At 45.5% G+C, this 144179-nt stretch overlaps 1 protein-coding gene across 1 annotated transcript; it reads right to left on the minus strand.

Moving 5' to 3' along the window:
- Positions 1-11051: 11051 nt before the first annotated feature.
- Positions 11052-55678, minus strand: ticrr (TopBP1-interacting, checkpoint, and replication regulator). The gene is made up of 22 exons (XM_085968552.1): positions 54944-55678; positions 48334-48661; positions 47120-47355; positions 46611-46851; positions 41760-41892; positions 41524-41660; positions 40885-41088; positions 39940-40091; positions 38824-38924; positions 35167-35260; positions 33142-33224; positions 31278-31505; positions 29352-29439; positions 27027-27105; positions 23837-23974; positions 23023-23113; positions 22786-22850; positions 21766-21918; positions 20441-20565; positions 16818-19815; positions 14286-14408; positions 11052-12633 (listed from the first exon to the last, which is right to left on the minus strand). Exons 1-22 carry the CDS (start codon positions 55544-55546, stop codon positions 12482-12484), a joined length of 6552 nt encoding a protein of 2183 aa, XP_085824678.1. The 5' UTR covers positions 55547-55678; the 3' UTR covers positions 11052-12481.
- Positions 55679-144179: the final 88501 nt, after the last annotated feature.

The raw sequence follows: 144179 nt of genomic DNA on the forward strand, positions 1-144179 counted from the left end.
TCAAGTATAGATGAGATTAATCAGGAACCCCTCTCAACCTCAGGAGAAAGCAATGAAATGGGGATTCCGTTCTCCTCACCCACCCCATGTCCATGACACTGGTACAAGAAGATGCTTGTTATCTGATTGACAATCACCTGCCTCCAATATCTCTTGGTCTCTCTTTCTATTCTTCTTGTCTTTCACTTTTTGACTGATACTACATTGGTGATGGCCTCTCTGAACTCGTCTCTCTGGCTCCTCTCAAGCTCCAGCCATAATGACAGATACATTCTTCCTCCTCCTTGATTCCTCCTCCTCCTTGCTTCCGTCACCATGTTGAAGTCGCAGCTTGGTGCGCTGTCCACCCAAGGACCTCAAAACCGTGGAACTCCTCACCTCCTTTAGTCTTCCCTTCCTCCTAGAAGTTACAGGCTTAGGAAACCCAAGCTTGGTGCCACCTAATCACCACTTCCTTGGCCGTTCTCGGTAACAATAAAAATGAATAAATACAAACTAGACAGGATGAAAATTCCACAGCAATAAGTTTAGAATTAGTTTGTAAATCTCCCTGACAGGATGGTTCAACAACTTCAGGAAAAGAGGGGAGGGAAGGGAAGAAAATCGTCCGAATAAATAAATTGACTAAAAAAGTGCCTACAGCTGAGAGATAATTGTTCCAACAGCCTCCAGTATTTACCGTCCCCTTGCAGGAAAACACTGAAACTTATTTGTGAAGCTTCAATATCATCCAGGAAATGGACGGGCACATCCCTTTTGCTGATCCTCAGATCTCGGCCTGTTGTGTGTTTGTTTCCTCTGGCTGGGTTTATTTTGCTGCCGCTCCGATTTCCCTTCGCCCTCGGGTCCAACGGCAGCTGTTTCCAGCCATTCTTCCCAAACGGAGGCCAGAGGCAGGGAGAAGGGAAACCTGCTGCTCCCAGTGATGCTACGAGGAAGCACGAGTTTGATTGGGGTCAGCCCAAAGTTGGTAGCCAGCGTGCAAACTTGTAGTCGCTCCCCTCCCTCCCTCGTGTCATCCTGTCTCCCGGCTTCTTGCCTAACAAAAGAAGACCCAACAGTTGTTTGTATTCCACGTGCTGCATTTTGAACAAGAGTTTAGCTAACTAAGCACCAACTAACACAATGGACATTTTAAAATTCTCTTTGGTCATAGCTTTTCATTCATCCATTCCCTCTCTCCCCAGTGTGACCAATTCATGCACAGCCGGATGGATCTATTGGCCTTGGAGGGGGTGCAGTGCAGATTCAACAGAAGCTTAAATTATGAGGACAGGTTGCATAAACTTGGCTTGTATCCCCCCTGAGTATAGAAGATTGAAGGATGATCTGATCGAGGTGTTTAAATTGTTAAAAAGATTTGATAGGGTAGTTACAGAGAAATTATTTCCTCCGATGGTTGAATCAAGAATGAGGGGACACAATCTTAAAATGAGAGCTAGGCCATTTAAGAGGGAAATCAGGAAGCACTTTTTCACACAAAGAGTGGTTGTAATCTGGAATTCTCTCCCCCAAATGGCTGTGGATGCTGGGGGCCAATTGGAGTTTAAGACCAATAGATTTCTCTTAGGTGAAGGTATCAAGGGATACGGAGCCAAGGTGGGTAACTGGATTTGAGGTACAGATCAGCCTGATCTAATTGAATGGCGGAGCAGACTCGAGGGGCTGAAGGGCCTACTCCTGTTCCTAATGATTTTTCACTAACTCATTGTCCCACGGGGTGACTCCTTGCTGGGGTTATGGTTCCAGAGCTAACTGGACGGGCTCCGTTCCCTTGGCCAGGTGGCCATTCTTTGTGTGAATTTACAGTGGGAGTCGGCAGCTTATCCACCCACAAGGAGAGGGCATCAAAGCCGAGCCCAATCTGTCCTCATCTGGTCTGCACACGTAGCCTTCCAGCAGGACGAACTGAATAAGGATCACTCACAGGAACCTTGGCCAATTTTCCAATTCTTAATTGTGGGTTTACGCTCCACACAGGAATTGAGTTTATAATCTGGGTTGGCATTCCAGTGCAGTACTAATGTAGTTCTGCATTGTTGGAGGTGAAACAGAAAACCAAGGCCTCATCTCCCTGTACTGATGGTTTGGGTGGAAGTTAAAGATCCCATGGCACTAATCGAAGAAGAGAAGGGATCTTACCTGGTGTCCTGTCCAACATTCCTCAACCAACAAACTGGACATCCTTCTCATTGCTATTTGTACAATCTTGTGTAAAATGGCTACATGATAGTCATTCCAGTTCAAAAATAATTGACTGTATGGGAAAAGTTTTAAAGATGGTTCTGACAAATATAAGACGCTGAAAAGTACATACTTTTTCACCTCCAGACACCCCTCACTCCCAGCCTCGACCCAAAAGCTCCAATTCTCAATCGCTTCCCAAATTTCATGGTATTGTAGTAGTGGAATTCTACCAAAAGTCCGCCAGGAAAATAACCAGAATGATAGTCTAACCAGCCGCGGCCTCTGTGTGATCCCAGTTTCTTTCTGCTCTCTACAGCACAGAGAGGTATTGAGTCTTCATCGCTGCCCGTTTGCATTACTCACTACCGGAGTGTTACAGCCATCCGAGACAATCAAGGCTTTGACTACAGCAGAAGGAAATGGCTGGCGTTGGAAATTCAGACTGAACGTTACCATTCCTGAAAGTTTATCATAGCAGGCAGTCACTAAAGCACAGAGGTAGGTTATTTTGAGCAGGAAACTTGGGTGGAAACTGAAAGAAAACAGAGCAGCTAGAAGGGATCAACTCATTTTAACTCCCAACCCAGTACTTCTAATGTTCTGATTTATATATTTATTTTTTAAAAAAAGCAGCTTTAGGCTAGGGAACAGAGTTCCAATTGCTACACATAATCCAGGCATTCTGATAGAATTTCACCCAAAGCCTACCAATTACTGTCTTTACTTAACGTAGACAAGTTATTATATTAACTGACAAAATGTTAATTCTGTTTCTCTCTCCACAGATGCTGTCTGACCTGCTGAGTATTTCTAGCATTTTCTGGTTTTAAGTTCTATTAGCTCAGAATTGAAGGTGGTACTAGGAGTGAGCATGTTGTCACGTGTGATGGCAGTTTGTGTAACCACCCTCCCCCACCCCAACACAGTTCAATGCTGCTATTTTTTTTTTGAAGATGTTTAAAACAGTTTCAGTTACATAACAGAAGCTTCTGATCGGAGCTCTCCCAAAATAACATTGAAAAGAGCATAGGGAACACACAGTGCCCTGGCTGGAGTGGATACTGGCAAGTGGGCAGTTGGCAGAACTCAGGAATTTCTCTCGTCGGCCAAGTTTTCTGGTGTTTGTACCTCTTTAACCGAGCAGAGACTCAGTGTTCCACTGCCTCAAGATGTTGACATAAACATTAGACCGTTGTTCAAAGGTCACACATAGTTGCAAAGAGCAGAAGCATGCTTTAATCTGTATCCGACACCGTGCTCGGGACCGTGTAGAGGGTGCCCCATTCTGTATCTAACCCATGCTTTACCTGCGCCGTGAGTGCTTGATGGGAAAGCGTAGAAGGACCTTTATTCTGCCTCTAACATCGCACTGTAGTTTGAGTTGGGAATGCTTAATGTAAAATGAGGGGGTGAAGTTTCACTTACTTCCGGGTGTAAAACAAGTGCAAGCGGATTGACTGCTTTTTTTTTTTTTTTTTAACGCCCCGTCCAATTTTCATGTCAGCTGAAGTCATTGTAAATCGGGCGGGTTATAAAACAAGATGCTGATCCACTACCGAGTTTCTGCCTGGTGGTATGAATGATAATTCACCACTGGGTGTCTAAACTGGGCAGTGTTCCATTACCCAATGCTGGAATTCTTGGCCTTGATAAGCAGAACATGTCAAACATACAAAAGCAATACACAAACATTAAAAGATTCCTTGAAACTTAAGATAAAAATAAATCCATGATGCATCAAAAACTGAATTTCCTCAGTCTTAAAAAAAAGTTCTCAAGCTGTTTTTGGTTTCCAGGTTTTATTGAACCGCCCCTCAGACCTGAAGTAGAAAGTAAGGTGTCACCAGCAGCCCCACGCTGGAAATATTTTCATAACAGGCCTCCAAAAACTGGAGAACAGGGCAGGCTATCCCACTGGAAGGTGGTTGGGAGTTATTGGAGCCTTTGGAGGACTGTGGGGTTTCTGTGATTCTGTGAATAGGAGTTGGGGGAGGGGTACACAGATACATTATTGAGCTGTGAGAAGTCACACAACACCAGGTTATAGTCAAACAGCTTTATTTGAAATCACAAGCTTTCGAACGCTGCTCCTTCATCAGACTTCACCTGACGAAGGAGCAGTGCTCCGAAAGCTTGTGATTTCAAATAAAGCTGTTGGACTATAACCTGGTGTTGTGTGACTTCTCAAATTTGTCCACCCCAGTCCAACACCAGCATCTCCACATCATTATTGAGCTGATGCTGGTGATATGCAGCGTTAACCACCTCTTCCGCTAAGTTTGTTAATGGTACTCAGTCAGACAGAACAGGAAGGCCCCAGGCTCGATTCCCAGTCTGTGGCGAGTTAGCCAATCTCAGCCGGATTAGCAGAAAAGAAATAAAACAATTGGTCTCAGACAGTGCCCCCGGGCTGGGAGGGAATCGTCAGACAATTTTCCTGTTCCCAATTACGATCCAGTGAATGCTGCTGGGAGAAAAGGGGGGAGGGGGAGGATGGGACTCGGCCGTAATTCCTCCTGGTCACAAAAGAAAGACAACTTTGAACAAACTCAATCCACAGTATCATTGAATGACTGCTTGTGTCAGGAATAATTTTCATTTCCCCCCCACCCCAGTTTCCCCCCCTCTGTTCCTGAAATCATTGACTCCAACTTGCTCGGGCACCAGCTGGCCCCCAGTAATTCCATCCTTTGCATGAGCCTAGACGGAGTGTCGATTGGATAAGCAATGTAGAGGGGGGATTAACGACAAACCCAACCCTGACCTCACCCGAGGGGGTTATTAGAAAGTGATCAGGTGCAGAAACTCTGACCAATGTTTCTACTCCCTATCCTGAGGTACAATTATAATTACTGCTCAGCTGTCTCAACAGGAGTAGCGTTCAGCATTAGGACCTTGTCGTATGTCTCAGCACCACTTGGTTGGCACTTCTCCACGGAGCTATCAAATCATTGAATGTTTCTATTTGAATTCGGTTATTGGGGACGGGCTTCCAATATAAATGTCGACTTGCATGTAGCATGGTCATCGCTGGTTAGACGTATTCCGGGAGTTTATCACCACAGGACCTCCCTCCTCCAACCACCCTGCCCCACACTCCCAACGTCACCCGACACATCCATCCTCACACCGCCCCACCTTCCCACGACCAATTGGAAAGCAAACAGATTCTTCATTAGCCGGTTGGATGATTCTTAACTGTCCAAGAACATAAGAAATAGGAGCAGGAATAGGCCACTTGGCCCCTTGAGCCTGCTCCGCCATTCAATAAGATCATGGCTGATCTTGGGCTCAAAGCCAATTCCCTGCCTGCTCCCCATAACCCATCACTCCCTTATCTTGCAAAAATCTGTATCGCCACCTTAAGCTAACAGCCTTTTTATTCCATCTCCAATATTTTTCTCCCAGGCTGCTCAAAGCAGTGTTCAGGAGACTTACCTTTAATTCCTAGAGACTCCAGGCCAATCCAGAGAGGGTTGGCTACCCTAACTGGCTGAGGTGCACCAGAGGTAGCTGCAATTTTGCATGATGACTCATTGAAACGAGCGTGCTATGAAGAACCCCTCTGCTATAATGGCACATATGGTTAAAGGGAGAGTTCGTTCAAGCAGCCGATACATTCCCTTCGTTCATTCCAACAAAGGACCATGGGTTTCAGGAACTCAATGAGCACGGTCTTGGTCAGGGGTGAGGGAGAACAGCTGGAATACCAGCACAATCTTCACTACAACAATATCACATGATGCACTGCATTTTATGCCCAGTATTTTGTAAATTAAAAAAAAGTTTTCTAAATAAATATACAGTACCCCTTTAAACTGACTGCTGATGTGCAGCTCTGACCCACAGCCCAGAGGTACAACTACATTTATTTCCACGCAGTTAGCCAAATGCTTTTTGCGATGAGCACTGAGCAGCTTTTCCATAAAGAAACAAATCAGCACAATTGTTTGTTCAGATTTCGGAGTAAGCTGCTCCCGGCTGTACCAGGTCTGCTGATGGGGTAGTTTCATGGGCATCGGCTGCCCTCTTGTACCTCACCCAAGCGGCCACTCATTGTGTCAATGATTCTTTATAATCATAGGGCCGTCACAGCCAAACCCTCGCCTGTTCTCACCCAGCACTACCACACTTAGATATGCACCTGAAGTGCCGTGACTTACACTGCTATGGACCAAGAGCTGGAAAGTGCAATTACGCTGGATTTTTCAGCCGGCACAGACACGATGAGCTGAATGGCCTCCTTCTGTGCTGTAAACTTCTATGATTCTACGAACCTACGAACCACATGCACGGGGCAGTAGGAGTCACTGAATGACAATTAGGAGTAGGATTCTTAGCTGATTTGTGCCTTAGGTCCAAGACCCACATATGAATTGTTACAGCCGCACCGGTGTCTTGGTGAGATCAGCTATCACTTGGACCAAGGATGACACCTGGGAGCTTTCTGGTCTGTATTGCTTAGCGGCATATACACAGCCTGTACTCCTAAAATATAACCAATCACATCCCTCCCCGTCAGAAACCAAAGAGATTAGAGTTGCTACTTCGAAATAAATTCCTGGTGAAAGGTATTTCTCTGGCACACTCCTATCCAACATGTTGTGTGACGACAATATGCAGACAAAATTAAACTCTTATCTTATTCTTGCATGCTAGCATTACAGTAACTGTCCATTAAAACAGCGCAAGGAAACTGTTGAATGACAGGGTGTCTGGTTGGGGAGGAGGAAACAATGGATTGGTGTCATCCCCAGTGTTCAAATCTCTGCCATTAACTATCTAATCCCACCAGAAAAACATTTTAAAAGGCGAGTCGTCTTACCAGTTCTAACTTCTTCCCTAAAAATGCAGAATCTGTCTATTGCCTAAATTTCTCCGCTCCTCTCCAGACGCAGTAGTTACAGCACCAACACAAGCCATTCGGCCCAACATGTCTATGCCAGTGTTAAGCCTCCCAACCCCTTCTTCATCTCACCCTATCAGCATATCATATTTCTTTCTCCCTCGTATACTTATTTAGCTTCCCCTTAAATACATTGATGCTATTTGGCTCAACTACTCCATGTGGTAGCAAGTTCCACATTCTAACCCCTCTCTGCGTAAAGAAGTTTTTCACGAATTTCCCTATTGAATTTATTAGTGACTATCTTATTTATGGCCCCTAGTACTGGTCTCCCCTGCAAGTGGAAGCATCTTCTCTACATCTACCTTTCAAACCCTTTCAATCTTAAAAGCGTACAACTCCACACTGGTAGCAACCACCCATGAGCATTCTTCATGCAGTGCCTAGACAGTGAGTGTTAAGCAGCAGGAGTTACTGGATAATAATCAGAAGCTGGAACCCCCAGCTGAAACTTTCCCTCTCTGGAATACTGAAACCAATTGAGGGCAGCAAGATATGTTAACTCTGGCCAAATCAGGAAGTGAACCGCCAGGACCTTAAATATTATTCTTTTAAAAAACATTTAGAGATAAAAATGTTTTTTTTTTAAATGTTCAAGTTGGAGGCATAACCACTAAGCATATGCTGTATGAAGTACACGATCCAGTTTTTCCCTGCGGTCCAATTGCCATTAAAACTGAACAAAGTGTGCCCCCTAGAGGACAGAGGGGAATAACCCAATTAAGGCAAAATGCTTTCTTTGTACATTTTACCGTGGCCGTTTGACAGTTTACCCACTAGCTCCCTATTCCTGTAGATCTGCCGATAATCAGATGGACAATTTATTTGTTTTCCTTCCAGCTCGGGGCCCACTCGCTGCTGTCTGGCATCTGAACTCCTGAAAACGTTGCCACTATGATAAACCAACAGGACCAGTGACCGATATATCCCCCAACCGCACCTCACCACAATAATCAAATACCTACCGACACTATATAGGGTCACGTGAAGAATAGCTTCTTGGGTGAGGTTTTGGCAAGCCACTAACAATTGTGGAACAGTAACCTGGATGAATCAGACCCTTCAGGGGAGGCATGAAGAAAATCAGAAAAAATAATCTAAAACATTGACTGAGTTAACTATTTCAATCTGTTCTATATAGCTGAAATCAGTGAAACCAAACTAAATTCTTATGATTGTCAGAATAAAATGATTAGGAGAGTTATATATATGAGCTTCAGAGTGTACATAAGAAATAGGAGCAGGCCAATCGGCCCCTCGAGCCTGCTCCACCACCCAACAAGACCATGGCCGACCTGATCCTAACCTCAAATCTTCTATCACTCTCCATCCCACCCGAACCCATGTGATCTCCCGGGAGAGGCGAAAAACCAGATAAAAAACCCAATGGCCAATTTGGGAGAAAAAAATCTGGGAAATTCCTCTCCGACCCATCTAGACGATCGAAACTCTTCCAGGAGATCACTCTGTCCCTATATTTTCTACAGTACTTACCTTCTGTAAAGGCGATCTCCACCCCAGCCAGGAACAGGAATAAAACCATCTCCTGAAATCGAACACAGAATTAGAACACAAGTAGGAGGAGCAGAACCAGGCTACACGGCCCCTGGGCCCGCTCCACTAACCACAGGGCTATGACCATGCCGAACCTAGACTCATGTCCAATTTCCTGCCCGCTCCCCGTAACCCTTAATTCCCTTTACTTCTAGGAAACTATCTATTTCTGTTTTAAATTTATTTAATGATGTAGCTTCCACAGCTTTCTGGGGCAGCAAATTCCACAAACCTACCACCCTCTGAGTGAAGAAGTTTCTCCTCATCTCAGTTTTGAAAGAGCAGCCCCTTATTTTAAGATTATGCCCCCTAGTTCTAGTTTCACCCATCATTGGGAACATCCTCACCGCATCCACCCGATCAAGCCCCTTCACAATCTTATATGTTTCAATAAGATCGCCTCTCATTCTTCTGAACTCCAATGAGTAGAGTCCCAATCTACTCAACCTCTCCTCATATGACCACCCCCTCATCCCCGGGATTAACCGAGTGAACCTTCTTTGTACTGACTCGAGAGCAAGTATGTCTTTTCTTCTGATGTATGAAGGAAAGCTTAAAATAGTTTTGATTAGGTATGGGGGACATCTGCTGGTATAATCAAGAACTACATGCAGAGCTGCACCACGCTGCTGATCTCATGATACAGCAATCCTTGGTATGAACTCCACAGAAGGCATATACACCCACCTGCTCAGACATGGCTGATCAGTAATGAGTAATAGAGACAGAAAATAGTGCAAATACACAAAAGGGCCCGGGGGTGGGGGGAGACCAGCTTATTTCTCTCTTTAGATGCCAATGGATAGCAGGCTAATATTTCAGGCAGAGACTTAATTTGATGAAAAGACTCAGCTTAGTAGAGCTAGTCTTTCCCATCTGTTGCAGATTTTCAGCACTTAAGTGTTGGCAGTATGTTTTGCCCTCTTGTAATGAGTACAGCATAGATTTAAGTAGCCGAACTACATGCATCCATCTTGTAGGGTATACAAAGCCATATTTGGAATAGCTCATAATCTAGGGCACATATCTTCAAAAGGACATGGGACACCACAGGATTCAGCAAACCAACAATAATTTCGGTGCTTGAACATTTGCAGGAATCTGGGAGCCAGAGGGCTGAGATATGCAGCTCGTCAATGCATTCTACCACCCTGAGCAGTGGGGCCCACCGCAAATCAGTTTTTTCATTCTTTAAAAGGAGTTATTCTCAGGTCTGTGCTTTGGCAATAGTTACTGCAATCTCAAGTCCCGAGAGAATGTTCCCTAAGGTTAGGAAAACAAAGATCTCCTGAGGTTGTAACAAAATGCTCTTTTGGTGCATTGGCCCATCCTAGACTTCAGGCTTGAGCAAGTTTCATGTAAAAGAGGTTTGAGTAACAGAGTAATGCAAAGACTAGGTGACTAAAACTGTACACAAGTCATAGAAATTACAGTATAGAAGGGGGTCATTTGGTCCATTGTGCCTGTGCCAACTGTTCAACTAGAGCCATCTACTCTAACCCCCCCCCCCCCCATGCATTAGTATTGCAAATGTTTTTGTACACGGACAGTACAGAACACCCTTTCCTTCTAAACTTCCTCTTCCGAGAATGCATCATCATTAGGTATCAGAATGACATGATTTGAAAGCAAGAATACTAATGGTGTTGCTTCACGTGACCACCAAAAAAAAGATTAACTGTTCATTTGTCTCATGATTTATTTTTGCACGATTGTGTCGAGTGCAGAATAGCTGCCATATTTGCCTTCATATGTCACTGTACTTCAAAGTAATTCGTTCTATGACCTTTTATGAGATTTGAGAGACGATTCACTAAAACAGAGAAGGTTAACAAATCTGACAGAAGTGTTCTAAATTGATGAGGGACTTTGAGGAGGTAAATCAGGGAAAACTATTTCCAGTGGTCAGCAAGTTGGTAACCGGAGGGCGTAAATTGATGATAATCACCAAAAGAACAAAAAGGGAGAAGGTATGGAGATTTCTTTTAATAGACAAGAGACTGTTGTAACTGTGGTAGATACAGAATCTATAATAACTTAAAAAGGGAAGTGAATAAGTCTGGAAAAAAGTTAAAGGGCGGGGGAAAGACACTAAGTGCATAGCTTTTTCCAAGAGAGTTGGTGCAAGCACAATGGGCCAGAGAGCCCCCTTCGATGCCATAGTTCTGTGATTCTATTAAGGAACTATACAAATGGAAGTCTTTTTCTAATCTTTCATGGAGGAAAAGAAAAAACTCAGTGCTGCAAATCTGAACTGAAAACAGAAAATTCTGAACACAGCAGGTGGGTCACCATCTGAAAAGTCAGGTTCATTTACCTTTAATGTACCTTCAGTGAGATGGCATCTATGCTGTTTTTATAGGGTATGACGTAATAGTACAAACTGCATGCTTTTGTAATGCACTTTCTGCACAGTGATAAATTCATTGTTTATTTTACTAAATAACTGTACAAAATCTTTATAATGGCTTTCATTTAAGATCACTTTACACAATATTTACATCCCCACCCCCAAATTTATAAAACTTTATATATAATTTGCTATGTAATAGAAATCTGACCCACTGTATCTGTATTCAACATGCATCTAGTCCACATTCCCTCCCACATAGATTTAAGTTATCTTTTCAGGCAGTCTAAAGCAAATTTAAAAGCCAGCAAAAATGTCTGTAGCTCACTTCTGTAAAATGCATTTAAAATTTAAAAAATGACAATTGTCAAGAAGAGCAATGCTTGAAAAGATCAAATCATGCAGAGTTGTAATAGCACAAAATATAACTCTGGCATTCCCCAAGCAACATTAGCTTTTAGAAGCACACTAGGAATTTAAAATCAAGAAGCAATTAAACTTTTCAGACAGATAATCTAGAACTGAGCCATACTGCGGGAATTTGACACTTGAAAGTTTCCAAAATTGCAGCAGTCGCATTGTGCTGTGTGAGGGACAGAAGCAAGTAGATTAAGAGCAAGAACCCACTCTCTCCTTAAAAGAGGCCCACGGGACTGACTCAATAGCCCTAAAAGTCACAGCAATTGGAAAGTCAAGGCAGCAGCTTTGAAATCTTTCATGTAGGTTTTCAAATTGGAGTTCTGAAATAAGCTTTAGCAGTTTAAGCACGGGGCAAGACAAACTTGGAGTAAGTGTTAAAATGGCATCACTGCTAAACCATCGCAAATGCTTTCAACTTTTATATTTTAAAATACTGTAACTCTCAATGATTTTGGCCCTTCAGTTGATTTCATCCTTCCAGAATACCAACCCTCCTGTCAGCAATTGTACTGTTCCCCTCAACCCAAACCTTTAAGAGAACTTGAACCGTCAAATTCCAATGTGTCCAATCAACTCTCCGGCAAGAATTAATCCCCCTCTCACTCTTGTGAAAGAGATCTCCTAATTGGCCCAGATTTAAGCATGGGGATTCAATCTTGCCTTCAATTAATCCAGGTGGTCTCAGCCAAAGTTTGCACAAACACTTTGGGGGGGGGGGGGGGGGGCACGCGGGGGGAAGACAGGTTTCAACCAGAACGCGCATCCATAACATATACAAAAAGGAACAAAAAAAGTCAACAGAATTTGTCCCTGTAAAGGCAATGCGAAATTTGAATGGTTCAGCTAGCCTTAAGGTGTGAACACAGGTTTACACAGCCCAGCGTTAATGTAGTGTTGCACACTCTCGGTGTTCATTCCATTTGAAGTGCCATTTCACATCCACGGTAACCACCACAAAGCAGTTCCATTATTCAATATATGTGCAGCCCTTCACCCTGCATACCAAGAGAAAAGGAACTGAAACAAAGCCAGCAGAGGATGAAGCCAAGATTGAGGTGTTCTTGTTAACCGACTAGTTTTTTTCTGGAGTAGGTCCTTGTGATGCAGCGGCGAACGGGCACTTTGGTGAAAGAAGAGTAATCCTGGTCAATGTCACCAGCGATTGCCAATCTCTTGCTAGTGGAGCCGTCTGTCTGCGAATCCTCATGCACAGTATCTGTAAAAGAGTCAGCACAATCAAGAATGTAGTTTCTTGCTCTCAAAGCACTTGAGAAGCTCCACCTTTGGCTTAGTGGCTAAATATGTTGCGTGGCGTGGAACAGACCCATTCCAAAATCCCAGGTTCAATTCCTGGCCTATGCTGGGTTATCTAATTTCAGTCTCGAAATTACAACTGGTCTCAACCCTGGGTTAAGGACAGCAAAGACAGACATGCAGACGGGGGTTGCTCCTAATCACCAATGACTTCTACTCAAAAGCACACATGTGGATATCAGATGAGGGCAGGAGCAGTCTGGTCGGTGATGCCCTTCGTGTCAAATACCCTGCCAACATCAAAATTATCTAGGCTCACACAAAGAATTGCCACTTGGGCATGGTACCAGAAGTCTGATAGAACTGGTGGAATTGTACGCCAGCAATTAAACATTTTTGAGAGAGGGAGAAATTTGGGGCAGGGTTGGAAAAGAGGGGAAAAAAAGTGCCCAGTAAGCTGAAGGCAGCTTATAATGATTAGGAATGTAGTTGCTGCAGATTCCCATACCTATGGTAATGGCAGGGAGGCAGAGGCATAGGAACCGTACACAACAGCAACGTGCCAATTTTTCTGAAATTTATCTCTCAGCTGATCCCAGAACTAACTTAATGCAGATCAACACTAAATTTTGTTACTGCAGTGGTACAATTCAAAATACTATTGACAAGTTTTGAATTAGGAAGAGGGCATGCTCCACATTTCCCCACTGCTATTAACCAATTGCCATCTCTTCTAACCAAACTTATGCCATTAAAAATCAGGCCCAAAAAAAAGGCTACTACTGAATACGACACTAACTACTGCGATGTGGAAATTGTTCCATCGATAGCCGACTGCTTTATACAATGTGCACCAGTGGAGTGCTTATGGCAAAGGGCACCCTCCAACCTAGTCCTGGTGGGGATGAGATCTCTGGTGAAAAAGCAAATTCACATATACTTCCCCATTTTTGATCGACCTCTTCATCTAGATAAGAGGGAGCACTGCTGGAGAACAGGAGAGATAACTTGTTTCATTCCAATAAAATCCCATTCCAAAGATTCATCTCTTTACAAACTACAGAGATAAAAATTGTGTTAAATATCAAGATAATCTTTTGTAAGCTTCTTCCTCGGAACGTGATCACCTGATGCTTTAAGAGATCCGGCTGCGATAAAAGAACAAGGTAGCAGCTAGGTTGGTCTGCCAGCACAAGTTCAGCTGTTAGAATGCAGCTTACATCAAGAGGAACCCAGAACAAGAAAATGGGTTTCATTTATTCCAATTTAGTTTAGATTTGCCATGTTTACAGTGGTAAGTGGGAACTGAATCACCCAAATTTCCATACTCTGATTTGACACCCATTTGATGTGTTTGGCATTTGTGCACACTCATTCAGATCCAAAAAGCACTACCCACCTCAGCCAACTAATGAAAGCTCGACACATAGTTAAATAAATGGTGTACAACTTTGAGGGCAGGGAAGAAGGGAGGAAGAAAATAAGAGACTTCCCCCTCCCCTAGTGAATCTCTCTCCCTCTTTCCTTTAGTGTTGTCTAACTTAGATCCATGAAACTATTATGGAAGTAGTAATCAGGCATAATACTTAGATATGAAGGAAGTTTGGACTTTACCTCTGGTACCAGGTCTTCTCTTGGCAGGTGTTCTCCCAGAATACAACAATGGTGACTGAGTGAGTGCCAGCAGGCCACTAGCAGACAGGGTTGATTTAACATTACAGCTAGGTGATGTTACAGCTACAGAACACAAATAAAAAGCCATTACAATCACAAGTAGAAAGCAGCAGCTGTACCCAGTCTCTCCTATATTTGTCAAAAGTTTCTCCGGTACACCTCTATGCAAACTGTTCCCACCTCAAACCCCCAAACAGCAAAAAGTACAGAAGCAGCAAGTCTATTGTGCTGGTCACTCCACTATAGCTGCATGTTTCTGCCTATTGTTCATGGGACACATCACCCCATGCACATGCTTTGACATAGTAATAGGACATGTGCCCTGCTGGAAATGATACGGCTCCCTATTTAATCGATTTCGGGAATTGTAGCCCCTTCAGCTGCGATTACTGCCAACATCCCCCGGTTTGGTGGTGGTGGGAAACTGGCTGAGCAGTTACTGAGACAGCTGAATTATAAACAGCACCCTTGCTTCCACACTGCACACACTTCCTGTACTTTTCTTTGGAGCTTTGTTCCTTTTTTCTGTGCACACACCAATGTTAAGTGAAGAAAGTAAAGCGTGGAAACAATGAAACAACTTTCAGTTACTTGCTTACAAGAATTTGGTTTCAAATCTAAACATTGGTTGTAATTTTCTGTTCATTACAACATTGCTTCTAATTTTATCAGCTCAGTTTTATTTCCTCTTATTGCTAATCAGGCTTTCTCCTGCCATTTTTTGTTTCTCTCTGCCCTCTATTTTTTAAACTTCTATTTGCTCACTTCCCGCCGCTTAGGATTTGAGGGCGACTACATTTGGTGGAATCTTTTCCACATATGTACCTGCAATTCTATCTTTTCCTCATCCCATCCAACCTCTAACGACCTAATTCCTCAGAATCCCTCTCCCACCCAGTTTGCCTCTGTAAACATGTTTGCTCACAAGGACATCAGAATGCTCAAGGCCATTGGAAAGCAGCAACTGGCTGCCGCCCTGTAGTGCTTGTTGACCGAGATTCAATGCAAAAGCAGGAACAAGACGACATACATATGGAGGCACAGTTCAGCATCTCTCAAATGGTTTTAGTAGTTTATAAAATTGGTGCTCATTTCCAGCCACATCCAACCTCCAAACCTTGCAACAAACTGCAAAAACTTAACATGTGTCTTTTAAAAGGTCAAGATTAACTAGCACCCAAAATCAGCAATTTGGACTGCTAGTCGTCTGCAGATTGGACTCCAATTTAAATGGATTCAGTTTTAGCAATGCTTCAACTGCAAAATTAGTATCATGCAACTTCATTATAACCAACTAAGTGTGATCATACCCATCTTTTAAGAAGGGACTAGCTATACTGTGTCATTATACGGTGACACTCTCACTTGATTTTCAGTTGAAGGAAGCTGCATTTAACATAGAAGATTGGAGCAGGAGTAGGACATTTCTCTCCGAGCCTGCTCCGCCATTCAATGCGATCATGGCCGATCATCCAAATTCAGTACCCGGTCCCGGCTTTCTCCCCATACCCCTTGATCCCTTTAGCCTTAAGAAATATACCCAACTCCTTCTTGAATATATTTAATGTATTGGCCTCTACTGCTTTCTGTGGTAGAGAATTCCACAGGTTCACCACTCTCTGGGTGAAGAAATTCCTCATTTCCTAAATGGCCTACCCCTTATCCTTAGACTGTGACCCCTGGTTTTGGACTCCCCGACCATCGGGAACATCCTTCCTGCATCTAGTCTGTCTAGTCCTGTCAGAATTTTATAAGTTTCAATGAGATCCCCTCTCATTCTTCTAAACTCCAGCGAGTACAAGCCCAATCAACCCGATCTCTCCTCATACGTCATTCCTGCCATCCCAGTTATCAGCCTGGTGAATCTTCGCTGCACTCCTTCCATGGCAAGAACATCCTTCCTCAGATAAGGCGACCAAAACTGCACACAATACTCAAGGTGTGGTCTCACCAAGGCCCTGTACAACTGCAGCAAGACATCCTTGTTCCTGTACTCAAACCCTCTCGCTACGAAGGCCAACATGCCATTTGCCTTCTTAACCGCCTGCTGCACCTGCATGCTTACCTTCAGCGACTGGTGCACAAGGACACCCAGGTCTCGTTGCACTTCCCCTTCTCCCAATCTATTGCCATTCAGATAATAATCTGCCTTCCTGTTTTTGCCACCAAAGTGGATAACCTCACATTTATCCACGTTATATTGCATCTGCCATTTAAGGTTGCAACCCCTCCCCCTCAACAAAGCAGACAAATCCACAGCTAAACTTAATAATCCAGTCATCACCTCCAACAGGCAAATTCACACCATTGTAATGACAATTATGGATTTGCTTGTTTCAAGGTCAAAGTATCTTGAGCTGCAGTTCCATTAACCCTCCCTCCCAAAAGAAGCGGATACTGCAACAGCTAAGCTACGGTGCAATATTTACTGAATTAGAATTTTGGGAAAGGCAAGGGAAGTAGGAAAATCACCTGGACTATTGAAGACGACCTCATCTTCAATTGAAGGCTGCCACGTAAAGGTTGTGTGAAAAGGAGTGAAAGGGCTGGGTGGAGACTGCTCCTTTTGTTTCTCTTCCAATGAAAATCCCATATCTGAAGAGGCTGCCATCAAATTTGCTTCCTTGCGCTTTTTAGCTTCTCTTTCCTCTTCCGGCACGGGAGAAATAAAACTACTCCCACGTTTTCTGGACCGAAGGCCAAACTTTTCCACTGGACTATCTGGAAATCTCTGGTCCCATTCGACACTAGGGGATTGATCTTGTAACCTGCTCACTCCTTCCATTTCAACCTCTTCCAAAGGCACAGCTTTGTTGCTGTAGTGCTCTGTATAAAAGTTATCTTCCTTTTGCATAGCAGTCGCCTCTCCAGTCTTCTGCCTCTTCCCACTAAGTGGAGTTGTGGCTGCTTTCTTCTTTCGCGGCCAGTTTTTGATGGCATCTGGTGTTTGGGAAGGCCTGATCTTGTGTGTGGGCGAAGGTGTCCAGGGGACAGCTCCCAAATCTGCTTGTGACGGAGAAGAAGTGTTAGAGGAGCACTGGGTTGGAGTATATGACTGGCAGATGTAAGTCTGTACCCCACCTTTCCTGGGCGTAGCCTTTGCTGGAGTGCTGTGGGAAGTATGGAAACAAAATGATGGGGATATATGGCCTCCTTCTATTTTGCCTGAATGCTTAACACACCACGGTGCACTTCTCTCACCTAATGGGCTTTCACACCCACTCCTTTTTACACAGACCGAGGGAGGACTACCATTGCTTTTGGTGACAGAACGCTGCAGCTGTGGGCTAATCACCGTACTGGAACTGGTCCGTTTGAATCGGAGTTTGGGAAGCCCAGAGTCTTGCATTTCCAGCTCAACCTCATAGGTTGGCATCGGCGGCCAATTCTGATCCTTTGGAGTTGAGATTTTCCTGGGAACTTCCGGCATCTGTTGCTGTGCAGCTGCGAGTCTCTGCCTCCTGTCTGGAGTCCAGCGGAATTCATAAGACGTGGATTCCCTTTGAAGCACGGGGGATTTAGTAGCAAGTACAGAGTTCGAAACAATGGAACTGGACGCTTTTCTCAGCACGGCAAACTTCATTTTCAAGCCAGAGCTTTCACTTTGTACAAGTCTCACCTGAGAGATGTCACTACTGTCTTCTGTTTGAGAGCTAGCTGCACCAGAATCTGTTGTACTAGCCAAAGAAGATGAATCCAGTCTCTCCGATATCAAACTGACATTGGAAAGAAGTTCGGAAACAGTGTGCTGAGAAGAGCGAGAGAGAGAACGTGAAGCATCTAATGCTACAACAGCATTAAAACAGTCCTGTCCAAGATTCCGTAAGTTATCGTTAGTTGCTGGCCAACTATCAGAAATGGTTTCGTTGGGGTCACAGCTTTCATTAGTGTTAGGGATCCCAAAGTTTCCTCGAGGTACACTCACCCACAAACTGGATTCTTGCGAGACATGTTCCCTCTCGAGCTTGGATTTGCCAAATGCCTTGCGGTTCTTTGGAGACTTACTCTGTACATTGTAAATTGTGCTTCTGGTTTTTTCTGGGGATACTAGAACTGCTTCACTCCTAGAAGTTGGTCTGAGTGGTGTACGCAGTATTGGCCTAGATTTAGACAACGTACTCATGTCATTTTTAGATGGTGTAATGTTAAACCCAGACCTTGTTCGTATTGGGGTTTTGAGATGTGGCAGTGTTGAACGAGATATGGATGGCGACCGAGTCTTTATTGGACTTTTGGGTGGTGTGGAGTTATATTTGGACAGTGTCTTTTGATCAACTTTTGAGAGTGCAACATTAAGCCCAATCCTTGTTCTTGGGGATTTGAGGTGTGGAGATGTTGCAGTATATTTAGATAGCTCTGTCACCTCAGATTTTGATCGTGTTACATTAAACATTGATCGTGTCTTTACCGGGCTTGTAGGTGATGTTGCAGTATATTTTGATGGTATTGTCATCTCAGATTTTGACGGTGTTACATTAAACATTGACCGTGTTCTTACCAGGCTTTTGGGTGATGTTACATTATATTTTGGTGTCTTCATCTCAGATTTTGACAGTGTACCATGAAACCCAACTCTCGTTCTTGCTGGGCTTTTAAACTGCATTGCACCAAGTCTAGCTGGCGTATGCACATTATACATCGATCTCGTCATCACTGGAGTTTTCAAGGGCGTTCGAGGACTGGTTTTCCAGATACTCCTTGGTGTAGAAGGGGTGCTTCCATTTGCTTTCTGAGATATGCTCTCATTTGGTGAGCATGAATCGAGTTCTTTATTAGGAGTCCTCTTCAAAGGTTTTGGTGTCCTCGTTCGGGGAGAAACTGCAAAACATTTCATTGCAGTGCGAGAGAAGAACGACTCATCCGATTTTGATTTCCTTAACTTTACTTTTCCTGGTGTACAAGGGGTTGATGATTTATCTTTTGACAAAGTAGTGATCAAATGAGTTGGAGATTGCTTTTTGGACACCCTTACTGGATTATTCAACACAGATACACTTTTCCCCAGTGTTTTCACTTGGGAAGCAAATTCTACAGCCTTTGAAGACACAGCAAGAACATTTACTGTTGAGCTGTTTCTGCAAGGAGATGCCAAGCGCTCACTCCGTCTGAAAGATGGTTTGTCTGGCGAATGGTCCTTGTAAGGAGATGCCAGCATTAGATGCCCACTGGCTGTGGAAGGGGATTTAAACGGGGATTGGACTTCCATTTTCCAGAGTGAAGGACCTTTGTTAGGCATTGTTTTAATCAGACGTTCACTTCGCCTAGGTGACTGAAATTGTGAATCTGTTGCCATTTTCATTGGCGAAGACCCTTTACTTAAGTAACCGTTGGTGTGATTTCTTGTTGTTGGGCTCTTGGAGCTCTTTACTTTCTTCCTTGATGTCAGACAGTGGGGTGTTTGTGGGGAATTTTGGGTGGCTCTGCTCTTGTCTGGGGAGCTCAGCAGTTGCTCAGGAGTTGGCTTTGGACCCTGAGGGCATTAAAGAGACAAAATGATTAAAATGGAATTTCCAACAGTTCATTAGCCCTAAGCTTTCACAAAAAGTTGACGGGACTAAAAATACAATGTCAGCTGACTAGCAAAATGCTGACTAAAAAATTGTCAATTGCTAATATTGTGCGAACTAAACTAGCAACCCAAAAGCTTATTCTCCAGATATTCAGTCTTTTCCCTTTAAGTAGAGTTCGTTCTACTAGTGGAATGTAACATTTACTACAATTTGCAAAAGTTAATTTCGAAAATGACACCGTGGTAAATGTGTGCGTTCAGGTTAAAAGGATGTTAATACGAAGGAATGGGGCACCTTTCATTCCAAGCACCCAGTTATCAGCATTTGCACCATCTTTACATTAAAGGTATTAAGTTTCAAAACTTTACTGTTCAGAAAGGAGCTATGATCTTCTGAATCAAATATTTAGCACTGCTTTCAGAGTAAATAATCCATCTGTACTGCAAGAAGGAAGTACACAAGTGGGAAGGCGGCAGGAGAGGAAAAGCCCACTTCATTCATCCAATCAATTTTTTTTTCCCCCCAATAGCACATCTGATTTTATTTTATCCCCCTCTTGAATAAGATTTGTAAGTTCCATCATACCTGAACTACCGATAAAATCTCAGAGCCTGAACAGTAGCTTTTTGATGAACCCTTCTCTTTAGGACTGATGAGCCCACGTACAGCACCAAAGAAAAGCCGATTTGGAGACTGGCTGCTTCGGTTGTCTAAAGAGAAGAGACCAAGTTAATTAAGTGCATTAGAAACATTTGCTTTTAGTGAGTGCAAAGTTTGAACACCAATTCTACAATACTAAAGACTTGCATTAATGCAGTGCCTTGTCTCAAACTCTCTAAGTGTTTTACATACAATGATCTACTTTGAAGCACAAGTAACTTTGTGTTTTCGGGGCAAAAGCTGTGCCATTTTCATGCAGCACAATCCCACAAACAAGAGATGAATGGCCAGTTGTCAGTTTTTATTTTGGTAGTCCTGGTTCAGAGGCCAATTCTGGCCAACACACTGGAAATTCCCTGTTCTTTCAATAATTGCATGGTACTGTTGTCATCCACTGAACAGGCCTCCCTTTTACAGATCATTCCATCAGTACTGCATTAGTGTGTCAGTCTAGATTGGGCCTCAAACCCCCAGCCTTCTGACTCAGAAAAGAACATTATCAACTGAACGAAGCCAATACTTGCATACCCAGCTTCTTTTCCACATTGTGTTTAAAAAAAGCAGATGACTGTACACCCAATCACACAATGATTTTCTTTAATGTTCCATTAGAAAGGTATTCAAAAACAATTTAAAAAAGATTGTTAAACATAATGCTTGCTCTCTAGTGGCTTGGTGGTTAACAACATTGCCAGAGATCAGAAATTCTTGGATTCGATTCCTGGTGTGCGCTGAGTTAACTGACCTCAGCTGGACAGGAATTTTAGTTGGTGGGATAAAGTTACCCGTAGGACCCCTGAACTATGCAGCAAAACAATCTGCCTGGGTCCCCACTTGATTCAGTGACCCTTTCTTGTGAAGTTCACATCGATGTCAGGTAAGAATAGAAACAGGCTCAACTGTGATGCCCCCAATTATGAAATAGCCCACCAACATGCAGAGTCTAGGTTGAAAGATGAAGAATGGCTGGCGCCCATGGAACAGTATCAAAGGGGGGAGATGGAAATTGGAAAATACACAATCAACCGTTTGATAATTTTTTTTTTTTTTTAATGTTTATAAAATCGAAACTTGAGGAAGTCTTCCCATCATGTCCACTTAAAAAAATCAACTTCAGCAAACCAATGATTTGCTGAGGTTGTGACCTAGGGATGAACAAAAACAACTCACCCATTTTTCAAAAGCAACATGGATAGATGTAGATCATGATAAACTGTTTATTACTTGGAAGTAATTTAAACTTTGATTACCTGCTCTTTGTGCTTTCCTTGCCTGTATTTGTGACAATGAATGGACTCGCTCCAGACTCCGAGACATTGGGCATGATCCAGAGTAGAAGGAACTCGAATGACTTCTGGCAAGAGATGCCTTCCTGATGCGTGGGCTCCTCCTTAGATTTGGGTCTACACACAAGGAATAACTATATAAGGAAGGGAAAACTCTTTTTCAAGGTTGAAATGAGTATTGAATAATTTCAGGAAATGGGATAAAAATTGGCATTTAATTACGATCACTTAGATGACATTTAAAATATGTGATCAGATACTTCAATCATGCGAGATTGCTGCTGCGCAACATAAGAAATAAAAGCTGCATTGTGAACTCTCCTAATGTCTAGAGTAATCTAGCAGGCACAGTGGTGAATTCAGATATTTATCACCCTATTTTTATATTTCTTTGTCACTAATTTCAATTTATCCCCTCTTGTTCCAATCATCTGATTGACCTTGAAGTAATATTCTGGGTTCATATGGCTAGCAATATGTTTTCTCTGAACTGGTTCACCCACTTGAGAAACTTTTCTAATCTAAATATACATCACAACTCATTTGATAGCCTAAGATAACTAGCTTTCTAACTCCGAGGCAAATCATCTGTCCATGGCTATATTTCATACAATCTTAGATACAGCACAAGAGATGGTCATTGGGCCCATCGTGCCTGTACCGGCTCTTTGAAAGAGCTATCCAATTAATCCCAGTCCCCTGCCCTTTCCCCATAGCCGTGCAAATCTTTTCCCTTCAATTATTTATCCAATTCCCCATTGAAAGTTATTATTGAAGCTGCTTCCACTGCCCTTTCAGGCAGTGCATTCCAGATCATAACTCGCCGTGTTAAAAAAAATTCTCATCTCGCCCCGGTTCTTTATTTTGTACCATTCTTTAATTCAGTGAAAGGACTTAACATTGGCAGTTTGTGAAATTTAACTTAGTGAATCTAAAGTGCACGAACAGTAAATGAAATACTCGATCCATCGCCCAAAGACTTACCAGCAGACAGTGCTTTCTCTGGAGATTCTTCCACAATGCCAACATCAGAACCAGACTCTGAGCACCTGCAGAAAGACAGATATGAAACATTATTTTCAAACAAGATTGCTGACATATCTAAAAAGAGAACCTTTCCCTCATTATAGATTGTAATTACTGGCGTATGAAGATTCCAGTGATGTATTCTGACAGGTAATAGAAAGGTAATTGCATTTCATTCTGTATATGGTCACATACCTCCCTCTAATCTGCTTGTGCAGGAGTCGGCGTGACACCTGTTTGTGAAGCGGCGTCTCAGTCACCTTCTTGGTCAGTAATTTCCGATGACCTAAAAAGGCAAAATATATTCAACTTATTCCCTTCCCTTGTTAAGTAGATTTGAGATCCATTGTACAACTAACAAAAATGACTCGACAAGCTTAAATAAAATAAATCGCAATGTGTCATCATATTTCTGTTGTAGGAACATAGGAACAGGAGGAGGCCATTTAGCCCCTCGAGCCTATTCCCCCATTCAATGAGATCATGGCTGATCTGCGACCTAACTCCATATACCCGTCTTTGCCACATATCCCTCAATACCTTTGGTTAACAAAAATCTATCAATATCAGATTTAAAATTAACAATTGACACAGCATCAATTGCCGTTTGCGGAAGAGAGTTCCAAACTTCTACTACCCTTTATGTATAGAAGTGTTTCCCAACTTCACTCCTGAAAGGCCTGGATGCAATTTTTAGACTATGCCCCCCCAGAGTCCTAGACTCCCCAACCAGCAGAAATAGTTTCTCTCTATCTACCCCATCAGTTCCCCTTAATATCTTGAAAACTTTGATCAAATCCTCCCCATAACTTCTAAATTCCAGGGAATACAACCCCATTTTGTGTAATCTGGAGGAAGCTTATAAAGTAAAATTTCTGTTTAAAGCACCTCTGGCTGGAGTAGTCAGTAGCAATCATAGCAGCAGACACAACCCCAAAAGGAGTACATAAAGAGTAGACGATATATTTAAATATAGTCAGTTCAACAACATAACTTCATGTATCTTTACCGTTATCAGTTTTTCCTTCACTGTGTTGGTGCCTCACTCCCTCAACAACCGACACAGACTGGCTCTTCGGCATCTTCGATTTCTTCCTCGGAGACAAGTTTTCCCGATTAAACAGGTTCCTTCTCACTTTTGTAACCTCTATTTGGGGGGGGGGGGGGGAAGGGAAGGGAGGGTTGTCAGAAAACAGAGGAGCAAGATCATTTGAGTGGTAGCCAGCCATTAAATTAAATTAAACATGAAAGCTTCACAGATTAATTAGTGCAATTTATTTTAGGAGTTAAGTTAGGAAACACTTCTACATGCAAAGGGTGGTAGAAGTTTTGAACTCTCTTTCCTCCTTTAAGATGGTCCTTAAAAGCTACGTCTTTGACCAAGCTTTTGGTCATCTTCCCTAATTTCTCCTTGTGGCTCGGTGTCAAATTTTATTCTCTAACACTCCTGTGAAGAGCCTTGGAATGTTTTACGACGTTAAAGATGCTATATAAATACAAGCTGTTGTTGTACACACCAGGCAGTGTATGGACAGGCACGACAGGATTCATTGTTGCCAGTTTTCTTCCCTCCCTAAAAGCATAAATTCCATTTGGGAAACATTTCCATTAGCATAGACGCCGCTCGAATACCTGACTACGTAAAGTGTAGAGATCAGCAGACTATTCCACTATAGAGGCATCATAGACTAGCCCAATCCTGGTCGCACTCGACATTAACATGCAGGTACTTTCCAGCAAGGGTTACTGGATAGTAACCAGAAGCACAAACCATAGCTGATTTTTTTTTTTTTTTTTTTTTTTTTAAACCCGCCTAGCCCAGGGGCCGAGATCAGCCAACTCAGCACAGAGCAGGAATTGAACCCAGGACCCTCCTCTGTGTTGGGTCAGACGAATCTCCAAGCAAGCTTTCAACATTCTTTAATGTTACCGCATTCCTCCCAGCCACAGTAATTGCTAAACTAGACTATTAATTACTACCAACAGCTAACCCCACAGCACAACAGCCCTGCAATTAGGTGGAACTTTACAATCTTAAAAGCCAGCTATACTAAACGTTTGGTCCCTTAGCCACCATTTTCCTGTGAAGTCTACAGGATGTTGTTGCTTTACTGTCAATCCAAACCCAACTGATACTGAAGCAATTTTCGAAGTCTAAAGCATCTACCCAAACTAATGCCAACGGTTACCAATAGAAAGTTCAAAGCCTGAACAAGATAGTCTCTGAATCACTTCTCTCATTAATGGTTTCAAAGGATGAACCAAATATCATTGTTGGTGGCAATTAATGGCCTTCCTCGGTGGGCAGTCGGCTATGCTCAGGAGCATTGGTTTATGGTAACTGAATGCATCAAAATTAGTTGAATTACAATGGATTCCAGAATTTTTACTTGATGTTTTGGAGACGCCTACATCCAATGAATGAATGAAAACAAAAATCACCTAACAATGCATCAATACTCCACACATATTAAGCTTACAGCATCAGGGACTGGCTAGTTTTATAAATAGAAAGTAACATCTTTCACAAAATTCCATTTGCTCTGTCCACATCCTCTGTAGAAACTATTCTTCAAGATGTATTTCTACACCATGCCAAACAACAAAGTTCATTTTTTTCATTTCTCACTACCTCAAAAAATGCCAACTATGAAAAATGCAAATTGTAATATATTCTATACTGAATTGTCATTCTAGCAGGAAAAACAATGAATAATGCACCAGTTTACAGCCAACCTAAATTCTCTTGGGAAGTAAAGAAAAATTCACTAAGTGCAGTTACTTGCAGCTCTTACCGATAGCTACCTTATTTAAAAAAACAAAAAAAATTGTGCCTTTTAGTACAAATATATTTTGCCCCTCTATTTAGGCACCCACAGTATTCTTCCTCTGTAAAAGGTGGAGGATGTTAGGTCTTGCTCTCAACAGCATCTTGCATTTATATAGCACCTGTAGCATAGAAAAATGTCCCAAAGTACTTCACGTAGGCATAATTTAAATTTTTTTTTTTTTTTTTTTTTAAAAAGGGCATTGAACAAAAGATAATATTAGGAAGGACTGAGCAAAAGCTTGTCCAAAGGCATAGGTTTTAAGGAGGATCTTAGGAGGCAACGGAGTTGTAAATGTTGAATAGGATATTGGGAGAGCTCCCTTGCTCTTCTGTAAATAATACAGTTGGATCTTGTGTGTCCACCCGAGCAGGCAGATGAGGCCTCAATTTAACATCTCAACTGAAAGAAGGCACTTCTAATAGCGCAGTACGCCATCAGTACTGCACTGAAGAGATTGCTAGGTGCCCCTGCCATGGGACTCCATATCCACCCCCCTGCACACTGTATGATCTACAGGATGCACTGCAGCAACTCACCTAGGTTACTTAAGACAGTTCCTCCTTCCTCTAAACTCTACTACCACAAACAAGAACAGCAATGTTGTTGGAACAAGGGCAATCTTGTACCCCTCCAAGGCACACAGCACCCTGATTTGGGCATAAATCGCCATTCCTTCATCACCACTGGATCAGAATCCTGAAATTCCCTATCGAGCACTATTGTGGGAGCATCACCACCAGAATGCAGCTGTGATGGAGTGAGGGGCAGATGCAAAAAAGCTAGAATCAGAACCAATGTTCCCACTAATTTTTTTTTTTGGGGGGGGGGGGGGGGGGGGGGCATGCGGCCCTTTTAAATTTCCGTGCATACGCGGTTTTTCCATTTAACAGTTGCCTGTGCGGGACCTCCAGACCGCTGCGTGGCCACGCGGCTCAATGGGAACATTGGTCAGAAGTATAGAGGTATGGTGGAGAGGGGCTGTGACAGATTCGTAAAATGAGGATTTTGAATATGTTGAACCATGGGATCAGCTTGCTAGTTAGCTGGCAGAATGCTAACATTACGAACAGATGCCAATTTTAGAGTACTGAAGCTGCACAACAAAAAAAGGAAATCAAACTGCAACAAATTTTTGAATTCACCAGCAATAAATGCTGTCGTATTTGCCTCGCACATATCGGATTAGTGAGCCATACAACAACACACAAGAGGGGGTTATCACCCAAATGTCCAGACTATGACGTAATCAAGACGTTAGTTATTCCGTAACCAATCACACAGGTCTTACCACTCAGTGGCACAATACTAAATCTATATTTAACAGAATCGTAGATGTTAGTGCACAATGTAAATATGGCCAAATCATACCTTGCACTTCCTTTTGTGATGAAGGTGGTGGTAGCACTGGCTGCTCAATGGCAAAGGACTGACAAGGCTGCAATTTTCCCTGTTACAATAAACACTTTTGATTAATACAATTTCCAGCTACACTCAGATTTTCATGCTGTAATCTTCTACACAAGTTACAAGATGTTCATATATTTTACATTTGTAGAGTTATTTCGACAGGTTCTTCAATCAATCATTCCTTTTAAGGCAAAATAGATGATGTAAATAAAGCAAGATTGAAAATAGTACAGGTACGCTATCCCTTATCCGAAAGCCTTGGAACCAGCTGAGTTTCGGTTTTCAGATTTCAGACGGTATTATTATAAGACTGGGAAATTTGTATTTAATATAAATTTTAAAAGTTCAAGCTACCTCTTGCGACTGTTCCGTGTCTCATTCCCCTTCCTGCTTCTCTGGAAAGCCGGATATCGGCTGACTCCTACTAAGCTGGCCCGCAAATCAGGTCGGGTTGGGGGGGGGGGGGGGGGGAGAAAAGAATATCGGACGGGCCGCTGCAGCTATCGGACCGGCCGCTGTATTGTTGGGTTCACTCTCCCGGTGCCTCCTTCACACTGCCCTGCTCGGCCTGCAATCTCCTACCCACGAGGGAACTCTGTGACCCTCTGCCCTGCTCAGCGTAAGTCGTGCGCCACTCTGGTCATGTCGTGCGCACGACTTACGCTGAACGAAAAAACTTTCGGTTTTTAGAGGTTTTCGGAAGTTCGGATAAAGGATAGTCTACCTGTATTGACAGAATAATCTTACACAAGTGAAGAATGGACCATATGAAATACTTCTCCCAGACAGATGCAGCACAGGACAAGTACAATGCATAGCCATTGCAATACTGCCCTACAATGTGCCTAAACAATGAGGAGGATAGTAACAGACTTCAGGAGGACATGCACAGACTGGTGAAATGGGCAGACATATGGCAGATTAAAGTTAACGCAGAGAAGTGTTAAGTGATGCGTTTTGGTAGCAAGAATGAAGAGAGGCAATATAAACGAAATGATACAAATTTAAAAGGAAGAGAGACACCTGGGGGTATATGTACACACATCTTTGAAGGTGGCATGACAAGTTTAGAATGGGATCCTTGGCTTTATTAACAGAGGCATAGAGTACAAAAGCAAGGATGTTATGCTAAACCTTTATTAAAAAAAAAAAACTGGTTAGGCCTCAACTGGGGTATTATGTTCAATTCTGGGCACCACACTTTAGGAAGGATGTCAAGGCCTTGGAGAGGGTGCAGAAGAGATTTACTAGAATGGTACCAGGGATGAGGGACTTCAGTTATGTAGAAAGACTGGAGAATCTGGGGTTGTTCTCCTTAGAGCAGAGAAGGTTAAGAGGAGATTTGCTAGAAGTGTTAAAATCATGAACGGTTTTGATAGTGAGCAACTGTTTCCAGTGGCAGAAGCGTCAGGTACCAAAGGACACAGATTTAAGGTGATTGGCAAAAGAACCAGAGGCGACAGGAGGAAACAATTTTTTAAAAATCCTACTGAACTCCACAAATAAACTCTAAAGCCTGCACATCTGCCAATGCACTTTATTATGTTTATGTTAATGTATTACAAGCCAAATGAATGTTGAATGTTTAAATGTCTTAATCTAAATGTACACTCTTGGGAGCCGCAAGCCTACATTTCGTTGTACTGCACTTGTGCACTAACAATGACAATAAAGTTGATTATTATTATTATTGTTGTGATCTGGAATGCACTGCCTGAAAGGGCGGTGGAAGCAGATTCAATCACAGCTTTCAAAAGGGAATTAGATAAATACTTGGAAAAAAGATTTGCAAGGCTATGAGGAAAACAGCAGGGGAGTGCAACTAGTTGGATAGCTCAAGAGCCAGCACAGGCACGATGGGCTAAATAGCCTCCTTCTGTGCTGTCTCGTTCTATGATAAACCTCAACCTATCATATGAAAACTGACTTCTGTACAGTTTCAGGCAGATGTTTTGAAATGGCAACTTTGCATTAAAATACAAAACACTACTTCCTTTCCAGTGTGTCGAGGTTTGTATCAGTTAACTACAGGAAAGAGGGGAATATTTTGAAATTAGCTTAGTTCTGGCAGTCAAGGTTGTTTGAAAAACAAGCCTGCTCTTAAAGAGTATTTCTTGTAATTTTCATGCACCAAGGTCTACAATTTCAGCTGCACCTATTCTTCCCTGCACTTCGCCTGCCATCACCCCCACCCCACCTCCAGGGTCCTGATCAGAAATTCCAGCAGGCTTTAGCAGAAGTACAATTTCAGATTTATAAATAGTTACTTCCACCCAAGCAACTTACCCGTTTCACAGATTTTTTGGGCATTTGAATTTGTCGCAAATTATGGGACATCTCAGACATGCTCCGATGCCTCGTCAGTGGAAGGCTCCTAAAAGAAAGTATTTGAACAGTGCTGGGTTTTGAATGCTCACATTTAGAATCGATAGCTAGATTTACTGCACAGAACACAAATTTTACACCTTTAACCCATGTATCTCAAACTTTAGTGCGCATTGGCAATTTAACTTTGTAATACAGGAAACTTTCGTTTAACCGGAGGTTAAAAGTCCGGAAAGCTCTATCTACCGGCAAAATTCAGGAGCCATTTTCTATAAGTTTTTTTTACTTCTCGTTGCTTTTTTTTCCCCGTCAGGCTCTGCAAGGTCTGTAGCTAAGCAACGGGGTTTGTTGATTCACACGGAGCTGAAAAGCTCTATGTTTTAACATTGCCGCTGGTTTATACGGCAGTTTTGATCTAACGGCACCAGCTCAGCCCTGTCAGTGCCGGATAGCAGAAAGTTTCCTGTAAGTAGATCTGGTTTCCTCCAGAGAGCTACATTGTTAACCTGCAAACTTTCATGTCTTACTCAAGACATCCCAGCTGACAGCAGCGCTGTTCAGGCAAAGAAAACATGCATGCAAGACTTCCAACTCTGGACTAAACAGCTGATTTGGCAGTTGTACAGAAAACAGAGCTCTTGCCCTCAGTATCAAACAAAATGTCACCCTTTCAACACCCTACGAGGTGTGGCTGGGAGGTAAGGGACTTTTAAATTCTAGATGGAACAAAGTAGCTGTGTTCCCCTTGCTGTCAAATACTTTAACAATTGCTTTTCTGATCTGCAAAGCACAATTTTTATTAAAAAATCAGGACATCCCAAAAAACACTTCACAGCCAATTCATTACTTTAGAAATGTGGTCACTGTTAGTACTGCATTGAAGAACATAAGGACGTAAGAATTAAGAGCAGGAGTTGGCCATATGGCCCCTCGAGCCTGCACTGCCATTCAATAAAATCATGGCTGATCTTCGACCTCAACTCCACTTTCCTGCCCGATCTCCGTATCCCTCGATTCCCTTAGAGTCCAAAAATCTATATCTCAGCCTTGATAGACAGATTTTTGAAAGGTAAGGGAATCAAGGGTTATGGGGAGCGGGCAGGGAAGTGGAGTTGAGGCCAAGATCAGATCAGCCATGATCTTATTGAATGGCGGAGCAGGCTCGAGGGGTCAAATTACCTACTCCTGCTCCTACATCTTATGAATATGCTCAATGATCCAGCATCCACAGCCCTTTGGGATAGAGAATCCCAAAGATTCACAACCCTTTCAGTGAAGAAATTCCTCCTCATCTCAGTGTTAAATGACCAACCCTTTATCCTGAGACTATGCCCTCTAGTTCTGGACTCTCCAGCCAAAGGAAGTATGAGCCTATATTATATGTTCAAATCTATTGTGTTATGGCACGCATGCATCATTCACACTGTGGACCTATTGGTTCTTACATTTATCCGATACCATACTGGAATAAATACAGCTTTAGGCCTATACATATCTCACCTCACTGCTGTCACTAGGATTTTAGTAGTGTAAAGTGGGTTTGGAAGGTTTTTATACTATCTATACTTAAACTATGGATGGGAAAAAAGACACGCAGATGTACAATTATAGATTCTGCCCTTCCAAACTTGGATTGTATATGGAGTAGGCTGTACAACACTAGAGCAAAGTAGTTGTTACAGGTCTGTAATTGGTGATAATCATGGTTGAAGCAATTTGAGATCACAAATTAAGAGCATCACACAAAGGCAAAGCGTATTGGCTCAAGTGTGCCCTCCCTCGCCAAGAGTACTGGATTCAATGTGCTACCTTAGCCAAATGACAGCAGTGCACCCAATTGTGCAGCGAGATAAAATGCATATTAAGAAAGAGAGAGGGCACCAGTACCTTTTTTTCCGGGATGATCTGGTGCGTAGCTCTTCCAGCTGTTCTCCTTCACAGCCTGCACAGGCAGCCAGTGAGGCCGGTTGGGAATAGTCAGGTGACTCGGTGTCCTGGCTCATGGATTCATCGCTGAAGAAGTCAGTGGGGAGCACAGAGGCCAGACGCGCTGGGACGTTCTGTCCTAATCCGAAGTATAACTCGCCCAATATCTTTGGTACTGTGAACAAATACCTGAAATGCAATATGGTGAAAACCACCTGAATCAATTTCAGATCATATTTGAAAAGAGTAACTGGAGTGAAAGGGAGGAAAGAGAGACGAGACCTGATGCTACTAACCTCACACCATCCAGATTAATTTTATGCAATTTTCTTAGAAGTAAAAACCCAAGTACAAGAGATATGCCAGGATAAAATTAAATATCCAACAATATGCAAAGTGACTCCCCTATTAGCTTCTCCACTAAATCGCAAATGTATACTCAATGTCTGCTCAGCATCATGCCTAGCATTCTTCAGGGCAGATGATGTTTGATAGAGTGGACTAAAGTACTTTGTGAAAACAGTGGCCCCAGGATTTGAAACCCAGCAGTGCCCCTTTCAGACCCAGAAAGTTATGTCCACTTAGAGTAGAAAAGTTAACATTTTTTAGTTTATTTAATATTAAACGTGTACGGTGAGCAAGCAGTAAAGTGCAAATAGCCTAGGTGCTGAACAGGCTGTGATCATTTATGATAATAAAACCACCATCAACCCAATGGAGGAGATTACAAATAAACTCAATGTTACACAAAATTACAGGAAACTTTGGTTTATCCGGAGATTAAAAGTCCGGAAAGCTCTATCTACCGGCAAAATTCAGGAGCCGTTTCCTATAAGTATTTTTACTTCTCCTTGCTTTCCCCCCCCCCCCCCGAGTCAGGCTCTGCAAGGTCTGTAGCTAAGCAACAGCTTCAGCTAGAGACGCTTTTAAGCTGCAGCCGACTGTTTTGAAGCTGTTGCTAAGCAACAGGGTTTGTTGATTCACACGGAGCTGAAAATCTCCGTATGTTTCAACATGTCCGGCAGTTTTGATCTAACGGCAACAGCTCGGTCCCGTCGGTGCCGGATATCACAAAGTTTCCTGTAGTAAGTTTAGAAATTATAGTACACAATATAAAAGTTTTCCTTCAAGTTGCAATACCACAACATTGGGGACGTCACAAGGCATTTGCCTTTTAATGCTATACTCTTTCCCAAAATAGGAAGAGAAAAGGAGAAGCATTTAGTGCATCGAATGAAGCAGCAGTTTGTAATTTGCCTCAGACATCCTTTCCCAATCCCATTGTACAATATATGGGTCAAGATTTTCCTTTTGATTTAACAATTCATAATTGCAGCTAAAGTAGCTTCCTTGCCTCCATCGGCCCACTGGGTAACGGCACAATATGGCAAAGTACTGAGCCATAGGGATCGCAAAATCTCAGGTGAGTTTTTCCAACCAGTGGCAAGTTAATTGCACTTAGCTGCGGGAGTGAGTGGCATCCAGCATCCCACGGCTAAGGGTGAGGGGAAAAAGTCAGTGCTCCCACACCTGGCCAGTGACCGCAACTGGAAAGTGCAGGTGCACTGATGTCAGGAGAGAATAGGATCAGGCTCCAGTATGATACCATCCATGAACGAATAGTTTGCTTAAACTCACTGAAGAATGGGCAAGGTACCAGAGGAATGTTGATACCCATGGAAGCATATCGCAGCATAAATTGTTTCTCCAGAAATGGACGAGAGGGGGAAGATCCCTGTCAACTGGAGTTGTGTGCAGGACAATCATAGCACACTATGCAGACTTGAAGTGACAGGTTCATGCTTGAAGATTGTTTTGAACTTACACATTTAAAATCTCTTCCTCCAGAAACTTTGCAAGAAATGTGGTGTCTTTTGTTAGAGATATGATGCGCAGTAGATTTGTCATCTGCAGTCAAAAACAAAGTTTAGGAAAATATTAGACATTCCTAATGTAGGTATCAAAATACATTTAAAACCCTATTACAAACCACTCATACATCACTGCCTAACAAATGGTCCAATTCCAGACTGTTCCTACAATGCATTTATACTGTAATCCAAGACCAATAGCTGCAGTATCCATTCCAGGGAGGCAGTGCATCAATAATAGACGATTGCCCATACGCACACAAACATTCCAGGAGACAACTGTGCATGCATTCCCAATATTTAAAACTCGGGGGAAAGTTTAGAAAGTGCTCAGGATGTCTAATGTATCTCTGAAAGCTCTTCTCAAACTATCTTGGACTCTACAGTTGAGTTACACGTCACATGGCATCAAACCTAAGCAGTATGAGACTGCCTCCTCCGAGGGTACTCTCACTGCTACTGTCCGGAATTAGAGTGCAAGTACAGCTTTACCGTTGCTGTGAAGTGGACCCTTGTGCTCCTTAAGAAAGCATCCTACACTCGGTCTAGAGACGTTAAACCGAGGCCCCGTCTGCTCTCTCAGATGGACATAAAAGATCCCATGCCACTATTTCAAAGAAGAGCAGGGGAGTTATTCCCGGTGTCCTGGCCCTCGATCAACATCACAAACACAGATTATCTGGTCATTATCGCATTCCTGTTTGTGGGAGCTTGCTGTACACAAATTGGCTGCCATGTTTCCTACATTACAACAGTGACTACACTTCAAAAAAAAAAGTACTTAATTGGCTGTGGGACATCCAGTGGTCCGAAAGGTGCTATATAAATGCAAGTCTTTCTTTTTAGTTGCATTTTTATTAAGGTTTAAAAACCATATGCTGCTAGAACAAAGTCACTTTTGAAGACATTATTTTGTTAATTGAAAAAATGAACTTACATTTATATAGCGCCTTTCACGACCCCAGGACATCCCAAAATGCTTCAAAGCCAATGAAGCGTAGTCACTGTTGTACCGTAGGGCAACACAATTTGTGCACAGCAAAGTCCAATGAGATAAATGACCAGATAATCTGTTTGTGATGTTAATTGAGGTCTAAATATGGGAGAATTCCCCATCTCCTCCTAAAATAGTGCCATGGGAATAGCAATTGCATAACCATTCAAATCAAAAAGGACAATACATCCATGGCACAAACTGATTCGCTACACTCAGTGATGGGATAAATCAGATACAGTGCAGGGAGGCAAAAGCAAAATACTGCAGATGCTGGAAATCTGAAATAAAAACAGAAAATGCTGGAAATACTCAGCAGGTCAGGCAGCATCTGCGGAGAGAGAAACAGAGTTAACGTTTCAGGTCGCTGACCCTTCATCAGTGCAGGAAGGGTCCACCACGCAGCCACTTCCTCCAGTGCAACTTAGCCCTGGCATCAGAATCTAAATCAGGGGTTTTGCCCAGCAAGTTGAAAGAATGCAATTTTCTTTCAGATAGCCTAGACATTCTATTTGTAAAAGAGGAATTATTTTATAGTACTGTACTTGGATTCTGTGCTTCAAATATTTGTCCATTAATTGAATATATGTACTTTTATTTAAAATGACACTTGTGAATTCTGCATTGAAGATGAATGCAGTTAGTGCTGGGGAATAGAACACTGTCTAGGGAAGGCATAGTAGTTAGTGCAGAATGAAGTGTCTCCTATTTTGTTCCAAATTTCTTCAGAGATCACACCTTGCTGCAGGAAAGGGACATTTTTCCATTACCCACCGCAGCAACCCTGTAGCCTTTAAGCGGGATTACCAATTTGGTTTAGTAGGAGCAGCTGCGCAACGCAGACTCGAGCCAACAAGGAATTGGATTGAAACTACTAAACTCATGTCACATTACAACTAGACTTCCATCCCATCATTCTGTGCCAGGTTTCAACCTCGGTCCCAGGGGTGAAACAATTGTACACTTGGTGTAACACTGTACTCACTTCTTCCACAAGCTGTTCCAACTGTTCATGGTCACTCTGCAATGATGGAAACTGCTGACACATCTCCAAACGTAGCAAGACCTGAAGCTGGCAGCTGCAACAAGAGCCATCATTAAAATCAACACAAGGATGATCCTCCAATAACGCACAAATGCAGAAAGAACATTGATCTTCTTTCCTTTCTTACCCGCTTCCCCCACCCCCCCCACATCTTCTCACAGAAGTAATTTTGTTTAGTGTTCAAAGAACAAATATTTTCCACTTTGGTTATCTGGTGTTAGCATATAACATTCCTAGGTCAGATACACAAAGTCAAGACAGAAGTAGGTTAAAATTTCCTCTACTCTTCAAGTAGTATACTTAAGCTACAGGGGTACAGTAGCATAGTGGTTGCTACATAATTAGTAATCCAGAGGCCTGGGCTAATGATCGGTTCAAATCCGACCATGGCAGCTGGGGAATTTAAATTCAGTTCATTAAATAAATCTGGAATAAAAGGATAGTATCAGTAATGGGGACGATGAAACTACTGGATTGTTGTAAAAACACATTCAGGTTCACTAATGTCATAGTCAGAGTCATAACGGCACAGGAGGCGGCCGTTCGGCTAATCGAGTCCATGCTGGCCCTCTGTGGAGCGATCCAGTCAGTTCCATTCCCCCGCTCTATCCCCGTAGCCCTGCAAGTTTATTTCCCTCAAGTGTCTATCCAGTCTCCCCTTGAAAACATTGAGTGTCTCCGCTTCCACCACTTCCGCCGGCAGCGAGTTCCAGGTCCTCACCACTCGCTGCGTAAAAGAGTTTTTCCTCACATCCCCCCTGTATCTCTTGCCCAAAACCTTAAATCTGTGTCCCGTAGTCCTTGTACCATCAACTAGTGGGAATAGCCTTTCACCGTCTAGCCTATCCAAACCCATCATAATCTTGTATAGAAACATAGAAGATAGGAGCAGGAGTAGGCCATTCGGCCCCTCAAGCCTGCTCTGCCGCTCAATGAGATCATGGCTGATCATCCAAATTCAGTACCCTGTCCCTGCCTTCTCCCCATATCCCTTGATCCCTTTAGCCTTAAGAAATATATCCAACTCCTTCTTGAATATATTTAATGAACTGGCCTCTACTGCCTTTTTTGGCAGAGAATTCCACAGGTTCACCACTCTCTGGGTGAAGAAATTCCTCCTCATTTCTGTCCTAAATGGCATACCCCTTATCCTTAGACTGTGACCCCTGGTTCTGGACTCCCCGAACATCGGGAACATCCTTCCAGCATCTAGTCCTGTTAGAATTTTATAAGTTTCGATGAGATCCCCTCATTCTTCTAAACTCCAGCGAGTACAAGCCCAATCGACCCAATCTCTCCTCATACGTCATTCCTGCCATCCCAGGTATCAGCCTGGTGAATCTTCGCTGAACTCCTTCCATGGCAAGAACATCCTTCCTCAGATAAGGCGACCAAAACTGCACACAATACTCAAGGTGTGGTCTCACCAAGGCCCTGTACAACTGCAGCAAGGCATCCTTGTTCCTGTACTCAAACCCTCTTGCTACAAAGGCCTCTATCAAATCACCCCTCAACCTCCTTTGCTCTAATGAAAACAAATCCAGCTTCTCCAACCTGTCCTTGTAGCGAAGATCCCCCATCCCCAGAACCGTTCTGGTAAATCTCCTCTGCACCCTCTCAAGTGCTATCACATCCTTCCTAAAGTGTGGTGACCAGAACTGGACGCAATACTCCAGTTGTGGCCTAACCAGCGCTTTATAAAGGTTCAGCATAACTTCTCTACTTTTGTACTCAATACCTCTATTTATGAAGCCCAAGATCACATATGCTTTGCTAACCACTCTCTCAATGTCCTGCCACCTTCAGGGATCTATGCACATTAACTCCGCGGTCCCTCTGTCCCTGCACACTCTTTAAAACTGTGCCATTAAGTGTATATTGCCTCTCCCTGTTCCTTTTGCCAAAATGCATCACCTCACACTCTTCTGTATTAAATTCCATCTGCCACTTGTCTGCCCATTCTGCTAGCCTTTCTATGTCCTGCTGCAGTCAATTGGTATCATCCTCACTGTTTGCCACACCCCCAAGTTTGGTGTCATTGGCAAATTTAGAAATTCTACTGTATTCCAATATCCAGGTCATTTATATATATCACAAAAAGCAGTGGCCTCAGCACTAACCCTTGGGGAACACCACTGTCTACCATCCTGCAGTCTGAAAAACAGCCAAAACAACCACAACTCGCTGTTTTCTATCCTTAAGCCAATTCCTTATTCAAGCTGCCACTGACCCACCTATTCCATGAGCCTCAATTTTATTTCCTAAAATCCATGTAGACAACATCCATTGCATTCCCTTCATCAATCCCCAGTTACTTCATCAAAAAATTCAATTAGATTAGTCAAACACAATCTGCCTTTTACAAATCCGTGTTGGCTCTCCTTAATTAGCTTAAACCTCTCCAAGTGCCCGTTAATTTTTTCCTTGATTATTGTTTCTAAAACTTTACCCACCACTGATGTTAAACTGTAGTTACTAGGATTGTCCTTACACCCTTGAACAATGGCGTCACATTTGCCACTTTCCAATCCTCAGGCACCCCCCCCCCCCCCCCCCAATCTAAGATTGGAAAATGATGGCACGTGCTTCCGCTATCTCCTCCCCCAATTCCCTTAGCAACCTGGGATGCAAGCCATCTGGACCAGGCAACTTATCAACTCTAAGCATACCCAGCCTTTCCAGTACATCCGGTCTATCAATTTTCACCAATTCCATTGCTTCTACCTTTTCCACTTCTACCGATATTTTGTCAGCATCCACCTCCCTAGTAAACACCGATACAAAGTGCTCTGGAGTACTCTAGCCTTGCCCTGCGCCTCTAAGCAAATATCACCTCCTTTGTCCCCAATAGGCCCCACCCCGCCTCTTACTACCCACTTATTGTTTACATGCCGGTAGAAGATTTTTGGGTTCCCTTATGTTAACCGCCATTCTACTCTCATTCTCTCTTTGCCAATCTTATTTTCATCTTCACTTCCCCTCTCAACTTATTGTATTTGGTCTGGTTCTCCCTTGAAGAATTCACCTGACATGCATCATACACCCTCTCTTTTGTTTCCTCATCTTCTCTATCTCCCTCGTCATCCAAGGAGCCCATGCTTTGGTTCCCTTACCCTTCCCTCTTGTTCCTTTAGGGAAGGAAATCTGCTGTCCTTATCCTTATGCGAATCCAGAACCACAGCAAGTGGTTGACTCTTAACTGCCTTCTGTGGTTGAAGGCGGCAGCTCACCGCCATTTCCTCAAGGGCAATTAGGGATAGGCAATAAATGCTGGCCTTCCCAGCAACACCCACATCCCATGAACGAATTAAAAATAAGCTCAAACAGCTTATTTTAATACAGCAGTGACATTTTTATTTCCCACACTAAACACTGAAGGGGCAGCTTGAATGAAGTAGACAATTTATCAATGTGTTGAATTGTGGATAGTTTTACAGTTCTGTGCAATTCCATTAGTACCTTTACACTTGACAAAAGTATTTAAATAAATTCCTTGCATTTTTCTTGCTTTAGAAATTATAGGCACAAAATTCTGAGTGTCAAAAAGATGGTGGATACAGCCTGGAGTCTCCAATATATAAATATCATCTTACTCACTCTCTGACTTTGAGTTCCTTATTCTCCTGGTTTCCGTACTGCTGCCGAATGGATTTACTGCTCTTCAGTAACTGCATCTGAATCAGATTTATACACGTGGCCTTTAAATAGAGGAGGTAAAATTGTTACATTCAAAAGGTTTACAGAATAATCAGCATTAAATTTGTACTACATTCACAACTGTGAAAGGCAACCAGCAATATGACTAGACATTTGTCCTTCCAAACTTGGGATATGCCTCAAGCTCAAGATTAGGGGATGAACTCTGGCGGAGGTATTAGTGGAAGCAGTTTGAAGTGGGAAGCTTATCACATACATAGTTATATATAGTATTATACATAGTATTTACAGCACAGAAACTGGCTGTTTGGCCCAACAGGTTCATGCTCCACACAAGCCTCCTCCCACCCTTCTTTATCTAACCCCCATCAACATATCCCTCTGTAACTTCTGCTTTTCAATTCTATTCATCTAGAAATGAACCCCAGTGATTTGTTCACTTTTTAAAAAATGGCCGTACAAATCTGCGTTGCTACTTTTAGTGATGTGTATCTGTACCCCCAGATCACTCTGCTCCTCTACCTCATTTAGTTATTTTCCAAGGAGTACGTGGCCTCCTCACTCTTCCTACCAAATGTACCGCCTCACACTTGTCTACACTGAAGTTCATTTCCCAATTACACAACTTGCCTATTCTGCAAGTTTATTAATGTCTTCCAGTATTTGTTGCAGTCCTCAGTATTAACTACACTCCCCAATTTGGCATCCTCCACACATTTTAAAATTGTACTTCTGATGTCAGAGTCCAAATTGTTTATGTAAATAATGAACAACAGTGGTCTCAGCATCAATCTTTGTGGAACACCACTTCCCACCTTTTGCCAGTCTGATAAAATATTGAAGCATATATTGGTTTAAGCATGATAATTCCTATAACAGTACCAATAGACTAAACAACCCAAGGTAGCAACACTACAACATTGTGCTGCATTAAAACAGTGATATACAAAAACAATGCAGTTACTTTTCTCCCTCTTCGTAATAACTCATGAAGGGTCATAATAAGATCATTAAATTACTTCAGAATTATCAGATCAAATTAAAAACTGATAATACCTCAAAATCTTCAGTGTTGCCAGATTTTAGGTACATTTTAATGACTGTTACTGCATTCTGTATGAAACTGAACTGGGACAATTCATCTTCTGCTACATGTTTCTGGTAATTCTCTTTCAAACTAGACACCATCTCCTCGTCACTCTTAAAATCTGTAATAGAGACAGAATTAGAAGCCGAATTTAAAAGTTGCAAATGGGCAATGTGTGAATCATGGTGGATAGTGAAAGATAAAACGCCCTCATTTAACTGGTTCTTGTATTCGGACCATTAATACACCCATTACAAAAATGTGCATAAAATAATGTAGCATAGTACTGTACAACACATTTTAATTTTTAGATACTAAATTTTAAAACTGCAAAACTAAACTAATCCTCCTGAAGGCATCCACAGGTACCACACCTAACTGTCCATTATTCAGCAAATGTTAGTCCCAACCAATGTTTACTGTAAGCTGTGCTTTATTCTGCACGGCCTGTTTCTTTTAATGCGCAGCCCCATTAAATTTCTGCGCATGCGCTGTATTTACAATGTAAAAAACGGTGAGCGACCTGCGCAGCCGCACGCACGCCTTAGCAGGAACATTGGTCTCAACCCAGTCCCCAGTGAACACGAGGCCATAGCACAAAATTGTTCCTCATCCCTTTAATCTAATATTGATCAGCAAACAACTGTATTGTTTTAGCACAGACCTCAAAACCTCTTTTTTTCTTGTATTGGTTTTCATCGTCAAATGCTCAATAATGAACAGCAAGTGACTGACCAACCAGGGTTTTAGCACCCCACCTTGTCAACTAAGACTTAAACTAAGCACATGATGACCATCATATTTGCTATTTGAGGGATCCAAACATCTGAAGGGAAGCTTCCTCTAAAATAATCGAGACAGAATCACACAAATCTCATCTGTAAATTGGATGAAAGGGAGCTAACAACACATACCTACAGTACTCTTTCTCACTCTTTTACTTTTCTGTTTGTCCCCCAAATGTTTCTTGGACTGCTGGGTGGACTCATCTCCGGTGGGAAGCTGCATTCCATCTGGCTGACTTTTTTGGGCTTTCACGTTTAGTCTAGCAACATTCAACATCTGAAGAGAGCGACTCATGGACCTCATCTTCTGCCGGATGGGGGTCCGAGGACCACCTGAAATTAATTGATAAAGCAACAACAGAAACGTTAAGGACAGGCAACAAGATAGAACATAGCACAATAAATAAGCAAGCTACATCCAGTGACTCAGTTGCTAAAGGTAGCACCTAGCCAGGCCACAAGGTTCGAGCAAAATGATCTCAGCCAAATTAGCACTTAGAGGGTGCTACAATTTCATCTCGGGCAGAATCTATCTTTACATGCCGAGTTGGACAGCTTGCTGACACTCACTGTCTAAGCTCACAAGAAAATTGTTCAATTAGAGTATCCATATCCATGGAACCGTGCCACGATTAAGGGTCATCGCATTCAGAACAGGAGGGGAAACAATTGTATAGGAGGGTGGGGAGGGGGAAGAAGCAACACTACTTGAAGTAAATCCCCGACAGCACCATGCTTTAAATTCCAAAAAAGTTATACTACACATACATTGTCTCCTTTTTTCTCCGTGCTCTACAGCTGCTCCAGCTTCGTCTGCAGATTTCCTCTGGTAGAACTCCGCTAAGTGACCAGTTAGGGCAAGTTCAGAATCTATGTTTGCTTTCTCATCCGCTGCCTGCATTGACCTAATAGACAAAGAGCAACTCTGAAGTTTTTTAGGATCTTGTTACTTTATTTCAGAGAAAAGAAATAGCTTTTAATAAGCCACAATTTTAATAATTTACCTGAATGACTCCATCAGAGTAGAGCTAGCTCCTGACAATTCAGATAATGGAAACCACCCTTCAACAAAGGAAATGCTTTGCTGGGAGGTCTCAGCCAATTCTAGTTGTACCCAATCTGGAACAGTAACAGTTTCTAGAAGACAGACAAAATTCAAGTTAATCTTTTACTCTACACCATTAGACAAGGTTTGAGAGCCTGAAATTGATCACACTGGAAAAGAGAAGGTTCATGTTATTTAAGTATTCAAGATTAAAAAAAAAACAACCTCAGTAACATTGAGATTGCTAGAAATTCTAGAGGCAGAGGACATGGACTCACGTGGGGGGTGAATACATGGAACGGATTACTCGGGAGATGGGCAGATAGTGTGGAAAAATTCAAGGGAGAGTTGCAGATATTTGAGGAACTCTGATTGAATTTTTTTGGACCAGCCAAATGGACTGCAACCCTGTTCTTTCCTACATTCCCAGCCCGGAAAGCACGTTATGGATGTTATAAAAGAAAAAAAGTTTAATCAATTGATTGGTCTTGTGTATGTGTATATTGCAACATCATACTGCAATCTCCTGGTTATTTGGTTGATATGTTAGCAGATGGGTCAGCTTTTCATGGTGTGTTAATATTTCATAGGCTGTAATCATTTGTTCAACTTCATTTAAAAACATTTTTGTTGGGATACTGTGGATTTTCTTCTTCCTCTATTGGCATTTGATTCCAAAGAGCAATAGTGTAAAACCTTGTCAAATGGTATTGCTTTAAATAGTCAAAAACGGTCTCAGACAAAAGACTGGCTGCATTCCATTGCTACAGAAATCACAGCTATTCTATAAGTAGTTTTTAGGCTGTTTAAATAGCAATTGGCATTCATACAGCAGGGTAAAACTCACTGTTATTGGAAACTTCAATGCAATGGGATTTGTTAATCCATTAGCTGTCATCACTGCCAACAACTGACTGTCAACTCTCGATAATTCAGAGTTGCTTTTTTCTTTTACACTGAAATTTTAATTACGCAATAAATTTGAAGGTAGCAATGTAAATAACAGAAAAATGGGAATTTAATCAAAAATGTGTGTTTCTAATTCTCTATGACTTTAAAAAGTTCAAGTTAGTTGGATTCCAGTCTGGGCCTCGAAAGGAAAGAACTAACTGCATTTATCCAAATGTAATTTGCTTTATTGCAATGCTGTCCATTTATATACATCTTTAATTTAGAGAATAAATTACCTGGAACGAGTAATCATCATTTTGTCTCGACTAGAGGGGAAATCAAAGATTGAGGCAGATTTCAGAAATTATGCTGCTTAACACAAGGTGCAGAGGTATGATTACAAATTTCAGAAAGATTCATATAAACTGTCCCAACGTGTATAGTGGACGAATCGTGTTAGCATCAACCACACCCGCCATATGCAGTGGGGAACTAGTAAAAATCAGAATTTTAATTTAGTTGCTTAAATGAGACAAGACTGGATTTTGTGAGGATTGCCAACAACCCATGGAACAGTAACTCAACATGAGGCCGCTCGAGGAGAAAAGCGGACAATATTTTTTTACAAATTAAACTAACTACAACAATTAACTTTACTACATTCAGTATCTACAGATACTGTGCTGCAAATGTGAAGATGAAGCACATCAGGAAACTCAATTCTTAAATGTTAATAGAACACTATAGTATATAAGCCATTCAGCCATCAAGTGATTCTGATCATTAAAATATTTTACTTTACAGTACACAGCGCATTTACATTTTACTTACCCAGTTGGTCAGTCATGTAACAATTAAATATTGCCACAGGCAAGCATGAAATTTATAAAGAACAATGAATATACACAGCCATAAAACAGAAATGCACAGCAGGTCAGTGTCTTCTCTCAGATGGTGTGGATTTCCAACAATTTTGTGTGTTGTAATTCCTTTTTACTTCTCCTTAATATATAGCATCACAAGGTGAGAGGTCCTTCAAGACCTTGTGGTTGCTCCAGCCAAATATGCTGCCTTAGATTTCCCACCAGATGATCAAACACTACATGTTCCAATGAGTAAGTTGCACCTCCACACTTACCCAACATAACCAGGTTTGGCAGGGACGTAATAAAGCTCACTACGCACTTGGTTTGAGTATAAAGCAAGGCTTTAATCAACTTGTTTCAGAACATGGAGGTCTAGTTGTACTTCACTAGTTCCTGTCTTACAAAGTGTCCCTGAGCAAGCTGGGCTCACGCCCGAGTATTTATACTCCTTGGACGGCGCCACCAGCTGGCCGTCCAGCGTTATTTCATGAGTAGTTTCTTTACGATGATGAGATTTAGAACAGGCAGTAAGGCTTATTCTTCCAGAAAAAAGTGTGCATAAATAAACCAATCACTTCTAAATCTATTAAATGTAGGCACAAAGCGTTAACAAGTTACATGTTTTGTAACAGTTTGCTTAGAAAGGAAAAGGAGTCTACTTAATATCTTCAGAAAGGATTACATTCTTTTGAATACTGGCGTGGTGTTCTTCTTTAGAGCTACATTTCCATAGGTAGAAAGAGGGATGAGGTCCTGCAGGCAGATTTCAGGGAGCTAGGAAAGAGATTAAAAAGCAGGACCTAAGGTAGTAATCTCTGGATTACTCCCAGTGCCACACGCAAGTGAGTATAGAAATAGGATGATAGAGCAAATGAATGCGTGGCCAGAGAGATGGTGTAGGAGGGAGGGCTTCAGGTTCCTGGGGCATTGGGCTGGTTCTGGGGGAGGTGGGACCTGTACAGGCCGGAAGGGTTGCACTGCAACAGAGCCAGTACCAATATTCTCGTGGGGAGGTTTGCTGGTGCTGTTGGGGAGGGTTTAAACTTAGTTGGCAGGGGGATGGGCACCAGGATGTAGCATGAGAAAGGAGAAACAAAGGGCACAAAGGATTGGGAGAGACAGTTAGCACTAAAGTAAGAAATAGTAAGGTGTTAGGTGGGGTCAGACCAAGAGCACAGGATGGTCTAAGATAGGTTTACAGTGTATACACACGAAGCACAGTAAACAAGGCTGGTGAGCTGCAGGCGCAAATAGCCACATGGGAATATGACGTTGTGGCAATAACAGAGACCTGGCTCAAAAAAGGGCAGGATTGGGTAGTAAATATTCCTGGATATAAGGTTTCAGGAAATATAGGGAAGGAAAGATAGGAGATGGTGTGGCAGTATTGGTTAAGAAGAATGTTACAGTGCTGGAGAGAGAGGGTGTCCTGGAGGGGTCAAGGACAGAATCTATATGGCTAGAGTTAAGAAATAATAGAGGCGCCATTACACTACTAGTTGTATTCTATAGGCCACCCACTAGTAGGAAAAATATGGAGGTGCAAATTTGTAGAGAAATTACAGAGAGGTGCAAGAACTATAGTGATAATGGGGGACTTCAACTATCCTTATATAGACTGGGATAGTGATAGCGTAAAGGGCAGAGGGAGGGAAGAATTTCTGAAATGTGTTCAGGAGAACTTTCTTGATCAGTAGGTTTCCAGCCCAACGAAGGAGGCATTACTGGATCTGGTTCTGGGGAATGAGGTCAGTCAAGTGGAGCAAGTGGCAGTAGGTGATCATTTAGGGAACAGTGATCATAGTATAAGGTTTAGATTAGCTATGAAAAAGGACAGGGAGCAATCTAGAGTAAAAATACTTAATTGTAGGAAGGCCTATTTCAGTGGGATGAGAACGTATCTGGCCCAGGTAAATTCGAATCAAAGATTGGCAGGCAAAACTGTAATGGAACAATGGCCTCAACTGGAGTAGTGTGTCGAATTCTGGGCACCGCACTTTAGGAAGGATGTGAAGGCCTGAGAGAGGGTGCAGAAATGATTTACAAGAATGATTCCAGGGATGAGGGATTTCAGTTACGTGGCTAGACTGGAGAAGTTGGGGTGGTTCTCTTTAGAGCAGAGAAGATTGAGGAGATTTGATAGAGGTGTTCAAAATCATGAGGTCTCGACAGAGTAGATAGCGAGAAACTGTTTCCATTGGCAGACGGGTCGAGAACCAGGGGACACAGATTTAAGGTGATTGGCAGAAGAACCTAAGGCGACATAAGGAAAAACTTTTTTACTCAGTGGTTAGGATCTGGAATGCAATGCCTGAAAGGGTGGTGGAGGCAGACTCAATCACGGCTTTCAAAAGGGAGTTTGCCAAGTACCTGAAGGAATTTTTTTTTCAGGGCTACAGGGAAAGGGCGGGGGAGTGGGACTAGCTGAAGTGCCCTTGCAGAGAGCCGGCACGGGCTCGACAGGCCGAATGGCCTTCTTCCGTGCTGTAACCATGCTATGATTCCTGAAGTGTAAACATTATATAATTACACTGCCAAATGGAGGACTTTGCCTAGAGTTCCTGCTAGCCACAGAACCAGAGACAAGAAATGGAAGTCAACAGCATGACTGCAGTGTGCTCAATTTTGAAAAAAAGTGAGCACTTCTCCAAGACCTAGATAACAAGCAACTTAATGACACGAGTTCCCAAATTTGCAACTGTGAAATGGGCTTCCATTCTGAAGACTTCCAATATCTTGCTGGTGGCCAGAGCATTCTTCAGTTAATCTGAGCCACCCAGTTACTTTGTGTTTTTCCTGTTAATTGTCTATTCAACTGTTCCTATACACCAGCTCACACCCGAGTTCTCATTCAAGGAAACCAATTGTCACAGATAAGCTTTATCCATAAATAAAATTGCACATCTCACTGAAGCTGAAGAAGCCCTATCCTTTACCTAAAAAAATAACAATGCTCAGACCAAAGGAATAAGAAATAGCTGAAAAACATTCCTGATACACAGACCAAGAAAAGGAATAAACTTAATGCTATTACTGCTGCTTCTTTTTCTCACCTGAACAGGTTAGACATTCATCAGTGATATCAGAGAAAAGGTTCAATGCGCTGCCTACAGCATCTGAGAGCTCAGAGGACATCTCGTGGCTACTCTCAGTTATCTCCATCTGCAAGAGAAGCTCCTCAAACTCTGGTACTTGTTCCCAGGAGATCAGTGTGAGCACTGCTGTGCCGCTAAACAAGGGAGACAGGATTCCTGTACTTGGGGGCAGGTAATCATTTGTCTCCACATCAGCAACCTGGAAAAATATGGGGAAAAAAAGTAAATACTGTACTGATTTCTTCTGAGGTTCCTAAATATTTCTTCCCATCAATTTTCCCAACAAGCAGACTCCAATATGACTAATTGCTAACCAGAGCAATGTTACGTTGGAAGAGATATTGCAAGTACCATAAATCTTTTGTTCAACAAGTAACAATTAAACTTCCTGGGGGAAAAGTTGCGACTGCAACATTCAATTAATACACATCTTTCAAACTATTAGTTTATATGAAAAAAATACCCACCACATATATTTCATTGCAAGCCATTTCCTGCAGAAGTCGTTGGAGGAAGCAGTTCTCTTTAGTTTCCTTCTGTTCAGTTCGTTGCAAGACCCAGGAATGTGTTGACAACCGGTCAGTCCTTTGTGGATCCCAATTTTTCACAGCTCCTTTCACTATAATGTTCACCGGCCCAGTCAGGTATTTCTGACTACAGGAAACTGGCTCCAAAGTGACAGGGCAGCACACCTCCTGCTCTCCTGTCCACAAGCAGAAACCACAAAATAATTTTAGAATTTTCCAACATTCACTCATTGGGAAGAACTTGCATTTAAATAGCACCTAATTGCAATGCCCCAAAGCTCTTCAGTCAGTGAATTATTCTGAAGTACAGTCACTTACGTAGATGAGTTCAGCAACCATTTTGCACACAGCAAGGTCTCACAAACAGCAATGAGAGGAATGGTCAGTTGACCTGCTTTGGTGGTGTTGGTTGAGGGAGAAATGTTGCCCAGGACAGTGGGAGAACTGCCTACGCTTCTTCAAATAGTTAAACAGGATCTTTAAACTCCCGCTAACAGGCAGATGGGATCTCAGCTCAAGAATGGCTGACATGAATAACAGTGCTGTGTAACGCTGGAGACAGAGTGATCATAGTAGTTTTGCAACACTCAGTTCACCAATTTCTATTATATTTGGGTAGGAACCAAGGAAGGCAAAGGAAACATCTCTTCCATTATAGCAGATATAAAATCAAATGCTAACAGACAAAACATACATAATCCTTCACTTTTTCATACTTTAGGCTGCATGTATGAAAACTTACTTTTTCCAAAAGATAACCCCTTGAACAATTTGAAAACCAGATTTGACACTACAATTTACATCCCAAGGGGTGTCCAACAGAAATGTTCTGAGATTGTCTTCTGTAGGGAGTTTGACTCTGGAGTCAGGTTGATCCCCCAACTCTGGATTTACACTGCAAGTCAGCTTTGGTGAAAGTGGAAATTGCTTTGCATCAATACTAGACTTTTATCGTAACTGCACCCCAACTAGAGTTAAAAAGTCTCAACTACAGATTGTGTGTCAGGTTAACATAATATAAGCAGAATGCAAGATAGGAAATGCAAAACTGGAACCAAAAAAGCATATTACTCTGAAGGTCCAAAAGCCAACCTTTAACGTACAGAGTGCACACTTTCAAATCTGCTGACTGTAGGCAAAGGGGTCATAATTACCTTGTGTAATCGTCAGTAATCCTTGTTGAAGAGGAAATGTCTTTCGATAGAAACTTTCAACACTCACAAAGTAATTCAGGTTGCAATCAAATGGAAATGTAGCAGCCACTGTTTTCCTCCGTTTCACATACTCCTTTGCATCTGTTCCATTCTCAAAATCAATCTTCTTCAGGCCAACTTGGGAGCCCAGTGAAGTTTTATCCAATAGCAAACCAGAGTCATTAAGTGAAAGTTGCATTAAAGCAGCAAATGGAATTAAACTTCCACCAACTGATCGCATCACCTCCGAGACTATCTTATAGCCAATGTGATCAGAAGCTCCAATGAACTAGAGAGGGAAAAAAATCAAAACCCAGTAATTATTTTGTAAAACCAGGCATACATACTATAAACACGCTGTCAACTTGCAAGGTCCCACAAACAGCAATGAGGTAATGACCAGATAATCTGTTTTAGTGGTGTTGGTAGAGGGATATTGACCTCTGCGCTAGTCTTTGAAATTATGCTGTGGGATCTTTTACGTCCACCCGAGGGGGACAGACGGGGCCTCAGTTGAATGTTTTCCAAACCATCAAATTTAAATGAAACAAACGAGCAAGTAAAAGATAGAATTGCAAATAGGACAGAGTTGCCTTGGCTTTGAGGGCTAGATGGCTGGGCTTGGGTGCCCAATGGATCCACAGCTTGGACATCTCCTTTAAGGCTACAATGCTGTGCATTCCAGAGGTGAAGTAGAGGCCAATTCCTCTTAGGCAGCACCTGCAGTCAATGAGAAGTCAAGGAAATCAACAGGAAATAATTGGCTATGTGACAGCAATTTGCATGCATGACAAAATGATACCCAGTGTAACAGAAATATTAGCAGATTATGGTGCTCTCATGGTGAGAATATACCATTTTATAACAATGCGTATCAAAGTGTGATGGGAAATACAAATAGGAAATGCACTATATGCAAGACTTATTATAAACAGCAAGTGCTTTATTACATTCTCAGCACATCCTAAAGCACTTCACATCCAATGAATTACTTTTTGAAATGCAGTGACTGTTATTTAGGCAAATGCAGCAGCCTATTCGCACATCTCAAATAGCAACGATGACCAATCGGTCTTTGGATTTGTTGCTCGAGGAAAAATGTTGGCAAGGAAACGGCTCTTTTTTGAAGTGTCATGAACTCTTCGATGTCCACCTGAACAGGCAGTAGGGACCCTCAGTTTAACGTTTCGCGTGGAAAGATACAACTCATACAATGACATGTGTAATTGCATACAGCAGCTGTAAATGTTACACTTTGATTTGATACAACAGAATTTGACCAATTCAGTTACATAGGAGTAGGCCATTCAGCCCCTCAAGCCTGTTCTGCCATTCAATGAGATCATGGCAGATCTGTATCTTAACTCCATTTACCCACCTTGGTTCCATATCCCTTACTTGAAAAAAACCCAGCAACTCAGTTTTGAAATTTTCAGTTCACCCCTCAGCCTCAAGCTTTTTGGGGGCAGTAGTTCCAGATTTCCACTACCCTTTGTGTACATAGGAACAGGAGTTGGCCATTCAACCCCTCGAGCCTGCTCCGCCATTCAATGAGATCATGGCTGATTTGCAACCTAACTCCATATACCCGCCTTTGGCCCATATCCCTTAATATCTTTGGTTAACAGAAAGCCATCAATCTCCAATTTAAAATTAATTGATTTAGCTTCAATTGCCGTTGGCAGAAGAGTTCCAAACTTCTATCACCCTCTGTGTGTAGAGGTGTTTCCTGACGTCACCACAGAATGGCCTAGATCTAATTTTAAGGTTGTACCCCCCTTCTTCTAGACTCCCCCACCAGAGGAAATAGTTACTCTCTCTCTACCCTATCAGCACCTTTAATCATCTTAAACTCCTCAATTAGGTTGCCACCACCTTAATCTTCTTTACTCAAGGGGATAAAAGCCTATTCTATGAAAATATATTGTAGTAAACAAAAGTTGTGTTTGGGAACTGCTGCACTTTGAACTTTTTAAAAAACTGCATTTGTCCCTGTTTGGGTGGGAAAGAGTTCATTACTACATGCACTAGTCCTGACCATAAATAAATAACCCTATAGTGTGTATTAAAGAACAGTTTACTTATTGTGTAGTCATTTGTTGTGTAGTTTGCACACAGCAAGGTCCCAAAAACAGCCACTAAATAAATGAGCAGATAATAATATTTTGCTGGTACAGGAGTATTGGTCGAGATTAACTTTGGCCAGGAGAACTTGGTACTCTTCTGCGAATAGTGCCACAGGATATTTTTTAACCTGAATTGGCAGACAGGGCTGTGGTTTAACCTCTCATCTGAAAGGGGGCACCTCCAACAAAATTAATTTTTTGATGAAGTAACAGAGGATTGATGAAGGGATGTTGTCTACATGGATTTTTGGAAGGCGTTTGACAAAGTACCACATAGTAGGCTGGTTAACAAAATTGAGGCTCATGGAATAGGTGGGTCAGTGGCACCCTGATAAGGAATTGGCTTAAGGACAGATAACAGTGAGTTGTGGTAAATGGCTGTTTTTCAGACTGGAGGATGGTGGACAGTGGTATACCCTGTAGTGTATGTACCTTTAAGAGAGAACTACTTTTACAGCTCCTGTATACTGTAGTACCGGCAGTGACCACACCTGTATATAAGCCTTGAGCATGCCTCTGTACTGCCAGTCTTGAGACTACCCTACTCCAGTAAATACCTGTTGATTGTTAAGTTAAAGCCTCCGTGTAGTTATTGGAAAATATCCTACTTTAAGAATCACGAATCTAACATACCCCATGATAGATATAGATATATATATGACAAAACTTGGGGTGTGGCAAACAGTGAGGATGATATCAATCAACTGCAACAGGACAGAAAGGCTAGCAGAATGGGCAGACAAGTGGCAGATGGAATTTAATAGAGAAGTGTGAGGTGATGCATTTTGGCAGAAGGAACAGGGAGAGGCAATATACACTTAATGGCACAGTTTTAAAGAGTGTGTAGGGACAGAGGTACTTGGGAGTTAATGTGCATAGGTCTCTGAAGATGGCAGGACATATTGAAAGTGGTTAGCAAAGCATTTGGGATCTTGGGCTTCATAAATAGAGGTATGGAGTACAAAAGTAGAGAAGTTACGCTGAACCTTTATAAAGCGCTGGTTAGGCCACAACTGGAGTATTGCGTTCAGTTCTGGTCACCACACTTTATGAAGGATGTGAAGGCCCTGGAGAGGGTGCAGAGGAGATTTACCAGAATGGTTCCGGGGATGGGGGATCTTAGCTACAAGGACAGGTTGGAGAAGCTGGATTTGTTTTCATTAGAGCAAAGGAGGTTGAGGGGCGATTTGATAGGTGTACAAGATTATGACGGGTTTGGATAGGCTAGACAGGGAAAGGCTGTTCCCACTAGTTGATGGTACAAGGACTAGGGGACACAGATTTAAGGTTTTGGGCAAGAGATACGGGGGGGGTGATGTGAGGTAAAACTTTTTTTTTTTTTTTTTTTTTAAACACACCAAGCGGCGATGACCTGGAATTCGCTGCCGACGGAAGTGGTGGAAGCGGAGACACTCAATGTTTTCAAGGGGAGACTGGATAGGCACTTGAGGGAAATAAACTTGCAGGGCTACGGGGATAGAGTGGGGGAATGGGACTGACTGGATTGGTCTACAGAGAGCCGGCATGGACTCGATGGGCCAAATGGCCTCCTTCGGTGTCGTTATGACTATGAATACAACATTCCCTCAGTACAGCACTGAGATGTTAGACTAGATTATGTCAAGTCCTGGAGTAGGACTTGGACCAGGCCCGGGGTGGCTTTGGAAAGGGAGCATGCGGTGTCCGCCTGTATGCTTGAGGCCTTCCACGGCCACTGGGAACCGCAGGGAATAGTGTCTTATAGACACTGAAAATATAATTCAGTTGGGTTAGGAACCTTTTGATGGGACTTTGTTGCTTATTTTGGCATCTTTTAGTTTGATTGGACCAGAGTCACAACGGCACAGAAGGAGGCCATTCAGCCCATCGAGTCCATGCCTGTTCTCTGTAGAGCAATCCAGTCAATCCCATTCCCCCGCTCTATCCCCATAGCCCTGCAAGTTTATTTCCTAAAATCCATGTAGACAACATCCATTGCATTCCCTTCATCAATCCTCCCTGTTACTTCATCAAAAAATTCAATTAGATTAGTCAAACACGATCTGCATTTTACAAATCCGTGTTGGCTCTCCTTAAACCTCGCCAAGTGCCTGTTAATTTTTTCCTTTAATTGTTTCTAAAACTTTACCCAGCACTGCTGTTAAACTGACCGGCCTGTAGTTACTAGGATTGTCCGTACACCCTTTCTTGAACAATGGTGTCACATTTGCCACTTTCCAATCCTCGGGCACCTCCCCCGCATCTAGGGAAGCCCTTCCGCCATCTCCTCCCCCAATTCCCTTAGCAACCTGGAATGCAAGCCATCTGGACCAGGTGACTTATCCACTCTAAGCATACCCAGCCTTTCTAGTACATCCTGTCTATCAATTTTCACCTCTTCCATTGCTTCTACCAATATTTTGTCAGCATCTACCTCCTTAGTAACCACCGATACAAAGTACTCAGAGTATTCTAGCCTTGCCCTGCGCCTAAGCATATATCACCACCTTTGTCCCCAATAGGCCCCACCCGCCTCTTACTACCCGCTTACTATTTATATGCCGGTAGAGATTTTTGGGTTCCCTTTTCTGTTAACCGCCATTCTACTCTCATATTCTCTCTTTACCAATCTTATTTTCATCTTCGCTTCCCCTCTCAACTTATTGTATTTGGTCTGGTTCTCCCTTGAAGAATTTACCTGACATTCATCATACACCCTCTTTTTTTGTTTCATCATCTTCTCTATCTCCCTCGTCAGTCAAGAAGCCCTTGCTCTGGTTCCCTTCCCCATCCCTCGTTTGGCTGTTTCTTATATTAGTGGTGTCCTTAAAAGGGGCACACTTGTGCCGATTCTTGTTTGGTGACACGGGGGCAACTAGTGCAGTGTCACCCTTATTAACCCATCAAAATCAGCCCACAGCTTTGACTTCGACAAAGGGTGCTACCAACTGAGACAAACTGACACTCAAGTTATTGCTGCTCTAAAGTCAGTCCACCCTGCAGCTCAGGTCAGGCCACAAAAGGATTAATAACTTGCATTTATATAACGCCTTTAACATAGTGAAACGTCCTACGGCACTGCACAGGAACCACATAAGGAAATATTAGGGCAGGTGACCAATAGCTTGGCCAAAGAGCTAGGTTGGGAGCAATCTCCCCACTGGCTGCGTAACTGTCTGGAGGTCCCGCGCACGATGTGCAAAATTTTGAACAGGCCGTGCAGCCTGATAAAGGGACCGCACACCCAAAAAAAATTATTAGGGGGAACATTGGTAGCAAGGCAGAGAGGTTTGGGGAGGGAATTGCAGAGTTTAAAGTTTTGGCTGAGGAGTAAAGACTTGCTTTTATATAGTGCCTTTCACAACCACCAGACGTCACAAAGCACGTTACAGGCAATGAAGTACTTATGAAGTGTAGTCACTGTTGTAGGAAACGGGGCAACCAGTTTGCACACAGCAAGTTCCCACAAACATCAATGTGATAATGACCAGATAATCTGTTTCAGTGATGTTGATTGAGGGATAAATATTGACCAGAACACTGGGGATAACTCCAATACAATAGCAAAAAATGGTGGAAATCTCAAACAACAGAAAATGTTGGAAATACTCAGCAGGTCACGCAGCAGAATGGAGGAAGAAACAGTTAACGTTTCAGGTCGATGTCCCTTTGTTGAATTCTGACGAAGAGTTATCAACCTGAAAAGGTTAACCGTTTCCTACATTACAAGTTAGTACACGTCAAAAAAAAAGTACTTCATTGGCTGTAAAGCACTTTGGCAGGTCCGGACGTCGGGAAAGGCACTGTAAAAGAAAATAGACTTGCATTTATATAGCGCATTTCACAACCAGCAGACGTCTCAAAGCGTTTTACAGCCAAGGAATTATTTTGGTATGTAAACATAGAAGATAGGAGCAGTAGGCCATTTGGCCCCTCGAGCCTGCTCCGCCATTCAATGAGATCATGGCTGATCATCCAAATTCAGTACCCTGTCCCTGCCTGCTCCCCATATCCCTTAATCCCTTTAGCCTTAAGAAATATATCCAACTCCTTCTTGAATATATTTAGTGAATTGGCCTCTACTGCCTTCTGTGGTAGAGAATTCCACAGGTTCACCACTCGCTGGGTGAAGAAATTCCTCCTCATCTCTGTCCTAAATGGCTTACCCCTTATCCTTAGACTGTGACCCCTGGCTCTGGACTCCCCCGCCATCGGGAACATCCTTCCTGCATCTAGTCTGTCTAGTCTTGTTAGAATTTTATAAGTTTCAATGAGATCCCCTCTCATTCTTCTAAACTCCAGCGAGTATAAGCCCAATCGACCCAATCTCTCCTCATACGTCATTCCTGCCATCCTAGGTATCAGTCACTGTTGTAATGTAGAAATACAAGTCTTTCTCTTTCAAATCATCAGCAATATTTTGATTTTGTAAGGGTTTAAAATCCTGCGCCACGCACGCCCCTTACCTGCCGGTGTTGCTCGGTGTCCACCCAGTGCAGTGCAACGTTGTGGCTGGCGAGCAAGGCGCGGACCGGCGCCGGGATGATTCGCTCCGCCAAGTGCTGCGAGCTGTCGGGCTCGGAGAGCTGCAGGAAGCCGAGCAACTCAGCCCGGGAGTGCGGGCAGGGGGCGAAGAGAAAGAGGGACCGGTGAGGCCGGGACTGCGGGGCCTCGGCCGTCGAGCCGCGGCGGGATTTGGCCGGGGACGTGATGTCCGGCCGGTCCCACGGGTAGTCCGACAAGGCCTCGATCAGCGCGGTCTGAGTGGCCGCCGCTGCCGCCGTCGTCGTTCCTCCCCGCTCCCGGCTTCGCTCCGCCTCCCGGCTCAGGGCCTCTTCCAGCTCCTCCAGCTGCCGCAGCCGCGGCTCCCTGAAGCCCTGGCCCCGCCACACGCGGCCCCGCGGCGCCGCCGAGTCGAAGAGTTTAAAGGCCCAGCGGACGTTGGCGAAGCCGGAACGACAGACCGAGTGCAGCAACACCCGCAGCGCGGCCTGCCGGGCCAGGCCGAAGCCGAGCCGGCGCTCCGGGGCCGCGGTGTCCACCAAGAAGGCCATGTTGTGAGAGACCATCGCCGCCGATCGAGCAGGAGGCTCGGAGCCTCGGGCTGCTTGCTGGGGCCAGGGCCGCTCTCAATCTCTCTCCGTCAGCCGCCGGCTCCGAGCCGCCGCCATTTCCCCCCTTGAACTTCAACGGACAACTCTTGGCGCTCTTTTTCCTCCCCAACGCTCATTGGTCCCAGTGGCTTCGCACCGTGCGCTCATTGGGTACTCCCCGGACGTTCCGCTCTTCTGATAGGTCCAAACTCTGCTCTTTCAGATTGATTCGTCTGATTCGCTGAAAGGCGTCCATGCTCAATCGTTGATTGGTCACTTTGCAGCTTAGCTGATTGGATAATATTATTCGACAGTCAGCCAGTAGTATTCGAAGGAGCCGGGCTTCATTTCTGATTGGAGAACCTGAAAGTAAACAATAAGGCGCAGCCAATCGGATAGCCACGTTTAAACTGTAGTTTGTCCTTTTAAAAAGTCTCCACAACATTTAAAGGGGGGGTAAAACTTTGTAAGAAATACCACTCTTTAGAACGGATGTCAAAGTTTTGGAGAAGGCGCAGAGGAGATTCACTAGAATAATACAGACACTAGAGAAGCTGGGTTGTTCTCCTTAGAGCAGATAAAATTAAGGGGAAATTTAATGAGTTCAAAATTATGAGGTCTTTTGATAGTGTAGAGCTGGAAACGGACAGAGCCGGAAAGGACACAGACCTCTGGGGAGGTGTGATCGGCAGAGATGGGGAAGGGAAAGCCAACTCCAACGGCACCCTCCTCCTGACGAAATGCTTAGAACATAGCCTTGTCAAAACCAACGCCTTGTTCCGTCAGAGAGACAAGTACAAGGCTTCATGGCAACACCCTCGTTCCAAGCACTGGCATCTGCTGGACTAGGTCATCGTCCGAGCGAGGGACCACAAGGACGTCCGCATCACCCGCGCCATGACAGGAGCTGACGACTGCTGGACAGACCACTGCCTAATCCGCTCTGTCATCTCCATCAACGTAACCCCAAAACAGTGGTGGCAACGGAAGCAATGCCGCAGGAAAATCAACGCCGGAGCACTCAAAGACCCTACTAAGAAAGCCCTATTCAGCCTGCGACTCACAACCAACCTGACGACTCCCAGTGATTCAGAGACACAGAGTGTCCACAGCGCCTGGTCTGCACTCAAGGCCTCCATAATCAGCATCTTTGAAGAGACGCTCGGTCACTCGACAAGGAAACACCAAGACTGGTTCGACAAGAAGAACCACGAGATCCAGGAGCTAATAAGCCACAAGCGTAAGGCATTCCTGATCTGGAAACAGCAACAGAACTCGAGAGCAAGAAAGCAGCTCTACAGACACCTGAAGGCCGCGGTCCAACAAAAAACTCGCGACATAAAGAACAGATGGTGGCTGGAGAAAGCGCAGGAGATCCAGCAGCTAGCCGACAACCACGATGTGCGTGGACTCTTTAGCGCAGTCAAGACCACCTACGGCCCAAGCACCCAAATTCCTACCCCACTGCGGGCCAAGAACGGAGAGGTACTCATCACGGGAAATTAGAGATGCATGCAATAAGGGCACAGCAGTTATCATGGGTGACTTTAATCTAAATATAGATTGGGCTAACCAAATTAGTAACAATACTGTGGAGGAGGAATTCCTAGAGTGTATATGGGATGGTTTCCTGGACCAATATGCCGAGGAACCAACTAGAGATCAGGCCATCTTAGACTGGGTATTGTGTAATGAGAAAGGATTAATTAGCAATCTTGTTGTGCGAGGCCCCTTGGGGAGGAGTGATCATAAGATGATAGAATTATTAATTAAGATGGAGAGTGAAGTAGTTGACTCAGAGACTAGGGTCCTGAATTTAAATAAAGGAAACTACAATGGTATGAGGCGCGAGTTGGCTAGGTTGGATTGGGGAACATTACTTAAAGGGTTGACGGTGGATAGGCAATGGCAAACATTTAAAGATCGTATGGATGAACTACAGAATTTGTTCATCCCTGTTTGGCATAAAAATAAAACAAAAAAGGTGACTCAACCGTGGCTAACAAGGGAAATTAGGGATAGCATAAGATCCAAGGCGAGGACATATAAATTGGCCAGAAAAAGCAGCAAACCTGAGGATTGGAAGCAGTTTAGGATTCAGCAAAGGAGGACAAAGGGATTAATTAAGAGGGGGAAAATAGAGTATGAGAGTAAGCTTGCAGGAAACATAAAACTGACTGTAAAAGCTTCTATAGATATGTGAAGAGAAAAGGATTGGTGAAGTCAAGCATAGGTCCCTTGCAGTCAGAATCAGGGGAATTTTTAACGGGGAACAAAGAAATGGCCGACCAATTAAATACATACTTTGGTTCTGTCTTCACAAAGGAGGACACAAATAACTTCCCAGAGATGTCGGGGAACATAGGATCTAATGAGAGGGAGGAACTGAATGAAATCAGTATTTGTAGGTGTTATGTATTATGTGTTCTCCTCCCACCTGCGGTGGCGCTGTCACAGCAGACAACTGGTTGGGTTTGTTCTCTTAGTTGGGTTTTTGCTCTCTTTGTTCTATACTCTCCAGAACCTTCTTTTTGAATAAAGTAACCTCATGTTTGAATCTCTGGGTATTGAGTCCTAATTATGTCTAGGTAGAAAGGTACAGACACAACAGTAGGGAAATGGTGTTAGGGAAATTGACGGGATTGAAGGCCGATAAATCCCCAGGGCCTGATAATCTACATCCTAGGGTACTTAAGGAAGTGGCCCTAGAAATAGTAGATGCAATGCTGGTCATTTTCCAAAATTCTGGGACAGTTCCCATGGATTGGAGGGTAGCTAATGTAACGCCACTATTTAAAAAAGGTGGTAGAGAGAAAACGGGGAATTATAGACCGGTAAGCCTGACATCGGTAGTGGGGAAAATGCTAGAGTCCATTATAAAAGATGTAATAGCAGAGCACTTGGAAAACAGTGACAGGATCAGACAAAGTCAACATGGATTTACAAAAGGTAAATCATGCTTGACTAATCTACTGGAATTTTTTGAGGATGTAACTGGTAGAATAGATAAGGGAGAATCAGTGGATGTGGTGTATTTGGACTTTCAGAAGGCTTTCGATAAGGTCCCGTATAAGAGATTAGCGTGCAAAGTTAAAGCACATGGGATTGGGGGTAAGGTACTGACTTGGATAGAGAACTGGTTGGCAGAAAGGAAGCTGAACACCTTGGGTCTCTTCGCCGGGAGCAAGCGGAAGCCAAGCGCAGGCAGCGGAAGGAGCACACGTCAACCCAAGCACCTCACCCACCCGCGCCTTCAACCACCATCAGCCCCACCTGTGACAGAGACTGTAGGTCCCGCATTGGACTCATCAGTCACCTGAGAACTCTTTTTTTTAGTGTGGAAGCAAGTCATCCTCGGTTCCGAGGGACTGCCTAAGAAGAAGAAGATAGGGAGACACTATTCAGCCGGCAGGAGGGTGGGTAACCAGAGGACACAGATTTAGGATAAATTATCCGTGCCTTTGTTACCTCTAGACTTGGCTATTCCAATGCACTCCTGGCTGGCCTCCCACATTCCACCCTACGTAAACTTGAGGTCATCCAAAACTTGGCTGCCCATGTCCTAACTCGCACCAAGTCCCATTCACCCATAATAATAATAATAATAATCAACTTTATTGTCATTGTTAGTGCACAAGTGCAGTAGAACGAAATGTAGGCTTGCGGCTCCCGAGAGTGTACATTTAGATTAAGACATTTAAACATTCAACATTCATTTGGCGTGTAATACATTAACATAAACATAGCCATAATAAAGTGCATTGGCAGATGTGCAGTCTTTAGAGTTTATTTGTGGAGTTCAGTAGGATGACAGCCCTGGGAAAGAAGCTGTTCCTGAATCTGGTCGTTCGGGTGCGATTGCATCTGTAGCGTCTCCCAGATGGCAGGAGGGCAAACAGACTGTGGCTCACTGACCTACATTGGCTCCCAGTTAAGCAACGCCTCAATTTCAAAATTCTCATCCCTGTTTTCAAATCCCTCCATGGCCTCGCCCCTCCCTATCTCTGTAATCTCCTTCAGCTCCACAACCCCTGAGATATCTGTACTCCTCTAATTCTGGCCTCTTGAGCATCCCTGATTATAATCACTCAACCATTGGTGGCCGTGCCTTCTGTTGCCTCGGCCCTCAGCTCTGGAATTCCCTCCCTAAACCTCTCCGTCTCGCTACCTCTCTCTCCTCCTTTAAGACGCTCCTGAAAACCTACCCATTTGACCAAGCTTTTGGTCCTCTGCCCTAGTTTCTCCTTATGTGGCTCGGTGTAAAAATTTTTGTCTTATAATACTCCTGTGAAGTGCCTTGGGACGTTTTACTACATTAAAGGCGCTATATAAATACAAGTTGTTGTTGTTGTTGATGATTGGCAAGAAAAGCCAAGGTGGAGATGTGGAGATTTTTTTTTTTACCCAGCAAGTTGTTAAAATCTGGAATGCATTGCCTGAAAGAGTGGTGGAAGCAGATTCAATAATAACTTTCAATGGGGAATTGGATAAACACTTAAAAAGGTAAGATTTACAGGGCTATCGGGAAAGAACAGGGGAGTGGGACTAATCGGATCGCTCATTCAGAGAGCCGGCACGGGCAAAATGGGCTGAATGGCCTCCTTCTGTGCTGTATGATTCTATAAGAGGGAAGAAACTGTCATTCCAGGAAATATCGTGGAGGCAAATCCTGGAATTTTTTAAGTAACAATTGGATGTTGAAATTGGGGTTGGGGGGGATTTCGGATCATTCTAAGATGGGCTCAGTGGCCTTCCGCATCGCAACTATCCCCTGGTTGTGTGGTTTTTATTTTGATGGCATCAGGTGGAAGCTATTCCCTGATTTTGCAAAATACATTATTGGGTGACAATGCTGGACAAACACAAAAAAGTGATTTGGAAAACCCATTTCGCTTCAAAGCACAATGTTCACAACAGGATCTCTTAATCCAGAGCAACGAGAGGATGTCCACCAATCTGGGGAGAAGAGAAAACTTTGACAACAACTGAAAACTCTAAAATGATGAAAAACACTCTGTAAGCTTCCCTGATGTCCCAGTGGTTAAATGCCTCACCTTAGTGTGGTATGAACCTTACAGGGCCGGAGGGTCCAATGTTTCAACCTGGCCTGTGCTGAGGTAATTGATCACCGAAGGTGGGGGGTGGGGAGGGGGCATTGGTAGTACAACTGGCTTCTGAGCCCCGGGTTAGGAAGGGAAACAGAGGAACATGAGTAGACCATTTGACCCATTGATCTTACACCACCATTTTGATAGCCATGGCAGCTCGTCATCTTTTTAATCACAATTTCTTGCCCTTTCGCCATATACCTTGATACCCTTGCCTCCCACATAAGAATCCATCTCCATTTCATACTTGTCAATTGATTCTGCAGTTATGGTGATCTGGAACAGTGTATTCTTCATTCTTGCTACTCTTTCTAGGAAGATATTTTCCCTGGATTCACTTTGAACAGGCTTAGTTCAAATTCTAAGATGATGTCTCCTCATTCTAGCTTCCCTTATAGAGGGAAGAGTCATTCCCTATCGACCCTTTCAATTCCTTTCGTTATATTACGTATCTCGATCATATCACCTGTTTGATTTTGAGGCAGAAAACTCTCAAGTGGCACATAGAAAGATGGTCGTGGTCATTGGAGGCCAATCATCTCAGCTCCAGGACACCACTGCGGAAATTCCTGAGGGTAGCATCCTAGGACCAACTATCTTCAGCTGCTTCATCAATGACTTTCCTTCCATCATAAGGTCAGAAGTGGGGCTGTTCGCTGATGATTGCACAGTGTTGAGCTCCATTCACAATTCCTCAGTTAATGAAGCTGTCCGTGCCCACATGCAGCAAGACCTGGACAACATCCAGGCTTGGGCTGATAAGTGGCAAGTAACATTCACGCCACACAAGTGTCAGGCAATAACCATCTCCAACCAGAGAGGGCATAACCATCTCCCCATGACATTCAATAGCATTACCATTGCTGTGTCTCCTACCATCAACAACCTAGGGGTCACCATTGACCAGAAATTGAACTGGACCAGCCACATAAATGCCATGACGACTAGAGCAGATCACAGGCTCGGTATTCTGCAGTGAGTGTCTCACCTCCTGACTCCCCAAAGCCTCTCTACCACCTACAAGGCACAAGTCAGGAGTGTGATGGAATACTCTCCACTGGCCTGGATGGATGCAGCTCCAACAACACTCAAGAAGATCAGCACCATCCAGGACGAGGCAGTCCACTTGATTGACACCCCATCCATTGGCTTAAACACCCACTGCCTCCACCATCAGCGCACCGTGGCTGCAGTGTGTACTTTCTCCAGGATGCACTGCAGCAACTCACCAAGGCTTCTTCAGCAGCAACACCCCTCGCCCTCCCCCCCCAAAGCTCACTATCTCTTCCACCTAGAAGGACAAGGGCAGCAGGCGCATGGGAACACCACCACCTCCAAGTTCCCCTCCAAGTCACACACCATCCTGACTTGGACCCATATCGCTGTTCCTTCATTGTCACTGGGTCAAAATCCTGGAACTCCCTACCTAACAGCACTGTGGGAGCACCTTCAACACATGGACTGCAGCGGTTCAAGAAGGCGGCTCACCACCACCTTCTCAAGGGCAACTAGGGATGGGCAACAAATGCCAGCCTCGCCAACAACGCCCACATCCTGAAAATGAATTTTTTAAAAACCCTCAAAGTCTAGACAGGATTTCAATAATTCTTTTATTAATGATTATCACAGAAATATTTAACAAATGCAACATTTAAATGTTTAGTAAATATATATTTTAATATATATATTACATTCAAACTTTTATATGCAAATTTAACATAAACTCTTTCTATCTTTCTCTTGGCCTGAAATCCTTATATAAATCCACACCAATGCAATTGCACATTGTTTCTGAACCAATAATTACTCCACACACGCCTCCTAAGAGTACTCAGGTATTAATTCCAGCTCAGGCTGTCACAGTAACTTAGTGAAGCAGACTCTTCTATTCATCCTCGGGCTGAATGATCATTCAGCCTGTTAAAAAGATGGAGCCAGACAAGGGAAGTGTTTGTAAGTAACTTGCGCTCGCCCGCTGGCTCCCTGGCTACTCCCACTCCCAGTCCCGCTCACTCTCCGCTGTTTTCCTGTGAATCAATGTTGTGGCACCATTGCAGCGTGCTTGCTGGCACCGCACCTCTTCTGAGTTCCAAAGACAACAAAAGGATCTGCCATAGCATTTTACTGAGGTGACACTGCCCTGTTAAATCTTTTTGCCATTAGTTCATAGATGGTGAAGCATGGCACCACCTGAAGCTACAATGGCTGAATTGATGCCCCATAATGGAGTCGTCTGACATCTTTCCAGTGAGCTCAACAGTTCAGTCTCCAGTTGAAAAGCAATACAAAAGCATGCTCTTCCTTCTGGAGGGCCACAGTTCAGTTAACCCTCTCTTTGCTGTACCTGACATGAAGGTGTTTAAAGTCTCTGATAATTTAATCTGAATGAAACAGCAGCAAATTGGTCTGGTGCTACAGGGCATTTGTCTTATTAATGGCTAATTGGATTACAGCCCCTTCTTGACATGCACAGAGTGACAGCTCGGATAGCAATGAAGCAACCCCATATGTCAGTGCCCCCAAGGAGAGATCTTACCTGGACAGGATGGGAAATGCTCACTGGAATTAAAAACACTTTGATAATAAGACACTTTGGTCTGAGTTCATCTGAGCTATTGGCACAAATAGGTTTTGACAAGTGCACTATCTATTTGGTCGAGACATATGAGTCAGGTTTTCTACTGTACGTCAGACAAATTTCCGTATGGAATCATGTGCATTTTCCTTCCTTAATTAAAGAGACAGCGTGCTTTTTTTCCGAGTTAGTGAACAAAGCTGAAGTGCTTTAGGATTAAGGAGCAGCAGCCACCATACATTGTCAGTTTCTGTAAATTGTCTTTAACTGGAACTTCTACAAGCAATATCATTCCACTTACGCTGTTCTTAACCATTCTAAACAACACAATCTAATCCTTGCAACTTGTACAAACACACCAATTAACAAATAATCAACTGATTTTCAGCTATACGCCCTACACACTCTTTCTCTTCCATGGATCCTCGCAGTGTTGAAACCATCTCCGACTCTAACTCATTCTTTCCCCAAGACCCCGAGATTCTGGAGCCCCCTCAGTCATCCCTCCTGTTGCAATCTAAAATCCGAGCTTGGCATCATTTAATGACTGCTTCTTAATGAACCTCTTCATCTTTCCTGGATGGTCTCATTTTGCTTCCTGCTGGGCATGAGCCTGCAGTGTCACTCAGAGAGTTCACAAGATGTGGCTGATGTGGAAAATGGGAAAATGTCACAGTGGTGAAATAGAATTTTTGCTCTGTATCTAATTTGTACCTGACCTGGGTGTGCTTGATGGAACAGTAAAGAGGGAGCTTTATTCGGTATCCAACCTGTGCTGTACCTGACCTGGGAGTGTTTGATCGAACAGTATAGAGGGAGCTTTACTTTGCATCTAAGCGATGCTGCACCTGACCTATGGATGCTTGATGGAGAAGGGCAGAAGATTCTTTGTTTTGCCATCTAACCTGTGCTATACCTTACCTGAGAGCGTAGAGGGAGCATGAATCTGAATCTCACTCATGCTGTACCTGGCCTCAGTGTGTTTTATGAGGCAGTGTAGAGTGAGTTTTAGTATACATGTATTCTGTGCCAAACCTGACCCGGGAGTGCTTGAGGCTGGCACTGGATGCCTGAAATGGAAAGTGTTCCACTCTTCCGCCTAACGTTTTTCACCTTGCTGAATAAAAAATGTACAAAAAAATAAAAGAAATTACAATCTCAGGACAGGGGTCTCTTTAATATTGATGTACTTGTTTGAGGAAATGGCCTGCTGCTGATATGGTGGAAGTAATTAGTGATGAGGGGCCGCCTCTCAAAGATAATGCATTTGCTTGAGTAGCAGATAACCATCAGGCGCAATTAGCATTGGGCACAGATGATGTAAATAAGGGCACCTTGTTATTTTAATTGCTGCATTTGAAAAGACTGTATTACACAAACCTACTGTAATTATTTTGATTTCATTAATTTTTGACATGAACACTTCAGAACTGTAAACTTGTGGCTACGTTAATTGAAATGCATGAAAAATTTAAACCATCCACTAATGGCAGTGCATTTTATATTGGTGAAAAAATGAAAATTTCTATTAATATTTTAGTCCGATTTGCATTCTGTGGCTGGGAGAGTCTGTATAAAAAGCTCTGTTGGCCGCAGGGTACCATCTGTTCCCGGGCCTTCGGTTGATGTCTGGACTGCTGTCCCACATTGGACGATGCAGGACAGAAACGAAATGGAGGAACAGCTGGCATCTGATAAGACACATTTCCAAGGGTTGAACTAAAACAATAGTGAGCGGGACTCACGGTCGCTGGATACATACTGTGGGTGAAGTGGATTCATGCATTGCGAGAATTGGGTTGAGAAATTCTACATATATTTAAACTTGTTTTTTGTGAATTTTTGGACCCATCAAAGTGATAGATGTCAAGTTAGTGCTGAATTAGGGGGCAGTTTTGTTGCTGGGCTCAGGCTCACTAGAGACTGGATTGAGATTACTGAAACTCATCTCATATTGGACCGTTATGGTCAACAGACAAAGAACCCAGGTCCCAGAGGTGAAAGGGCAGTGCCTAACTCACTGCATCTACTTTTTTCCAAATTATTTGTTCTTCTAATTGTGAAGTCAAAACTAAATTAGAGTTTAAACAGTATTTTTTCCCTGCTGGTTTTTCTTGCTCCTCTTTCTAATCTACTCCCCTTATCTCCTCTGACTCTTGCTGAGCTACAATCCCATGCATTCCAGCAGTTCTACGGTCCCCCACTCAAGTCACTGATCTTCAAGTGTAAGCCCAAACAGTAATTGTCAGCAGGATATTCAAGCATAAGCAGGCATCGCAGCTAAGCACTTTCCACACGATGGTCACTGATGAGGGAGCAGGAATCCTGGCGGATTCCCTCCCACCCCCATCCACTAGTCCAGGGGGGCACTGAGGCCAATTGTAGAACCCCTGCTGCTGCCCTGCCTGAGATCAGATAACAGCGTAAGTGGGGAATTGAACCTGGGACTAGCAGTTGTTGGAACCATCTGAAGTTTCAAGTAGTGGAATGGGACAAAGCGTTGAGGAAATCCGATGCATGCCTCTACAGCTCCGCAGAGCAACAATGGGAGATCAGACAAAGCCTCATGCAGCCTCATTCTGCAGGTGTGCTGAGGGAAAAAAAAAATCTCTTAAATTTATTACAGCTAGTGTAATTTTCTTGTTCCCAGTCTCTTTACTAATAAAGTATGTACTGAGGCAGTACTACAGAGCAACCACCAGATGGAGCCAGACAGACACTGCTCCTGTGTTAGTCCCACAACAAGGCCCAGGACAGCTCTTTAACTCTCATCAGCCTCTTAATTTTGTAAAATCTGCACATCTTTGTATTCACAAAAGCAATCTTATAACTGTAGAGCCTACCTAATGCTGTTCGCACGTAGTATTTTCCTGGTCAGTAGCGCATCGGGTTGCCAACTTTGGTTGGAGGTATCCCTGCAGGTTTCATCACATGATTTCCCGCCTCCAACCACCTTTTTTTAATATCTCCAATATTTTTATGACTAACAAACAAAAAAGTGTTCAAAGAAAATGTCAAAAACACACAATTTTTTGAATGCCCTATGATTTTTCTCCCGGGTTACTCACAGCAGCGACTGTGAGCCATGGCAGAAGCGTGACAGTTTTAGGAGACCATTTTAGGGGAATCCTGAGATGTAACGATTTTATGATTGTGCTTCAGCAGAGATTCTGCAAGAGGAATGTTAAAAACTGGGTCTTCTTGAGCGACACGCTCCATCTCAGAATGAAGCTTCACCTCAAAGCCCAAACCTGAACACAAGTGATTCCTCACTCCTGTATTATGAGGTATCCTTTCAGCTGAACTAGCTCTTTAATGACCAGTTCATACACGAGGATGATCCAGGGTCATACTGCTTGGGGCTATGACCATTATTTAACAACAACAATTTGCATTTATATTGCACCTTTAATGTAGTAAAACGTCCCAAGGCACTTCACAGGAGCGTTATCAAGCAAGATCTGACACCGAGCCACATAAGGAGAAATTAGGGCAGGTGACCAAAAGCTTGGTTAAAGAGATAGGGTTTAAGGAGCGTCTTAAAGGAGGAGAGAGAGGTGGAGAGGTTTAGGGAGGGAGTTCCAGAGCTGAGGGCCTCGGCAGCTGAAGGCACGGTCACCAATGGTGGAGTGATTAAAATTGGGGATGCTCCAGAGGCCAGAATTGGAGGAGCGCAGAGATCACGGAGGGTTGTAGGGCTGGAGGAGGTTACAGAGATAGGGAGGGGCGAGGCCATGGAGGGATTTGAAAACAAGGATGAGAATTTAAAAATCAAGGCATTGCTTAACCAGGAGTCAATGTAGGTCAGCGAGCACAGGGGTGATGGGTGAACGGGACTTGGTGCGAGTTAGGACTTAGTCAGTAGAGTTCTGGATGACGTCAAGTTTACAGAGGGTAGAATGTGGGAGGCCGGCCAGGAGTGTGTTGGCATAGTCAAGTCTAGAGGCAACAAAGGCATGGATGAGGGTTTCAGCAGTGGATGAGCTGAGGCAAGGGCGGAGACAGGCGTTGCGACGGAGGTGGAAATAGGCGGTCTTAGTGTTGGCACTATTTAAAGTTAGCCATCAAGAAGCTAAGTCCCATTGGTGCAATCAAAGCAGAGATGAACCTTTGACGGGGTTGGGTCACTTTGTATTCATAGTGAGAGCAAACAATTAAAGGCAACGGTGAGAAAAACCCACACAGTGCTGACTGCAGAACGTGAGAGACAGAAAGCGATATCGAGCACAGCAGGGAATGGCTGGAGTGGGAAGCACAGTACTGGATACGTTCACTGGTAATCCTTATTTAATATTACTTATTGCTCAATTTTTCTAAAACTTAGGGACAGAACTTTCGCAGGAGTTGCCCCAATCTCCCAGTGTAGATTCGGAGGAAGATCAGCAGAACCCCTAGAGAAACAGCATAAATGGCTAATAATAATAATAATAAATGGCTGTTTACACCATTTCTTTGCCAAAATCTCACCGGTGGGAAATTGGGACAACCCCCATGGAAATTAGGATCTTACTGTGTAATTTAGCCTTGTGTTCAAGGTGAGGAATGTTAGTACTGGGGACTGCAACACACACACACACCTATTTCAGGCATCCACTGTCAGCATTTCTGTAGTCCTAGGTCATGTACAACACGGGTTAGATGCAGGTTGAAGTTTACTCTACTGTAACCCAACAACCTGCTCCAGCCACAACCTCAGGGGAGCACTTCATTTCCATTTCCTGCACCAGCCACCCTGTGGCCAACTTGTCAGGGTCTAGAACAAGGGGACATAGATTTCAGATTAATTGTAAGCAAATTAGGACAGAGAGCAAGATAAACTTTTTTGCACAGAGAGTTGTGAGGTTGTAGAGTGTACTACCAGAGTTAGTTTTTGTTGTTCGAGCAGAGACCATGTCAAGGTTTAAGAATAGATTAGCTAGGTGGTTGGACAAAAAGGGAATAAAGGGATATAGGCCTTTATTGCAAGGGGGTTGGAGTATAAAAGTAAGGAAGTCTTTCTACAATTGTACAGGGCCTTGGTGAGACCACACCTGGAGTACTGTGCACAGTTTTGGTCTCCTTATCTAAAGAAGGATATACTTGCCTTGGAGGCGGTGCAACGAAGGTTCACTAGATTGATTCCTGGGATGAGAGGGCTGTCCTATGATGAGAGATTGTGTAGAATGGGCCTATACTCTCTGGAGTTTAGAAGAATGAGAGGTGATCTCATTGGAACATACAAGATTCTGAAGGGGATTGACAAGGTAGATGCTGAGAGGTTGTTTCCCCTGGCTGGAGTGTCTAGAACTAGGGGGCATAGTCTCAGGATAAGGGGCAGGCCATTTAAAACTGAGATGAGGAAGAATTTTTTCTCTCAGAGGGTTGTGAATCTTTGAAATTCTCTGCCCCAGAGGGCTGTGAATGCTGAGTCTTTGAGTATATTCAAGACTGAGATAAATAGATTTTTGGACTCTAGAGGAATCAAGGGATATGGAGATCGGGCGGAAAAGTGGAGTTAAGGTCGATGATCAGCCATAATCTTATTGAATGGCAGAGCAGGCTCGAGGGGCCGTATGGCCTACTCCTGCTCCTAATTCTTATGTTCTTATGTTCTAACAGACGGTCAGGGGTTCAATTGTCACTCCAGAGATTTCAGCACATAATTTAGGCTGTCACTTTCAGTGCAGTACTGAGCAATGTTCTGCGCAGCGGTCTGGAGATCCCACGCGGGCTGCTTGCCAATGGAAAAACTGTGCATGCGCAGAGATTTGAATGGGCCGCGCACCCAAAAAAAAATTACAGCGAACATTGGTACTGAGGGATGAGATATTAAACCAAGGCCCCAACTGCCCTCTCCGTTGAATGCAAAAGATTCCCAAGGCACTATTTGAAGAGGAGCATCTTGACTAACATTGATACCTCAACCATCATCACAGATTAACTGGCCATTTATCTCATTGTTGTATGTGGGACCTTGCTATGCACAAATAGGCTGCCGTGTTTCCCTATGTTACAAAACACTTCAAAAGTACTTACTTGCTGTGAAGCGCTTTGGGATGTTCTGAGATCATGCAAGGTGCTATATAAATGCACATTCTTTCCTCTTCTTTCAACACTCTGTCACGGGGGTTGGGATTTAAACTGAGCCTGATCCTCTTCCCACTCCATTTCCATACTAGGAATTTCATCAGGGCTCTGTAAATAATGATCAGCAGCAGGAATCTGGCAGATTTTCTTTGCCCATCAGGCCTGGCAAGCTTTGATGCCAATTGTAGCACCCCTATTGTCACCTTGAAATTAGCTGATTCAGACCAAGGGTGAAGATTCTGCAGTAGCTGCTTATTTTAATTTCCGGCTACGTGCTTCAAATTTCTGTTTAATTTCATGCGCACCTTTTGAGATAGTTAGATACCTCTCAACCTAAGCTTTGTCCATTGTCAGTCAGCACAGGTAGTATTAGCACTGACAATCCTGACACTAGAGGGACTGAAAGCCCAAGTCCAAAAATAAGTAAAAAATTTGGCCTTGTGCCCTCACTGTTAAGTCTGTGTGTTATAGTGAGAATTACTACACAGACCACAAGAGTAAATTCAACAGGTCTTTACTGGTTGGAGGTCGGACTATATTGAATACAATATTATTACACTGTGCTTATATACCGGTGTGGTCACCACCGGTATTACGTATACAGCAGCCAAAGAAAGTAGTACCTTTCTTAAGGTGGACCAGGCTTAAGTTCTCTTAAGGTGGAACAGGTTACATACACCACAATCCTCCCTTTTTAGCTTAACAGTCATATCCCCAAATAAACATAACATATATACATATATAACTTCAGGTATAACAGTTCAAAGGTTCAGTCTCTCAGGAGGCTTTCTGATTCGGCTTGGATAACGCCTTTCAGTGGTCTCTGATTCTTGTTGTTGAGGTGCCTCCTCTAGTTGGTTGCCAATGTATTGGGTGTCATCATCATCAAATACATTCTCGGCCGAGGTAGATGCTTCAGGTTCATGAACGTCTTCCACAGCTGTCTCTGTCACAACCATGGGTTCGACCCTTGCTCTCGACTCTACCAGTTGATCCGCATGACGCCTTATCACATTATGACCAATATCTACGGTGTACATCAGAGGTCCTTGTCTGGCCCGGATTGTTCCGGACTGCCATTTTTCGTTTCCATAGCCCCTTGCCATCACTGGTTGTCCTACGTCGAAAGTTCGAGTGGTCTTGCTGTTAATATGCCGAAACTGTTTGTTTTCCACTTCCCTCCGCACATTTGGTTTTAACAAGTCCAACTTGGACCGCAACCTCCTGTTATAAAACATCATAGCAGGACTTTGGTTAGTCACGGCATGATCGGCGTTTCTATATGACATCAGGAACTTATCGACCTTGTGTTGCAGCGGAATCTGATCATCATTCATGGCCTTAATAGCCTTTTTGAATGTCTGGACAAATCTTTCAGCCAACCCGTTTGTCGCCGGATGATATGGGGCAGAGGTATAATGTTTAACTCCATTCTTCTTTAAGAATTGTTGGAATTCTTCCGATACAAACTGTGGTCCGTTGTCCGAACAGATCTGTTCTGGCAATCCGTTCCTTGCGAATATTGTCCTTAACACCGCAATTGTCTTTTCTGAAGTAGTGGTATTCATCTTGATGACTTCTGGCCATTTGGAATGTGCGTCCACCGCGATTAGGAACATGGAGTCCATGAATGGACCAGCAAAGTCAATGTGTACACGTTGCCATGGGGCTGAAGGCCATTCCCATGGGTGTAGCGGTGCTATCGGAGGTGCATTTTGCACTTTTTGACACCCAGCGCAGCTTTTCGTTAACTCCTCAATCTGTTGGTCAATACCCGGCCACCATACGTAAGCCCTAGCAAGACTTTTCATTTTAACTCCCCCCAGATGACCTTCATGTAGTTCTTTTAAAACTCTTTCCCTTAACTTGGGAGGAATAATCACTCTTGTCCCGTACATCAAAGTACCATGGCAGACGGACAGCTGGTCTCGCCTTGCCGAGAATGCCGGTAACAGAGGATCACCCCGTGTTGGCCATCCTTTCACTGTCACCTCGTAGACTCTGGACAGTGTCGGGTCGTTCCTGGTTTCTCTTGCAATACTTGCGTTGGTGACAGGTAAACACTCGATAATGGTCGAATGAAATAACTCAACAGGGTCAACTTCCGTCGTGTCTTCATCTTCAGGTAGTGGCAGGCGCGACAGGCCATCAGCATTGCCATGCTGTTTCGTACCTTTGAATTCTATCTGATATTGATGTGCCCCTAAGAAAAGAGACCATCTCTGGAGACGCTGTGCTGTCATCACCGAAACACCCTTCTTAGGGTTAAAAATGGACACCAACGGTTGATGGTCCGTCAGAAGTGTGAATTTTTGGCCCTGTAGGTAATGATTAAACTTCTTCACTCCCCATACAAGGCTAAGGGCCTCCCTATCGATCTGCGCATAGTTGCGCTCAGCGGAGGTCAATGATCTGGATGCAAACGCGACTGGCCTTTCCGTGCCATTTGGCAATTTATGTGAGAGTACTGCCCCAATACCATATGGAGAAGCATCACAAGCCAACCGAATAGGCAGTGTCGGGTTGAAGTGAGCCAACACTTCCTCTGAGGTGATCAATTCTTTGCTTTTGCGAAATGCCTTCTTACAGTTTTCGCACCAGTCCCATGGTACCCCTTTCTGTAAAAGAGCGTTCAACGGATGCAGCACCATGGATAGATTTGGCAGAAATTTATGGTAGTAGTTAATTAATCCTAGAAACGACCTCAACTGAGAGACATTCTCCGGAGCGGGAGCCTTTACAACTGCCGCTATCTTGTCAGGAGACTTATGAAGCCCCTCCCGGTCAATGACATGACCACAGTACGAGATCCGCTTCTGGAAGAACTCACATTTCTGCCGATTTACCCTAAGTCCATACTCTTTCAGTCTGTTGAGCACCAGTTCCAAGTTAGCGAGATGCTGTTCATCACCATCACCTGTGATCAGAATGTCGTCCAGGTAACATTGTGTGCCTGGAATTCCCTGTAATAACTGCTCCATGGCCCTCTGCCAAATTGCTGGAGCCGATGCCACACCAAAAACCAGCCTATTGTACCGGTACAACCCTCGATGCGTGTTGATCGTGAGGTATTGGCGTGACTCTTCTTCAACCTCCATCTGCAAGTACGCCTGTGCCAGGTCTATCTTGGTGAAGTGTTTCCCGCCAGACAGTGAAGCGAAAATATCCTCAATCCGTGGAAGCGGATACTGCACCGTGAGAAGCACCGGATTAACGGTGATCTTGAAATCTCCACAGATGCGAACCTTCCCTGGATCTCCTAGCTTGTTGTTCGCAGGACGTTTCATAACGGGAACAATGGGCGTAGCCCACTCACTCCAATCTACTTTAGACAGTACCCCTGAACGTTCTAGTGCTTCCAGCTCCGCTTCAACTGCAGGTCGTATTGCATAGGGTACCGGTCTGGCTTTAAAAAATTTTGGTTGTGCATGTTCATCAATCTTGATGTTTGCCGTAATTCCTCTCAGTGTTCCCAGTCCCGGCTGGAACACCTCTTTAGCCTCATCCAATATTCTGGACAATCGTTTAGGTTTGACAGCTGTTTCCCCGGAATCTACCGTTAGTGCTTTCAAGGAGTGCCAGTCCATATTCATTTTCCTAATCCACTCCCGTCCTAGTAGTGGTGGACCTCCTTCAGGTAGCACATATAAGTCCATTACTTGGCTTCCTTCGCCCTTGTGGACCACTTCTACCTCTATTTTTCCGATGGGGTACACTCTTTGCCCCGTGTACGTTTTCAATATAATCTCCGTATCCTGTAAGGGAATATGTTGGAATAACCTTCTGTAATCTTTCTTATTCATGACCGTCAATGCCGATCCAGTGTCCAATTCCATTTTTACTTGGACTCCTGCTATCTTAAGAGTGACCCAAATTGTCTGGAGGTCTGTATCCTTACCAACGTTGTGTATTCTTAAGCTATCCAGTTCATTACTGCTAGCGTCTGAATCTGACTTCTGTTCAGTCAAACTGTTCTTTGTCACCTTGTGTACCTTTGCATATTTTCCTTGCGGTGACTTTTTATTGCTGGTCTTCTTTCCTGACCAGCATACTTTAGCTATGTGGCCAAACCTGCCACACGTTCTGCATTCTTGGTTTTTAAACCAACACTGGTTCTGATCGTGCGTTGTCTTTCCACAACGATAACATTTGACAGAACTCAAACCCAATTTGTTTGTACCTAGTTCCGGTGGCCGTAGCTGCATTACTGCCGTGCCTCTCACTGCGGCCTCGTGTGCTGCTGCTATAGTGACCGCCTTCTCGAGAGACAGCTCATTCTCCTCGAGCAGTCACCTTTGTGTATCCTGTTTAAATAAACCACACACAAATCTATCTCGAAGTGCCTCTGTCAGTCCCGTTCCAAACTGACAATATTTTGCTAGCTTACGTAATTCCATCAAATATTCAGCATTGCTTTCATTTTGCAGCTGTCTTCTATCGTAAAATTTAAATCGTTCCGCTAGCATCAGCGGCATGGGGCTAAGATGATTTTTTAGGACAGTAACAATCTGTTCGAATGTCTTATCCGCCGGTTCATCTGGTGATAACAGGTGTTTCAATTGCCCGTATGTCTTCGCACCCATTAAGTTTAGTAATGTTAGTGCTTTATCTGGCTCAGGAATTTTATTTGCCTTACAATAGTTTTGTATGCGTTCTACATACATAGCCCAGTCTTCTATATCACTGTCGAAGGCATTAATGTTCCCATGTTTAGGCATCGTAGCAATTTATCGTATTTTTAATGTTATCTAAGATGGCGGCTTCCCGCTCTTGCCGTCGTCCTCCGCCCACAAAATGGCGGTTTTCCCGCGCTTGGCGGTCTTCACCCATCCCCCGACGCTGTCTCCACTTCACCGCGGCTCTCGCGCCTTCAGTTTCCCCAGACGCTGCGCCTTTAGCCCGAATGCGGCCCTTATCTCCGGTCGCGATCGATGTCCCGCGCTGCGCCTCTCGCTCGAAAGCGGCCCGGCCCTTATCTCTGGTCGCGATCGACCTCACCGCCCTTATTCCTCCGTCTTCCCAGCCCCGTCTGTACAGCCAACGCGGTTGACTTTCTGTCGCGTCGCTGCCCGGCTTACCCACCAGGAGGTAGTAGAAGAAGCTGACAGTCGCTGATGGAGGCTTCGAGGTCAGGATGTCTTCTGCACTCCGGTTGCTCGATGCCTGCCGCTCGACGTGTCTTCCCGTAGGTGATGAGGGCGGAAACCTCTCTTCGACGTCCTGTCTGTGGACGAAGTCGCCGTGGAAATTACTGCAGCAGGGTAAGAATCGGACTCGTCGCCACTGTTAAGTCTGTGTGTTATAGTGAGAATTACTACACAGACCACAAGAGTAAATTCAACAGGTCTTTACTGGTTGGAGGTCGGACTATACTGAATACAATATTATTACACTGTGCTTATATACCGGTGTGGTCACCACCGGTATTACGTATACAGCAGCCAAAGAAAGTAGTACCTTTCTTAAGGTGGACCAGGCTTAAGTTCTCTTAAGGTGGAACAGGTTACATACACCACACTCACCTTGGGTGTTCTCTCATCTGCCGCTAAGATGCACGTACATTTTCAACAACACACATACATTTCAATAGCATTCATTGTACACTGCAGGAAAGCTCAGAGTGCTTTACAGGGCAGAGGACAGTGGGTGGATATTGAGCTGGGGATGTCGGGGTATGGGAGGTCTAGGAGGGGGCAAAAATATGGTGAAAGAGCAGAGTTCCAAAAAGGTATTTGAAGGCAGGGAGCGAAGTGGCAAGGCAGAGAGGCTGAGGAGGAAGTTTCAGAGTCCAGAGACTTAACAGCAAATAAAGATTATTGTTTTATCTTCAAAACAATGGAATGATTTAAAGTGGGGATATGAGGGGTAATTTACTGACCTGACTCCCCTAGCAGGGAGCATTGCATACCAGTGGTGCCTATTGGAAGTTCTGGCACTCCCTGACTATTTATTATACCAAATAAACCCTAGCTGTCCTACAGTTCCTGAGGACAACCTGTCCCTTGACTCTTGAAAGAAAGAAAGACTTGCATTTATATAGCACCTTTCACGACCACCGGAAGTCTCAAAGCGCTTTACAGCCAATGAAGTACTATTTGAAGTGGAGTCACTATTGTAGTGTGGGAAATGCGGCAGCCAATTTGCACACAGCAAGGTCCCACAAACAGCAAGGTGGTAATGACCAGATAATCTTTTTTTTGTTATGTTGGTTGAGGGATTAATATTGGCCAGGACAATATTGCCTGTAAATCAGAAGGTGTTCAAGCCCTAGTCCAAGACATAAGCAAATCATCTCAGGTCATAATTCAGTGCAGTATTGAGGGAGCTGGCTCCATTTTTTGGAGGTGCTAGTCTTCAGGTGAGATACTAAGCTGAGACCCTGTCTGCCCTGTCCCAGTGGTTCAGGTTGGCACTTTTTAAAGAGCAGGGAATTCTCCCCAAAATCCTCCCTCAATCAAAATCCCATCAATTTTGGAGACACTAACAACATCCCAATAATCGATAATCAAGGGGCCACAGGGAGGGGGGAACTAAAGACAGTCACTATCACTAAGGAAATAGTACTTGGTGAAATAATGGGACTAAAAGATGACAAGTCCCCTGGACCAGATGGCCTGCATCCCAGGGTCTTAAAATAAGTGGCTGCAGAGATAGTGGATGCATTGGTTGCAATATACCAAAATTCCCTGGACTCTGGAGAGATCCCAGCGGATTGGAAAACCGCAAATGTAACACCCCTATTTAAGAAAGGAGGGAGACAAAAAGCAGGAAACTATAGACCAGTTAGCCTAACATCTGTCGTTGGGAAAATGCTGGAGTCCTTCATTAAGGAAGCAGTAGCAGGGCATTTGGAAAATCATAATGGAGTCAAGCAGAGTCAACATGGTTTATGAAAGGGAAATCATGTTTAACAAACTTGCTGGAGTTCTTTGAGGAGGTAACAAGCAGGGTGGACAAAGGTGCACCAGTGGATGTGGTGTATTTAGATTTCCAGAAGGCATTCGATAAGATGCCACATAAAAGGTTACTGCATAAGATAAGAGCTCACAGGGTTGGGGGTAATATATTAGCATGGATAGAGGATTGGCTAACTAACAGAAAGCAGAGAGTCGGGATAAATGGGTAATTTTCCGGTTGGCAAACAGTAACTAGTGGGGTGCCGCAGGGATCAGTGCTGGGGCCTCAACTATTTATGATCTACATTAATGACTTGGATGAAGGGACCGAGTGTAATGTAGCCAAGTTTGAATATGATACAAAGATGAGTGGGAAAGCAAGTTGTGCAGAGGACTCAGAACCTGCAAAGGGATATAGACAGGCTCAGTGAGTGGGCAAACATTTGGCAGATGGAGTATAATGTGGGAAAGTGCGAGGTTATACACTTTGGCAGGAAAAATAAAAAAGCAAATGACAGTAAACTCTTTCTTATCCGCCACCTGTGGGACCAGGATGGTGCCGGTTGATGAAAAATTCTTATACCTACCAAGGCAATTTTTAACACAAACAAAAATAAAAACCACTGACTAACTCGGCCACCGCGGGAGACTCGGACTCGGCAAAACGAGTGCTGGATGGATTCGGCAAGATTACCAGTTATCTATTTTTGCCGGTTATTAAAGTATTCTGGATGATTAAGAGCCGTTTAAACAAGAGTTTACTGTACTATTTAAATGGAGAGATATTACAAAATGCTACAGTTCAGAGGGACCTGGGGGTCCTTGTGCATGAAACACAAAAAGTTAGCATGCAGGTACAGCAAGTAATCAAAAAGGCAAATGGAATGTTGGCCTTTATTTCAAAGAGGTTGGAGTATAAAAGCAGGGAAGTCCTGCTACAACTGTACAGGGTATTGGTGAGGCCACACCTTGAGTACTGCGTACAGTTTTGGTCTCCTTATTTAAAGAAGGATATACTTGCATTGGAGGCAGTTCAGAGACGATTCACACGGTTAATTCCAGAGATGAGGGGGTTGACTTATGAGGAAAGGTTGAGCAGGTTGGGCCTATACTCTTTGGAATTTAGAAGAATGAGAGGTGATCTTATTGAAACATATAAGATACTGAGGGGGCACGACAAGGTAGATGCAGAGAGGATGTTGCCCCTCGTGGGGAAATCTAGAACACGGGGGGTGTGGGGGGGCGCAGTTTTAGAATAAATGGTCGCCCTTTTAGAACTGGGATGAGGAGGAATTTCTTCTCTCAGAGGGTCGTAAATCTGTGGAATTCTCTGCCCCAGAGAGCCGTGGAGGCTGGGTCATTAAATACATTTAAGGTGGAGATAGACAGATTTTTACAAGATAAGGGAGTGAAGGGTTATGGGGAGCGGGCAGGGAAGTGGCTTTGAGCCCAAGATCAGCCATGATCTTACTGAATGGTGGAGCAGGCTCGAGGGGCCAAGTGGCCTATTCCTGCTCCTATTTCTTATGTTCTAATGTTCTTATGTCCAAAGAGTTAAATAGTCATTCATGTCATTGCTGTTTGTGGGACTTGGCTATGTGCAAAATGGCTGGCAAATTTTCCTACATAACAGCAGTGACTTCACTTTAGAGTAATTCATTGTATATGCAGCACATCTGGATGATACTGAGAGATGTGTTAAGGTGGTATATGTCCAATGTTACATAAATTAAGAACAAATTAGGGGTGGGGGTCATGGGTTAGGTTTGAAAATGTCCTCTCCCTATATAATACGAGTTTGAGCAGTCTCAATTCAATTTCTAGTGGTTTAATTCAGCACTAAATTGCCAACCACACTCTCAGAGGCTACAGGACAGCTAGTGTAGGTCGTGGCTGAGGTAAATTGTTGGGACAATGTAGAGGGAACGTAACTCTGCATCTAACCTCTGCTGTACCTGACAAAGGAGTGCTTAATGCTGACACTGGGTACTTGAAATTGGAAAATACTTTATATTTTCTTATCCTGAGGGCCTAGTGTGTGTCTTTGGGGGACAAGAAAGAGTTGCATCCAATTTGTAAGATTATGGAAACAGTCCATTTTGAAGCATGCTCTCGTATTCTGGAATCTGACAAGAAACTGAAATCTTATTAGACTGAATAAGAAACGCATTGACAGAGAAAGAAACACACATACAGATAGACAGATACATGCATACAGAGACACACACACACAGATATAGACATATACATATCACAGATACATGCAAATAAATGCATACACATATGGACACATACCTAGATATAGACAGACACACATACTGACAGCCACACACACACACACAGATTAAAAGAGTGTGTCAGATTGTAAGGCGCTTGTGACTGACCTTGTCTGAGGGAAAGTCCATCACTTCAGAACATCTTTATAAATGACACGCAAAGCTGAGAATTGATATGTGACCTATGCTGGTACCAGCTATCTGTTTTCAGTAACTGGTTGTAACCAGTCATCAGCTACCAGCTATGACACTGTTCCTGTTTCAAATGTAACATCTATTTTTAACCAATACATGAAAGATTCCCACAGTGTTCTGTTACACTTCAGGATTTATAATCATTTCTCAGGACTTCCCTGATGTCCCAGTGGGTAAAGGCATGGTGTGACACTGAGCCCTTCACATCTGGGAGACCCCTGATTCAGGTCCCAGTGTGTGCTGAATTAATTGATTTCAGCCGGGGCATGGGAAGAGCGACTATAACTGGCCTCAGCACCCTTGGACTAGTGTGGAGAAAAACTGGCTAAGGTGTTCACTTCTGATCACTGTAAAGTTCCTGCAAAGCACCTATGTGAACATAGGAACAAGCCATTCAACCCCTTGAGACTGTTCTGCCATTCAATGAGATCATGGCTGATTTACATCTTAACTCCACCCACCTGGCTTGGCTCCATATCCTTTAATAGCCTTTTGGATCTCAGGTGAGGACTGGAGAGTGATTAAGGGCAGGAACTCTGGTTCGAATCCGGCTTCGGGTGACTGTCTGTGTGGAGTTTGCACATTCTCCCCGTGTTTGCGTGGGTTTTCTCCGGGTGCTCCGGTTTCATAGAAACATAGAAACATAGAGATAGGAACAGGAGTAGGCCATTCGGCCCTTCGAGCCTGCTCCGCCATTCAATGAGATCATGGCTGATCTTCGTCTGAGATCATAGCTGATCTTACCAGTTCAGTACCCCGTCCCCGCCTTTTCTCCGTAACCCTTAATCCCCTTAGCCTTCAGAAATATATCCAATTCTCTCTTGAAAATATTTATTGAATTAGCCTTCACAGCCCTCTGTGGCAGGGAATTCCACAGGCTCACCACTCTTTGAGTGAAGAAATTCTTCCTCATCTCTGTTTTAAATGATTTGCCCGCTATTTTTAGACTGTGGCCCCTGGTTCTGTGCTCCCCGGCCATTGGAAACATTCTCTCTGAATTCAGCCTGTCCAGGCCTGCCATAATTTTATATGTTTCGATGAGATCCCCTCTCAATCTTCTAAACTCCAGTGAGTACAAGCCCAAACTATTTAATCTCTCTTCGTAGGTCATTCCCGCCATTCCAGGTATCAGCCTGGTGAATCGCCGTTGCACTCTTTCCATGGCAAGAACATCCTTCCGCAGATGGGGCGACCAAAACTGTACACAATACTCCAGATGCGGTCTCACCAGCACCTTGTACAGCTGTAGTAAGGTATCCCTATTCCTATACTCGAACCCCCTTGATATGAAGGCCAACATACCATTTGCCTTCTTGATCGCCTGTTGCACCTGCATGCTCTCCTTCAGTGACTGGTGCACAAGAACACCCAGGTCCCTCTGCACTTCCCCATCTCCCAATCTATTGCCATTTAGATAATAATCTACCCTCCTGTTTTTACCCCCAAAGTGGATAACCTCGCATTTATCCACATTATAGTGCATCTGCCACGTATCTGCCCATTCCCCCAACCTGTCCAAATCGCACTGTAGCCTCCTGACATCCTCATCAGAGCCCACCCCTCCTCCTAGTTTAGTGTCGTCAGCGAATTTGGAAATATTGCATCCAATTCCCTGATCCAGATCATTTATATATATTGTGAACAGCTGGGGTCCCAGGACAGATCCTTGCGGCACCCCGCTGGTCACTGCCTGCCACTCCGAAAACGAGCCGTTTATTCCAACTCTCTGTTTTCTATCCGCCAGCCAGTTCTCTATCCACGTTAATACTTTGCCCCCAATCCCATGAGCCTTAATTTTGCATGATAATCTTTTGTGTGGAACCTTATCGAAGGCTTTCTGGAAGTCAAGGTACACCACATCCACTGGCTCTCCCCCATCTATTTTACCAGTTACTTCCTCAAAAAATTCCAGCAGATTAGTCAAACACGATTTACCCTTTGTAAATCCATGTTGACTCTGTCCGATCCTTTCCCCATTTGTCAAGTGCTCCGCTATTTTATCCTTAATAATGGACTCTAGCATTTTGCCCACAACCGATGTAAGGCTTACTGGTCTATAATTCCCTGCTTTCTCTCTACCCCCCTTTTTAAATATTGGGGTAACATTAGCTACCCTCCAATCCACGGGTACTGTTCCCGAGTCAATGGAGTTCCGGAAGATGATCCTTAGAGCATCTGCTATCTCCAGGGCCACCTCCTTAAGTACCCTAGGATGTAGTTTATCAGGCCCCGGGGATTTGTCGGCCTTCAGTCCCCTTAACTTACCCAACACCATATCCCTAGAGATACTAATTTCTGTCAGCTCCTCCCTCTCATTAGTCCCTATGTTTGCCGATATTCCTGGGAGGTTATTTGTGTCCTCCTTTGTGAATACAGAACCAAAGTATGAGTTTAATTGGTCTGCCATTTCCTTATTCTCCATTATATATTCTCCCGAATCGGACTGCAAGGGACCGACTTGGGATTTTACCAGTCTTTTCCTCCTGATATACCGATAAAAGCTTTTGCAGTCTGTCTTTATGTTTGCTGCAAGTTTACTTTCGTATTCTATTTTCCCCTTCCTGATTAATCCCTTTGTCCTCTTTTGCTGTATCCTGTACTGCCCCCAATCTTCCGGTCTGGTGCTTTTTTTTGCCAGTTGATATGCCCTTTTTTTTGATTTTATGCTGTCCCTAATTTCCCTCGTTATCCACGGTTGAGTCACCTTTTTAGGTTTATTTTTATGCCAAACCGGTATAAACATGTTCTGGAATTCTTCCATTCTGTCTTTGAATGCTTGCCATTGTCTCTCCACTGTCAATCCCCCCAGAAACACCACCCAATCAATCTTACCCAATTCCCGTCTCATACCCTCGTAATTCCCTTTATTTAAGTTCTGGACCTTAGTCTCTGATTCAATTTCCTCACTCTCCATCTCGACTGAGAGCTCGATCATATTATGATCGCTCTGACCCAAGGGGCCTCGTACAAGAAGATTGCTGATAAGTCCCTTCTCATTGCACAATACCCAGTCTAAAATGGCCTGATCTCGAGTCGGCTCCTCGACATATTGGTCCAGATAACCGTCCCGAAAACATTCCAGGAATTCCTCCTCCTCAGAATCCAAAGATGTGCGGGTTAGGTTGATTGGCTATGATAAATTGACCCTTAGTGTTAGGGGGATTAAATACGTGGGGTTACGGGGATAGGGTGGGATATGTGTTGGTGTAGGGGTTACGGGGATCGGGTGGGATATGTGTCGGTGCAGGCTCGATGGGCCAAAATGGCCTCTATCTGCACTGTGGGGTTTCTCTGTCTGTGTGTGAGATCAACTATCTCACCTGAGACCAGGGATTGACCCTGAAGCCTTCCTTGCCTGTATGACTCAGTATGACACACTTACCCTTTGAACCCTTGGTGGAGTTGCTAGACCAGTTTTCTGTACTGGGTTCGGTTGAAGGATTAATGTAGAAATGTGTATACACCTGAATTCCTGAACACTGCTTTGTGTGTGTGTGGGGGGGGGGCGGGGGGAGTTGGGTTTGATGTATCCATGTCTCCTGACATCTAAGTGGGGGTAAAGATACAAACTGTGGGATCAGGATCCTGTATACGGCTTTGATTTCATCAACAACTGAAATTGTTGCACTTCCAATGGAAAGAAAAGAAAGATAGACTTGCATTTATATAGCACCTTTCACAACTTCAGGATGTCCCAAGGCACTTTACAGCCAATGAAGTACTTTTTGAAGTGTAGTCACTGTTGTAATGTAGGAAACATGACAGCAAGCTCCCACAAACAACAATGTGATAATAACCAGATAAGGAAACTTTCGATTAACCGGCCCCTAAATAACCGGAAATGTCGGTTAACCGGCAAAATTCAGGAGTAGGTTCAGGTAACTTTTATTACTTGCCTTCCTCCATGTGTTGCTGTGCAAGGGTGTGGCTGCAGCTGTTGCTAAGCTACAGAGATGCTTGCAACTTGTGGCCATTGTTTTGAACCTGTTGCTAAGTAACAGGGTTTGTTGCTCTATATGGAGCTCTCAGCTCCGTATCTTTTACTATAACTTTCGGTTATCCGGAATTTTTGATGAACCGGCACCACGTCGGTCCTGTCCGTGCCGGATAAAAAAAAGTTTCCTGTAATCTGTTTTTGTTATGTGGATTGAGGGATTGGCCAGGACACCGGGGAGAACTCCCCTGCTCTTCCTTCGAAATAGTGCCATGGGATCATTTACATCCACCTTAAAGAGCAGACGGGCCTTGGTTTAACATCTCATCAAAAAAGGGTGTAAAGATAAACTCAGCAACTATAGACTGGTCAGTTTAACCTCAGTAATGGGGAAGCTTTTATAAACAGTAATCAGGGACAAAATTAACAGTCACTTGGATAGGTGTGGATTATTTAAGGAAAGCCAGCACAGATTTGTTAAAGGCAAATCGTGTTTAACCAACTTGATCGAGTTTTTTGATGAGGTAACAGGTTGATGAGGGCAATGCGGTTGATGTGGTGTACATGGATTTCCAAAAGGCTTTCGACAAAGTGCCACATAATAGGGTCACCAGCAAAGTTGAAGCCCGTGGAATAAAAGGGACAGTGGCAGCATGGATACGGAATTGGCTAAGTGACAGAAAACAGAGAGTAGTAGTGAACGGTTGTTTTTCGGACTGGAGGAAGGTATACAGTGGTGTTCCCCAGGGGTCGGTGCTGGGACCACTGCTTTTCTTGGTATATATTAATGACTTGGACGTGGGTGTACAGGGCACAATTTCAAAATTTGCAGATGACACAAAACTTTGAAGTATAGTGAACAGTGAGGAGGAGAGTGATAGACTTCAGGAAGACAAAAAGGCTGGTGAAATGGGTGGACACGTGGCAGATGAAATTTAATGCAGAAAAGTGCAAAGTGATACGTTTTGGTAGAAAGAATAAGGAGAGGACATATAAACTAAATGGTACAATCCTAAAGGGGGTGCTCGAACAGTGTGAAAACTATGATGAACCTGTATAAAATACTGGTTTGGCCCCAACTGGAGTACAGCGTCCAATTCTGGGCACCGCACTTTAGGAAGAATGTGAAGGCCTTAGAGAAGGTGCAGAAAAGATTTACAAGAATGATTCCAGGAATGAGGGTCTTCAGTTACATTGATAGACTGGAGAAGCTGGGGTTGCTCTCCTTGGAGCAGAGAAGATTAAGAGGAGATTTGATAGAGGTGTTCAAAATCATGGGGGGGTCTGGACAGAGTAGATAGAGAGAAACTGTTCCCATTGGCAGAAGGGTCGAGAACCAGAGGACACAGATTTAAGGTGATTGGCAGAAGAACCAAAGGTGACGTAAGAAAAACATTTTTTACGCAGCGAGTGGTTAAGATCTGGAATGCACTGCCTGAACGAGTGGTGGAGGCAGACTCAATCTTATCTTTCAAAAGGGAGTTGGATAAGTATCTGAAAGAAAAATATTTGCAGGGCTACGGGGAAAAGGACTGGCTGAGAGTCAGCACAAGCTTGATGGGCCAAATGGCCTTCTTCCGTGCTGTAACCATTCTATGATTTGAAAGACAGCACAGCACTCCCTCAGCGTTGCACTGGAGTATGAGCCTGTAGTTTTGCGCTGAAGTCTCTGGAGTGGGACTGTGAACCCACAACCTTCTGACTGAGGAGCAAGAGTGCTACCCACTGAGCCACGACTGACAATTGGAACCATGAACATTAAAAAAATTTATCCTTGATAATTTGGAACATTTCATGGATCAGGATTTCAGAGATATCTGGATCCAGAACTCTATATTAGGGAAATTATATGGTACACTGAAATATCACAGGTAGGTCTGGTTACTGCAGGGGTCAGTCAATAAGAAAGGAAGATTGATTTGTATTTAGAATACACTTTGCCAAGTCTCTTAGAAACATCTCAAAGTGTTTCATAGACAACTATATAGTTATATAGGTAAATGGGCAGCTGTTATGCACATAGCAAGACCCCACAAACAGCAATGAGATGAATGGCCTGTTAATTTATTTCTTTGGTGCTGTTGGTTGAGGGAGGAATATTGGCCAAGATATCAGCAGAACTTCCTGTTCTTCTTCAAATAGGGGAATGGGATCTTCAACGTATGCACGCAGAGGTAGATCGAGCCTCTAACCAATCAGTTACCCTGTACCAATCAAAGATGTTCTTCAAAGTTAAAAGTGACTAGTTACTTTCAATGACCCTTGTCTGATCATTCATTACTGTTGATTGTGTTGATGTGGATATTGGGCTGGTGGAATTTGTGCTCATTTTTCCTCATGTGTTTTATGTATTTTTAATCAGGCTACTCCTGCACAGTAACATTTGCATAAGCTGCTTGCATGGCTTCTTGCATGACTGCATTCCACTGGAACTAATGGTAAGTGAAGTGTTTGCTGCTGAGCTGGTGCAGATTGATTTTGAAAGTTCGGACAATGATAAAGTCAAGACCTCAGTAAGTGCCGGCAGTGACCACACCCTCCCCATTCCAAACCAACGGCAGTCCAATTAATGTGATGAGAGTGAGAAAAGACAAAGGCCTAGATTTTGCTGCCAAAAAATAACGCTGCTATTAATGTGTAAATCGTCCAGCAACTTGTGGCGAGGAAGAGGTCCGTCGTGAATTGCGAATCACCACAAGTTGCTGGACGATTTACGCCGCTCCGCCATTAGCCTCGCGGAAACGGCAACTCACTGTCAACATCCCCGTGAGTACTGAGAACTTGCTGCATTTGTGCATTAATTGCCAATTAAACTCATCATAGAAAGCTCGAGCTGCTACTTAACAGCCTACGTACCTTTTAAATGAGGAAATTTATGTTCCTACAATGTCAATCAACCTCTCCAGCCCAGAAAGGGAACAATTTAAACTGTGGAGTCTCATCCCTGCAGGTAGTAAACTGTTCCTAGAGGTTTTTAAAATTGGGCCTGCGATCAGGAGGGGGCGGGGGCAGGGAAGGCTCTGGGCATGGTTGGGCGGAAGTGAGGCCCATGGGGAATTCCTGCTCCTCCTGGCCCACAAGGAAAGCCAAAATAAAATTTTGGAACTTACCTTCTGGACCTCTTCTTGCCCATGATCCGGCTCTCGACAGGTTTGCCTGATGGGGGAGCCGTCACTACCCCCAGCTCCAATCAGGCCTGCAACCAAAATTGCAGATCGTGTCCTAATGGCATCATCGGACCCAATCTGTCTATTTAAAGTAGGACCCCATCCCTTCCTGGAAGTGTCCCATTTGCCTGCTCAAAAGAACAGGTTACGATCAAGACACAGTGGGAAGGCAGCGGGTTCAAAGTGGGTAAGTGACAGGCCTTATTTTAACTTCCCCCCTCTCCAATCGCCCGGTTTCCCCCAGGCGGGGGGCAGTTAATATCAGAGCCGAATTGTCTAGGCACGTAGGTGAAAAATGCCCACCTGAGGAGGTACTTGGAAAGCATCTGGTGATTATGGTACCGTACCACAGCAAGAGTCATTGCCTTCGTGAGAGGAACCCTGAGATGATATGGTTACTGAACTCTACCATATCGTGGGAAATGTCATAGGAAGGAACATACCTTTGGTTAACAAAAAGCTGTCAATCTATCACTGTCTGAAGCTTTTTGGCAGCAGCCAGCCTTTAGTCAAAGGTCAGCTGTAGAAGGAGTGCCTACTTCTCTATCACTGACTTGGGGCCAGGTGTGAGCAATGAAGACACTGTACTTACTGAGATTTCATCATCCAGGACTATTTAAGTGCATTGACTATCAAAATTCTGCAAAATAATTAGCATCTATAGAGATGGGAGTTAGCCTGAAGTCAAGACTTAAAGCAGTCAGAATTGGATCACTTAAGATCTGCTATATAACTGTAGCCTGGTGAAATGGAGCAGCACAGGACACGAACTTTCGTTTTTGGGGTTTTTTATTCTGTATTAATAACTTGGGTCTAGGTTTAGGATGAAATTGTAAATACATAAAACACAGTCGATAAAATACGGCAGTGGCTTGCCCAACTCTCCTCAGAGCACATCCCTCACGCTGGATCTAGAAAATGGAGGCTGTGAAGAAAGGGGAGGTTCCTTTGGCATCACATGGCTTTACCCATAACCCTTTTCTCCTTTTTTCAAATTCTAAAGGGGAAAATGAACCGCGCCATCTAGTGGACTTAAATATTCACTGCATTTTCCCACTTGGCTACATTCTCCCCTGCTTTAAAGTCAACGTCCTCGGTGACTTAGCACCCGTTTTTCACTTCTTTTACAGCTTCTCGAAAAAATGCAGTACCCAGACTCGATAAAACATGAGAGAACACCTCAGGACTGAGTGAGACTGCATTACAGGCTGACTGAGGCAAGTGGTATGGGTTAGGGTTTACCCCAGCATTGGCTCTTTTAGTTCTGCGAGGAGCCGGAATGGGTACCTCAACCTCAGTCCCACACTCAGAAGGATCTGAATGCTCTGGCTCAGAAACAGCCTCTGATTCCTGTACATCTTGGGCGTTACCAACAGGATCATTGTTTACTTTTTCCTCCTGAGTTAACTCTGGATAGGTGACTTCCTCTACCACAACAAACTCAGTATCAGAGGGCTCTGGCAACGATTCTGTCAAAAGAGTGACAGGGGGTACGGTGACAGGGGACTTGGTTCTCGTCCGCCTAGGCTCAGGGACAGGGGTAACACATGGCCTAAGATTAACTCTATGGACCCTTTTTAAAGGACCGCCCTCTACAGGCTCAACTGCATGTGTAGTACCCTGTACCTCCACCACTCTGTACACAGTAGGACCCCAAGCATCCTGAATTTTGTTCCTACCCAAAGGCCTGTGTCGTAAGTATACCAACTGACCCACCTCAATGGTTGGACAGTACACTTTGTCTTTGTTAAGTTCAATTCTTTGAGCTGATTTCTTTTTAGTGTACTCTCTTGCCCTTGCATGTGCCTCCTTCAAACGCTCTTGGTGGACAACCAACCACTCATGTTTCTTGTCTAACACTTGCTCCTGACCTAATAAAGCATCTACAGGAAGGTGTGGATGAACCCCGAAAAGCAGATAGTACGGTGAGTAGCCAGTCGTAGCATGGGGTGTTACATTGTAGGCATACACCAACTCAGATAAGTGCTCAGGCCAGCGGCGCTTCTTTTCTGGAGGCAGTGTACGCAAAAGATCATGTAAAGATCTGTTGAATCTCTCACATTGAGCATTTCCTTCTGGGTGGTGTGGGGTAGTGCGGGTTTTCTTTACACCATAAAGCTTACACAGCTCGGCAATGATTTCACTCTCAAAATTTCGACCTCTGTCTGAATGCAATCTTTCTGGGACCCCATACTTCATGAACCACTCTTTGAGAAGGACTTTTGCCGTGGTATCAGCCTTTTGGTCCCGAGTAGGGAAGGCTTGTGTGAATTTAGTGAAAACATCGGTCACCACTAACACATTCTCACGACCATCGGAGGCCGGTTCCAGCATGGTGAAATCTACCGCAACTACTTCAAGGGGCCGGGAGGCTAGAAATGATTTCATAGGGGCATGTATCTTGGGGTGGGGCATTTTTGTCAAAACACACCTCTCGCATTTCTTGACCCACTGTTCCACATCCTCATACATCCCAACCCAAAAACATCTCTGTCTCAAAAGGTTCTGTGTGCGCTCTATTCCCTGATGGCCCATACGATCATGCACACCTTCAAGCACGACTTCTTTCAAACAAGAGGGCAGTAGTAGCTGGTGACATTCACCAACATGGACATCCTCGATTACACGGTACAACAAACCATCTTGCTCACAAATACGGGGCCACTGCTTTAACGTGGATAATACTAGCTTGGATAACTGCGACCTCTCCTTGTAAGTTGGCCTTCGCTGCTCACCCCAAAACTTCCTAAACACGCTGAGGGTGGGGTCTGTGTCCTGAAACTTACGTAGTTCCTCTTTAGAGTAACCGGGAAGTGTTGGTGTGTTACCCTGCAACTCACTACGCTCAGTACTTTCTTCTGCGTCCGAAACACGGATCTGTCTGACTTTACAGCACTTGACTCCTGCTGTCACTAAGTCTGGTCCTAGAGCTGTTCCCTTGTGAGTGACATTACATATGGCCACACAACCATCATAGTCTGCCTCCCCACTGTCTGACTCGGGCTCCCCTGCTAACAGCTGCCTAGAGAGGGCATCTGCTGCTGCATTACAGCGGCCTGGGCGGTACTTGACGTCAAAGTCAAAAACAGCTAACTGAGCCACCCATCTTTGCTCAACAGCACCTAACTTAGCTGTAGAAAGGTGACACAGGGGGTTGTTATCTGTTATGACAGTGAACTTGGAACCTAGAAGGTAACCTCGAAATTTCTCTGAAACAGCCCATTTGAGGGCGAGGAGCTCTAGTTTCATACTGCTGTAGTTTCTGTCATTTCTTTCAGCATTCCGGAGCCTCCTACTGGCATATGCTATCACTCTCTTCCTATCTCCCTGCTGCTGGTGGAGGATGGCACCTAATCCTAGGTTACTGGCATCCGTCTCTACAATAAAAGGCTGAGTGAAATCTGCGTAACCTAACACTGGAGCACTGATCAGCTTTTCTTTCAGCTGTTCGAAAGCAGCTTGGCACGCAGCTGTCCATGAACCTTCAAACAACCATTTTGCTTTTGCTGGGCTGTCTTCCCTAAGGCACGCATTGACTACGTCATGGAGAGGGCCAGCTCGTTTAGAAAAATCCTCAATGAACCTCCTGTAATAACTACAGAAACCAAGAAATGACCTCAGATCTTTGACTGTACTGGGGACCGGCCATTTCTTTACGGCGGCAATTTGCTCTGGATCTGTCCCTATACCCTCCCCTGAAATTTGATGCCCAAGGAACCTGACTTCCTGCTGCAGGAAGTGACACTTTTCAAGCTTTACTTTCAAACCTGTCTCTTTCAGTCGTCTTAGAGCTGTCTCAAGCCTCTCTAAATGGTCCGGGAAGGTCTGAGAGAACACAAGGATGTCATCTAAATACACTAATAGGATGTGGAACACTAAGTCGCTCATAGTCGCTTGCATAAGTCGTTGAAAAGTCGCAGGTCCATTACAGACACCAAAAGGCATTCTGAGGTACTCAAAAAGGCCAAAAGGAGTTGTAAAAGCAGTCTTAGGCCTGTCACTTTCACGAACAGCAACCTGGTGGTACCCACTTGCAAGATCAATGGTCGAGAAGAACTTTGCACCATGAAGGGCATCAAAACTCTCGTCAATGCGGGGCAAAGGAAATGCGTCACGTCTGGTTTTTGAGTTTAGTTTCCTAAAGTCAACACATAGTCGTATGTCTCCATCAGTCTTACGAACTACCACTATGGGTGAAGCGTATGAACTATTGCTCTCCTGGATGACACGCTTTCTTAAAAGCTTAGTGATGTGGTCCCTCACCTCTTTGTACAGTGTAGGTGGGATACGACGGTATGGCTCTGTAACTGGTGCGTCATCTACCAAGTTAATCTCATGCTCAACTTTATCAGTGTAGCCTAGGTCCTCATCCTTAAAAGCAAATACTTCCGAATACCTGGCTAAAAGTGCACCTAACTCTGCTTGTTGGCCCTGTGTGCCACCTATGTGTAGTTTGTCCAAAAGCAACTGAATGTCTTGGTCTGTCATCTGTCCTTCTTTTCTGCCAACAGTTACTTCCTCTGTGTCAGCGGAGATGCGTTGAAATCGCACCTCACAGGAGTCCTTGTCTACACACTCTGCCTGAGTCGGAATACCAAGCCTGGTCCTGGGGTTTAACCACACATCCTCCTCAGAGAAATTTACCACCTGCACTGGAAATAAATGTCCCTTTGATTCAACTAGAGTGGGGACAACTACCAGGCCACCTGGCAATGGTGTGTTACCTGGCTCCAACAGCATTTTAGTGCTGCCACCTGACTGAGTTTTAAGTCCCTTTACATAGACTGTAGCTATGGAAGACGCAGGCACATGTACAGCACCCCTACCAGCTACACGGACAGAAGATGACTTTGGAGTGATGTTACACTGTTGTACTTGCTGAAATGCTTCCCTCCAATCTGAATCCAACTTTCCCCCTAGAGTAGTGTCAAACTCAGCATGAACTAGTTGTCTGCATCGGCTGATGATGTTCATACCAATAAGACCTGGTGCTGCAGGCTGTGACTGCTGATGCTCTTTGACTACCAGGAAACCACATTCGGGTAAGGTTATGCCCATAGTTTCAACGTCTAACTCAAGGTAGCCCAAGTAGGGAATGTCCAACCCATTGGCGGCAGTGATCTTAAGCCACCCGGTTGTAGGCAGCATATCCTCATCCCTCCCAAGTAAGTGCTCTCTGAAAAAAACTTCAGTAATAGTGCTGACTTGGCTCCCGGTATCCAGTAAACAGTTAGCAGTAACCCCCCCAATCTTGAGATCTACTACTGGACATTTACCTACTGCACGGTCAAGAAATCTGTCACGAATACCAGTACTGTTCTGAGAGCCTGCAGGTTTTCCTCGCATTGCCCTGCTCATGGCAATCGAGGGAGTTAGTTTTCCTGCACCCCAGCCAGCATTGGTGGATGTGTTTGCTACCTCGTGCTTCTGAGGACACTGTTTGGCAATGTGCCCCGCCCCGTTGCACTTAAAGCAAATAGGCTGACCTTCATCAGTGAACTTTGGCTTGGCTCTAGGTTTCCCAACCTTGTCATTACCCGTGTTTTCCTTCTGTAGAGCAAGACCCCGTACTGCCTCTGTTAGTTCCCCGATAGCTTTACCCTGTTCCGCCACCACTTTAAGAACATCCTGTAAAGTGACAGCTTGGCTGCCTGGTACCCCAATGGCAGAACACTGAAGATCCCTCCCCGTACTGTCACACACTACATTCTTGCTCTTTGCAACTTTAGTGCTACAGGGCTGGTCTTCTAAGGACCATAAGACAGCTTCCTCACGTACATCGAACAGGGTAGACTGGGGGTTGTCTCGTACAAACTTGCGCAACTCTCTCCGGAGTGAGGGATCTCTAACACCATCAACAAATCTGTTTCTGACAACCCGTTTTGTGTCCGGCACAGCATCAGGTGATTGCTTTACCAAAGTTCTAATAATCTGAGAGAGTGCATGTGAGTATTCTTGGAAACCTTCACCCTCTTCTTGCTTGCGTCCATAGAAAGTTTCTAACAGCTGGGACTCACTGCGTTTTTTGGTGAAAGCCCCCCTTAGGTAACTGAACAGGTCACTGGGCTGCTTAGACTCTCCACCCAACCGTAACCTAATTTCCTGTAGGGCTGCCCCCCTCAACAAAGATCGAATGAAATCTACCTGCTCTGCAGGAGTCTGATCTCTAGCTCGTAGTACACTTTCAACCTCTTCAATGAACTCATCAACTGAACGACTATCTTTGGATACCTCACCACTGAATGGTTGGATCTGACGCTCTCTGGGTACATACACATATGACTTGGTTGCCCCATTACTTAGAGTGGCAATAATTGCCATTGCTTGGTCATGGTTTTTTTTCAACTCTGAAATCTGTGCCTTGAGTTGATCTATCTGGTTGCCCTCACCCACACTAGAGGTATTGTCCTCACCATCCGAATTGTGAGCTCCACCCGCCTCCTCAGGAGGGTCTAACATTTTGACTCAGTTCACAAGTCCCTGACAGTCACTGAATGGGATGGCCGCTGCGACGATTCTTCTCCAATGGTGTCCCTCCTCGGTGCCTTGATGGGTCCTCTCCCAGATTGGTCCTGGCGCCCTCTGGATCCCGTCTGTCTGGTCTGGTCCTCCTTAGCAACCCCAGGCAGCACTCTCCGTCCATCTCCAGGTCCACTTGGCACTACACCGCTCTTCCCCCACTGCCGTATTTTATGTAACTTTCCCAAGCCTGAGAAACTCCAAGCTAACAGACCCCACTCCTGGTACCAAAATGTGTAGCCTGGCGAAATGGAGCAGCACAGGACACGAACTTTCGTTTTTGGGGTTTTTTATTCTGTATTAATAACTTGGGTCTAGGTTTAGGATGAAATTGTAAATACATAAAACACAGTCGATAAAATACGGCAGTGGCTTGCCCAACTCTCCTCAGAGCACATCCCTCACGCTGGATCTAGAAAATGGAGACTGTGAAGAAAGGGGAGGTTCCTTTGGCATCACATGGCTTTACCCATAACCCTTTTTCCCCTTTAGAATTTGAAAAAAGGAGAAATGAACCGCGCCATCTAGTGGACTTAAATATTCACTGCATTTTCCCACTTGGCTACATAACCCCCGAAGTTACAGTATTCCAATCTTGAGGACATCAGATGCAGACCACTTCACAAAATTATATCATAATTACGCATGAGGAAGGCCATTTTAGTTCATCTATCCAGAAAGATCCTACAGTCCTTTGCAGCAGCTAATTGTTTCTTAAATGATCCCAGGGTTGCCTCTATGCACACAAGGTAGAGTGAGCAGGCATGTTTTGCAAGGTTCTTTATTGCTCCACATTGTAAACTTAGATCACCATCACAAAGGGACAATGCAGGGAACTTTGCCAATTACTGATTGATGTATGTGCACAGGCATGCGCATTTTCTTCCACTTCACTGTATCAAGCACAAAGTACTAGGCCAGCACACGTTCCCTTACAGCTGCATGTTCACACATTCCTATAATAGAGCTGATGTTCTAGATACTTTGGTAGCCTTCATCTTCTTTCGCAATCCTCCTTCTCACATATTTTCCTTTTATATCTACCTGCAGGAAAAGGTTGCATATAACAGGAGGTGGTGTTTGCAGACAAGAGGGTCTTCAACAAACCCACAATCCTTGACTACTTACGAGGAGAGAACCTTCAAGGTAATGTGTACGGAGGCACTAGAGAGAGTGAGGAAGGGCAAAGTCAGAAGCCTCCTCCAAGTTCATGACTTTGCTTTTCTTTGCTTACCTTCTTATTTACCGCCCATCCTCCGCTCTCCATAAACTAAAGCGCATCCAAAACTCTGCTGCTTGTATCCTATCCCATACCAGGTCTGCTCGCCATTACCCCTGTCCTTGTTAAACTAACACTTCCAATTTAAAATTCTCATCCTTGTGTTTAAATCCCTTCATGGCCTCACCCCTCTCTAACTCTGTAACCTCTTCCAACCCTCCAAACCCCTCCTCCAAACTCTCCATTCCTTCCAATCTGGCCTTTTGTGCATCCCTTTCCCAGACCCTCCCCTCTCCGCTGCCCTCTCCTCCTTTAAAACCCTCCTTAAAACCCACCTCTTTGACCACCACATATCTCCTGCTTTGGCTCACTATCAACTTTTTCTGATTATGTCTCTGTGAAGTGGGTAAGTGACAGGCCTTATTTTATCTTCCCCCCTCTCCAATCGCCTGGTTTCCCCAAGGTGGGGGGCAGTTAATATCGGAGCCCAATTGTCTAGGCAGGTAGGTGAAAAATGCCCACCTGAGGAGGTACTTGGAAAGCATCTGGTGATTATGGTACCGTACCACAGCAAGAGTCATTGCCTTCGTGAGAGGAACCCTGAGATGATATGGTTACTGAACTCTACCAGATCATGGGAAATGTCATAGGTAGGAACATAGGAACAGGAGTAGGCCATTCAGCCCCTCGAGCCTGTTCCGCCATTCAATGAAATCATGGTTGATCTGCGACCTAACTCCATATACCCGCCTTTGGCCCATATCCCTTAATACCTTTGGTTAACAAAAAGCTATCAATCTATCACTGTCTAAAGTTTTTTGGCAGCAGCCAGCCTTTTGTCAAAGGTCAGCTGTAGAAGGAGTGCCCACTTCTCTTTCATTGGCTTGGGGCCAGGTGTGAGCAATGAAGACACTGTACTTTCTGAGATTTCATCATCCAGGACTATTTAAGTGCATTGACTATCAAAATTCTGCAAAATAATTAGCAACTATAGAGATGGGAGTTAGCCTGAAGTCAAGACTTAAAGCAGTCAGAATTGAATCACTTAAGATCTGCTATATAACCCCAAAGTTATTCCAATCTTGAGGACATCAGATGCAGACCACTTCACAAAATTACATCATAATTACGCATGAGGAAGGCCATTTTAGTTCATCTAACCAGAAAGATCCTACAGTCCCGTCCTTTGCAGCAGCTAATTGTTACTTAAATGATCACAGGGTTTTTGCCTCTATGCACACAAGATAGAGTGAGCAGGCATGTTTTGCAAGGTTCTTTATTGCTCCACATTGTAAACTTAGCTCACCATCACAAAGGGACAATGCAGGGAACTTTGCCAATTACTGATTGATGTATGTGCACAGGCATGCTCATTTTCTTCCACCTCACTGCATCAAGCACAACGTACTAGGCAAGCACACGTTCCTATAATAGAGCTGATGTTCTAGATACTTTGGTAGCCTTCATCTTCTTTCACAATCCTCTTTCTCACATATTTTCCTTTTATATCTACCTGCAGGAAAAGGTTGCATATAACAGGAGGTGGCATTTGCAGACAAGAGGGTCTTCAACAAAACCACAATCCTTGACTCCTTACGAGGAGAGAACCTTCAAGGTAATGTGTATGGAGGCACTAGGAGAGTGAGGAAGGGTGAAGTCAGAAGCCTCCTCCAAGTTCATGACTTTGCTTACCTTCTTATTTACCGCCCATCCTCCGCTCTCCATAAACTTAAGCGCATCCAAAACTCTGCTGCTTGTATCCTATCCCATACCAGGTCTGCTCACACATCACCCCTGTCCTTGTTAAACTAACACTTCCAATTTAAAATTCTCATCCTTGTGTTTAAATCCCTTCATGGCCCCAACCCTCCCTACCTCTGTAACCTCTTCCAACCCTACAAACCCCTCCTCCAAACTCTCCATTCCTTCCAATCTGGCCTTTTGCGCATCCCCTTCCCAGACCCTCCCCTCTCCGCTGCCCTCTCCTCCTTTAAAATCCTCCTTAAAACCCACCTCTTTGACCACCACACATATCTCCAGCTTTGGCTCACTATCAACTTTTTCTGATTATGTCTCTGTGAAGCGGGTAAGTGACAGGCCTTATTTTATCTTCCCCCTCTCCAATCGCCTGGTTTCCCCCAGGTGGGGGTGAAGGGATAATTACAGTCCTAGCCCTTTTGGGCTATCCCAGATCAGGCGTATTCCCCAGACGTTCACCTTCAACTTAAGTTAGAGATAGCCAAATTACATAAGACGCTTAAATGGGTCTAAAGGTTCAGGCTATCTCTCCCTAAAGGAAAGGAACGAGTGAAAATGTTACCGTCCTCCAGATAGTACTTTTAATAAGTTGAACTAGACTGTAACCTTCCGGATATTATAAGGGTCCAGAATACCCCCCAGAATTCTGCAACTCCTTACAAAAGAGTGTACAGTATTTGTGGGTTCAAGACAATTCTAAAAATATAGGCCTAGAAATTTGGTTGGTAGCGCCAGTGATTAGTGCCTAAAGAGCCCGAGAATTGGGGCGTTACCCAATTTTCGGGCGGGCGCAGTGAATATAGCGCCACCTCCCATATTGAGTATCCTTTTAGCGCCGGCGCTAACACTTTGCGCGCGCCCGCGGGCGCAGGCAGATCATGACGTCATTTCAGTGTGCAACGCCTTTTTGGCGCCCTGGACTGGATATTCGGTGGCGCCCGCAACCTTTCCGCCTGGCGCTATTAGTGACAGTTGGATGGAGCGTTCCCAGGCCCTTCTCGGACTCAGGGGGCGCTATTTAAAGGGGACAGCACTAGTATAAAAGCTGCAGCCATTTGGGCTGGCAATTCTGATCATTGCTGGAGAGAGTTGCTGACCTCCTGTTGGACAGTAATTTTCTCATTGAGACTTCGGAGGCACTGGCACTGGCAGCTTGAGTGCCCGGCTCCTGAGCTGGTGATGCAGCATCTGAAAGCAGGTAGGTGGGCTTTAGCAAAAGGACAGCTTGGCAGCAAGGGATGGCAGATTGCGGCAGGGCTATGACATGGGTCCACAGTGAGAAAGCATGCTGGCGGGGGGAGCAAGTGGAAGGAGACAGTTGTAAAAGGTGAGAACTTTACCATCTCTGTCGACAATGGGGTCAGCAGCTGCAGTTGTTACAGGGCCACTCAGACGTCCTCCAAGAATCTGGTGGACTCTCTCCTCGAGATCCGTGAGAGTGACCACTTGTGGAGGTTCTCCACCAGTGCAAAGCTGGTCTTTGCGAATCCTCGCCAGCTTGGACTGCAGGGGAAAGGAGGGGAAGTTATGTTACATGATGCACTGAGTGATCATCTCATGCCCCCCATGGTGGAAGAGCCCTTACATGATGCCCTGAGTGATCATCTCATGCCCCCCATGGTGCAAGAGCCCTTACATGACGCCTTGAGTCAAATGTGCATGTGTGTGCCCAGAAAGGGCCATGGGTGCTTGCTGGCAGATAGCCAATGGGGCACAGCCCACCCTGTAGCCATAAAGCCAGGTGCAAATGAAGGGATGCAGAAGTTTGAAGAAACAACACTCACCCTCACGACCCGAGTGAGGTCGTTGAATTTCTTTCTGCATTGGACAGGTCTCCTGGTCACCATGCTGCTGGAGTTGACCCTCTGGCATACATCCCTCCAAGCTCGTCGGTAGTCCTTATGATTCGGCCTCCTGCCATTGTCTGGGTAGAGAACATCTCGCGGGTGCTCCACTGCGGCCACCAATTGCTCCAGAGCCTCATTGGTGAAGCGCTCTGCTCTCTGTCTCACCTTCTCCATCTGGTCCAACTTTTTAGCGCCAGAGAAGGGCCTGCGCCAATTCTGAGGCCTGCAAGGCGCAGAGTGTGGATGCTGAAGCTGACTGACCCACCCCTTTAAGAGCTGGCCGGCGCCTGGAAGTCTCGTGGTCATCGGTAATTGAGAGCACCTGCGCTGCGCCCGTCCACTCCGATATTGGGTTGCGCCGGACGTTTAGCGCCTTAGGAGTCCTGTGTAATGCCTGAATTCGCGCCCCCATCACCTTTAGGGGCGATGCAACCCAATGTCGCGCCTGGTGGCGATAAGTTGCGTCTGGCTATAAACTTTGCGCTGCGCCAATTCTAACGCCCCAAGCGGGGCTATACCCAATTTCTAGGCCATATAGTTTTATTTAAGAGCTGACATTCAGTTAACCTCTGTTGAATCAGTCGCAACATTAACAATTCAAAATACAATTAGCTTACATTTCTTATTTCTCAGAGATCCTTATTCTCAAATCTTTACTTCGTTACATATCTTATTTCTTACTTATTTCTAAATCCACCAAAATCAATCTTACTCCCGAGACTCATAGTTAAAGACTTACAGAGATACCTCTGAAGAGTTGAGAAACGCTTTGCCCGTTCAGCGTGTTCTGACTTTCTATTACAAAGGTCTTATTTTTATACCCTTTTGGCAGCGGTTTCTTCTTTGATGTTCTCTGCTGATGTCAGCTAATTGTCTTTATTGACACCTCTTTTGAATGCTTTCTATTTTACTGTCAATTCAACTATTGCATGCATAATTATTTCTCTACCTTTAGGTGTTCCAAAAACCATCATAAAAATGGTTTCTGTTTGATGTCATTCTTATCGAAGATTCTTCATTCAATTCTTAATATTGGCTTTACTGGTTTTTTGCAGACATTTTGTCTTCCCTTATTCTCCAAGTGTAATAAAACACAATGCAATTGCTTGGTGTCTCTATTGAAGTCATATCTTCAAAGTCTTGTTGGTATGGTATTTACTATATTTAAATCAAAACCACTTTAACTGTGTGTTTACTTGTTTTCTAGCTATCTCAATTGGTTGCATATTTAATCTTATGGTTCCTGTTTTCCAAGTTTAACATAAAACTATTTGACCAGCAGATGTTTCATTTACTTGATGTCGTGTTTTCAAAGGCACATGCCTCTTTTAATGTTTGTGTTTCTGTTCCAACGTGTTAGCTCTTAACACTTAAACTGGGTCTTCTCATTGTGTTACACCCAAACTCTAGACTCTTCGGAAGCAAGGGGGAAAAATTTGGTATCGCCCCATTTGGGGCGCCATTATTGGCGGTGCGCAAAGTTCAGCGCCTGCCGCTAATTATCGCCTCCGACAGCAAACTTGGCTTTTATCGCCCCTGGAGGTGATTGGAGCGCTAAATCAGGCGTTTCACACCTGTCTTAAGGCGCAAACGCCGAGGAGCGAGGCGCTACCTCAGAGTGCTGGTGAAGCAAGGAAGGGCAAATCAAAATAAACCTGCAAAGTGCTGCTCAGTACTCAAAACTCCCTCACACAGCGTTGAATCTCTCCAGAAGTCTCTCTCTCTCAGTCTGCGTGGTGCAAAAATGTTGCCGACAAAAAAAGGCTGGAAGCGGTCGCCTTTAAATAGCGCTCCCCTAGTCCCTTTCTGACAGCATAACGTACCCCTTAACCTGTTGTTGCTAGCGGCAGGTGGTAAGGCAGGGGGCGCCACTCAATATCCGGTCCGGGGCGCTAATGGGGCGTTGCGCACTCGACTGACGTCACAATCTGCCGGCGCAGGAGATCGTGGCGGTAGTGTTTAGCGCTGCCGCAAAATGTCTAGTTAATTTCGCGAGCGGCACAAACATCGCTGCGCCCGACCTCTAGTTGCTTTGCGCCCCAATTGGCGCCCTCTTAAGGCGCTAGCAGGAGGCGCAAACAACTGAATTTTTCCCCCCCAAGTCTTTGCTTTTCAATAGGGTCTTAGTTTCTTGGTCAATATCCCTTTCCCATTTCAAAGCTTGTTTACAACTTTGTTATCAACTGATCTTTATCTCAGAAGCCTGTATTTCTGTTCACAGCCTTGTCTGCTGAAACTTGTGTCTTTTAAACCCAATATGTCTTTTATTAATAACTAGCTGGGGAGCCCCTCGTTGCCAGGGCTTTTTTGGGCCTGGTCGATGTCTGGGCCGGGAGCCTGGGACTGGATTTGGGCTGTCGGCAGTTGGAGAAGCCTAGGCCCCGGGGCTGGGGTATTTTCCACTGTTTTTTAACCTAAACATTTGTAGCTTTTAATACCTTCATAGATGAAAGTTAAAGTACTTATAAAACATTTTTGGTAAATCTTATTTTTTTTTTAAAAAGATACTGACCTCGATGACCATATTTTTAGCTGCCCTGGCTGGTGTATAATGGCTGCCAGATCCCGGAGCTGAGAATGATTAGTCCCGCCCACACACACACCGATTGGTCAACCATCAGGTGACTGAACTGTAGGATTGGTCAATCATCACGGCACAGGATTGGTGGACCTTGATGTCACTCAATGCTAATGAGTGGATAATGAGTGGAATTTTGAAGGTTTTTTGTATAATGTGCGAACAATTTTTGTGTGACGAAAAAGTAAATATGCCTACAAGAGTCCCCTAATGATGAGCTTTCTTTTGATATAACATATGTGTAGGTACGCTCTATAACTTTTGATTGTATAGCCGGACAGACAGAGAGAGAGACAGAAAGACAGACAGACAAACATACTGTTTTATATATATAGATATCAGAATTCTGTTCATAGTATCGTGTATTTCTCTGAATCATGGCTATTCCTTCACAGGGGGCAGTTAATATCGGAGCCCAATTGTCTAGGAAGGTAGGTGAAAAATGCCCACCCGAAGAGGTACTTGGAAAGCATCTGGTGATTATGGTACCGTACCACAGTAAGAGTCATTGCCTTCGTGAGATCATGGGAAATGTCATAGGAAGGAACATACCTTTGGTTAACAAAAAGCTATCAATCTATCACTGTCTAAAGCTTTTTGGCTCCTCCTTTAAAACCCTCCTTAAAACCCACCTCTTTGACCACCACACCTATCTCCTGCTTTGGCTCACTATCCACATTTTCTGATTATGTCTCTGTGAAGTGCATCGGGACATTTTTCTACGTTAAAGCTGTTACATAAATGTATGTTGTTATTTATTTTTGCAGTGGAACATATGTGAAATAGTGGCGGCCTGATCAATTTATTTTGGAGAATATATCTTCTAGTAGCCTGATGCTCATGGTTCTAAAAAATTGTAATGTACAAAATTGTGATACATTAAAAATATATTTTGAGCTCCACAACGATTCATTTCAGAGCCAAAGTTTCAGGGAATTTTTATCCCATTAATTTGTCACAAGTAGGGTACAGTAATGTCGTGGTTATTGTACTGGACTAGCAACCATAAGTTCAAATTCCACCATGGGAGATTGTGAAATTGAATTCAATGAATCTGGTAATTGGTGGGCTAGCATCAGAAAACTAACCGTGAAAAGCTACGAGATTGTTGTAAAGATCCAACTGGTTCACTAATATCCTTCAGGGAAGGGAACCTGCCACTACTACCTGTTCTGACCTAGATGTCACTCCAGTGTCACGCTACCTGGTTGACTCTTAATGTCCTCTGAAGTGGCCTAGTACAGTGGTTCTCAAACTGGGCTCCGTAGAGACTTTCCAGGGGGTCCGCAAAGTAATGTGTGTGCCGAGCAGGGCCAGCCTTACAGGACAAGTGGCGGCTGCACTCCGCTTCCGCTTCCCGGCTCGCACCAAGCCCGCCTCTGGCCGCCGCTCATGGTGCGGGTGGGTGCAGAGTGCAGCCACCACATGTGCAGCGCAGAGTGAGCTGGCTGTCTGACCTAGGAGGGGGGGCGCGCATGGAGGAGCGCTGAGAGTGGCACAAAGATTACTTTAAAATGAAAATTGTCAAACATCACACCAAGGACAGACAGACTCTGCAGTGGGTAGCAGGCACACCCATCTGACTGATATCTGTAAGTTAATACCTGTTTTCTTAAAAGCATTACTAAAACACTCTTTACATGCAGCACTTTCATATTATGAGCATTATATAGACTATAATTTAGATGGGGGGGGTCCGCGATTACTAATCCATTTGAAAAGGGGTGCTTCAACCAAAAAAGTTTGAGAACCACTGGCCTCAACGTTCACGCTAAGCTGCGTGGCCGCTCAGCGGTCTGGAGGTCCCGCGCAGGCCGCTCACCGGCTTTACAATGGAAATAACCGTGCATGCGCGGAAAATTGAATGGGCCATACAGCCAGTTAAAGGGCCCGCACACCCAAAAAAATTACAGGGAACATTGCCTGGCCGAGTAAACAATTGCTGAATAGTTCAGCAAGAAGAAAGCAATTGGACCGACCTATTGGCAATGACCAAGACATCATGTTAGGGTAAGACTTAGGCAAAAGTGAAAAACAATCTCAGGGCAACAAGGATGGGCAGTACTTATGATCTTAAGAGCATTGGCCACATCTTGAGACCAACTAAATTAAAAGGGTCTTTCTACACTGTTATTCTTACTTGTAAAGTAAACTGGTGTCAGAGAATCTAAGAAAAGCCCAAGGATTTGTTCCTTCTAATGCAATTAAAACGCTTGATAATAGCTAGTGCTGGCTGCTTCAGAGTGCTTGGGTGAATATTGTTCCGCACTAAGACTGAAATAAAACAGCAATAAAATGGCAGTGAGTTACACATGATCTCTCCTTCATTCATTTTGCACTCTAAGTTCAGATAATTAACTCATTTTTATACTTTGCTAGCTCACTGGCCAAACTTACCTTATGACTCCAGCAGTGAAACAAATGTGGCAGCGACAGTGACATTGACAGCACAGTCAATTCGTTTTTGGAGAATGCATTTTCCAGGAGCTCACTGTTTAAAAAAAAATGTTGTACTGCATAAAGTTGGAACACATTTATAAATATATTGTGAGTTTCGTAATGGCTCAATGAGTAAATGCACTTCCAACATACATACAACAACATCTTGTATTTATATAGCGCCTTTAATGTAGTAAAACGTCCCAAGGCGCTTCACAGGTGTATTAAAAGACATAAAATTTGACACCAAGCCAGATAAGGAGAAACTAGGGCAGAGGACCAAAAGCTTGGTCAAAGAGGTAGTTTTTAAGGAGCGTCTTGAAGGAGGAAAGAGAGGTAGCGAGGCGGAGAGGTTTAGGCAGGGAATTTCAGAGCTGAGGGCCGAGGCAACAGAAGGCACGGCCACCAATGGTTGAGCGATTATAATCAGGGATGCTCAAGAGGGCAGAATTAGAGGAGCGCAGATATCTCGGGGGGTTTTGGTGCTGAAGGAGATTACAGAGATAGGGAGGGGTGAGGCCATGGAGGGATTTGAAAACAAGGATGAGAATTTTGAAATCAAGGCGTTGCTTAACCGGGAGCCAATGTAGGTCAGCGAGCACAGGGGCGATGGGTGAATGGGACTTGGTGCGAGTTAGGACATGGGCAGCTGAATTTTGGATCACCTCAAGTTTATGTAGGGTAGAATGTGGGAGGCCAGCCAGGAATGCGTTGGAATAGTCAAGTATAGAGTTAACAAAGGCATGGATGAGGGTTTCAGCAGCAGATGAGCTGAGGCAAGGGCGGAGACAGGCAATGTTACGGAGATGAAAATTGGCGGTCTCAGTTATGCTGCGGAAATATGACACCAAGGTTGCGAACAGTGTGGTTCAGCCTAAGACAGATGTTAGGGAGAGGGATGGAGTCAGTTGCTAGGGAACGGAGTTTGTGGTGGGGACTGAAAACAATAGCTTCGGTCTTCCCAATATTTAATTGGAGAAAATTTCTGCTAATCCAGAACTGGATGTCGGACAAGCAGTCTGACTATTTAGAGAGAGTGGTAGTGAGGTAGAGCTTGGTGTCGTCAGTGTACATGTAGAAACTGATGCTGTGTTTTTGGATGATGTCGCCAAGGAGCAACATTTAGATGAGAAATAGGAGGGGGCCAAGGATAGATCCTTGGGGGGCCACCAAAGGTAACGATGCGGGAGCGGGAAGAGAAGTCATTGCAGGTGATTCTCTGGCTACGATTGGATAGATAAGAATGGAACCAGACGAGTGCAGTCCCAGCCAGCTGGACGATGCTGGAGAGGTATTGGAGAAGGATGGAATGGTCAACCATGCCAAAGGCTGCAGACAAGTCAAGAAGGACGAGTAGGGATAGTTTACCTTAGACACAGTCACAAAGGATGTGATTTGTGATGTTGGTGAGAGCCATTTCAGTACTGTGGCAAGGGCGGAAACCTGATTGGAGGGAGTCAAACATGGAATTGCGGGAAAGATGGGCACGGACCAGAATGGTGCCAGGTTCATTCTCAATTATGGTTGAGTTAGTCACAGAACAATTGTTATTGGCCTCCACATCCCTGGAACAGGGAACAGAAAAATTCAGCCAGGATTCCCCCACCTGATCACTATCCAGTGACCCCATGCCAAAGGGAGTACACATGTGGATGTCTCAGGGGTTAAATGACTTGCTGACACTCACTGGCTAGACTCGCATCTGAAGAATGACCACTTGGACAAGGCACCGGAAGGCTGTTGGCACCTGTGCAACCATACCTCAGGAAGAATCAGTACTTTCAGGAGAGGAGGGCAGAAAATCAAAAAGAGAATATGAGAAGACTGAATTTATGGAGCAGTGTGTTTTTTTTAATGAGCCTATGATAGCATTTACTTTTTACCCCTTTTCCCAATACTGTTGTTCCCAGCTCCTTCTAAGCTTTGTGCTGGAGTCTGGAGTTGTAGAAGGTTAGGCAGTCCAAGCAGCCTGGTCCTTACAATAAACCACGTATAGTTTGCACTGTTATGATCCAATTTACTTATGGAGGTCACAGATAAATTGGGCTAATTCACTGCTCGAATACAGTGTTGCTCACTAAGTCTGTCAAAGACTACAGTTCTAACAATTTCTCAGTAATATTGTTACATGGAGAGACGGGACAAAGGGTCTGCAATTCCCCACATGTTGAGCTCCTGATTTCAATTATGCCACTGTGGGCATTGGCATGTCGAGGTCAGCCATTTCTTCACTGGAAGAGAGAAAAAAGCTACAGGGCTAATAGTTCTATTTTAATAGGGCCTTTTAAACAGATGCTAAGGTAGAGGCTCTTGGAGTTTCCAGGTACAAGTATAATTTGAGCGTATTGTGTCTCAGCCACAGCAGGATGCTCTCGATTTATAGTATAGTACAGTTTATGCTTGCTGTCATAGGTTCAAATATACACCTTTTACCCAAGGTAAGATGCATCGAACATACAATCTTGTCCTTTGGGTAGATTGGTTTTGTGGGGCTGGCTTTTTGACTGCATCTGTGATGCTCTGCTTCACCTCTAGAACAAGTTACCGCCTGTGGCTGCTGTTGTCTCTTTGGTTGTCATCAACTTGCCCTACCTTAGATAACCGTGCACACTTGTGCTTCTCTGTGTAATAGCTCAGTGAGAGTATACAGCTAGTGTAACACAGAAAGTTGTGAAGCTGTGGAATTCACTTGCAGGGTTAATGGTTGAGGCAGAAACTGTTAACATTCAAGATTAGATTGGATACGCGCATGAAGTAATCGGGGATGAGAGAATATGGGAACAGGGTGGATAAACGTGATTAGGATTATTTGTTATTGTGAACGGTAAACACCAACATGGACTGGTTGGGCCGAATGGCCTGTTTCCATGTTGTAATATCTGTATGAAGTTACTGTATGGAAGCTGGGATAACCCTGCTTCCTACAGTATAACCTTGCCTTGTTTTGCTGGAGAATAAGATAAGGAGAGAGAACAACACTGAATGTCAGTTCATCAACAACCCAAAGCCAGGCAGGCCATGCACGTAGGCCCATGGAGCAGAAAGTCTGCCAAGGGTCACCGGTGGAGGGACGTAGAGCCCAAAAGACCCAGTCCAAATTAGGAGTACCAGAAAAAAAAGAACTTGAATTTCTACAGTGCTTAATCACACCCTCTGCTTCACATCAATGAATTACTTTTGAAGTGCAGTCACTGTTGTTAGAGTTCTAATGTAAACATAAGATTGGAGACTCATCATTTTCAGAAGAAATAGCGACCAAATCATTACAGAGATTTTCTAGAATTCCTAGAATAATTACTGCAAATAGCAAAGAAAGAATGTATATTTATATAATCCCTTTAATGTCCTGATACCAAAGGGCTTATAATCAATAATTACTTTTAAAGTGCAATCACTGTTGTTATGTGGGTACACATGCCAGCCAATTTGAACAGACCAAGGCCCTACAAACAGCAAATGCATGAAAGAACCTTGACAAGGTACAGACTTAGCGAACATAGCCTAGCGATCGAAAAAGGCAGACACAGGCAAACCAGGCTGCCAAGAGAAGACAGGATATGCTCTCACTGCAGTCTGGGAGTAGTTGAGACAGAGATGCACTTCCTCACAGCCTGTGGAAAATATCAGGACATCAGGGAGAATTTCTACCAAAAATTCTCCCAAATATGCCCTGAATTCAGAAATCTGAATGACAACCAAAAACTCCCTTTCCTACTGGGGGAGGAGAGAAGCTGTGTAACACTGGCGGCACACTATGTTACAGCTTGCCATGAACAGAGGGACAACCAGTAAACTAAGACAAGAATATATACAAACAAGGCGAATGTATATTTATAAACTGTATGAATAGAACCGCGTTTATGTGTTCAACCATAAATGTATTTTGATGCTTTGGCAACATAAGATGTACCTTATCATGCCAATAAAGCGATTTGAATTGTGAATTGTGAATGACTAGATCTGATCTATTGGTATTGGTTCAGGGAGTAATGTTGGTCAGGAAACTGGGAGAAGTCACTGCTTTTCTTTGATTAGTGCCATGGGACATCCACCCGAGCAGATGTGGCTTCAGTTACACCTCTCGTCTGAATGACAGTACCTCTGTCAACACAACACTCTATTCTTTCGGACGTTTAACCCGCCTGCTCTCTCAAGTGGACACAAAAGATCCCAAGGCTACTATTTCGAAGAAGAGCAGGGGAGTTATCCCCGGTTGTTAAGGGAATAAGCCATAAAACCTATTCAGAAAAAGACACCATTCTATGAAAGAATTCTGGCCTTGTTAAAACATGACAAACTAGGTCTGGAAATCTAGAAACCTGGCTATGAAAAGCTGTGATAGTTTTCTGGCTATAGAGATAAGATAGTTGTTGACACTGAATCAATAACCTTATTGAAACAGAAGGTTGAAGGCTCCTGACGGTCTGAATCTTTGGGAACAAGCAGTGGTTCACCCTGGTTGAGGTGTTCTAATTTACACTTCGTAGAGAGGCACAAACAGAAAGCCTTAGTAGAAATGACATCAAGTAGAATGCACCTGCTGTTACACCATTTTTTATGCTAAGCTTGGAACACCTAGAGGAGAGACAAAATGCTGTATTGCTACCAGCTGAGGTGGCTAAGAATTGCATGGATCACCCTGGTTGAGGTGTTCTAGTTTACACTTCGTAAAAAAGCACAAACATTTGCCTTAAGTAAAAATGACATCAAGTAGGACGCACCTGCTGTTACATCGTTTTTTATAGTGGGCTTGGAACACATAGAGGAGAAACACGATTCTGTGTTGCTACCAGCTGAGGTGACTGTGAGAACTGCAGAAGTCAGCAGAAAACTGACTAGAGATAATTAGCTTACATCAGCAGAAAACCTTAAAGGGAATACCACTGGAAAAGGGTATAAATATTGAACTCTCAAATAGGATAGTAGATTTGCTGTAAAGGGGCAAAGTGATTCTCAGGCTTCAGAGGTGGCTCTGTAAGTCAACAACTCTTTGTACCTCAGGGATCAAAGGTACTGTATTTGATTTTGGTGAATATCCTGATTAAAACTAAGAACTGTAAAACTGTAGCAAAGTTAAGATTTGAGAGTAAGGATCTCTGATAATAGGATTGTAAAGCTTTCTCTTTTTGGAACTGTTAATGTTGCGATTGACTCACCAACTGTAAAATACATGTCAGTTCTTTAATAAATCTATATATTTTTAGAATTGTCTCACATAATACTTCTGTATCAAACTCGCGAACTCAATCTCTGTACGCTCTTTGGTGGGGAGTTGCAGAATTCTGGGGGCGTTTTCCGGACCCTCATAATATCCGGAACATTACAATCTAGCTTAACTTATTAAAAGTGCTATCTGGAGGACGGTAACATTTTCAAGTTGTTCCTTTCCTTTAGGGAGAGATAGTTCGGAACTTTAGACCCAATTAAGCGTCTTTATGATTCGGCTACCTCAAACTTTAGTTGAAAGTGAACATCTGAGGAATACGCCTGATCTGGGGTAGCCCTAAAGGGGCTAGGACTAGTAATTATCCCTTCACGGTGTCCTGGCCAATATTTATCCCTTAATCAACATAACAAAAACAGATTATCTGATCATGATCACGTTGCTGTTTGTGGGAGCTTGCTGTGCGCAAATTGTCTGCCGCGTTTCCCACATTACAACAGTGACTACACTTCAAAAGTACTTCATTGGCTGTAAAGCGCTTTGAGACACCCGGTGGCCGTGAAAGGCACTATATAAATGCAAGTCTGTCTTTCTTTCTTCACTGAGGTGTCAGTCTAGATTATGTGCTTAGGTAGGGCTTGAAACCACAATCTTCAGACACAGAGGTCAGAGTGCAAGTAACTGAACCAAGCTGATACTAATGCTTAAAAATATCAACTGGTGTGGAACTGAGCTATACAGACTATAGAGGAACCAGGTTTGATTCCTGCAAGGAAGTCTTGCACTTATCTATATTGGGGGAGAAATTGGGCACCTCCCATCTTTGCGACTGGGCGCCCGTGAAATTGAAGTGGAGGTTTGTGGCGGTGGTAAGCACTAGCGCCACGCTCTCCTGCGGCCAGAGATCATGACGCCCTGGCTCCGAAATTCACTCTCGCCCCTGCCTGACCGCCTGCCATTAGCAAAGACAGGTAGAGGAGGTGGAATGCAGTCGGATGAGTGCTGGAGGAGTGCTATATAAACGTTTGCGTTTTTTTGTCAGCAAAGAATGCTGCCTTGTCAGTTTGACAAAAGCAAATAGGCGTTTTGAGCGTTCTCAACTTGAAGGAGTATTCTGGCTGAGAAAAATTTATCACTTTCATTTGGGTTACATTTGATAGTGCAACATTTCCATAATTTAATGGGGCCTGTACTGGCACTGGACCTCACACTCCAGCGTCACTGTCAGAAGCAGTGGAGGCAGAGAGAAAGATTGCAAAATGTGGCCAGAGGGAGGAGGGCCAACAGGGCTCTCAACTGGAGGCCTTACCCTCCCAGGGTATTCCAGCAGCATTTCTCCTACATCAATCTCTCTGAGGAGCAGTGCCTTAGAAGGCTCTGCTTCACCAAGGACGTGGTCCCAGACCTCTGCCACCTCTTGCAGCCAGACCTCGAGCCTCACATCAGGAGCATCAAGTCTCTCTAGGTGGCAGTTAAGGTCACCATCGCCCTCAATTTCTACGCCAGTGGATCCTTCCAGTTTGCAACAGGAGACATATCTAACACGTCGCAGTTCACCGTCCATTGCTGCATCCGTGAGGTCACAGATGCTGTCTACGGAAGGAGAAGGGACTACAATTCCTTCCCCATGACCAGAGAGAAGCAGCGTGAGCGTGCGTGTGACTTTGCCAGGATAGCGGGCTTCCCCATGGTGCAGGGCGCTATTGACTGCACCCACATCACTTTGCGGGCACCTCATAACAATCCTGAGGTATTCCGTAACCACAAAGGCTACCACTCACTTAATGTGCAGTTGGTGTGCGAGCACACACAGCGCATCCTCACCGTCAATGCCCGCTAGCCTGGCAGCAGCCACGATGCCTTCATCCTGCCCCAGACCAGTGTACCAGCTCTGTTCTAACCACCACATCAAGCTCGCGCCTTGCTCATGACTCCCCTCTGCAACCCCAGCACTCGTGCCCAACACTCATACAATGAGAGCCATGCTGCCACCAGGAACATCATTGAGCAGACCATCGGAGTGCTCAAGCAATGTTTCCGCTGCCTTGACCGCTCGGGAGGAGCCCTCCAGTACTCGGCTGAGCGGGTGTCCCTTTTCGTCATTGTCTGCTGCATGCTGCACAACTTGGCCATCATGAGGGCCCAGCCATTGCCACCAGGCATAGCCGCACCACCTCAGGAGGAGGAGGAGGAGGATGAGGATGAGGATCAAGATGAGGATGAGGGCGAGGAGCATGAACAGCAGCGAAGGAGGAGGCCGCCACACCATCGGCTTTGTGGAAGGGCGGTCCGTGACCGCCTCATCAGACTTCGGTTCCAATGAATTCGAGGCCACTTCCCGGTTGCTCATCCAGTTCCCATCATTCCATCAATTTCTCATTCCATACCACACCCCAAAGCTGAAATGAGACACAGCACCATTTCTGCAACATTCCAATAATAAATTTAAACACAATCAGTAACCACATATATACAACAACAATATTAACTAATGACCCTTGTGCAAACCCTTACTTGCCCTCTTTACAGTGTCATTTCCTAATCTAGTGCTCCTATGTAGTGTCTCCCCAATGGCTGCAGCAGGGCTGGTGGAAGGCTGCTGAGTGTCGGTGCCAGAGACTACAGATGGCCTTGCAGGACACCCTCGGCCAGCTCTGGGCCTGAAAGGCGTGGCTGTATGCTGCACCACCTCAGGCTGGGCGGCGGCAGTCTGAACTGGCTGGCTGACAGGCAGCGACAAGTGCAATGGCGGAGTGGCAGTCGTGGGAGCAGGAATGCCGTCATCCTGAGAGAGGACAACAGGTTCCTGCTCCATTGACACACTGCCATTCCCCCGGGGCAGCACCTCAGATCCCCACCAGTCTGCTGCATCACAGACCGCTGGGCTGCTGCGACACCGTGAGATCCCCGGTAGACTGTGGTGGTCCCAGCGATGATGGCAGCAGTCAGAGCTTTCATGGCATCAAGCTGAGACTGCATGAGAGCAGTCTGAGACTGGATGGCATCAACCATTGACTGCATTACAGCACTAAGACGTTGCGTAGCTTCCACCTGTGCTGCATTAGATGTTGCCACATCACCCATGACATGCGGCATGAGGTCTGGGTCCCCATAGTCTCTCAGGGAGTCCACCATCCTTTGCAGACTGCCAAGGACGGGCTCCGTGGTGTACGCAGAGCTCTGTGCAATGTTGGAGGCGGACTCCTCCACGCTCCTTACCATTACCGACAGGCTCTCGGGCACCCTTGCCATTGCACTTATCATCTCGGTGTGCATGCCAATCACCTCCCCATCGAGGTCCTCATGAAAGTCCTGCGCAGCAGAACTCGTGTGCGAATTCGCCCTCCAGGGAGCTGGCTCCTGAGTTACCCTTTCCCCCATACCTTGCTGCAGCCCGCTCATCCCCGGTGCATCACCCAGTGCAGACCCCTCTACTAAACTTGCCTCTAAAGATTGCGTAGTGCCAGTATCTGAGGTGGTGCCTGCGGGTGAGAGATGCAGTGACGCGGTACTTTGCTCCTCCTCCTCTTCTCCTTCCTCCCTCTCAGTGGGAGGCTCAGGGACAGGCTGGTCATTTGGTTGCTGATTCTCTGAAAGCATAAAGGCACAAGACTCGCATTAAGGTGAGGGCAGGAGGGCAGGAAGGGAGCAAGGAATGCAGACAGTATAATGAGCTGGAAAGTGGGAAAGGCTTGTGGTGTGAGGGGGAAGTGGGATGAGAGAAGGAGAGGGGATGAACACACCGTTGTTGCCCCCAAGTAGGTCGACATTGCCGACGGCCATGCCGTCCACCACCTGCTGCCCAATGAGTCGCAGCGCTCGCTCCTGCAGGTCTGAGAGCTGCTGGAGCTGCGCATCACCCCCGCCTGTTCTCTGCTGCTCCCTCCTATTGTGGGCCATCTTGGCCTGAAAGAGGAATGAATGTGTGTGAGTCAGAGTCCAGCTATGTGTTTGGGAGATATGCCTGCTGTAGTTGAATAGCTGTGATTGTGGGCAAGGCGTGAGATGTGGATGTGAGTTTCAGTAGTTGCAGATGCTTGGTGGGGGTTTATGCAGTGTGCACAGGCTGAGGTTCAGATGCTGGTATGTAGGACCTGTTGAAGCATGTACTCACCTTGACCACCCGAGTGAGGTCGTTGACTTTCTTCTGGCACTGTGTCAGGCTGCGTACGGCCACACTACTGGCCGACACCTCCTGGGCCACTTCCCTCCACATTGCCCTGAATACCTGGGGCAATGGCCTCCTTCCAGTGTCCGGGAACAGCACTGCTCTCCTTCGCTCCACCCCCGCGACCAATGCCTCCAATGCCTCGTCCGTGAACCGACGAGCTCTCTCCCTGGGAGTGGGATCAGCCATCACAATCAGGGGATTGAGTTCCCTGCAGGTCGCCTTCACAGCCAGCACTGCTGATAATGAGGATCTGCACAATGATGCAACCTCCCCTTTAAGAGCTGGAAGGGGCCAGTGTGAAGGATCATTCCCGATTGCATAGCCCCTGAAATTCATTATCGCTCTGCTGGTAGCGCCCCTGTAGCGACCTGCTTAGGTCATTAGCGCTTGATTTAGCGCTCCGGTTGATTCCAGGAGCGCTAACAGCCAATTTACGGGAAGCTCAGATCATTAGCGCCTGGCGCTACTTTTTCACGATTTTAAAATTGAGCGCCCCAAACGGGGAGATACCGAATTTCTCCCCCATGGTCTTATCACAGCATTCAGAAATATCTCAAAGCACTTCCATACAATGCATTACCATGAAATACAGTGACTGCTCTTACGTAGATAAACACAGCAAGTCCTCCTGAACAGCAATGGATGAATAACCAGTTAATCTATTGATAGAAGAATATTAGCCAGGATATCAAGTACTGCCATGGGTTCTTCAACATTCACCCGAAACACTGGAATAAATGGAGCTTTGGTTTAATGTCTCATCCAAAAGGCAGCACCTCCAACAATATTGCAATCTCTCAATACTGCACTGGAGTGTCAACTTTGATTATGTGCTCACCTTCTGGAGTGGGACCCCCAACCTTCTAGAAAGAAAGAAAGACTTCCATTTATATAGCGCCTTTCACAACCTCAGGAAATCCCAAAGCGCTTTACAGCCAATGAAGTATTTTTGAAGTGTAGTCACTGTTGTCAGAGCACTACCAACTGAGCATACAGTTAGCTAATCTCAGTGGTAATGATCAATTGGCCTCAGTATCCCCTGGGCTGGAGGGGGGTATCAGTTCCCTCCCCTTGATGGCTGTCCAGTGACTTTAGTGCACATGGGGCAAAGACAAAATCAGGCTATGTTCCCCTCTCCACCTCGCTAATCCATCCTTCTATTCCCTGTCAACCAGTCATGTACAAGAATAAGAAGGTGTGTAAGTCAAAAGTTATCTACGATACAGTCAGAAAGACCATCTTGTTACATAATAAATCTTGGAGCTAACAATAAGTGACAGCCACAGGGCAAAAATGACTCTTAACTCCTGATCTGGGTCACACTGTCTCATTGTGACGAAGAATGCAGGAAGGGCAGATGTGCTAACTATATCAAGCCATGTCAGCTGAGCTTATCTTTCCATCACTGGGTCTTATTTCAAAATGAGATGTTCTTTCTGATTGTACCTCAGATTACATGCACACTACTTGGTTCTTGTAAGTGATTGGTTGAGTAGTAATGTGGAACAGCAGGTTTCTCTTATGTTTGCGAGGGGAAAGGGGAAGGGCATCTGAGGCCTGGGCGAAACATCAAAGCAACTTTCCATCGAATTGGCTGAAGTTGGTGTTACGCTGGGTTGCCGAGGGCTGTTATCTCTGCATGACAAATGCACTTGGCTGACGGTAGCCTTTTCCAGTCTATTGTTACTTGCTAATGTATTTTGACCTATTTTTGTTTCGAACGTTCTAGATTTCAGTTGACATAAAAAAGCAAGGCATTGTTTTCATTGTCATTCAACCGAATGTCAGTTATTCAAAACATCTCAAAATGACTTATCTCCTCGATCATTACAAAGTAGTTCATTGCAAGGTAGAGGCTCTGAGCCAGGTCAATCACTTTGCCACAGTACTCAGAATAGGCAACTTCAAACACTCTGGGGTCGATTTTCCTGGAGCCGTCAGGCGGGGTTTCAGGCGTGTGGGGGGAATCCCGAATTCGGGGGTCCCGATAACATCCCGCCCAAAACCCCGCCCCATGTAAGTTTCAGGGGCGGCGGGTACCCGCCCCGCACTGGGACCCGCCGAAACCAGGCGGGAAGGGATTAGTGCCAATTAACTGCCTGTTAACAGTTCGTTAACAGGCAGTTTTTATCCTAATCCCTATTTTGAGGGGTTTCGTGTGGGATTCCCGACGGCTCCAAACCACGCCAGGTTAGAGCAGGCGGGCCGTCGGGTTGAAGGAGTTGGAGGGGTCGTGATGTCGGTGCTCAAGTGAGTGATGGGTGCATGAGTGCAAAGGTAAGTGTGTTTGGTGTGTCTAAAGTGTGTAAAGAACTTTTACTTACCTGTACTTACCTTAACAGCCTTTCTTCCTGTAGGCGTCGGGAGCCCATCACTCAGCCGGCACTTAAAGCTGAACGGCTGCGATCTGTGAAAAGTGACAGCCTTCAGCTTTGAGTGTCGGTGAGAGTTCTAACTGAGTCTGTGCAGAAGGACTCAGGTTAGAACTCAGACTGTCAGTGTTTCACAGCTTCAAACAGCTGTGAAACACTGATATTTCATCTGTCAAGAACTCTTGCAGTCTGTGACGTCACCTGTTGCCGGGTGGCCCTTAATTGGCCTGCTGGAACTCCCTCCCTAACAGCACTGTGGGAGTATCTTCACCACATGGACTGCAGCGGTTGAAGGCGGCGGCTCACCACCACCTTCTCCAGGGCAATAAATGCTGGCCTTGCCAGCAACGCCCACATCCCATAAACGAATAAAAAAAATGAAACCCCAGAGGACTGCAACATCCTATGGGTGCCCAGCAAAATTCAGTAGATCAGGTGGAACCATACCAAAAAACAGAGGTCAACCATTGAACTGTCAGAAAGAAATGGCAAAATCAATGATGTGTAAATGTATATAGGGTATCCAGGTTGTAGGGCTATGCTGATACATTATGCCAGTTCAGGGATCATTGTAGGGCTGCTTCCTCAAGAGTGCAAGGTCGGGTTGCCAACGAATCCGGATTGCCCGGGCGTCTCCTGGAATGGGGCATGGATGTCCCAGGGGCTGGAGTTAGGAGCAGAAAGGCATAGAGTTACAGGTGCTGTATGATTGAAATATCTTTGTTATTACACTCACTTGTTCTGCTCTAAAAATCTGATAAAGACCCCACAACACCATATGGTAGGAAGATTTCCTCTGTGTGTTCTCTATAAACACTTTTATGATTCCACTGCACATAGCAAAGAGGAGATCTTCACCCATAGATCTAGCTGGTGTACTTTAACAGATAAAATGAGGGGGCAGACTAGAATCATGGGGTAGATTTTTCTCTTCACTGCTTGAGCATTAAGCATCGCCTGGGTAGAGCGTAGACAGGAAAAACCAGTGAGAAGGTTCATATGCGAATTATAGAAATAAATTTATTGGAAGGGAAATCTGGTCAGTTCGGTAAGAGGTATGTGATCTTCCCTGCCAGATTTTCCTATCTGCACCCCACCCAGGCTTTATGCTCAGGCAGTGAAGGTGAAAATATGCCCCGTAGAATTTTATAGCTTAGAAGGAAGTTATGTGACTCATAGCACCTATGCTGGCTGTTGGAAAGATTGACCCACTTGGTTCCATTCCAATGCCCTTTCCCCATACCATTTTTTTTTTCTTTTTCAGATATTTCTACATTTTCATTTAAAGGTTAGGGACTTTGCTTCCACCATTGCTCCTGGGTATTACATTCCATGTTCTAGCAACCCTCTGAATAAAACATTTCTCTTAACCTTTCCCTCTGTTCTCCTGTCTTTAAGTTATCGACTAGCTGACCAGTGGAAATGACTCTTCCCTATTTACCTCATCAGAACCCCTGATAATTTTGAACACGTGAGAGAGAAGACAGAAAACAGAACTGAGCCTACGCTGGGGTACAGTAGAGGCTGTGCCCAGCAACTGACAACAAGAGAGACAATGGCAGCGTTTCAATGAAGTGCCCTGGGAAATTCAATTTTAAAGAAACCTGAGGAGTCATCTCTGGTTATGCAGAAATTTGTGAGAAAAATCTCCAATTTATGCAAAAAGGGCAAAGGATTTAGATCTGCTCACTGATGTACTGAAGTGATAATTACTAGTCCTAGCCCTTTTCGGGCTACCCCAGATCAGGCGTATTCCCCAGATGTTCACCTTCAACTAAAGTTAGAGATAGCCGAATTCTATAAGGTGCTTAATTGGGTCTAAAGGTCCAGACTATCTCTCCCTAAAGGAAAGGAACGACTTGAAGATGTTACCATCCTCCAGATAGCACTTTTAATAAGTTTAACTAGATTGTAACCTTCCGGATATTATGAGGGTCAGGAAAAAACCCCAGAATTCTGCAGCTCCTCACAAAAGTGTGTACAGAAATTGAGTTCGCGAGTTTGATACAGAAATACTATTTGAGCCAATTCTAAAAATATATAGATTTATTTAAGAGCCGACATACAATTAACAGCTTGCGAGTCAATCGCGACTTTAACAGTTCAAAATACAAATAGTTTACATTTCTTATTCTCAGAGATCCTTATTCTCAAATCTTAACTTCGTACATTTTTACATTTCTTATTATTTCTAATCCAGAATATCCACCAAAATCAAATAAGAGTACCTTTTTGATCCCCGAGACTCAAAGAATCAAAAACTTACAGAGCCTGCCTCTGAAGTTATGAATCGCTTGCCCTTTCCAGTGACTTCTGACTTTCCATCTGAAAAGCTCTATTTTTATACCTTTTTTTAGTGGTTTATCCTTTGAAGTTTTCTGTTGATGTAAGCTAATTATCTCTAGTCATTCTTTGTTGAATTCTTTTCTATTCTTACTGTCATTTCAGCTGCCAACTCTCAGAATCCTGTCTGTTGTTTAGGTGTTCAAAATGTATCATAAAAAACGGTTATAACTTATATATCTATTTGATGCCATTTTTATCGAAGGGCTTCCATTCAATTCTAAAATCACCTAGCTGTTTGGAAGCAGACGTCGTGACACCTATGTGTTCCATTTTCAACACAAACACAATGGGCTGGATTTTCCTAAGCCCCTGGAGTCGGGTTGGAGGCGTGCGGGCGATAAAAATCGGAGATCCGGGGGTCCCGACCCCATGTCAATTTCATAGGAGTCGGGTTGCCGACAAGTGCTGAAACCCGACTCCCAGAGGCGGGAAGGGATTAAAGGCAATTAAACTGCCTGTTAACAGGTAGTTAACAGGTAGTTTTTTGCCTATTCGCGATTTTTATTGCTGGTTTGTGGGCTTCCCGACAGCTCCAAACCACGAAAAGTTTTTGAGGCGGGACGTGGGTCTGAGGTCTTGGAGGGGTCGAGATGCCCAGTGTTCAGGTGAGTGAGGGGTGCAGGAGTGCAAAGGTAAGTGTTTTGCAAGTGTTTAAAGTGTTTAAATAAGTTTAACTTACTTTTACTTACCTTTACAGGAGTCCTGCATTCCGGTGTCGGGAGTCGGCTGCAAGAACCACAGAAGCTCCGATTTTTAAAAAAAAATCAGCTTCTTGGTTTCTGCAGCAAAATGATTTTAAAGTTATCCTGAGAAAGGACGGAGGCTGAATTAGCAGTTTTTCAGTGCTTGACAGCTTCAAACAGCTGTTAAACACTGATATTTCATCTGCCAAAAGCTTTTGACAGATGAAATGTCAATCTCTGACGTCACCTGTTGCCGGGTGGCCCTTAATTGGCCTGCTGAGCCCACAGGGCGGGCTCAACAAGGTCAATCAGAGGAAAATCCAGTGGGTTGGCCACATCTCCATGGAGGCAGGACAACAAGCCCGAATGTGGGTTTCCCACCTCCAACCCGCCCCCGTAGCAAAATCCAGCCCATTGTGATTGCTTGGTGTCATCTATTGAAGTCATATTTTCAAAGTCTTCTGTAGGTACTTTTTACAATATGTAAGTTGAAAACACTTCAACCGAGTATTTACTTGTTTTCCAACCATCTTAGTTGGTTATATTACAGACTTATGTTTCCTATCTTTCATTTGATGTTACTTTTATCAAAGGCACATGATTTTTTAATATTCTGTGTTTCTGTTTGAAGTGTCAGTTTGTAACACTTTACTTGGGCATTGCTATTGTGTTTCTCCCAAACTGCAGACTTTCTGGAAACTCCAATGGTTTGCTTCAATAGGGCCATTGTTTTGTTGTCAATAACCCATTCCCATTTCAAAAACTTGTATGGTGTTTACAGCTTGTGTTAACAACTGATCTTATTGCAAAAGCCTGTGTTCTGTTTGCAGCCTGTGTCGTTGAGTCTTTTAGATTTTTAAGCCCAGTTTTCATGTTTTAATAAAGTCAAAATTCCGTTCATAGGATGGTGCATCTCTTGGAATATGGCTATTTCCTTTACAGCACATGATGGGGAGATTCAAGTTAAGAGCGGGGGTACTAAAGGACCAGTTATAGAATGACTTGAAAGGCATTTTGTAAAATACAGGAATGTAATTTTTGAGAGTGCAAAATTCAAACAAAGGAAACAAGAGGGGGTATCTATGGACATCCCTATATCATTTATAAAAGCATCATAAGAATGGCACACTTAATGATTCGTGGTCACATCGTAGTCAGTCCGCAAGGAGAAACACTGTCGGAAAGACTACATCTCAACCCCAAGCTCACACTTGAGAAGGCGATAGATACAACAGAGAAGGCAGTGTAAATGTTAAAAAGCAAAAGTTGGTAGTTGGAAACGAGCCAGATGGGTAAGTGAATGCATAATCAGCTGAAGGAATGGATACCTCAGCAGCCAACCCAAAGTGTCCTGTATAAAGTACCTTGTGAGTCCAAGTCACAAAGGGAGAGAGAAGCCCACTGATAACCTGAAAGCTTGGGACAGGTCACAATGAACACAAGGAGAAGGAAGTGTGGACCTTCAGTACCATATTCAGCAATGTGCACCTTGTTAGAGACACGAGAAGGCATACGTGTCAGAAGAGGAATGTCTGCTTGGTAAATGCTGCCTATACTGAAGCCTGGGTTACACAGAGTGTGGGTCCAATATTGTTTCTTGCCCACAACGCCCATCACTTACACTGGATTTGAGTACCGAGAAGCTGGCCATGAGTTACTTAAGTTTCCCTTTCAGTGACTGACACCTATAAATCTCACAGAAACTTGTAGAATGTGTCAATTTTTATAGGATTTGCTTAGAGGCTCTCTGGCACAGATATTCAAGAAGGGTAGTAGGGAAAAACCGGGGAACTACAGGCCAGTGAGCCTAACATCAGTGGTAGGAAAATTACTGGAAAAAATCCTGAGGGACAAAATTTGTCTCCACTTGGAGAGGCAAGGATTAATCAGGGATAGTCAACATGGCTTTGTCAAGGGAAGATCATGTCTGACTAATTTGATTGAATTTTTTGAGGGGGTGACTAGGTGTGTGGATGAGGGTAACGCAGTGGATGTGGTATACATGGATTTCAGTAAGGCCTTCGATAAAGTCCCGCACAGGAGACTGGTCAAGAAGGTAAGAGCCCATGGAATCCAGGGTGCCTTGGCACATTGGATACAAAACTGGCTTAGTGGCAGAAGGCAGAGGGTGATGGTCGAAGGTTGTTTTTGTGACTGGAAACCTGTGGCCAGTGGGGTACCACAGGGATCGGTGCTGGGTCCCTTGCTGTTTGTGGTCTACATTAATGACTTGGATATGAATGTAAAGGGTATGATCAGTAAATTCGCGGATGATACTAAAATTGGTAGGGTGGTAAATAGCGAGGAGGGTAGCCTCAGTCTGCAGAACGATATAGATGGGTTGGTCAGATGGGCGGAACAGTGGCAAATGGAATTTAACCCGGAAAAGTGCGAGGTGATGCACTTTGGGGGGTCTAACAAGGCAAGGGAATACACAATGAAGGGAAAGACCCTAGGCAAGACGGAGGGTCAGAGGGATCTGGGTGTGCAGGTACACAGATCCCTGAAGGCGGCGGAACAGGTGGATAAGGTGGTAAAAAAGGCATATGGGATACTTGCCTTCATTAGCCGAGGCATTGAATATAAGAGCAAGGAGGTTATGATGGAGCTGTATAAAACACTGGTTAGGCCACAGCTGGAATACTGTGTGCAGTTCTGGTCGCCACACTACAGGAAAGATGTGATCGCGTTAGAGAGGGTGCAGAGGAGGTTCACCAGGATGTTACCAGGGCTGGAGCGCTTCAGCTATGAAGAGAGACTGGGCAGATTGGGTTTGTTTTCCTTGGAGCAGAGGAGGCTGAGGGGGGACATGATTGAGGTGTACAAAATTGTGAGGGGCATAGATAGGATGGATGCTGAGGAGCTTTTCCCCTTAGTAGAGGGGTCAATAACTAGGGGGCATAGATTCAAGGTAAAGGGCGGGAGGTTTAGAGGGGATTTGAGAAAGAACTTTTTCACCCAGAGGGTGGTTGGAGTCTGGAACTCACTGCCTGAAAGGGTTGTGGAGGCAGAAACCCTCACAACATTTAAGAAGCATTTGGATGAGCATTTGAAATGCCATAGCATACAAGGCTACGGGCCAAATGCTGGAATATGGGATTAGATTAGACAGGGCTTGATGGCCGGCATGGACACGATGGGCCGAAGGGCCTCTATCCGTGCTGTATTACTCTATGACTCTATGACTCTATGACATGCGTTTCTCTTGCAGGCCAAGATGGTCCACAATAGGAGGGAACAGCAGAGAACAGGCGGGGGTGATGCGCAGCTCCAGCAGCTTTCAGACCTGGAGGAGCGAGCGCTGCGACTCATTGGGCAGCAGGTGGTGGGCGCTGTGGCCATTGGCAACGTCGACCCCTTGGGGGCAACAACGGTGTGTTCATCCCCTCTCCTTCTCTCATTCCACTTCCCCCTCACACCACAAGCCTTTCCCACTTTCCAGCTCATTATACTGTCTGCATTCCTTGCTCCCTTCCTGCCCTCACCTTAACGTGAGTCTTGTGCATTTATGCTTTCAGAGTATCAGCAACCAGATGACCAGCCAGTCCCTGAGTCTCCCACTGAGAGTGAGGAAGGAGAAGATGAGGAGGAGCAAAGCACCGCCTCACTGCATCTCTCACCCGCAGGCACCACCTCAGGTACTGGCACTACGCGATCTTTAGAGGCAAATTTAGTAGAGGGGTCTGCACTGGGTGGTGCACCAGGGATGAATGAGCTGCAGCAGGGCCAGGGAGAAAGGGTAGCTCGGGAGCCAGCTCCCCCGAGGGTGACTTCTGCTGCACAGGACTCAGATGAGGACCTCAATGGGGAGGCGTTCACAAGAAGGGAGATGGGTATGCACACTGAGGTGATAGGTGCAATGGCAAGGGTGCCCGAGAGCCTGTTGGCAATGGTAAGGAGCGTGAAGGAGTCCATCTCCAACATTGCACAGAGCTCTGCGCACACCATGGAGCCCATCATTTCCACATTTGGACACCCAAAGAGACGGTGCAGTTTCAGACCTCATGACGCGTATCATGGGCGATGTGGCAGCTTCCATTGCAGCACAGGTGCAAGTGATGCAATGTCTTAGTGCTGTAATGCAGGCAATGGTTGGTGGCATCGAATCTCAGACTGCTCTTATGCAGTCTCATCTTGATGCCACGCAAGCTCTGATTGCTGCCATCGTCGCTGAGTCCACCACAGTCCACCGGGGATCTCATGGTGTCGCAGCAATCCACCAATCTGTGCTCCAGCAGATTGGTAGGGATGCTGAGGTGCTGACCCGGGGGAATGGCAGTGGGTCAGTGGAGCATGAACCTGCTGTCGTCGCTCAGGATGATAGCATTCCTGATCCCACCATTGCCTCTGCGCCATTGCACTTGTTGCTGCCTGTCATCCAGTCAGCCCAGACTGCTGCCGCCTAGCCTGAGGTGGTGCAGTCTACAGCCGGGCCTTCTAGGCCCAGAGCTCGTCGAGGGTGTCCTGCAAGGCCATCTGTAGCCTCTGGCACCGACACACAGCAGCCTTCCACCAGCCCTGCTGCAGCCACTGGGGAGACACTACGTAGGAGCACGAGATTAGGGAAAGGCACTGTAAAGAGGGCAAGTAAGGGTTTGCACAAGGGTGATTAGTTAATATTCTTGTTGTATATGATAGCAAAATACTGCAGATGTTGGAAATCCGAAATAACAACAGAAAATGCTGGAAAAACTCAGCAGGTCAGGCAACATCCGTGGAGAGAAATTTGAGTTGACGTTTCGGGTTGGACCCTTCTTCAAAACTGGAAAGAAAAGAAACTAGATCGGAGGCAGGGCTGCGATCGGACAAAAGAATAAAAGAAACAAAAGAAGTAAAAGAGATTAGAAGCTAGACGAGATGGTAATAGGCTGGGATTAGGTGTAAAGTGTACTGGCAGGGCAAAAGATAGCTGCCAGGTGTGAGAGAGAAACAAAAGGAAAGGGGGGGGGGGGGAAAAGGAGTGGAACAATTACAAGAGAAAATGAAATGGGGGCCGAGCTTATGATCTGAAATTGTTGAACTCGATATTGAGTCCGGAAGGCTGCAGACTGCCTAATCGGAAGATGAGGTGCTGTTCCTCGAGTTTACGTTGAGCTTCTGTGGAACAATACAAGAGGCCAAGGACGGTGAGGTCCGAGTGGGAATGGAGCGGTGAATTAAAATGACAGGCGACCGGAAGCTCGGGGTCACCCTTACGGACTGAACGGAGGTGTTCCGCAAAGCGGTCACTCAATCTGCGTTTGGTCTCCCCAATGTAGAGGAGACCGCATCGTTAGCAGCGAATACAGTATACTAGATTGCGAGAAGTACAAGTAAATCGCTGTTTCACCTGGAAGGGGTGTTTGGGGCCCTGGACAGTGGGAAGGGGGGAGGTATAGGGGCAGGTGTTACATCTCCTCCGCTTGCACGGGAAGGTGCCAGGTGAAGAGGAAGGGCTTCCTGTAAGGACTCTATTCCATTCTCCCAGTTTCTCCGCCTCCGCCGTATCTGCTCCGACGACGCCACCTTCCACACCAGTGCTTCAGACATGTCTTCCTTTTTCCGCAACCGAGGATTCCCCTCTACTGTGGTTGACACTGCCCTCGACCATGTCAGTTCTATCTCCCGCACTTCTGCCCTCACCCCTGCCCCTCCCTCCCGGAACCATGATAGGGTTCCCCTTGTCCTCACCTTTCACACCACCAGCCTCCACATTCAACGGATCATCCTCCGGCATTTCCGCTACCTCCAAAGTGATCCCACCACCAAACGTATCTTCCCCTCCCCTCCCCTTTCAGCATTCCGCAGGGACCGCTCCCTCCGAGACACCCTAGTCCACTCCTCTATCACCCCAAACAGCCCTTCCTCTTCGCCTGGCACCTTCCCGTGCAAGCGGAGGAGATGTAACACCTGCCCCTATACCTCCCCCCTTCCCACTGTCCAGGGCCCCAAACACCCCTTCCAGGTGAAACAGCAATTTACTTGTACTTCTCGCAATCTAGTATACTGTATTCGCTGCTCACGATGCGGTCTCCTCTACATTGGGGAGACCAAACGCAGATTGGGTGACCGCTTTGCGGAACACCTCCGTTCAGTCCGTAAGGGTGACCCCGAGCTTCCGGTCGCCTGTCATTTTAATTCGCCGCTCCATTCCCACTCGGACCTCACCGTCCTTGGCCTCTTGTATTGTTCCACGGAAGCTCAACGTAAACTCGAGGAACAGCACCTCATCTTCCGATTAGGCAGTCTGCAGCCTTCCGGACTCAATATCAAGTTCAACAATTTCAGATCATAAGCTCGGCCCCCATTTCATTTTCTCTTGTAATTGTTCCACTCCTTTCCCCCCCCCCCCCCTTTCCTTTTGTTTCTCTCTCACACCTGGCAGCTATCTTTTGCCCTGCCAGTACACTTTACACCTAATCCCAGCCTATTACCATCTCGTCTAGCTTCTAATCTCTTTTACTTCTTTTGTTTCTTTTATTCTTTTGTCCGATCGCAGCCCTGCCTCCGATCTAGTTTCTTTTCTTTCCAGTTTTGAAGAAGGGTCCAACCCGAAACGTCAACTCAAATTTCTCTCCACGGATGTTGCCTGACCTGCTGAGTTTTTCCAGCATTTTCTGTTGTTATTTCTTGTTGTATATATTTGGTTCCTGAATTTGGATAAATGTATTATTGGAATGTTGCAGATTTGGGGCTGTGTCTCATTTCAGCTTTGGGGTGTGGTATGGAATGAGAACGTGATGGAATGATGGGGCGTGCTGAGCAACTGGGAACTGGCTCCATCTCATTGGAACCAAAGTCTGATGAGGCGGTCACGGACCGCCCTTCCACAAGGCCGATTGAGTGGCGGCCTCCTCCGTCGCTGCTGTTTGTGCTCCTGTTCCTCCTCCTCCACCTCCTCCTCGTCCCCCTCGTCTCCCTCTACCTCCTCCTGAGGTGGTGCAGCTAAGCCTGGTGGCAATGGCTGGGCCCGCAGGATGGCCAAGTTGTGCAGCATACAGCAGACGATGACGAAAAGGGACACCCACTCAGCCGAGAACTGGAGGGCTCCTCCCGAGCGGTCAAGGCAGCGGAAACATTGCTTGAGCACTACGATGGTCTGCTCAATGATGTTCCTGGTGGCAGCATGGCTCTCATTGTAAGAGTGCTGGGCACAAGTGTTGGGGTTGCGGAGGGGAATCATAAGCCAGGTGGAGAGCGGATAGCCCTTGTCTCCCAGCAGCCAGCCGCGAGCTTGATGTGGCTGGAACAGAGCTGGCACAATGGTCTGGCACAGGATGAAGGCATTAAGTGAGGGTAGCCTTTGCGGTTACGGAATACCTCAGGATTGTTACGGGATGCCCGCAGAGCGACGTGGGTGCAGTCAATAGTGCCCTGCACCATGGGGAAGCCCGTTATCCTAGGAAAGCCACGTGTATGCTTGCGCTGCTTCTCTCTGGTCATGGGGAAGAAAATGTAGCCCCTTCTCCTTTTGTAGAGAGCATCTGTGACCTCGCGGATGCAGCAATGGATGGCGAACTGCGAGATGTTTGCTATATCTCCTGTTGCACACTGGAAGGATCCGCTGGCGTAGAAATTGAGGGCGACAGGTGAGGGTAAGGCCTCCTGTTGAGAGCATTGTTGGCCCTCCTCCCTCTGGCCACATTTTGCAATCTCTCTCTCTGCCTCTGCTGCCTCCAACGTTGACACTGGAGTGCATCGGTACTATCTCCGCGCCCGGTTGCTAAGCCGGTATCACCCCATTAGCGCCCCCGGAGGCGCTAATGGGAAGCGCAAAGGTACCCAATTTCTCCCCCTTAGATTTTTCCAGTTATGTCATGTTAATTAATTGATGCTATATTGGGTTACACAAGTTAACAGATAAACTCACAAACACATCCTGTTCCTTAACACGCAACCGCCTCTGGGGATCTAGAAACTTAACTCCATAGGGCAGAGAAGAGGCAGCTATAATTTGTGTCCAATCTCTTCTATACCTGACCTTGGAATACTAGATGGGGCAGTTTAAAGGGAGCCTTACCTTGCATCCATACCATGTCGGATCTAGCCTTGGAATGCTTGATATTGATACTGAACGTCAAAAGTGACCAATTCCCCAACATTGTTGTCAGTCCTCAATTTGATGAGCACCAAAATTCATCTAAGGAATAAAGTCCATTCTACAATATATTGGAAAAAAATTGTGGCTCAGAAATTCCGACCATCAAGAGTTCAGTGGAGTGGGGGACCCCCTGCCAGTCTGGCCTTATGGTGACCCTGTCCCAAATCCTGGTGCAAGTACTGGGGTATGTACCCAAGTAGACTTGAGGAGATTTCAAAGAGGCTCTTTTGTGGTGGTGGGGGCTCACGCTGGTCTAGTTGAAGATCTAAAGGTTTCCATACGTTAATTCTGATGCTTTCTCATTGGTAGGTCCTATGTTCATGTAGCAACCGATCTCTCTTTGATCGTCTGCCATTTGAATATGGAATTGGGTCAAATTTTAACATAAGAACATAAGAAATAGGAGCAGGAGTCGGCCATTCGGCCCTTCGAGCCTGCTCCACCATTCAATGAGATCATGGCTGATCTTCTGCCTCAACTCCATTCACCGGCCCTATCGCCATATCCCTCGATGCCCTGACTAGGCAGAAATCTATCGACTTCTGTTTTGAATATACCCAATGACTGAGCCTCCACAGCCCTCTGGGGTAGGGAATTCCAAAGATTCACCACCCTCTGGGTGAAGAAATTTCTTCTCATCTCAGTCCTGAATGGCTTATCCTTTATCCTGAGGCTGTGGCCCCTGGTTGTAGACCCCCCAGCCAAGGGAAACATTCTCCCAGCATCCACCCTATCAAGCCCTGTAATAATGTTGTATGCTTCAATGAGATCCCCTCTCATTCTTCTGAATTCAAGAGAATGCAAGCCTAGTTTACTCAATCTCTTCTCATACGACAGTCCCGCCATTCCAGGAATCAGTCTGGTGAACCTTCGTTGCATTCCCTCTATGGCAAGTATATCCTTCCTTAGGTAAGGAGACCAAATTTTGCTGTGAGTGGCGAACAAATGGCACCCAACATTCATTAGACTTGCACTTGCCCATAGACTTTCTATGGGGATTTTCATGGCAAGTTGCCATCAGCACAGAACCAGAACATCAGGGTTTCACTGGCATGCTCCCCATGATTTGATGAAAATCATGAGATGAGATGATACCAGCGACGCAAAGCTTAAATTATGAAGAAATACTAGAGGAACTGAATCGAACAAAGAAGGTTAAAAGGTTAACTGATACAGGCATTAAAAATTATGCTTTAATAAGTTTAATTGGGGGGACCCTATTTCCACTGGTCAGTGCCTCAGTAACTTGAGAGCATAAATTTAAAATCACTAAAAGAGTGAAGTGAGATATTTTAGATTTTTTTTTTTTTTTTTTTTTTTTTTTACAGAGTGTTGTTAGGACATGGAATGCCCGATCAGAAACAGTGGTGGAAGCAGAATAGCTTTTTAAAAGGAAAGTGGATTAGTATTTGAAAAAGAAGAATTAAAAAAGTTATGAGGAAAGGGCAGCGGAATGAGACAAAGTGGAAAGCTCTTTAGAGAGCGAGCACAGATGCTATGAGCAAATGGCCTCCCTCAGTACTGTAACATTCTGTGATTTTAACTTCCAGCAGTGGCAGAAAATGGGCAGTAGTGGATTGGCCACCCGTTATACAACTCGCCCGATTTGACTTAAATGGAAGTGAAAATTGAGTGGGTGTGTAACCCATGACCTCTACCACCTAGAAGGACGAGAGCAGCAGGTACATGGGAACGCCACCACCTCCCAAGTTCACCTGCAGGTCACACACCCTCTTCACATATATCGCATTCCTTCATCGTCGCTGGGTCAAAATCCTAGAATTCCCTACCTAACAGTACTGCGGGAGTACCTTCACCGCATAGACTGCAGCGGTTCAAGAAGGCCGCTCACCACCACTTTCTCAAGGGCAGCTAGGGATGGGCAATAAAAGCTGGTCTTGCCAGCGATGCCCATAATCCCAAGCATTAATAATTTTTTTTAAAACCTGTGGAACCGGCTCCCCAAGGAGACAATGGAAACAGAAAGAGTTGATTCATTAAAATGCAAACTAGATAGATTTCTTTCAGAAAATAATATTTCGGGATACAGTATATGAGTAATTTGAGACATGACATATAGTAAGTGTAGCATGCTTGGGAGGAACCGGTGACTTCAGACTTATGGTTCCCAAAGCTTTCTACCACTGGGAGTTTTGCTCACCTCAGGTCTCGGTCTGTTGTAGACTAATTGATTGTTATGATTAATCAACAACTCTATTATCATTGTATCTTGCGACTACCAGGCTGGAAGAAGGAGAATTAGACGGCTTTTTGTCTTTTTCTCGACTAGCAATTTCTATGTTATCACTGAAGATAGCCCAGCCCTGTGTATGGCACAGATCTTCATTACAATTATATAACAAATATGCTGTGTAGAAAGTATATACAGACCCTTAATTTTTAATATTTCTTGAAATGTTTTGCCAGGCATAAAGGTTTTACAAAGTGAAATTGGTGAATATAACAGGCAATTTTTCACCGATAAGGCAGGAAAGATGGTTGTGACTGCAGGGGCTAATGATAGTCAACAGAGATTGATGGGCTTGATTTTGATACTGGAGGCGTGTAGGAGGCGGGACTACAACTTTTGGGGTTGTAGTCCCGCCTCCATCGAGTTGTGGCCAACCCACTCGATTTTCACTTGATTGACCTTGTTGAGCCCGGCCAGTGGGCTCAGCAGGCCAATTAAGGGCCACCCGGCAACAGGTGACGTCACAGATTGACATTTCATCTGTCAAGAGCTTTTGACAGATGAAATATCAGTGTTTGACAGCTCTTTGAAGCTGTCAAACACTGACAATCTGTACTCCAAGTTAATTCCTTCCTCTCAGATTGATTTAGAGATCTCTCCAGAACAGAAAGCTGAATGCTGCAACTTTTGACAGCTGGCGGCCATTCTACTTTCTGTGCCGGTGAGATGAGGGATTCCCGAGACCTGAAGGAAGGAAGGCTGTAAAGGTAAGTAAAGGTAAGTAAAACTTCTTTAAACACTTTACACACATCAAACACACTTACCTCTGCACTCATGCACCCATCACTTACCTGAACACCGGACATCTCGAACCCTCCAAGCCCTTCAGCCCTCGCTAATTTGGCGTGGTTTGGAGCCGTCAGGAATCCCTCACTACAGGGTTAAAAATAGGGATTAGGCTAAAAACTGCCTGTTAACTACCTGTTAACAGGCAGTTAATTGGCACTAATCCCCTTCCTGCCTCGGGGAGGCGGGTCCCAGCGCGAGTCGGTTATCCGCCTCCTTTGAAACTGGCATGGAGGCGGGTTGGGGGCGGGATGGGTTCGTGCCCCCAGATTTCGGGATTTTAAACCCCCCACACGCCTCCAATCCCGACTCCACGGCCCAATGAAAATCCTGCCTGATGGCTTTTCTGAGGTTAAAGGGGAGAAGTCAAAACTTTGAAGTTTTGAAATGCAGAATACCACATAACTCAGGAACCAAACTAAGTGGTTTTCTGCCACCTTTTGTGAACTTTAGGGGTGAATGAACAATTTTGGGCCATGATAAGGTTCAGCCACACAGGATGAGTTAATGTAAACATTTGACAGCTCAGAACAACATTAAAGGAACTTTTCACTATCACTGAATGAATGATTTAATGCAAAAGACAAGGAAAGCTGTATAAAGCACAGTGGCTATAAGAATATCAGCACTGCAGTCAGAAGGTGATGGCTTGGCCAGTCATCTCGCCTACGAGGATCAGGCTGCAGTCAGAGAAAGGAGGGGCCTGGCCAGTCTTTTTGCTTACGAGGACCTACAATCAACGCTGGACTGATCATCGGCGGGTGGGTGTATGTATGATTTCTTGTAATATTATTAGTGAACTCCCCACTGGAGTGGAGCTAATTTACAGAACAAACGGGAAACTGTTCAATCTCCGTCGCCTCCAATCCAGATCCAAGGTCGTCTCATCCTCTGTCATCGAATTACAGTATGCAGACGGCGCTTGTGTCTGCGCTCACTCGGAGGTCGAACTCCAAACCATCGTCAACATCTTTGCCGAAGCGTGCGAGAGCATGGGCCTTACACTAAACATCCGTAAGACAAAGGTCCTCTACCAACCTGCCCCCTCCACACAGTACTGCCCCCCCCGATTATCAAAATCCATGACAAGGCCTTGGACAACGTGGACCACTTTCCATACCTCGGGAGCCTACTGTCAACAAGGGCAGACATCGATGACGAAGTCCAGCACCGCCTTCAGTGTGCCAGTGCAGCCTTCGGTCGTCTGAGGAAGAGAGTGTTTGAAGACCAGAACCTCAAACCCGGCACTAAGCTCATGGTCTACAGAGCAGCAGTGATACCCGCCCTGCTGTATACCTCAGAGACATGGACCATGTATAGCAGGCACCTCAAAGCACTGGAGAGGTACCACCAACGCTGCCTCTGCAAGATCCTGCAAATCCATTGGCAGGATAGGTGCACCAACGTCAGTGTTCTCGCTCAGGCCAACATCCCCAGCATCGAAGCTTTGACCACGCTCGATCAGTTCCGATAGACAGGTCACATCGTCCGCAAGCCCGATACGAGACTGCCAAAACAAGCGCTCTACTCGGAACTCCGACACGGCAAGAGAGCCCCAGGTAGGCAGAGGAAACGCTTCAAGGACACCCTCAAAGCCTCCTTGAAAAAGTGTAACATCCCCATCGACACCTGGGAATCCCTCGCCCAAGACCGCACAAAGTGGAGGAGAAGCATCCGGGAAGGCGCCGAACACCTCAAGTCTCTTCGCCGGGAGCAAGCGGAAGCCAAGCGCAAGCAGCGTAAGGAGCGCAAGTCAACCCAAGCACCCCACCCACCCACCCCTTCAACCACCGTCTGCCCCACCTGTGACAGAGACTGTAGGTCCCGCATTGGACTCATCAGTCACCTGAGAACTCATTTTTAATGTGGAAGTAAGTCATCTTCGGTTCTGAGGGGCTGCCTAAGAAGAAGAAGAAGGGTTGGGGTTTTGAATCTGTCTTAGGAACAATAAAAGGTTAAAGACAGAACCCGTGTGTCTGATGTAATTTCTCATAAGTCTCAAGTCCGAGCTCTATAGCCTGTTGGATGGGGTGAGGGGTAAATCCGCATGACTTACAGCTGGTAGCACCACTAGTTATGTGAACTGAGAGCAAATATGTTTTTATCGCAACCTACCATTAGATAGTCCATGATAAGCAAGCTCTCAGAAACTTGATCATGGTTCATTGCAAGTGCATCACAGGGTGTTAGGCAATGACTTAGCAATTCTGTGATGGCAATGATTTAACAATTCTCTGATGACATTTGATAAAATACCAGTGATAGTGATACCTCTCATTGACACCATCTTGAGTGGCACATGGTATTAGATAATCCGATGGCTGGCAAAAAAAAGCCACCACCTTATGTAGCATTAAGTCATACAGACTAGAAGGTTCCTATGACCTGATTTTAACTCCGGGTCAGTATTCGGTGAGTGAGAAGCCAGCCTACTGCTCCAGAAAGGAGGCCTGGGGTATTTTAATGGGAAGGGGGCAGGAAGTGATAGAAAATCACACGGCCCGGAGGCCACCTACTGAGCCCAAGTAGGTGGTGGGATTGGCTGCCGTGCTGTTCCCCGGCGGTCTCGCAATCAAGGGGGGGGGGGGTGGAGTCCATGGTAGTAGAGAAAGAAAGACTTGCATTCCTATAGCACCTTTCATGACCACCAGACATCTCAAAGCACTTTACAGCCAATTAAGTACTTTTTGGAGTGTAGTCGCTGTTGCAATGTAGGAAACGTGGCGGCCAATTTGCGCACAGCAAGCTCCCACAAACAGCAATGTGATAATGACCAGATAATTGGTTTTAATGATGTTGATTGAGGGATTAATATTGGCCAGGGCACCAGGGATAATTCCCCTGCTCTTCTTCGAAATAGTGCCATGGGAGAGCAGACGGGGACCTCGGTTTAACATCTCATCAGAAAGACGGCACCTCCAACAGTGCAGCACTCCCTCAGCACTGCACTGGAGTGTCAGCCTAGATTTATGTGATCAAGTCCCTGGAGTGGGACTTGAATCCACAACCTTATGCCTCAGAGGCCAGTGTGCTACCCACTGAGCCACAGCTGACACTGGGAGGTCTAAGCTTTCCATGTGGGGGCCAGTGGAGGACTTCTACTTCACAAAGGACAGTAAAAAAGACTTGCCTTTCTGCCCCTTTTCTGGCCCCGATCCTTTCCACCACTAGGTTGGCCTGGCGGGAGACTCACTGTGACTTCCCGTTCAAGCCGCCAAGTTAAAATTACAGTCGGGTCCCAAAGACGTCATCGGTAGCCAACACATGTGAAGAAGGACCTTGCTGGCATTGGGCAGGTGCCCTTGCCTCCTGCTCAGTGGAGCAGGCAAACATCAGGAACCATCTGCTCCTGGCGTCTCTACGGCGGGTAAATAAAAGGGCGATTTTTAACTGCCCACTATAATCGCCCCACTAATCTTTGTTGAGTTAGTTGATCAGTGCCAGCAGTAGATATTATTGCCCTTAGGTCATAAAGGAAAAAGAAAAATCAGTCAAGGTTCCTGGTCCAGATCACAATTCAATGACCCTGGCTGGAAAGTGTGCATGTATGTGTGTGGATATTGGGTGAGGACAGGACTGAGCTCAGCTGTGATGCTCTCTACAGTCAAATAAGCAATTCAACAGCAGTTTTCTTATTCAGTGTGCCAAGTGAAGACTTAGTTTTAAACACAGAGAAGTGGAAATGGAGGCAGAAGCCCCTTGCATTAGGTCTCAGCCCCGGTAACACTGTCCTCGGAATTCCTGGGCTTCCCTATAATAAAGACCCAGAATTGTGTGGAGAAATGAGCTATTATAATGGCGCATCTACGTTGTAGGGACCCTTGCATGGTGCAAAAAGAGGAAATTATGGAGAAAGTGACTTACGCCACACCATAAAGCCCTGGGACTTACCTTTGCCAAAAATAGAGAGAAGTTATGAGTAAAAGAACTAGAAAGGTAGTGCAGGAGTCCCCTGGGTCCATCTCCCTCTCCAATAGATTTTCCGTTTTGGATACTGATGGGGGAGATGGTTTCTCAGGAGAATGCAGCAAGAGCCAAGTCCGTGGCACTACGAGTGGCTCAGCTGCACAGGAGGGGAGGAAAAAGAGTGGGAGAGCAATAGTGATAGGGGATTCTATTGTAAGGGGGACAGATAGACGTTTCTGTGGCCACAGACGTGACTCCAGGATGGTATGTTGCCTCCCTGGTGCCAGGGTCGACGATGTCACTGAATGGCTGCAAGAATTTAGGGAGCTAGGTAGCAGATTAAAAAGCAGGACCGCAAAAGTTGTAATCTCTGGATTACTCCCGGTGCCACGTGATAGTGAGTATAGGAATAGGAGGATAGAGCAGATGAATGCATGGCTAAAGAGTTGGTGCAAGAGGAAGGGCTTTAGTTTCCTGGATCACTGGGTCTGCTTTTGGGGAAGGTGGGACCTGTACAAGTCGGACGGGTTGCACCTGAACCGGAACGGGACCAACATCCTTGTGGGGAGGTTTGCTAGTGCTGTTGGGGGGGTGGGGGCGCAGTTTAAACTAACTTGGCAGGGGGATGGGATACAGAGTGGAGCTATAGTAGGGGGTGATGCACAGCCAAATATAGAGGAAAAAACAAGTCAGCCTGGAAGGCAGAGCAAATATATAACGGCACAAGGGAGTATGGCAAGGCTGGATGGCATTTATTTTAATGCAAGGAGTCTTGCGAGTAAGGCAGATGAATTGAAGGTGTTGATGAACACATGGGAGTATGATATTGTTGCTATCACAGAGACATGGTTGAGGGAGGGGCAGGACTGGCAGATCAATATTCCGGGGTATAGAATCTTCAGGGGAGACAGAGGAGGGGTGTAAAAGAGGAGGGGGTGTTGCAATATTAATCAAGAGTCAATTACTGCTGTAAGGAGGGATGATATCTTAGCAGGTTCCTCTAATGAGGCCATATGGGTAGAACTTAAAAACAAAAAGGGGGCAAGCACTTTGCTGGGAGTGTACTATAAGCCCCCAAACAGTCAGGGGGAGATAGAGGAACAGATATGTAGGCAAATCTCAGAGAAGTGTAGAAATAATAAGGTAATAATAGTAGGGGATTTCAACTTCCCCAATATTAACTGGGATAGTCAGAGTGTGAAAGGCTTAGAGGGTGCGGAATTCTTAAAGTGCATCCAGGAGAGCTTTTTGAGCCAGCATGTAGAAAGTCCTGCAAGAGAGGGGGCGGTATTGGACCTAATTCTAGGGAATGTAGCTGGGCAAGTGGTAGAAGTGTCAGTAGGAGAACATTTTGGTGATAGTGACCATAATTCGGTGAGATTTAAGGTAGTCATGGAAAAGGACAAAGATGGACCGGAAATAAATGTTCTAAATTGGGGGAAGGCCGACTTTAATATAAGGCAGGATCTGGCCAAAGTGGACTGGGATCAGCTACTTGTAGGAAAATCCACATCAGAGTAGTGGGAGTTTTTCAGAAAGGAAATAGAGAGAGTACAGTGCCAACATGTTCCTGTAAAGGTCAAGGGTGAGACCAACAAACCCAGAGAACCTTGGATGTCAAGGGATATACAAGAATGGATTAGGAAAAAAGGGGAGGCTTTTGGCAGATACAAAGGACTAAAAACAGTGGAAGCCCTAGAGGAGTATAGAAAGTGCAGGGGGATATGTAAAAAAGAAATTAGAAGAGCAAAGAGGGGGCATGCAAAAACACTGGCGGGCAAAATAAAAGAAAATCCCAAGGTGTTTTATAAGTATATTAAGAGCACGAGGATAACCAGGGAAAGAGTAGGGCCCATTAGGGACCAAAGTGGCAATCTGTGTGTAGAGCCGGAAGATGTAGGTGAGGTTTTAAATGAATATTTCGCATCTGTGTTCACTATGGAGAAGGCATAGAAATCAGGCAGGGGGATTGTGGTATACTTGAACAAATTAGTATTGAGAGGGAGGAGGTACTAGCAGTTTTAGCGGACTTAAAAGTAGATAAATCCCCAGGCCCTGACGAGATGTATCCCAGGCTGCTGTGTGAGGCAAGGGAAGAGATTGCAGGGGCTCTGACACAAATTTTCAGAGCCTCTCTGGCCACAGGGGAGGTGCCAGAGGACTGGAGAACAGATAACGTGGTACCATTATTCAAGAAGGGTAGTAGGGATAAACCAGGGAATTACAAGCCAGTGAGCCTAACATCAGTGGTAGGGAAATTATTGAAAAAAATTCTGAGGGACAGAATTAGTCTCCACTTGGAGAGGCAAGGATTAATCAAGGATAGTCAGCATGGCTTTGTCAGGGGGAGATCATGTCTAACCAATTTGATTGAATTTTTCGAGGGGGTGACTAGGTGTGTGGATGAGGGTAGTGCAGTTGATGTAGTCTACATGGACTTCAGTAAGGCTTTTGACAAAGTCCCACATGGGAGACTGGTCAAAAAGGTAAGAGCCCATGGGATCCAGGGTAAATTGGCACTTTGGATCCAAAATTGGCTTAGTGGCAGGAGGCAGAGTGTAATGGTCAAAGGTTGTTTTTGTGACTGGAAGCCTGTGTCCAGTGGTGTACCACAGGGATCGGTGCTGGGTCCTTTGCTGTTTGTAGTGTACATTAATGATTTAGATATGAATGTAGGAGGTATGATCAGTAAGTTCACAGATGACACGAAAATTGGTGGAGTGGTAAATAGCGAGGAGGGAAGTCTCAGGCTACAGGACGATATAGACGGGTTGGTTAGATGGGCAGAACAGTGGCAAATGGAATTTAACCCTGAAAAGTGTGAGGTGATGCATTTTGGGAGGACTAACAAGGCAAGGGAATACACAATGAATGGTAGGACCCTAAGAAGGACAGAGGATCAGGGGGACCTTGGTGTGCATGTACATAGATCCCTGAAGGCAGCAGGACAGGTAGATAAGGTGGTTAAAAAGGCATATGGGATACATGCCTTCATTAGCCGGGGCATAGAATATAACAGCAGGGAGGTTATGATGGAGCTGTACAAAACGCTAGTTAGGCCACAGCTGGAATACTGTGTGCAGTTCTGGTCACCACACTATAGGAAGGATGTGATTGCATTGGAGAGGGTGCAGAGGAGATTCACCAGGATGTTACCTGGGCTGGAGCGCTTCAGCTATGAAGAGAGACTGGACAGGCTGGGGTTGTTTTCCTTAGAGCAGAGAAGGCTGAGGGGGGACCTGATTGAGGTGTACAAAATTATGAGGGGCATAGATAGGGTAGATAGAAAGGAACTTTTCCCCTTAGTAGAGGGGTCAATAGCCAGGGGGCATAGTTTCAAGGTAAGGGGCAGGGGGTTTAGAGGGGATTTGAGGAAAAACTTTTTCACCCAGAGGGTGGTTGGAATCTGGAACTCACTGCCTGAAAGGGTGGTAGAGGCAGGAACCCTCACAACATTCAGGAAGCATTTAGATGAGCACTTGAAATGCCATAGCATACAAGGCTACGGACCAAGTGCTGGAAAATGGGATTAGAATAGACAGGGCTTGATGGCTGGTGTGGACACAATGGGCTGAAGGGCCTCTTTCTGTGCTGTATAACTCTATGACTCTATAACTCTATTAATTATCATAGCCCCCCCCCCCCCAACTCCATTAAAGTCAATGGTGATAGAAAATTTCCTGGATTAACGTGTTGAGATACCGCGGCAAACGTGGGAGTCGAGACCAGAGCTATTGAAAACTCAACTGCTTTATTCCAACCACATGACAAACAGGAACTAGAAAAGCCCGCGCATCCACTTAAATACTTCCCAGACAGGAAGTGCTCCCGGCAGCCTGTCCCTGCGGGAAACAAGTTGCTGGAGGAAAGGGCCCCCGGCTGGGGGCTTCTGCTTAGACTGTCTGTGCCGCCGTGAGCGGATTATGTCCAGTGGTGGCGTGTCGCCACAGAGCTCCCCCCAGAATCCGCTTAGGAGGAGTGGACGAGTCGTGACGGTGGTCTAATGGTTCTGCCGCAGCGGCTCTGAGTGGTCGCCGGTCTGGTTGGTTGGGTCGGGCGGTTCGCCGCCGGCTGTGCTGGCTTGCCGGGGGGACGGCCTCTAGTTGGAGGCTGGGCCACGGGGACCTGTTCCCCTGGTTCTGTGTGTGCTGGTTTGAGCCGGTCGATGGAGACTGTCTCGACCCTGTCGCCGAGTCGCAGCTTGAAGACCTTGTCCCCGGTTTGTAGTACCTCGTACGGACCGTCGTACGGGGGTCGCAGGGGCCCGCGGTGCGCGTCGTGTCGCACGAAGACGAAGCGTGCCTGCTGTAAATTTGGCGGGACGTGAGGTGCGAGTTCGCCGTGTCGGTTGACCGGAAGTGGGGCGAACTGCTGAGCGGAAGAGAAAGAGTCGAGCCGCTGCTGTTCGGCCGACCAAGGCTTGGTAGGCTCCGGAAGGAATTCGCCTGGGACGCGCAGCGGTTGTCCGTAGACTAACTCCGCTGCCGAGGACTGGAGGTCTTCCTTGACCGCGGTGCGTAGGCCGAGTAGCACCCACGGTAGGCGGTCAGTCCAGGTACTGTCCTGCAGGCCGGCGCGGAGTGAGGCCTTGAGTGACCTGTGGAAGCGTTCGCAAAGTCCGTTGGCCTGCGGGTGGTACGCCATGGTGCGGTGGAGCGTCACCCCGAGGTTGCGTGCTGTGGCCGTCCAGAGTTCGGAGGTGAACTGGGCGCCTCTGTCGGAGGTTATGTCGGCCGGTACGCCGAACCTCGCAACCCAGGTGTTAACGAACGCCCTGGCGATGTCGGCTGTGGTGGTGGAGGTCAGCGGCACTGCCTCAGGCCAGCGTGTGTAGCGGTCGACCATCGTGAGGAGATAAGTTTGGCCTTGCGATGGCGGCAGGGGACCGACGATGTCGACGTGTACGTGGTCGAAGCGGCGGCTGGGTACCTCGAAGTCTCCCAGGGGTGCTTTGGTGTGCAGCTGTACCTTAGCCCGTTGGCAGGCGAGGCAGGAGGTGGCCCAAGTCCGAACATCTCTGCTGAGGCCGCGCCAGACGAAGCGCTTGGAGAGGAGTTTGACGGATGCGCGGGAACCCGGGTGAGAGAGCCCGTGGAGCGCGTCGAAGACGCGGCGGCGCCAGGTCTCAGGGACGACCGGCCTGGGTTGGCCGAGTGAGACGTCGCACATGACTGCCGTGGCTTCGGGCCCGTGCGCGACCTTGGCTAGGCGTAGCCCTGGCAGGCTGGTAGCCGCCGAGAGGAGGTCTGGGTCCGTGAGCTGGGCCGCTGCTAGTTGTGCGTAGTCGACCGCGAGGTGATTCGCACAGACGGCGGGACGGGAAAGGCAGTCGGCGACCACGTTGTCTCTACCGGAGACGTGCTGAATGTCCGTAGTAAACTCGGAGACGGCCGCGAGCTGGCGTTGCTGCCTAGCGGACCAGGGTTCGGTGTGCTTGGCCATCGCATATGTGAGTGGCTTGTGGTCCACATACGCGGTGAAGGGGCGGCCTTCCAGGAGGAACCTGAAATGGCGGACCGACAGGTGGAGTGCGAGAAGCTCGCGGTCGAAAGTGGAGTATTTGACCTCCGGGGGGCGCAGTTGGCGGCTGTAGAAGGCAAGTGGCTGCCACGCACCATTGACCCACTGCTCGAACACGGCCCCGACCGCGTGGTCGGAGGCGTCGGTGATGAGCGCGACCCGGGCATCGGCCCTCGGGTGCGCGAGCAGAGTGGCGTCGGCGAGCGCGTTTTTGGTGGCGTCGAAGGCGGCTGCCGTGTCAGTGGTCCAGGCTACGTCCATCTTGCCGGATTTTCCTCGGAGGGAGTCGTATAGGGGCTTCATGAGGGCTGCGGCTCTGGGGATGAACCTGTTGTAGAAGTTCACCATCCCGAGGAACTCCTGGAGGCCCTTGATGGTTGTGGGGCGGGGGAATTGCTGGACGGCCTGCACCTTGTTGGGCAGGGGGACGGCCCCAGCAGGGGTGATGTGGTGACCGAGAAAATCGATCTCGGTTAGGCCGAATTGGCACTTCGCCGGGCTGAGGATGAGCCCGTGTTGGGCGAAGGTGTTCGAGGTGTTCCTGTTTGGAGGAGCTGGCCACGAGAATGTCGTCTAGATAGACGAATAGGAAGTTCAGGTCCCGGAGGACTGAGTCCATAAGGCGCTGGAAAGCCTGTGCTGCATTCTTGAGGCCGAAGGGCATCCTCAGGAACTCGAACAGGCCGAATGGGGTGATGACGGCCGTTTTGGGGATGTCCGCGGGGTGTACGGGGACTTGGTGGTAACCGCGCACCAGGTCGACTTTGGAAAAGACGGTTCGTCCGGCCAGTCGGGCCGAGAAGTCCTGGATGTGTGGCACCGGGTATCGATCGGGGGTGGTGGCGTCGTTGAGGCGGCGGTAGTCCCCGCAAGGGCGCCAGCCTCCGCCGGGCTTGGGGGCGATGTGGAGGGGCGAGGCCCAAGGGCTGCCGGAGCGGCGGATGATGCCGAGTTGTTCCATGTTGGTGAACTCGGCCCGCGCAATTTCCAGCTTGGCCGGGTTGAGTCTGCGGGCGTGGGCAGAAACTGGGGGGCCGGTGGTGGGGATATAGTGTTCCACACCGTGCTTGGCGGCTTTGGCCGAAAAGGTCGGGTTAGTGAGGGCGGGAAACTCAGCTAGGAGTGCCGAGTAGTCGTCCGTGGCTCTGGCGAGGCAGTAGGTCGTCAGGCCGGCCGAACGGGCCGGGGTAAAGGCGCCGGGGATGGGGGCCATAGTGTTGATGTCGACGAGGCGGTGCCTCGGAATGTCGACAAGGAGGCCGTGGGCGCGTAGGAAGTCGGCGCCGATGAGTGGGCAGAGGACCTTGGCTGTGAGGAACTCCCAGCGGTAGCGGCGGCCCGCGAGGTCGAGCGTGACCATGCGGGTGCCATATGTGCGGATTTCAGAGCCGTTGGCTGCAGCCAGTGTGATACCCCGTGTGCCGCGTTGGATCTCGAGGGCGGAGGCGGGGGTGATGCTGTGCTGGGCCCCTGTGTCGCACAGAAATCGGCGGTTGGTTCTGTCGTCAGTGACGTACAGTAGGGGCTCCTTCTGCCCCGCAGCCATCGCGGGGGCCGGTGCGGGGGGGGGTTTGAAGGAACACGGTGGCGTGCAGCGTTGAGCCCTAGCGCCAAAACGGGTGTGGTAGTAGCAGTGACCCGGAGTGGTAGGGCGGTTGGGCCTAGCGGCCCGGGAAGACCGCGTGGTCATTGCCGTGAGGTCGGGCGCGACGTCGCGAGCGGCCTGTGCAGAGAGCAGCCGGTCGGCATTTTCGGCTATATCATTCAGGTCCGTGGAGTCAGACTCCACAATGAGCGGGCGGATGCTGGCGGGGAGCTGCCGAATGAAAAGCGTGCGAAAAAGGGCGCCGGGATTTTTGTCGTCTGAGAGGGACAGCATGTGGGAAAGCAGGTCTGATGGTGAAGCGTCACCAAGGCCGGGGAGGTCCAGGTGTTGGCAGTGGCGCTGGTAAGAGGACGTTTGAAATTTTTTAAGTAGCGCAGCCTTCAGATGTTCGTACTTGCCCTCCGTTGGTGGATTCTGCAGCGCTGCCCAAACCTTGGGGACTGTAGCGTAGGTGAGCAAGGCAACGAGGTAGTCGTACTTCGTGGCGTCGACTGTAATGCCTTTCAGCCGGAATCTGGACTCAGCTTGAACGAACCAGGCTTCGGCGAGGTTCTCCCAAAAGTCTGGTAATTTAACCGTGACTGCGTTTGTATCCGCCATGCTAGCTTAGGATTCGTCCTGAGCGTCGGGGTCACCAGTGTTGAGATACCGCGGCAAACGTGGGAGTCGAGACCAGAGCTATTGAAAACTCAACTGCTTTATTCCAACCACATGACAAACAGGAACTAGAAAAGCCCGCGCATCCACTTAAATACTTCCCAGACAGGAAGTGCTCCCGGCAGCCTGTCCCTGCGGGAAACAAGTTGCTGGAGGAAAGGGCCCCCGGCTGGGGGCTTCTGCTTAGACTGTCTGTGCCGCCGTGAGCGGATTATGTCCAGTGGTGGCGTGTCGCCACAAACGGCAGTTTTTACGCTGCTCTTAGTCTGAAAAATAACGGTGCTGGTGAGCTGGCAGCGGCGTGCCTAATAACCGAGAAGAGTGTTCGTCTGAAAATACTCGTAACACTTGTAAATACGAAAAGACAATTTTGTGTGAAGTTCTTACCATTCTTCATAAATTCAGTAAGAACTGGCACTTGGACTGTCCACGTTAGAATGGAGCAGATTAATCACCCATAGACACTCACTTTTAAATTTGGAATATGCCGTTGCTTCTCAGAGCAAGCTAATGGAAATGGCTTCTCATAACATTGTGTGTATAGCTAGCTGGCTTAAAACTGCACATATTAAACTACAATAAATCATTTGGTTATAAAATGCAGATCTATAAATTTAAGTTTTACAGTATGCTGTGGCTACTAGAGCAGGTCAGAGGCTGGGTATTTTGTGTCAAGTGGCTCACCTCCTGACTCCCCATAAACCTCTCCACCACCTATAAGGCACAAGTCAGGAGTGTGATGGAATACTCTCCACTTGCCTGGATGGGTGAAGCTGCAACAACACGTAAGAAGCTCGACACCATCCAGGACAAAGCAGTCCACTTGATCAGCAACACAACCACCAGCTTAATTATCCACTCCCTCTACCACCAGTGTATCTACAGGATGCACTGCAGCAAGTCGCCAGCGCTTCTTTGGCAGCACCTCCCAAACATAAGAACATAAGAAATAGATCCCTTGAGCCTGCTCCGCCATTCAATAAGATCATGACTGATCTTCTACCTCATCTCCACTTTCCTGCACTATCCTCATATCCATTGAGTCCCTTAATATTCCAAAATCTATCGATCTCCATCTTGAATATACTCAACGACTGAGCCTCCACAGCCCTCTGGGGTAGAGAATTCCAAAGATTCACCACCCTCTGAGTAAAGAAATTTCACCTCATCTCAGTCCTAAATGGCCGACCCCTTATTCTGAGACTGTGACCCCTGGTTCTAGACTCCCCAGCCAGGGGAAACATTCTCCCTGCATCTACCCTGTCAAGCCCTGTAAGAATTTTATATGTTTCAATGAGATCACCTCTCATTCTTCTAAACTCCAGAGAATATAGGCCCAGTCTACTCAATCTAACCTCATAGGACAATCCCCCCCATCCCAGGAATCAGTCTCGTGAACCTTTCTTGCACTCCATCTATGGCAATTATATCCTTCCTTAGGTAAGGAGACCAAGGGGAAAAATTCGGTATCGCCCCATTTGGGGCGCCATTATTGGCGGTGCGCAAAGTTTAGCGCCTGGCGCTAATTATCGCCTCCGACAGCAAACTTGGCTTTTATCGCCCCCTGGAGGTGATTGGAGCGCTAAATCAGGCGCTACACAACTCTCTTAAGGCGCAAAGGCCGAGGAGCGAGGCGCTACCTCACAGCGCTGGCGAAGCTCATGTGATGTCAGTCAGCAATGGAACATAGACACACTGGCACCGTCCAATTCTTAAAGGGGAGTTCTGACGAATGGTCATCGACCTGAAACGTTAACTCTGTTTCTCTCTTCACAGATGCTGCTTGACCTGCTGAGTTTCTCCTGCATTTTCTGTTTTTATCTTAAAGGGGAGGGTTGATCTTGCTCTCCATCCACATCCTGCTCATTGCAGCCTTGAATCTCAGCCTGGAGAGACCTGTACATCAAATCTGCTGGAAAGAACAATGGAGAGAACCAGGGGAAGAGCTCAGAGTGCAGACCCCACAGTCTCTTCTAAATCGATACAAGGAAGGGCAAATCAAAATCAACCTGCAAAGTGCTGCTCAGTACCCAAAACTCCTTCACACAGCGTTGAATCTCTCCAGAAGTCTCTCTCTCTCTCTCTCAGAATGCGTGGTGCAAAAATGTCACCGACAAAAAAAGGCAGGAAGTGGTCGCCTTTAAATAGCGCTCCCCTAGTCCCTTTCTGACAGCATAACGTACCCCTTAACCTGTCGTTGCTAGTGGCAGGCGGTAAGGCAGGGGGCGCCACTCAATTTCCGGTCCGGGGTGCTAACGGGGCGTTGCGCACTCGACTGACGTCACGATCTGCCGGCGCAGGAGATCGTGGCAGTAGTGTTTAGCGCCGCCGCAAAATGTCTAGTTAATTTCGCGAGCAGCGCAAACATCGCTGCGCCCGGGCGCTAGTTGCTTTGCGCCCCACTTGGCACCCTGTTAAGGCACTAACGGGAGGCGCAAACAACTGAATATTTCCCCCCAAGACTGTACACAATACTCCAGGTGTGGTCTCACCAGGGCTCTATATAATTGCAGTAACACGCCTTTACTCTTATACTCAAATCCTCTTGTAATAAAGGCCAACATACCATTTGCTTTCTTAATTGCTTGCTGTACCTGCATGTTAACTTCCAGTGATTTGTGTACAAGGAAATCCAGGTCCCTCTGAACACCAACATTTTCCAACCTCTCACCATTTAAAAAATACTCTGCTTTTCTATTTTTCCTACCAAAGTGGATAACTTCACATTTCTCCACATTATATTCCTACTCCTGCTCCTGTTTCTTATGTTTTTTACATTCTATTTGCCTTGAAGCCTCTTTGCATCCTCCTCACAATTTACATTCCCAACTAGCTTTGTATCATCAGCAAACTTGGATATATTACATTTGGCCCCCTCATCCAAATCATTGGACCCGTGGGGGTCTGCCACCCGGAAGGACAAAGGGCATCAGGTGCGTGGGAGCACCATCACTTCCAAGTTCCCCTCCAAGTCACACACCACCCTGACTTGTACATACAGCATGTCGCCGTTCCCTCTTCGTCGCTGGGTCAAAGTCCTGTCGCTGCCTACCGAACAGCACTGGGGGAGTAGCTTCACCACACGGACTGCAGCAGTTCAATAAGAAGACCCACCACCACTTTGTCAATGTCAACTCGGGATGGGCAATAAATGCTGGCCTTGCCAGTGGCACCCACATGCACAGAATGAATAAATGAATAAAATAAAAGTTTGCCCTTTCAACATGCTTCACTGAATTTAATCCATTTGAACCCTCCAGCCGCGAGCCTGCAAATTCTTCACGAGCAGCAGTAAACAAATGAAGTGAAGCAGACTGTGCCCTTGATTAAATTGTAATAGGAAACAACAGACCCATCTAATTTACTTTGATCTCTGGTGTTTAAAATTAGATTTAGATTATCTGGACATCAACAATGCCCATTAAAGAGGTATGATTATTAACTTGTTTCCTTTATCTTTGAGCGAGGAGGAGACTGTGGCTGCTCAGTAACAGAATTAATTTTGGAAAAGAAATAAAGCTAAGGTACACCCTGTACATTGTGTAGAACTAAGTTAATAAAAATGAATTTAATTGCCTGTACAGCAATGTGCAGAGCATCTAAAACAAACAGGAACTGCAGGCAATAATTTGTAACAAGAAGCCAGATGTAGTTGGGATAACTGAAACATGGCTGCATAAGGAACTGAACTGGTAGTTAAATATTACAGAATATAATGGGGGAGAAATTCAGTGGCGCCCCCATTGGGGCACTAACTTTGCCAGGGCGCTAACTTTGCCGGGCGCTTCTTTTAGCGGCCTGAAAAAGTTAGCGCCCCAGCGCCTTAAATTCAGTGGTAGCGCTCCACCTCCTTCCTGGGGCGCTACAACTGAATATCACGGCGCTATGTGCAACAGCGCCACGCCCGTCGGCATGTAGCGCCATGGTATTGCAGGCCTCCCTCCCCTGATTAAAGGGGAGGGGCCTAGCGCTGCGCGCACTGGGGTCCTGCTGGACCAGCGGGGTGCCGGGAAAGCAGCCCAGTGCTCAAGAGGAGTGCTGGGCTCTGCGATCGCGGCCGGCACCCCAAATAAAAAAGGAGAAGGGGGCAGGTGCTGGCAGTCGGCCAAAAAAAATGGCTGCCCGACACCTGCCCTCTAACTTGCGCCGCCGCGGCTGCAAAAACGCCACCCTGACCCTGTCGGACATATCGTCCGGTGATAGGTCAGGGGGCGCAACCGAAGTCTGCGAGCGGGGAATTGCGCACGGCGAGGCACTGGAGCCAGCTGGTGGGGGCGGCACTACTGGCAATGATGGTCTTAGCGATGTAGTCCCACATCGTTCATTCTGGAGGGCCTCCTGGTCCCTGTGGGTCGAGGGTCACTATTGCAGTGCTGACCCCCTGCACAAAGCTGGGTTGCTGCATGTGAGACCCTCGGTGCCCCTTTCCTGGCTTGCTGAGCCATTTGTGTTCGTGCTGAGGCAGTTCTCCCATTTGTTGAGGTTAGGAA

This window comes from Somniosus microcephalus, chromosome 27, assembly GCF_052327205.1.
Source record: "Somniosus microcephalus isolate GS21.2 chromosome 27, FLI_Smic_1.0, whole genome shotgun sequence".
Lineage (NCBI taxonomy): Eukaryota > Metazoa > Chordata > Chondrichthyes > Squaliformes > Somniosidae > Somniosus > Somniosus microcephalus.

Coding starts and splice junctions, on each gene's coding strand:
- ticrr (XM_085968552.1), bottom strand. CDS start 55,546: ATGGTCTCTCACAACATGGCCTTCTTGGTGGACACCGCGGCCCCGGAG. Junction 38,925..39,939: donor GCAACACTGAAGATTTTGAG/GTATTATCAGTT, acceptor CTCTATTTAAAG/GCCACGTGTATAAATCTGAT. Junction 35,261..38,823: donor AAGGAACTCAAAGTCAGAGA/GTGAGTAAGATG, acceptor CTCTTGTTGCAG/CTGCCAGCTTCAGGTCTTGC.